Raw genomic sequence first — 105,823 nt, forward strand, 5'->3', positions numbered from 1 at the left:
GTCCTTGTGCTTTGCACCATATGTGCTTAACCGATGTATTATGGCCCAGACCCCTGATTTTTTTTTTATAATTGTAACTGGGTTAATAGGACACTATCGCCCTGGTCTCACGACCTGTGTATATTTTACATAATAAATGTTCAATAAAATTGAATGTAATTATCATCTTTACCAGCTGGGAATGAGATAAATAAATTATGGTGACCCCATTCAATAAGATATTATCTACTCATTACAAAAAAAACCATGCATTTGTATAACATTCTCTTTTTGGACCACACCCTATTCTAATTATCTCTGCTATCCAAGTAGAAAGAGATTGAGTTATAAGTACTGACCCAGAAAGATGTCCAAGATATACTGGTGTTTTTGTTTGTTTTTTCACCAAATTGACTTACTTTTTTTTTTTGCCACTAGCATTTTCACTGGGGCTCCATGCCTGCATAGTTCCACTGCTTCTGGTGGATTCTTCTTTTAGTTATCTGGGCTTTTTTTTTTTCTTTAGATAAAGTGTGAGAAACAGAGAGGAAGAGAAGGAAAGATAATGCCTACTACACAAAAGTGTTCCACCACCTGTGAAGCTTTTCTTTGTGTGCTCTCATGTGTGTGGCTGGGGACTTGAACCTGAGTCCTAGCACAAGGTCAATAGTGTGCACTCTACCAGGTGAGTTATCTCTCGGTCCTTGAAATGTTAAGTGAGAAAACTCATACACACACACTGCTGGAATTTCAGTTTTGCAAGGTAGAATATATATATATGCCTTCATACATTACTGGTGGTAATACAAAATGATTTTACAACTATAGGAAGTCATTTGGTGATTCTTCAAAGAATTAAACATAGAGTTGTATGTGCAAGTTATATAGTAAAAGGGGGCTATGTTTAAATATGTTGCACTATGATCTTCAGTCAGTGGAGGGGCTTTAGACCCTATGAGGAGGTCTTGGCTTGACTAAGTAAAGGGAGTTTCAATACTAAATTAATGAAGTGCTGGTCCCAGTGTATCACCTTTCTAGATCAGTCCTCCTCTATATTGACTGTGTACAGACCTCTTGTGGTAGAACTGGTTGTTTTCCCTGTCAGTCCTGCAATGCAAGGAGAGCAAATGACCTTGCTACACAGCTGCTTTTTGGAGGAGCACAACAAGTTAGCTTTTATTAACCTCTGTCAAGCCAGCTCCTTCCTTATCCTGCCTGTGCCCTGAGCCTTCTCCCTGGGAGCTGGACTTGGGAGGTGAAGAGCTTGGGTGCTGCTTTAGTCTTCCTGGAATCCATGTGCTCTCCTGTTGGCATTATCAGTCTGATTCTCTCACCCCCGTGGCCTATCCCCATCCATGGGAGGATTTGTCTGTATCCCTTACATTAACAAATCAGAGCCCCCCATTCCTGTGGCCACAGTGATTGGCTCAGAAGTGGGCACATGACTAAAAAGGCTAATGAGATACAACCTTAGTAAGAGATGTTCTAACAAAATACTGCAGACTAGGCACCTTATAAGATGGGTGTGTCTTTCTTAGACTCTAAGTCCAAGACCAAGCTGCTGACAGATTCAGTGTATGAAGTGGGCCCACTGCCTAAGCTCCTGACCCTTCTCCATGTTCTCACATGGTGAGAGGGTCTGGCAGGTCTCTAGGGTAGCTTCTGTTGATAAAAGGACACTAAGTCTACCATCTCCTGATCCATCTCCTCATCTAGTCACTTTCCCTCACTTCCTAATGCCATCATCTTGAGGATTAAGTTTTTAACATTAGGGCCTGGGAGATATCACAGTGATTTGTGAATCAGACTTTCAAGCCTAAGGCCCCAGGGGTATAGGCTACTTTTCCAACAACTAATAACCATAGAGACTGATATTTTATTTTCTTAACCAGACTGAAGGTTTGTCCTATGGTGTGTCTTTCTGGAACATGCTTTCTTTTAAGGACTACAAAATGACTCTGGTACAGGGAAGAAAGAAGCCAATTGACAGCCCACTTACTCTGCCACAGTCCATGTCCATCAACCTTTCGCATGCATTGCAAGTAGCTGTGAAAATAACAAGTTATTACCATGCTTTGAATCCTTGCAGCCACTTTGTGCTTCAATTAAAATGTAGATTTGTGGGGGCCAGGTGGTGGTGCACCCAGTTGAGCACACAAATTACCATGCACATGAACGTGGGTTCAAGCCCCCAGACCCTACCTACAGAGGGGAAGCATCACAAGTGGTGAAGCAGGTGTCTTTCTCTCTTCCTTTCTGTCTCCCTTCACCCTCTTAATTTCTCTCTACCCTATGAAATAAAAACTATTAACCCCCCCTCTGTCTTCCCCTCCTCTCTTCATTTCTCTCTGTCCTATCCAACAACGACATCAATAACAAAAACAATAATAACTACAACAATAAAACAATAAGGGCAACAAAAGGAAATAAATAAAATAAATATTAAAAATAAATAAATAAATAAAACAAAATGTAGATTTGTTTATGAGATTGTACTCCTCAAGGGTATAGCATCCACTGTGTGCAGGAGGTGGGTGGGAGGGAGTAGGCTGAGAAACAGCACTGGAATAGGTCTTAGTAAACTCCTCTAAGGGCTGCCTTAGTCACAACTCAAGTTTGAGGTTGACATTCCAATTCCAACTGGCTTATGTGAAAATAGGAATTTGTTGTCTTCTGTAATGAAAAAGGTCCAGGGTTAGAACTGGCCTCAGGTGTGCCTGGGATCAGGTGTCAGCCATTCCCCAGGTCTCAACTGCTCTTCACGTCTCAAGCCATATGGGGGCAGAATGGCCCACAGTAGGGGTCGGGCAGTAGTGCAGTGGGTTGGCATTATCACATTTGCACATGGTGCAAAGCACAAAGACCAGCGTAAGGATCCCGGTTCGTGCCCCTGGCTCCCCACCTGCAGGGTGGGGGGGGGTCAATTCACACGTGGTGAAGCAGGTCTGCAGGTGTCTATCTTTCTCTTCCCCTCTCTCTCTCCACTTCTCTCTGTCCTATCTAACAACAATAATAATAACCACAACAATGATAAAACAACAAGGGCAACAAAAGGGGGGGAGAAGCCTCCAGGAGCAGTGGATTCATGGTGCAGGCACTGAGCTCCAGCAATAACCCTGGAGGAATTTAAAAAAAAAAATGGCCCACAGCAACTTTATGTCTATCTGACTTAAGAGTCCAGGGGGCAGGAAATAACTTTTTCTAGAAGCTTCCTCAAAAGTATGTTGAGTCATCTACTCATGGATCAATTAACCACTGTTAGCTGCAGGACACCTGTGCTGACTCCTGCAACTTGGGTCACATGCTCCACTTTGAGGGGCAGAGGGGTTGTGAAGAGGAGCCCTTCCCTCTCAAACCTGAAATGGACTTTTTTGGGGAAGTGGCTGCTAGAAAGACAATCAAGAAATACCCACAGAGGACTAATCCAGTCCCAAGAGCAGAAAAATAAAACCCGTGATTTTTTTTTTTCAGTTGGTTTGTTTTTCATATTTGGGGTCTTGTGCGTACAGTTTCATTGCTCCTGGCCACTTTTTCATCCAAAACGAGAAACTAAAGAGATAATAAGAAGACAGAAAGAGGGAGAGACACCTAATACCAGAGCCTCCTCTTTTGCCTTAGCATCTCCCACAAGCTGGGGCTCAGCTTGGGCCACTTGCAACGCAATGCAGACACCCTCTGCGATCAGCTCTCTCTCACCACCCCTCCAAATTCATGGTTTCTTAAGATCTAGATGTGATGACAAGATGATTTTTTCTTTTTGCCTCCAGGGTTGTCACTGGGACTCAGTGCCTGCACTATGAATCCACTGCTCCTGGAGGCCTTTTTTTTTTTTTTCCAGCTTTGTTGCCCTTGTTGTAATTGTTGTTGGATAGGACAGAGAGAAATCGAGAGAGGAGGAGAAGATAGACACCTGCAGACCTGCTTCACCACTTGTGAAGTGACCCTCCTGCAGGTGGGGAGCTGGGGCCTCAAACTCTGATCCTTATGTCTGTCCTTGTGCTTTGTGCCATGTACACTTAACCCACTGCGCTATTGCCCGGCCTCCAAGATGCATCTAATTCAAGAATGCCAGAACAAAGTCTTTCATTTTCTCTGTTAGATAAATGCCTTCTCAGAAAGTATCAGCCATGCTGCTTTCTCTATGCTTCCCCTGAATGCCTGGCCTTGCAGCATTACTTCCCCCTTGTCCCTCAGCCAGGCCTCAGCTTCATGTCCTGCCGGCATGCTCTCAAGGGCTTCCCTCTCATACTAATGGAAATAACCAGCTTCTGAAAGTCTCATTTAGGAGTGCAACCTGCACTAGAATAATAAGCTGACGGCATAGGCTGGAACAGATGGGGGTGGGGCTGGTTGGTTGAGCAAGCACATTGCCATGCAGAAGAACCTGGGTTCAAACCCCCACTCCCCACCCGAAGTAAAATGCTTCACAAACAACAAAGCAGGTCTGCAGTTCTCTCTCTCCCTGTCTCCCCCTTCCTTCCTGATTTCTCTCTCTCTCTCTCTTTACTATATTCACTTATTTCCCCTTTTGTTGCTCTTGTTCTCTTTTATTGTTGTTGTAGTGATTACTATTGTTGTTATTGAGGTCGTCGCCATTAGATAGGACAGAGAGAAATGGAGAGAGGAGGGGAAGACAGAGAGGGGGAGAGAAAGATAGACACCGGCAGACTGGCTTCACCGTTTGTGAAGTGACTCCCCTGCAGGTAGGGAGCCAGGGGCTCAAACCCGAATTCTTATACCGGTCCTTGTGCTTTGCACCACGTGCACTTGCTGTGCTACCGCCTGAATCCCTCTCTCTCTTTTTAAAATGTTGTTTTCTTTCTTTTTAAATTTTTTCTTCATTATCTTTATTTATTGGATAGAGTAAGCCAGAAATCAAGAGGGGAAGTGGTGAGAGAGAGGGAGAGAAACAGACACCTGCAGACCTGCCTCACCATTGGCAAAACTTTCTCCCTGCAGGTGGGGACAAGGGCCTCAAACTCAGGTCCTTGTGTATTGTAACATGTATGTTCAACTGCATGTGCCACCAGCTGGTCCCCCTCCTTCCTGATTTCTCTGTTTCTATTTGATAAATAAAAATGAAAAAGATTAAAAGTATACAAGATGGGGGATCCCTGTCTTTCCCAGAAGAAAAAGCCAGAAAGGTGGGAGAACTGAGGTGGTGACTCAGTAGTGCTATTAAGTATTAAGAACAGACTGCGAAGGAGTTGGGCTGTAGCGCAGCGGGTTAAGTGCACGTGGTGCAAAGCACAAGGACTGGTGTAAAGATCCTGGTTTGAGCCCCGGGCTCCCCACCTGCAGAAGAGTCGCTTCACAGGTGGTGAAGCAGGTCTGCAGGTGTCTATCTTTCTCTCCCTCTTTCTGTCTTCCCCTCCTCTCTCCATTTATCTCTGTCCTATCCAACAACGATGACATCAATAACAAAAACAGTAATAACTACAACAATAAAACAGCCAGGGCAACAAAAGGGAATAAATAAATAATAAAAAAGAACAGAGTATGTTTCTGGTCATAGAGCCTCAATTTTCCTTTGGCTGTACCCTGTTCCCACTTTCCAAATCAGCAGGAAAAGTGAATACTTGACTCAGGGCTTGTCTAGTTATGGCACTTAATGTAGAGATCAACATAATTGAGCCAGGCCAATCCAATTTAACTCTTGGTCCAAAACTGAAATCATAATACTTATATCTGAAATATTTCCTGATGAGGCTTGTGCACAAGCAGATTCCTGTCTCCTCTGCAATAATTCCACAGCCTCTTGAAGTCTGTGACTTCCTGTTGAGAAACCATTTCTGTATTTTGTATGCAATAATTATTCTTCCTTTAAGCCTCTGAGATATGACAGGCTGTGGAGTGTAGTAGAAAGTGAAGTTCTGAGTTTGAATGTTAACAGTGTCTAGCAGAGTTCATCCAATAAATAACTTCATTTAAACAGTTAAAACAGAGGAGAATTTCAGTCTGCTGGTTACAGCAGACTAGTTAAACGAGGAATGGAACTGTTGAAAAAACTAAACAGAAGTGATGAGGCAACTCAGAGATTAGCAGGAGCAAGACGTTCTGGATACCTTTAGGCTGGAGACTAGATGGGGTGTTTGGGATAGGGGTAATGTTATAGGAGTCCAGTGCTGGGTATCCCTAACACTGCAGAAAGAGTCAAGACTTTAGCTGGGAAGCCACCTGCTCACACTGCTGCCTCCTAGTGGTCGAACCTAGATGGAACTTAAGAACAAGAAAACCTGATAATTGAAAATACAATCACAAGCGCCCGCCTCCCCCCCCTCCCCATTTGCTGGGCAGTCACCAAGCTAAGAAGACCTTTTTAAGAGAGAAAGGAGAAACACACACACGCACGCACGCACGCACGCACGTGTATACACACACACACACACACACCTGAGCACCAAAACTTTCACCAGTGCTGTGGGGACTGGAAGCTCCTACCTGGATCGTGCGCATGACAAAAGTAGGTACCTTCCCAAGTGAACTCTCTTGGTTGCCCAGAAATACAATCTTTATCAGTCACTATCTTCTTTGCTACAAAACTACAGGAAGTGTTCAGGGAGGTGGTGCAGTGGATAAAGCATTAGACTCTCAAGGATGAGGTCCTGAGTTTGATCCCTGGCAGCACATGTACCAGAGTGATGTCTAGTTCTTTCTCTCTCTTTTTCTCTCTCTCTCCCCTCCTTTCTCATAAATAAATAAAATCCTAAAAAAAAAAAAAAAAAGCAAACAGAACAGGAAAAGGAACTTAAGACATTAGGTCCAACATGCACAGTTGGCCACTGATGCATATTTTCACACATCTAGAATACCATAAAGATGTACCACAATTATGCACCATAAAATTATGCCAGTGAATTATGCCAGTATGACACAATACTCAGACCAATACAAGACAATATTACAGTGCATCTTGGTATGAGACGTTAAAGTGTGCAAAACATGTGCCTCAAGAATACAATAAGCTGAAGTGATTGTAAGCCCATGTGAATTTAACCGATTCATTTCCACATCTAAGTTTCAAATTTATCATGTGAAAATTAAAGACAATTCTACTTATTTCTTGGTTTCCTTTTCTTTTCCTTCTTTCTTTTCTTTCCTTTTTTTAAGAGACTTAAAAGTTAATATCTTTATTACATTTAATGACACTAGGGCATTTGTCTTTTTGCCTGGCACATAGTAGGATCCCAAGAAAGTGCTGTAGAATGAATTCATCTGGACACTGTATCCACAAATGAGCAGATTGTTGGCACATCACTATGATGTGGGCGCCTAAGTCAAAGTCGTTGTTATTATTATTATTAGAACCAAACAAGCTTGGAAACAAGATCTCTCCATCTTTCGTTAGTGTCATAGAGTGTTGAATTTTTGTATGAGGCCAGGCCTTTTTTAAGATTTTTTTTTTTTTTTAATTTAAGAAAGATGTCAAGAGTGGAGGTCACAGAGCCTGGTGGAAAAGAGTGTGCAGAACTGCTTGGGGCACACACCACAAGATTAAGTTGTGAGCAGAACATCTAAGTGTGATGGTGGGTGATAAGATCAAACGTGGGGCCGGGCGGTAGCGCAGCGGATTAAGCGCACGTGGCGCATGGACCGGTGGTGTAAGGTATTAAGCGGATAAAGCGCACGGACCGGTGGTGTAAGGATCCCGGTTCGAGCCCCCGGCTCCCCACCTGCAGGGGAGTCACTTCACAGGTGGTGAAGCAGGTCTGCAGATGTCTTTCTCTCCCCCCTCTCCTCTCCATTTCTCTCTGTCCTATGCAACAACGACGACATCAACAAGTACAACAAGGGCAACAAAAAGGGAAAAATAAACACAAAAAATAATTTTTTTTTAAAAGATCAAAGGTAAATAATGTCAACGTTTCATCTTCAAGAGCATTTCCACCGCTGAAACCAAACGCCTTTCCCAGCTGCAACCGCCCCTCCCTGCGGAGGAGTGACTTCTTCAGCAGGTTGGAGGTGAGTCAGGACTCCAGGATTCAGCCCAGACCGCGAGGCTCACAAACTGGGAGTCATCGCCACCCTCGGTGCACCGCTCCACGTTCCCAGCCAACAACCCGGGAGCCCCTTTCCCACAGACAACGAGCGCCGCCTACTGGCTGTCAACCTCTTGGCACCTCGGCCCCGCCCCCACGGTGTGCAACACGCATGCTCCTCGATTCCTTTCCGCCCTCGCCTTCAGGTTTCTCGCGACAGCCGCCCAGCGGCGGCCTGGATCTCGCGATAAAGGCTTGTGGTCTCGCGGGACAGTTTCTGGCAGGCAAGCGAGCTCTCGGGCGGCCCTGGCCGGAGAAGAGGAGTTGCATGTGTCTCTTCAGCTGGCGGTAGTGGCGGGAGCGGAGGCGGCCGGGGCTGTGTGACCGCCTGGGTAAAGACCCCCTCGTGGCTCTCCCACCTTCGAAAAGCTCGTGGAGAACGTGGGGGAAGCAGAGGCGCTGCGGGGCGGAAAGGGGCCGGGCCGGCGTCTGCACGCCCCCGCCCACACAGGCCCCTCAGGTGTCCGGGCGCCCTCACACCTGCTCGCCCATGGCGCCTCGCTGCCCGCGAGCCCTCCGGCTCCCCGCTTCTCCCGCCTCCTCGCCCGGGCTCCCCGGCCGAACCCGGCCTCTCCCGCGCCCCCCTCCTCCCTGACTCCCCCCGGGGCCCCGCCGCCCTCACGCCCTGCACTCCGGGTGCCCCCGGCGACCCCCACTTTCCTCAGGAGGCCTTTCGAGACTCTCGTTACCCGGCTGCCTCGCAGCCCCGTGCCCGCCGGCGTCGCCCTCGCCGTCCTCTCCGCCGGGGCTCCCCGACTGTTTGTTACTTGCTTCCCTCCGGGGTGCGCGGAGTGCCTGAAGCCAGAACGCGGCCCGGGTCTCCACCTGAGAGAAAACGGAGACGGGCCGGGGGGTGGGCGGGGGCGTGGGGGCGAGGTTGCTCCCGGACGCCGCTCTTTGGGGCCGCGTCCGCCCGAGCGACGGGGTGAGCGCGCTCTCCCTCGCCCGCAGGTCTGTGCGATGGCTGCCGACATTTCTGAATCGGGTGGGCCTGACTGCAAGGGAGACCCCAGGAGCAACGCCAAGTTTAACGATGCCGACTACCCGCTGCGAGTCCTTTATTGCGGAGGCAAGTGTGGGGAAGCGTGAAGTGGCTTTTACTCACTGTGTTTTTCCTCCTTTTTTTTATTTCTTTGGTATTGGACAGAGACAGAAATGGAGAGAGAAAGGGAAGACAGAGGGAGAGAGACTGTAAGAAACCGGCAGCACTGCTTCAGCCCCTTGTGAGGCTTCCCCCCTGCAGGTGGGGGCCGGGCCGGGGCGGGGGGGGGGGGTCCTTTGCCCGGTGCGCCCCCGACGGGCCCCCCACTCATTTGTTTTTTATGCATTGTGATAGCAGCTTCACGTGTTCCTATTAATCTTAAAAAGCAAAAACCACCTTTGTCATTTGGCGAGTCCTTAACTGAGGCAGAAACTGGTGAGGAGGAGGCACACTTCTCAGACTTGCTCAAGCCAAGTGGGCTTTTTTTTTTTTTCTTTTTTAATTCCTACTGGGCGTGGAGAAACTTACAATCCAGTGGGAGTAGGCACATGCAGCTAGGTTATTTCAGCATAATGTTACTTGCTTATCTCGCTATTGTATAAGGAGACCTTCCTGGAAGAAAGATGTGAAGGCTTTTTTTTTTTTTTTAGTATTTATTATTATATTTTTAATTTTTATTTATTTATGAGAAAGATAGGAAGAAAAAGAAAGAAGCAGACATCGCTCTGGCACTTGTGCTGCCGGGGATCGAACTAGGGACCTCATGCTTGAGAGTCCAAAGCTTTACCACTGCGCCACCTCCCGGACCACAAAAGATGTGAAGGCTTAAGGGGTGACAGACTGAATGAGGAAGTGGGGGTGAACATCCCGGACTAAGTGAACAACAATGTAGCACAGAGGCTGATGCGTGGCGGTGGAGGAGTGTGTAGCTTTGTATTTGTTGTGTGCAGGCAGGAAGGTGTCACGGAGTTGGAGTCAATGAGGTTGGAGAGCTGGGCAGCAGTGTGGTCTTGGATGAATGCTGTGTATTAGACTAATTAGGATTTTCCCCCTGCGAGTGGTTTTCCTCATCAGTACAGAAATGTTTGTGGATTAAAAGAGTTCTGCTTTTCTTAGTATTTGGAAGTTTTCAGGAAAAATTGAAGATGCAAGCTGGTCAAGAGGCAAGTGAGTATTAATCTTCGTGAATATTTTTGAGCACTCACTGTGTGCTCAGCAGTGTTTTAAGTAATGAACAAGTCATGTCACTGTTCTTGTGGATCGTACATTTCATAGGTATAATAGAAACCTCATATAGAACTTAAGTACTACTGAAGGAGAGGTGATGTTACTAAGCTAAGAAGTTTATGAACGTTTTATTCATTGAATATCTTTGATAGTAAAATTACTGTATATTGTCTCAGTGAGAGGGTAGACAGGGAAACTATAGAGTTGATAGGTATTGTTTTGATATTGATCTTAATTGGTTATATCCTTTGCTGTTGGAGTCTTAGACTACAATGTGCACCCTGACCAGAGCTACTCACCAGCTCTGTGGCCTTGGATAAATTACCTGATTTCTCTGTGTGCTGTTTCTTTGGTCTGTAAAATGAAAATCACGTCTTTCATTTTATTTATTTATTTTAGATAGGGACGGGAAGACAGGCAGAGAGAGAGAACAAACACAGCACTCAAGTTTCTTTCAATGTAGAGGGGACCAGGCTTGAACCTGAGTCATGCACATGGCAAAGCAGCGCACTATCCAAGTGAGCTATTTTTCCAGCCTGATAATTACATCTTGAGGATCGGATGGTAAAGCACCCAGTTAAGTACATACATATCACCATGTGCAAGGATCCAGGTTCAAGTGCCCCCACAGGTGGCACCCCCACCTGCAGGAGGGTGGGGGAAAACGTTTCACAAGTGGTGAAGCAGGTCTGCAGGTGTCTTTCTTTCTCTTTCCCACTCTGTTTCTCCTCCCCTGTCAGTTTCTTTCTATTCAGTTAAATTTTTTTCTGTCAAAAAATTTTTTTAAAGGGGGGAAAAATAAAAAATGGCCCCTGGGAGTGGTGGAACTGAACCCCGGTGATAACCCTATTGGCAATTTAAAAAATAATTATATCTTAAGTATGATGATTTATATAAATATCTTCTAGTAGAGCAGTAAAAATCAGGAACATAGTTTAATAAATAATATTGTTATTATAGTAACATAGTTAAATACGGTTTTTGTCCTTGATTGTCAGATGTAGTTAAGAGTTACTGTTTTTGCATCCTACTTCATTGTAACTATTACACATTTTATAAAATGTGCGTTTATTTTCTCAAGCAGCAAACATTTACTTTCCTACTTTGTATTGAGGACATAATTACTTTTTCCTGAAATTTCTGATCTACTTGTAGGAGAAGCACTTAGGGAATGTTAAATGTAAGTTAAATAGTACTGACTGAAGTAGGAATTCAGGAAAGGGAAAGATCTTTTCCAGGGGGTAGGGCAGTGAGAAGCCATGTACAAGAGGTAGAATTTGGGCAGAATGGCAAAGGAATTCATAAGGACACTACAGTGGCAAGATTTGACACAGTATCTTCAGGAGAAAAAAATTGATGGGAGAAGAATGATAATGGTGGGAATATAATGAGAAACAAGGGTGGGTGGTATGTAGTCATTTCTGGAGAAACATTTTTGTCTTCAGAATTGAGACTTGCAATGAGTGTAAATGTTAATAAAGAGGATTGGTCAAAGAAATGATAAAATATTTAACAGTAAAGGGGGGGAAATTGAGCGATGAATTTCATATTTCTAAACAGAGAATTGAAAAACATGATTAACACGGAAAATAATGAAGTTGACAAAAATTGGATTTGGAGGTAGATTTATTGTTCTATTTTCAGTCAGTGAATTTGAGTTTCTTGATATGAAAGAATCCAAGAATGTTGAAATTGGTGCAGGGGAGATATATGTGAGATATAGATCTGGCATGGTTAGCCTCAGAGATGGTTGATGAATAGACTTTGTTAGCCAGCTTGGTGAAACAGTATGATGGTATTATTTTTTGTTCCCCACTCTTCTCTTGGAGCTTCACACGATTTCACTGCCCCTGGACTGATGTTTTCATAGAGACACAAGGAGGGATACCATAGTGTGGAAGCTTCCCCCAGGTGCTGTGGCACTCTCATGTAATGCCAGGACTCAAGCCTTGGTGACAGGCATATATGCCATACCCTACCTTGGGAGCTGTCTCCCTGACTCTGAGGGTATTAATAAGATCCACATATTCATGAGCCTGTTTGCAAATACAAAAAAAATATTCACTTGAGTATCTCTGATGTGTAAGGTCCTGAACTAAGCTCTGTGGAGAAATGTAAATAAATCAGCAGATCATTCTATTACTTATCATCGTGACAGAATGACCTGGTAAATGCTGAAAGATACAAATGGAGCTCAGTACTTCAGGAGAGAGATTTTTCCCCTCCAAGGAATAAACCGAAGGCCTTGTACATGTGTGGTACTGCTGAGTGACACCCCCAGCCACGTTTTCTTAATCTGTATTCATAGTGAGAGACACCATTGTACTGCTTCATCTGTAGAGTTTTCTTGGTGCTCTCCATGGTGCTCCCATGTGGTGTCCAGGAGAGATCTCAGGGCTTCATGTAGGATTAGGTGTTCATTCTACCCTCTGAACTATCCTCTTGCCCTCAAAATGTCTTCAGCATCTGCTCTGTACCAAGCATTTGTTTCACATACAGAAAGAGTAAGACATAACTGTCTTTTAGAAGTGCACAGCTTAACTCTGAAGACAAAATTTAACAAATGTATTGTTATATGCTAAGTGTACACGAGAAAGTTGACCGGATTGCTGTAGGAATAAAGAATGAACCAATCAGTTCTCCTTGGGAGAACTGGAGGGGAAAAAAAAAAAAAGCTAAAGCTTATTGAGAAGGTCTTTATGATTGCTTGTTTTATTTAGTCCTACCAGACACTTAATTATTACTTCCTGGAAGTATGTGGGTTATATAAAGGTCAGACTGAGATTAAAATTTAAGCAAAACTTTTTTAAAGATTTTATTTTTTTATGAGAAAGGTAGGAGGAGAAAGAACCAGACATCACTCTGGCACATGTGCTGCCGGAGATTGAACTTCATGGGACTTCATGCTTGAGAGTCCATAGCCCTATCACTGCGCCACCTCTCAGACCACTAAGCAAAACTTTTGTAACAACATCTTCAAGGAATCTTCACAAAGTCTTGAAGACTGAGTGAGTGGGTGTTCAGATAGCTTCAATAGAAGTTCAAGTTCAAATTGACTGGAACATGGGGCAGTAAGAGTTGAGTCCAGAGTATTATGATCAGGGAGGTGGCTCAGTGAGTAGAGGTTGGGCCTTGAAAACGAGGTCCTCCCTCATTTTGATCTCATGTATCGTGTGTGCCAGAGTGATACTCTGGTTGTCCTTTTCTCTCTTGTGTTGATAAGTAAATCTTTATAAAAACAATAATAAAAATAAAAAATTCAAAATCATGCATTTAACTTACATTCTTTCCATGTGTCTTTTTTGGTCAAAGCATGGTTTTTTGTTTGTTTGTTTGTTTTTCTTTTTTAAACTAGTACTTTGTTCTTGTATAATTCTGTTTGTGATGGACCTTTTCTTTTTTCTTCTTAGGAAAACATTTCATACCAAATAAATAAATGCATATTTGAAAGGCTATCAAATTTTCTCTAGACTAATGGTTTGCAAAGTGAATCAGTAACATCAACATAGCCAGGAAGATGCAAGTGATTAGGCTCCCTCCTTGAGCCTGAAATTCTGTTGGGGTCTAGCACCTGTGTTTTTACAAGATCTCTGGGAATTCTGATCCTGGTTAAGCTTTGAGAACCACTGTTGTGTCATGCTCAAGATTCAAAAAACTTAAAGCAGGACAGATTTGTAAGCAGATATTACTGTGTTACTTACTCCTCACACATTAGAATCCCTGCATACTTTTTTCCACTTCAGTTTCAGCTAGAGAGGGAGAGATACCACAGCACTAGAACATCCTCTGTAGTACTTCCATGTTGTGTGCCAGGGCTTTGAACCTAGGCCACCAAGAAATTGGCCATTTCTTCAAAGAGCCTCTTTTATTGGGGAATGAAACTTAGGAACCCAGATTGAGTTAAATATTTAGTATGTTTTATTTTTCTCTGTGAAAGTATATAAATTTTAGTTTTACTAATCTCTTGGAAAAGTTGCAGATACCTATATATGTCACCCTTAAATACTTTGGTGCCTATCTTCAAAGAATAAGGGCTCTTTTCTACATAATACCCTTAGAACATAAGCATAATATTCACTTAACATCATTTGTTACATAGTTCATATTGAAATTTTCTCTGGGATATGAGAGATAGCATAATGGTTAAGCAAAAAGACTTTCATGCCTCAGGCACCATTGGTTCCCTGTTCAATTCCCAGCACACTAAAGCTGAGCAGTGCTCTGGTTTAAAAGAAAAGAAATTTTTTGTTGATCAAAATTATCTTTAATAGGGGCCGGGTGGTGCCGCACCTGGTTGAACACATGTTAGCATGTCCAAGGACTAGGGTTTGAGCCCCTGGTCCGATCCCCACCTGCAGGCAGAAGCTTCACTAGCAGTAAAGTAGTGCCGCAGGTGTCTTCTGTTTCTTTCTCCCTTTCTACTTCCACATTCCCTTTCAATTTCTTTGTCTCTATCCACAATAATAAATAAAATATTTTTAAATTAAAAAATCCTCTCATAGTTTTCTCAATAATAAACGTCATTGAATTGATGTACAGCTAATCTTTACTTAGTGTCCTATTTGTTTACCAACCATTTAAAATTATGACCAGCTTTTTGACTAGTTGGTATTGGATGAGAGCTGTGGTTATGGAAAATGGCAGTACACCTGCTCAGCTTTGAGATTGTCATGTCACCTTTCTCAACTTTAGTTTTGTTCCCACTTTTAGTCACCTTATGGTATATTAGCGTCTGGTCTTTGTTTTGACACTAAGGTTATCTCTGCATGGTGACTCACCACTCCTGACAGCCTTCCCCCTCTCCCTTATCCTTTGTTAAATGGGAGAAGAGACAGACAAAAGAGAGACACCTAGAGAGGACTGACTTTTCCACCACTCATGAAACTCCCCCACTGAAGTACTAGCAGTTTTTGTCTAGGTATTTGTACTTTATTGAACATCCCATAGTGCAATTTATTTCCTCCTTTCATTAAATTTCAGTACAATATACAGCACACTACCAAATAAAACATTTAAAAATATATTTAAATTGTTAAAGGTGGTACAAACGTGACAGTAAACTATCTGAAGATGGTTGACAAACCCACTGCCAGTACAGTATATTGTCTACAATACTGATAAGGGGGTGGTTCCTTTTTTTATTGACAAATTTGTTTATTGATCAGATTTTTTGGCTTTATTTTTTATTTATTTATAAAATGGAAAGATTGACAAGACCATAGGATAAGGGGGTACAGTTCCATACAATCCCACCACCAGAACTCCTTATCTCATCATCTTTCTTGACAACTATCCTGTTTTTTATCCCTCTGGGAGCATGCACCCAGGATCATCACGGGGTGCAGAAGGTGGAAGGTCTGGCTACTGTAATTGCTTCCCCCACTGAATATGGGCTTTGGTAGGTTGATCCATATTCCCAGCCTGTCTCTTTCTTTCCCTAGTGGGTTAGAGCTTGGGGCAGGGTTCCAGGACACATTGGTGGGGTCGTCTGCCCAGGGAGTTCAGGCTAGCATCATGGTAGCATCTGGAACCTGGTGGCTGAAAGAGAGTTAAGATATAAAGCAGAATAAATTGTCAATGTACCGAAAGGCAAGAATATTGCAGATGAAGATTTGGGAGTCTCCATTTTGGGAATAGTAGGTCTATTTTAGGTATATTCCGAAGGGCCCATGACTTTACCAGTTTTTGCCTGAACCTGACAGCTAACATGCAGGTGGACCCAAGGTATTATCTGGGGAGATGGTGTCATAGTTGGAAAAAGGACTAGAAAGCTGGATTAGGGAAGAGAGAAGCTCCCAAATAATGGAGGATCTGTGGAGGGAAATGAACTTTAAAAGTAAACTCAGATGATGTCCAATTGTCTAAATTTTCTCTATTGCATTTTGCTAAACTAAATTTTATTTAAAATGGCATATAATTATTAGGGCCTTGATATTTACTGAAAGTGTAGTTGTAAAACCCTGCCTACTAGCTTTTGACTTGAGTTACAAGGATTGTCCGGTTGAGCTTAGCTAGGGAGTGCTTTAATGGAAAGAGCACTAAGCTTGAGATTAAAACACCCAATTTTCTTTTGCTGTGTACCATCTTTGTCATTGCAGCAGATATTTAACTATGATGGGTGAGAAATCAGTTTAATAGAAGTAAAAATTAAAAAAAAAACCACGCACACACTTTGTATAAGCTATGGAATCTAATCTAGTTGCAGATCAGGGTCAAAATCCTGTTGCTCTGACCAGATGCAAATGGCCTACTTATTGAAAGTCTTGTTTTCATTATTGTAAAACAGATACGGTAATTCCAATTTTATTGGATTGTGGTTATTAATTATGATAATATAATACACAGCAAAGTTCAACTTCAGAAACTCACTGAGTTCTAGTTCCTTAGCACATGCTGGGTATATAATGTTCCTACTAGTGTTCCTACTACCTTCTTGGTTTTCTGTAATACAATAGAATGAAAAGGGGAAAAAAACATCAGAGTGAAGAGGTAACAAAAGTACTAGAAGTCTGGGACTATGGAGCCTCAGGCACGAGAGTCTCTGTACATAACCATTATGCTATCTATCCCCACCTGACACTTTTTTTTAGACAAAAAAAAGTCAAGATTATATTAATAGTCATGTGTTTTTTACCTCAAAAAAGTAAAGTATGATAGCATTTGGAAAGTTACAGAAAAATTATAATAAGTATAATAAGAAGTGGTGGGTGGGTGGTGGCTCACTTGGTTGAGCATACACATTAAAGTACACAGTGACCTAGATTCAAGCCCCTAGTCCCCACCTGCCACTGAAAAGCTTCATGATGGCACTTCAGGTGTGTCTCCCTCTTCGACCCCCCCTTCCCTCAATTTCTCTGTGTATCCAAAATAGATAACTTTAAATTTTTTCGTTAAGTAGAAATGAGGCACTTTGTCAAATTTAAAAGCTATCATGAGCCCTTTGTTTATTTAAATAATCAAATCTTTTCTCTATTTTCCCAGTGTGTTCATTGCCAACAGAGGTAAGTCTTTTTCTTTTTCTTTTTTTTTTTACTCTTACATTTGAGGTGATTTCAGAGATAGCCAAAGAACTTCTTCTTTAAAGATTTATTTACTTAATATGAGAGACAGATCAGAGCACCACTAAGGCCATGTATGTTGCTGGGAATCAAACCTGGGGACCACGGGTTTGCAAAGAATGCTCTCTACTCACTGAGCCACTTCTGGCTATAAGAACTATTTCTCTTACTCATAGTCTTTAATTTTATAGTGAAGTTTCAAAGTTTTACAGAAAAACTTAGTTTTTCTATAGAAATGTACAGTCAGGAGTTGGGCAGTAGCACAGCGGGTTAAGCGCAGCGGCTCAAAGCATAAGGACCGGCGTAAGAATCCCGTGTGCAGGGGAGTCGCTTCGCAAGCGGTGAAGCAGGTCTGTAGGTGTCTGTCTTTCTCTCCCCCTCTCTGTCTTCCCCTCCTCTCTCCATTTCTCTCTGTCCTATCCAACAATGACAACATCAGTAACAACAACAACAATGAAAAACAACAAGGGCAACAAAAGGGAAAATAAATAAATATAAAAAAAATATTTTAAATAACACTGAAAAAAACTCTACAGAGTAATTTTATGATCTTGAATTGTTTTCTTTGAGATATATACATACATACTTTTTACACTTGACTATACTATTTGAATTTTGCACAGACTCAAAATGAGTTACTCAGAACCCAATTTACATACCTGGGCAGATGATAATATAAATACAATTATATGTAAGCCTCTGTTAATAAACTTCTGGTCTGACTATATGGGCATGTCATACACACAAAAGAAGGAAATCATTGTGTGCCCAAAGCAAGTTAGAAATGGTGCTTTTTGTTTATTGCTATTTCTAATGGCCCGTCTGTCTGATGAGAAGAAATAAATTACTGCAGCAATTCTTTTTACTTTCTTATGGAATATTTCTTGGTTGAATACAGATTTGCTCTGGGTAAGGTACCAGGTGAAATAGCTAGCTTATCTTTCTTTAACAAGTAGTAGGAATGAGTTTTTAATTAAAAAATGTATCAGTTGCTTAAAAATGTTCTATTGTGGCTCATTTTGTTCCTTTCTCCCCTCAGTACTGTGAATATATGCCTGATGTTGCTAAATGTAGACAGTGGTTAGAGAAGAATTTTCCAAATGAATTTGCAAAACTTACCGTAGGTATGATTTTTTTTTTTTTCCTTTCATCAAAGCTTGTATATCTGAAACAAATGCACTTAAGGCATAACTTTTTTTTTTAAATTTCTTTATTGGGGGAATTAATGTTTTACATTCGACAGTAAATACAATAGTTTATACATGCATAACATTTCTCAGTTTTCCACATAACAATACAAACCCCACTAGGTCCTCTGTCATCCTTTTTGGACCTGTACTCTTCCCCCCCACGCACCCCAGAGTCTTTTACTTTGGTACAATACACCAACTCTAGTTCAGGTTCTACTTGTGTTTTCTCTTTTGATCTTGTTTTTTCAACTTCTGCCTGAGAGTGAGATTATCCCATATTCACCTTTCTGTTTCTGACTTATGTCACTTAACATGATTTCTTCAAGCTCCGTCCAAGATGGGCTGAAAACGGTGAAGTCACCATTTTTTATAGCTGAGTGGTATTCCATTGTGTATATATACCACAACTTGCTCAGCCACTCATCTGTTGTTGGACACCTGGGTTGATTCCAGGTTTTGGCAACTACAAATTGTGCTGCTAAGATTTTGGATGGGTATATTGGGTTCCTTAGGATATATCCCCAGGAGAGGAATTGCAGGATCATAAGGTAGGTCCATTTGTAGCCTTCTGAGAGTTCTCCAGAGTGCTCTGCATAGGAGTTGGACATTTACATCCCCACCAGCAGTGTAGGAGGGTTCCTTTGACCCCCCCCAACTTCTCCAGCATTTGTTGCTGCAAGGTATAACTTTTAAAGACATAGAGCTCCTTCCTACTTTAATGGTGTATTATAGTTATGTCTATATTATTGACTTGAAAAATGGCCTTAATTTATTGAATTAAAACTATTTGAAGTCACACACCTGCTTCGTCTTACCTCTCTGAGATAGAATAGCTCAAAGTATCAATTTATATTAAAAATTATAAATTATGGCATGAAAGATGACACAGTGGTAGGGTTTTGGACTTGCAAACATGAGGTCCCAAGTTCAATCTCCAGCACTGTATGTACTGGAAAATTTCTCTGGCCTCTTTTTCTTTCTCACATAAAATAAATCTTTAAAAAAAAAAAGAATGGTTTAGGGGCAAATATATTTTTATCCCTTTGACAAATTATTACAAGCAAACTGTGCAACTGAATCTTAGATGCTGCGAATAAAGCAATAAACAAAACTACTCTTTGGAATTCTAGAGGGAAGAAAAGCAAAATAACTAAAGCATGAGGATATCTAGTAATTAGCAAGGAATTCTTGGTGTTAGAAATTAGTTTGCAGGGAGTCGGGCTGTAGCGCAGCAGGTTAAGAGCAGGTGGCACAAAGCACAAGGACCGGCCTAAGGATCCCGATTCAAGCCCTGGCTCCCCACTTGGAGGGGAGTCTCTTCGCAAGTGGTGAAGCAGGTCTGCAGGTGTCTATCTTTCTCTCCCCTGTCTCTCTTCCCCCTCCTCTCTCCATTTCTCTATGTCCTATCCAACAATGATGACAACAATAATAACTACAACAATAAAACCACAAGGGCAACAAAAGGGAATAAATAAAAAAAATTTTTTAAAAAGAAATTAGTTTGCTTTAAAAAAAAATGAGTAAAGACCCAAAGAAAGTAAGGAATAGTCATTTTGGATATTTAGGAAAATTTTCTATGCTAATGATGTAGCCAGTGCAAAGGTCCTAAGGTAAAACCTGTCTTGTCTGCAGCTGGTCAAAATCAGTCATAGTGGAGGGCTCTGTGTGATTAAGCCTTGACTTGTACTGTGAGGTGATTTTAGGGAGGTTTGAAAAGAAGTGAAATGGCCTGATTTGTTTCAGCAGCATCTCTGGCTACTCTGTAATGAATAGAGTGGAGGGGCCAGGTGGTGGTGCACCTGGTTGAGCATACATGTTACAATGCACAAGTCCCCGGTCCTCACCTGCAGGGGGAAAGCTTCATAAGTGGTGAAGCAGGGCTGCAGGTTTCTCTGTCTCTATCTCCCCCCTTCCTTTCAGTTTCTGGCTGTTTCTATACAATAAATAAATAAAGATAATAAAATTTCTTTTAAAAAAGAATAGAGTGAAGAGAGGCATAGGCAGCAAAGCAGGGGAAATAGGCACCTGTCTGAAAGGTAATCTGGTATGCAGTTAATGATTTAACTTGGACTAGAACAGTTGTGGAGGTGGTAGAAAGTGGTCTGATTCTGTATATAATTTGAAGGAAGAGCTGATAGTTTTTCGATGGGGGGGGGTTTAATGTGTTGGATGTGAGATGTGAGTAAAGGGGGCTTTAAGGGCTTTGGCCCAAATAACTAGAAAGAAGAATGGTGTAGCTATTGCCAGAGGTAAGGAAGAACCAATAAACAGATTTCCTCAATTTGCTAAAAAATGGTTGGATTCATAAAAATGAAGACAGTAGCAGCAAGAAAGGCAAGCCTAGGGGCCAGGTGGTGGTGCACCTGGTTAAGCACACATGTTGCAATGTGCACGAACTCAAGTTCGAGTCCCAGGTCCCCACCTGCAGAGGGAAAGCTTTGTGAGTGGTGAAGCAGGGCTGTAGGTATCTGTCTCCCTCTCTACCTCCCCCTACCCTCTCGATTTCTGGCTGTCTCTATCCAATAAATAAAGATAATTAAAATAAATAAAAAGGCAAATCTAAACTGGGGACAGACCTACAAATTATACCCAGTGTGGCCCCACAATTTGCTGTTTTGATTTTCAGATCGTTCCTATGAGACACAAATCATGAAGTTCCAATAAGACTGTCTGCATCATAGCTAAATGTCCTTTGCTGTCAGTGGTTGGATAAGAACCCATAAACCTAGTGTTGTAATTAGAACATGGTTGATCCTGAGCATGACATACCTGGGATTTGACTGGGAAGAGGGGAGTAGGGGGGGAGTCTTTTATTTGGAATCAGACTTCCTGTTAACAGGATTAGTGTGTTTAGATGCAAAAAATTCCCAGTGTGTCTGATTTTCATCTGACTAGATTCCTATCCTTACATATTATGACTTTGCTTTGTCTTCTGTCGCCATATTGTAACTAGAATTAGACTTGATTGGAAGCTAGAAACGTAATCACTAGCTTTATAAATGCCCTGGTTAGTTGTTTGTAAGGTTGTTTAGTGGTGATTGAACATAAGGTGATGTTGATACTTTTGGATTTCATTTTTACATCTAGAAAATTCACCCAAACAAGAAACTGGAATTAGTGAAGGTCAAGGAACAGCAGGGGAAGAAGAAGAGAAGAAAAAACAAAAGAGAGGTGAGATCTACATCCTCATGCCTTCCTTTTGGTAGAAGGAATAAATAATACAATATTCCCAAAGTGAATACCTGTTATGGTAATACATATATGTATCATAGAGGGATACAGAATCATATTCTGGGAATGGGTCAATGTGGTGTGATTTGGTCTCTATCAGTACACTGTAAACATGTTTTATTTGTTTTATATTATAAGCACATGAAAAAAGCAGCCCAGGAGTTAGGCGGTGGCGTAGCAGGTTAAGTGCAGGTGACACATAGCGCAAGGACTGGCTTAAGGATCCCTCTGTCTTCCCCTCCTCTCTTGATTTCTCTGTCCTATCCAACAACAATGATAACAATAATAACAATAAAACAACAAGGACAACAAAAGGGAATAAAGAAAAAGAAAAAAGCAGCCCATCAGCCTGTTTATGACTTTGTTGCCTTATTAACATACTTCTCTTTTATTTAGAGTAAGGATTGTTTATAAGATTTTAGGTAGCTCAATCAAAAAACATACTTTTCATATAGAGCACATACCTTTTTTTAATTTTTTAATTTTTATTTTATTCTCTTGTTGCCTTTTTTTTTTTTATTATTGTTATTGATGTCATCGTTGCACATACCTTTTCTTAACACTTCCATTCTTTCTTCCACATTCCCCACTTAAATTCCCCACAATCTCCCTGGTCAACTAGGAATATCAAAGGAGACCACCTGGGACCGCACCAAGACAGGACTAGAATAACTTTGGGCAAAGGATTTTATTACAACAGAATAAAAAATGTTTAATGGTACAAAAAAAGGAAATTCCACATAAATCTGTGTGTGTGTACCTGAGTTGTGTCTGTAGACCCAGCATCCTATAAGCCTTCCAATACAGTTCTCCCAAAATAAATCTACATCTTTTGTCTTCATTTGAATTAATGATAGCATAGTTTATCTGTTCACTCAAACTGAAAACCTAATACCTGTCTCGGGGCCTCTCTGTTTGGCCTCTCTGAGTTAAGTTCTGTTGCATCTCCTTAGTCTTTTTTATCTTGTACACAGTGAGCACTGCTGCCACTGCTTTGTTTGAAATTTTTTTATAAGTTTTTTTATATTTTTTTATTTTCCCTTTTGTTGCCCTTGTTGTTTTAACATTGTTGTGGTTATTGATGTCATTGTTGATGGATAGGACAGAGAAATGGAGAGAGGAGGGGAATTCCAACAGGGGGAGAGAAAGAGAGGCACCTGCAGACCTGCCTCACCGCCTGTGAAGCGACTCCCCTGCAGGTGGGGAGCTGGGGGCTGGAACCGGGATCCTTACGCCTGTCCTTGTGCTTTGCGCCACCTGTGCTTAACCCGCTACACCACCGCCCGACTCCCTGTTTTAAATTTTTAATTAAGTTCTATCTGAACCATTGTAGGTTTCTCAATGATCTCGACCTTCCTCTTCACAGATCCATCTTCTGTATTTTATACACCAGGGAGAGGAAATGTCCTGCCCTGCCAAGGCAACTGGAGCTTTTTTCATAGCAACTTAAGTGCTGATCTTGAAGTTGATAATTTTGTATGATTTACGTAGGATATGAGTGTCCCAAGTGGCCCTTTCAGAAAAAAAGGCTCCCCACCTCTAGTATAGACATCTCTGTGTTTGTTACCTTTCCCTGGGATGTTTTTCCTATGGCCCTTCAGGCTTTCTCCTTTCACCTGGATATACTTTTTTTGTTTTGTTTTTGTATCCATTCACTCACTAGACTGAATTTCTGGAGTGCAGAGACGTTTTCTTTATCTTTGTGAGTTCATATCTAACTTAGAGTTATGCTCTACACAGAGGTTCTTAATGTTTATTGAGTAATATTGATGACTGTGTTTATTAAAGACTTTTAAAGTACTCTTTGTTTTAAAAGGAAGCAATTAATGCTGGGCTCTTTCTTCCTTAAGGTGGAAGAGGTCAAATAAAGCAAAAAAAGAAGACTGTACCACAAAAGGTTACAATAGCCAAAATTCCCAGAGCAAAGAAGAAATATGTAACAAGAGTATGTGGCCTTGCAACTTTTGGTGAGTTCAAGCTTAAGTATGTATAAAGTGTATGAGCTATACTTTTCTCTTGTGGCATTATGAATTATCAAAGGTATGTGTCTAATTGTAGCATCAAAATCAAATTTTGGAGAAATTCTTAAATCTTTTAAGTTTATTTATTTTTGATATCTCCTTTTGTTGTCCTTGTTTTTGCTGTTGTAGTTATTATTGTTGTTGATGTCATTGTTGGATAGAACAGAGAAATGGAGAGAGGAAGGGAAGACAGAGGAGAGAAAGATAGACACCTGCAGACCTGCTTCACCGCCTGTGAAGCGACGCCCCTGCAGGTGGGGAGCCGGGGCTTGAACCAGGAACCTTAAGCCGGTCCTTGCGCTTTGCACCACATGCGTTTAACCTGCTGTGCTACAGGCCGACTCCAAAATCTTTTTTTTTATTCCCTTTTGTTGCCCTTGTATTACTGTTGTTAGTTGATGTCATAGTTGTTGTAGTTGATGTCCTCATTGTTGGATAGGACAGAAATGGAGAGAGAGGAGGGGAAGACGGGGAGAGAAAGATAGACACCTGCCTTATCGCCTGTGAAGTGACTCCCCTGTAGGTGGGGAGCTGGGGGCTCAAACCGGATCCTTAAGCCAGTCCTTGAGCTTTGTACCACCTGTGCTTAACCTGCCGTGCTACCACCCGACTCCTGAAATTCTTAAATCTTTTGCAGAAAAGGTTAACTTTTTCCTTTCTAGAATTCTTGTTGGGGTCCATTTTATGTAGTATGAGGAGGAGTCTATGAGGGAAAGTTCCATTTAAAGCCTACCAGTGCTGTTTTTCTGCCCTTTTCTGGCTTTTCCAGCTTAACCAGCAAGCTTGGCAAAAGATTATACAAAAGCTTGCCCCCTCTGGGAATAAAAGTAGAGGCTGAAGACAGGTGGTTAGCAGCAGAATGTCTTCCTTCAGTGTCCCTTCAGTCCCTGCTATCCTTGAACAAATGGTGAAACAACTGAGGTGAATATGTAAACAGTTCTCTTCATATAACAGAAGAGTTAGGAAAATGTCACTGGGTCACATAAATGTTAAGTTCTCTAAGAGAGAGAGAGAGAGAGAGTGTGTGTGTGTGTGTGTTTCTGTGTAAAGGCAAAAGAACTTGTGTTTCTTACTCTGAGTTATGCATAGTATGGATGATGCTTTTTTTTTTAAAAGATTTATTTATGGAGCCGGGTGGTGGCGCACCTTGTTGAGCAACATGTTACAGTGTGAAAGGACCCGGGTTCAAGCCCCTGGCCTCCACCTGCAGGGGAAAGCTTTGCGAGTGGTGAAGCAGAGCTGCAGGTGTGTCTCTGTCTGTCTCCTCTTTCCCTCTCAGTTTCTGGCTGTTTCTAGCCAATAAATAAAGATAAAGAAAATTTTTTTAAAGATTTATTTTTTTATTTTTCAACTAGAGCTCTGCTCAGCCCTGGCTTATGGTGGTACAAGGCATTGAACCTGGGTCCTTAGAGCCTCAGGCTCAGTGAGAGTCTTTTGTATTATCATTATGCTATCTCCTTGTCCAGATGATGGTGTTTTTATATACTTATACTGTACATTGAAAATGCAAGTTGAATAGTAAAGACTACTGCCTATGATAGTTTTGTAATTACTGTTCTAGAAAAGAGGTGAAGCCTATTAACACATTCTGATTTTTTGTTTTTTACTTTAAGCAGAGCACTGTTCAGCTCTGGCTTATAGTGGTACGGGGGACCAACACATTCTGTATTAAAATTTTAAATACAGATTAAGTTTCAAAATGGTACAAGATATAAAGATAAAAGATTTATCTTGGGAGTTGGGTAGCACAGTGGGTTAAGCACACATGGCGTGAAGTGCAAGGTCTGGTGTAAGAATCCTGGTTCTAGCCCCTGGCTCCCACCTGCAGGGGAGTCCCTTCACAGGTGGTGAAGCAGGTCTGCAGATGTCTTCTTTTTCTCCCCCTCTCTGTCTTCCCCTCCTCTCTCCATTTCTCTCTGTCCTATCTAACAATGACGACATCAATAATAACTACAACAACAATAAAAAACAAGGGCAACAAAAGGGAAAATAAATATTTTTTTAAATATATATCTTTGGCATATGATTCTAATTATAACCTTGGTGGCTTTTGTCTTTTTAATAACAGAAATTGATCTTAAAGAAGCACAACGATTTTTTGCTCAGAAATTCTCCTGTGGTGCCTCAGTAACAGGGGAGGATGAAATCATCATTCAGGGAGACTTCACTGATGACATAATTGATGTCATTCAGGAAAAATGGCCAGAGGTGAGTATACACAACATGCATGTCTATAGAAATATTTTAAAATATTTATTTGATAGAACAGCAAAATTGAGAGGGGAAAGGGAGACAGAAGAGAGATACCTGCAGCATTGCTTTACCACTTGTGAAGCTTCTCTCCTGTAAATGGGGAGCCAGGGACTTGAACCTGGGTATTTGTTCATGGTAACATATACACTCAAACAGGCCACTGCCTGCCTCCAGAAATAATTTTTTAAAGCAGACTGTCTTGCTATTATTTGATATCACAACTCATGAAATGTTAATTATTTGTTTTTATAGGTGGATGATGATAGCATTGAAGATCTTGGAGAAGTGAAGAAGTGATTTTGAAATGTGTCTGTATTTAATGATTTGAACTGAGAATTGATATGGCCAAAGGGAGAGGCCTTTACAAATATATATATTTATCCTACAGTGAAACTGTAGACTACCCTCACTCTTGGCATTTTCACTGTTCTGTAAAGGCTGCTTTGTTTTTTTTATTGCCAAAGTCTAATAAACAAGGGAGACTGTCATGCTTATGCATGAAATAGATCTTAGTCAAATAAAATTTTTTTGTCATTTGGTACTGATGTTTTCTCTCTTTATAACGTTACTTTTGAAGACTCTGGTAAAGTTTTTTTAATTTTAAAATATGATTTATTCAAATTATGATTTAAGCCAGGTAGTTTTTTTTTTTTTAATAATTTGAAATTTGGCTTTATAACCATTAATAACTGTCTCCTTGCTTCTTTGGTATGATAGTTTGAGATGTTTGAGCACCTATAGATTTGTGGTTGAATTTGCTTCGTTGTACCAGCCAAGTCCACTCTGAGGACTCGTGAACATTACTGTTGGTAGGAGTTGTTCAGCTGTTCTGGATTATTTGGTAAAGTATATTAAAAAGCCTTAAAACCACCTGCACTGTTTGACCCAGTAAACCACTTCTTTCACATTATCCTAAAGAAGCAATCAGAATTGCTTTTGGATGAAAGTGTTACCTATAATATTAAAAAGCTGCAAGTGATGTAAATGAATAGTTTAGAATGATGATGCACAGCCCAGGAGCTGGCTCAGTGGATGAAGTATTGGACCCTCAAGCATGAGGTCCTGAGTTGGATCACTGGCAGTGCATGTGCCAGAGTGATGCTCTCTCTGGTTGTCTATCCCCTTCTCTGTCTCAATAAATAAATATTTAAACAAATGATGATGCATTATTTGGTAATAGACTATCCTGTGTATATTTAAAAGTGTTTTCTAAGAATTCTTGGAAACATGTTTGGCAATATTGAGTGGGGGACAGTGCCCAAGTTCGTTTTATATATTATTATCAGTTGTGAGAGGATCAGAGAGACTGAGTTACTGTTCTGGCTATAAATTATATGAGTGAAATTCTGCTAACTAGTTGCAGAGAATACACACTTAAGCTCAGTAGTTTGGGAAGTAGCAGTTGGAACATCTTTTGCTTGCAAATATGTTAAATTTAAACTTTGTCTTAAGTCAGGCCCTACAAATTAAAGATTCATTGTGCTGTAATTGCTATAGACACCTTTAAGAAATTTAGAACTTTACTGTTGCCACACAAATTATAGTCTTGAATTAGTTATTTTTAAAATAAAAACTTAGGAAAATAGTGTCATAAAGATAAAAATTAAAGGGGTCTGGATGGTGGCACACTCGGTTGATTGCACATGTTACCATGTGCAAGGACCTGGGTTCAAACCCTCACTCGCCACCTGCAGTGGGGAAGCTTCATGAGCAGTGAAGCAGGTCTACAGGTGTCTCTCTCTCACTCCCTCTCTCATCCCTCTTGATTTCTCTGCCTCTATCCAATAAAATATTTCAAAAAATAAAAATTAAGAAAATGGAAATCTGCATTAACTGAATTATCTGGTGAAGCAAATTTAGCCAACACCATTTGATATATGCATTATTATGTATTCTGTTGGTGCTGAAAGATGTCTGTGTGCCTGTACAACACATGTGACTTCATGTAAAGATTCTTAATGTTCACAATTCTTGGCAAATGCAGTTTCAATCCATATATAGCCAGCAATGGATGTCACTGCAGGAAAACACAGAATTAAAATTGTCCTTGTATATAAAATGTGTGAATCTTTTTCTTTAACCTGAAATTTAAAGTGCAGTTTAGTGTAATCTCTGATGAAAATGTACTTAGTAGTTCAAGGATTGAGTGTAACCTGTACATTTATATGTGTATTATGTAAATGAGTCCACACTGGTATTTTTACAAAAAGAATACTAACCTTTAAATAACCTTATATTTGAGAGATTTACTATGACTAATCTAGCAACTTTAAGGACAAATAAAATTGACCCTTGAACAACATTGAGATTAGGAATAGAAATATGTCATGCCACCCCTCATTCACCTCATCAGAGAATTGCTTATAATTGCTTAAAAAGTGTTTGATCTAAAGTCTTGCTGATAACAAAAACAGTAAATTAACATATTTTGTACTTATTGTGTTTTTTATTCTTACAATGAACTAGAAAGGAAATCACAAAGTACAGTGTTGTATTTTTTTTTTTTCCCCTCCTCCAGGGTTATTGCTGGGCTTGGTGCCTGCACCATGAATCCACCGCTCCTGGAGGCCTTTTTTTTTTTTTCTTCCCCCTTTTGTTGCCCTTGTCGTAGCTTCGTTGTGGTTATTATTATTGCCCTTGTTGACGCAATTCGTTGTTGGATAGGACAGAGAGAAATGGAGAGAGGAGGGGAAGACAGAGAAGGGGAGAGAAAGACATCTGCAGACCTGCTTCACCGCCTGTGAAGCGACTCCCCTGCAGGTGGGGAGCCGGGGGCTCGAACCGGGATCCTTACGCCGGTCCCTGCGCTTTGCGCCATATGCGCTTAACTCACTGCGCCACCGCCCGACCCCCACAGTGTTGTATTTTTATCAAAAAGTAAGTATATATTGTCTATTTATAGTAGAAACAGTCATGAGCACTCATACTTCAAATCCTTAAGGATAAACTGAACAGTTTTATGTGTAGTTTTATGATTTAAAGATGAATTCTACCCTTTAGGCTTTTGTTTGTTTTAGATAAGCTAAAAGAGTGAAAGAGACCACACAGCACCAAAGGTTCCTTCCATGCAGTGGGGGCCAGGCTTAAACCTGGGTCCCTACAGATATGACAAAGTAACGCACTATCCAGATGAGGTCTTTTGCTGCCATAAGCCCCCACTTCCTTTTTTTTTTTTTTTTTTTTTTTTTATATATATATACCAGAGCACTGCTGAGCATTGGCTATTGGTGCTATTGGGGAGGTCAAAGCTGGGACATCTCACATGCAAGTCCTATACACTACCACTATATTATATCTTTGGTCCTCTTTGTTGACTTGGGAAATAATGTAAGAAGCAAAATTGAAAATTTCATTTTAGGATTAGACCAAGTATAAAACCAGATGCAGTTAATTCTTGGAGCTTTCATAAAATGTTTTTTATTGCCATCAGAGATATTGCTGGATCTTGGTGTCAGCACTATAAATCCACAGCAGCCATTTTTCCTTTTTTTTTTTTTCTTTCTAGTTTGTTTTGATAGACAAATTGAGAGGAGAGGGGGAGATAGGGAAAGAGAAAGACACCTGGAGATCTGCTTCACTCATGACGTCACTCCTGCAGGTAGAGCAGGGGCTTGAACCCATGTCTGCACATGGTAGTGTGTGTGCTTAACTGGATGTGCCACCACCTGGCCCTCAATAACATTTGTTTTTAATACTGCACATTTAAACATGGTTTTTTGTTTGTTTGTTTGTTTTAGAGAAAACCTGTGGAGTGGACATAAAATACTGAAAGTTTTGATTTGTAACTAATCATGATCTCACCAGTCAATACCAGCAGCCATGTATTCCTTAATACTTTCTGTGCTTAAACTTTTACAGTGAGAGGTATGTTGCATCTTGAACAGGGCATTTTTAGGCCTTCCTAGAAAAATCTTGATGAAACTTGAGAAGCATGTGAATTAAAATGTTAATTTAAAAAATTATATTCAGTCACATTCTGTCTCATTTACTACCAAGGCTTACTACATAGTCATTTACTTACAAACTATTAACTAATCAGAATTTTTTTTTTTTGTGTGTGTGTGTGTGTGTGTGTGTGTGTGTGTGTGTGTGTGTGTGTGTGTGTGTTTTTAATGTGGGTGCCCTTATGCATGTACAACTTTACTTTTTTTCCTTACTTAAGCAAGAAAGATATCAGTGCCAGAGTTCCTCCCATGCAGTTCTGGGACCTGAGCAGGTTAGTTATCCTTTGACTCCTACTGGATATTAAATTCGAAGATATCTTTTGGGAGGTAAATAGGATTCAAATGAGTAAAGCTTAAGAGCAAGAAAGTTTTGCTTTTCCATTTTCAAATTGTTTTATGAACACAAGGGTATGTTTTATTCATATTCAGCCAAAAAGTTCAGGACCTGGGAGACAGTTAATGAGTTTCAACTTCCATGCTAGGAACCCAGGTTCAGCCTCCAGCACTTTATTCTGCTCTAGTTCTCTCTTCCTCATAATACATATATGAGACAAAACAAAACGTGTCAAAAGACAATAAGAATCTGTTTTTCGGGAGTCGGGCGGTAGCGCAGCGGATTAAGCACAAGGACCAGCGTAAGGATCCCAGTTCAAGACCCCGCACCCCACCTGCAGGGGAGTCGCATCGCAGGCGGTGAAGCAGGTCTGCAGGCGTCTTTCCCTCTCTCTGTCTTCCCCTCTCCATTTCACTGTCCTATCCAACAACAACATCAATAGTAACTATAACAATAAAACAAGGGAAATAAGGGGGAAAAAAAGAATTTGTTTTTCCTGAAATACCATTTTTATGGGTTTAGTCAGTAGAGGGTGGGCCTCCAGGGATTAAATGTGACAAGCATTTCTTCGTAGACCACAATAGTAGGGGAAGAATGGACGACAGAAATAACAAGAAAAAGCTTCGATTCACCCCAAATGTGGTCAGCTTTGTGTTAAGGCACTTTGAGTCAATATATTTTTCTATTTTCATCTGATATACCTCCAGCTTGCCTGCCTCCAGCTGACAGGTGCATGGCGCCCTCAGTTTAGTAGGAGGAGGGAAAAGTAATTAGATGTTACAGAACAGGGGCACGGAAGCAGCCGTTCGCTGCCTTCATCACTGGGTCTCGGCGAAGCCCAGCGCTGAGGCAGAGGGGTCGCACGCGGTCACCAAAGGTCGCGAGAACCACCACCGACCTGGGGCCGCTGCGCTGGCCGGCGGTTTGGGCGGGCTCGCTACTAGGGCGCCAAAGGCGCGGGCTCGGGGCTGCAGGGCTCGGGGCGCGCCCCCGCCCTCCGGGCAGGTGCGCCATCGCACCTATGGCGTTTCTGAGGTGACGCTGCGGACAGTGACTTTCCCCGGGGGCAGAGAAAACACCTATGAACCCTTCAGCGACCTTCCTTGCTGGGCGCCAGGTGAGCGGTTGCCCAGAGTGCGGACCCAGTGCACCCCTGTCCCGCTCGGGGACTTTGAAGGGATGGGTTCTGCTGATTGTAAAGCCACACCTGGCTCGCAGAGGAAGCACCAAGCCCGCTCCCTTATCTTTCGCCCATCCTCCCTTCTTTCTCTTCTCCCCCTTTTTTTTCATAAAGGGTGAGAGGGAGAGAAAGGCACCTGCAGCACTGCTTCACTGCTTATGAAGCTTATCCCTTGCAGGTGGGGATGGGGACTTTTAACTCCAGGAGTGAAGTCTCTCCTGTTCCACCCCTCACCCCCACTCACAGATTCGGACACTTTTTTAAATCTTTATTTGTTGGATAGAGACAGCCAGAAATCAAGAAGGAAGGAGGTGATAGGAAGAGAGACAAACACCTGCAACCCTGCTTCACCACTTGCAAAGCTTCCCCCCCCTGCAGGTGGGGACCAGGGGTTCAAACCCAGGTCCTTGCGTAGCGTGTGTTCATCCAGGTATGCTACCACCCAGCCCCAAGACTGAGAAATTTAACAAAAACCAATTACTCAGTCCAGTCTTAGGTGCTCACTTTGTTACAATAGACTCTTGTGAGGCTACATATCTTGATGCCACCTCCTGGCAAATGGAGGCTTATTTTTCCAACTCCCTTTTACCAGAAATCTTGAAAATGAACTTGCCTTCGGTTTGCATTTATCACTATGGTAAGATGGGGTGTTTGGGGTAGTATTACACACAATAGACAAAGTTTGGTGCTCTTGTTGCTGCTCCTACTCAATATTTGTTGAGTGAAAGAATAGTTTGCCAAAACTGTATTTCAAGTCTCATGACATGGGTCCCATTGCTCTTTCTCCATTTTCTGTGTTTAAGTTACTAATACGTGACTATAGTCCATTCATCATTAAATAATTTTGGAAAGCAGTAATGTATCTCTTGTGAACTTTTTTTTTTTAACTTTATTTTTTATAGGATAGAGACAGCCAGAAATTGAGAGAGTAGGGGGAGATAGAGACAGGGAGACACTTGCAGCCCTGCTTCACTTGTGAAACTTACCCTGCAGGTGAGGAGTGGGGGCTCAAGCCTGGGTCCTTGCACATTATGATGTGTGCTCAACCAGGTGCACCACCACCTGTCCCCTCTTGTGAGCTTTTAACTATTGTCCTGAAATTACTTTTTTTTTTTCTAAAGATTCATTCATTTATTCTTATGAGAGCAAAGAAAGAAAATCAGACCATCACTTAGGCACAATTGATACTGGAGACTGAATTCAAAGGCCTCATGCTTGAGCTTTCAGTGTTTTATCCACTGAGCCACCTCCCAGGCCACAAAGTTTAATATAATTCTTAAAGTAACACTTTCAGTTTTTTTTTTTTAAGATTTATTTATTTAATGAAGGAAAAATGGACCATCACTCTGGCATATGTAGTGCGGGGAGTGGAACTTGGGACTTCATGTTTATAAATCCATCACCAGCCTCCTCCTGGGCTGCTAGGTTTTTGTTTGTTTGTTTCTTGTCTCTTTTTAAATTTCTTAGATGGACTTAGAATCTTAATAATAGCTGTGTTTGTTGAAGAAAGCTTACTATGTTCAGAGTACTATAAAGTGTCTTACAGAGCTTATTTTGCTTAATCCACACCACTCTTTTTTTTTTTTTTCTTTTTAACCTCCAGGGTTATTGCTGGGGCTCGGTGCCTGCACTATGAATCCACTGCTCCTGGAGGCCACCTTTTCCCGCTTTGTTGCCCTTGTTGTCATCATTATTGTTATCATTGCTGTTGTTGTTGGATAGGACAGAAATTGAGAGAGGAGGGGAGACTGAGAGGGGGGAGAGAAAGACACCTGAAGACTCGCTTCAACACCTGTGAAGCGACCCTCCTGCAGGTGGGGAGCCCGGGGCTTGAACCGGGATCCTCCCGCCAGTCCTTGCGCTTTGCGCCACGTGTGCTTAACCTGCTACAATACCGCCCAACCCCCTACACCACTCTTAAGAAATTAAAGTGCTGCTGCTGCTGCTACTACTACTACTACTATTTTCCTTAGTTTCCCTTCCCCCTGCAATTTCACCACTCCAGACTGTTTTTATTCAGATAAAGAGACAGAGAAAAGGAGAGACACCACAGTACCAAAGCTTGTTCTGGATAGCACCTCCCATATGCTGTAGGGTTTGAACCTGAGTGACACTCATGATAAGGTGTTTGTTCTACCAGGCAAGTTGTCTTCAGCCCACCATTTTTCAGATGAAGAGACGAAGACTTTAAGTTAAGTAATTTGCCCAAGGTTATAGTGCCACTTAGTAATAATTTCAGATTCACAGGTCAGATTTAACTTTGTTTTTTATATTTATTTATTTATTACCAGAGCACTGCTCAGCTCTGGCTTAAGGTGATGCTGGGGATTGAACTTGGGGCCTTTGTTACCTTAGGCATGAAAGGCTTTTTTTTTTTTTCCATAATCATTATGCCATCTCCCCAGCCTGGTGAAATTTAGCTTTGCAGTAGACTTGAAATAAAGCACACTTTAAAAGTTGTGGTATATATACACACAATGGAATACTACTCAGGTATTTAGGATGATGAGTTCACCTTCTTCACTTCATCTTGGATGAAGAATCAGGTTAGGAGGTTAGGTTAAGTGAGATAAGCCAGAAAGTGGAGGATGAATATGGGATGATCCCATTCATAGAAGCTGAAAAATAAAATGACATCAGAAGGGAAAACGCAAAGCAGAACTTGGACAGGATTTGGTGTATTGCACCAAAGCAAAAAACTTTGGGGCAGAGTTGGGGAGTATTCAGGTCCTGGAACATGATGGCAGAGGACAACCTAGGTGGAGGGTTAGAGTGCTATGCGAAAAACTGAGAAATGTTACACATATACCCACTATTGTATTTACTGTCAACTGTAAACCATTAATTCCCCCAATAAATGAAAATAAATAAATAAATAAAAATTCCATTTCAGAGATCATGGGAGAAAGGAAAGAAGAAAGGGAGGAAAGCAGGAAGACCTACCTGCAGGTGGGGGTAGATAGCATAATGGTTATGCAAAAAGACCCGAAGTCCCAGGTTCAATTCCATGCACCACTGTACCACCATAAGCCAGAGTTAATCAGTGCTCTGGTTAAAATAGAAAGGGGAGTCAGACTGTAGCGCAGTGGGTTAAACACAGGTGGCGTAAAGTGCAAGGACCAGCGTAAGGATCCCAGTTCTAGACCCTGATTCTAGCCCCCGGCTGCCTACCTGCAGGGAGGATCGCTTCACAAGCTGTGAAGCAGGTCTACAGGTGTGTCTGTCTTTCTCTCCCCCTCTCTGTCTTCCCCTCTTCTATTTCTCTCTGTCCTATCCAACGATGACATCAATAACAACAATAATAACTACAACAATAAAACAACAAGGGCAACAAAAGGGAAAATAAGTAAAATAAATATTTTTAAAAATTATAAAAGAAGAAAGTGCTCTGGTTAAAAAAAAAAGAAAGAAAAGAAACATCTGCCGCAATGTTTCACGTCTCCTGAAATTTCCTCCCTGCAGGTGGGGGGGAAAACACACTTAAAAGCAATTGTGGGGGACTGGTGGTGCACCTGGTTGAGCACACACATTACCCCGCCCCCACTTCCAAGGGGCAGACTTCACAACCTGTGAAGCAGTATTGCAGGTGTCTCTCTCCCCCTTCCTATCTCCTCCTTCCCTCTCAATTTGTCATAAATAAATAAATAAATAAATAAATAAATAAATAAATAGTGCTATTTGTCCTTTTTTAGCTTATCTGAAAAGCTATACTGTAATACATTAACCCCCCAGTAGAAGGAAACAGTTTTTTAGGTAATTTTGTTAGGTGTGCAAATGGCTGCATGCTTATCTAAAACATGCATTTTTAGAGATGTATTTCAAAGTATATAAAAATAAAATATAATTTTGTCAACAATGAAAAGGAAAATTAAAACACATGTAGCAGTGTCTTGATAGTCTCAATACCTAGGTATTGAGTAAATGTGAATTTACTGCTCCCTCACCTGTTGTGAAGCTGATTTTTATTTTTTTAAGCAGAGTACTGCTCTGTTCTGGCTTATTGAACCTGAGACTTTGGAGCCTCAAGCATGAGAGTCTCTTTGCATAATCATTATGCTATCTCCCCTGTCATCACCTGTTGTGTATGTTTGCAAATGTTTCTTATAAAGTTTGTTCTGGGGGCCTGGGTGGTAGCACAAGGATCAGCATAAGAATCCCAGTTCGAGCCCCTGGCTCCCCACCTGCAGGGGAGTCGCTTCACAAGTGGTGAAGCAGGTCTGCAGGTGTCTGTCTTTCTCTCCCCCTCTCTGTCTTCCCCATCTCTCTCGATTTCTCTCTGTCCTATCCAACAATAACAACAGCAATAATAACTAATAATAATAATAACGATAAACAAGGGCAACGAAAGGGGAAAAATAGCCTCCAGGAGCAGTGAATTCATAGTGCAGGCACCTAGCCCCAGCAGCTGACTTGAATAGTGTGCTGCTTTACCATATGCATTACCCCGGGTTGAGCCTAGTCCACCTCATTGAAGGAATCACTGGTGCTGTGTTCTCTTTCACTCTCTGCTCTCTACCTGTGTGTGTGTTTGTGTGTGTGTGTGTGTGTGTGTGTGTAGTTTTAATTTAATATGTTGAAGTAGGGCCAGTCACACAATATTAAATTGTCCATAGTAGATAGAGTGTATATACCTGAGTCAGATGTTATGAGAACTATTTTTACATTTATATAGTAATTACCTCATGTTTCTATAAATTGGTTAATTTGCTATCAGTCAATGATGGTTTTAAAAGCAGTGTGTGTGTGTGTGTGTGTGTGTGTGTGTGTGTGTGTGTGTGTGTGTTGAGTGCCTGCTCTGTTTCACCACTCTTGGTAGATTTTTTTTTCTTTTTTTACCAGAACACTGCTCAACTCTGGTTTATGAACTTGGAACTTTAGAGTCTCAGGCATGAAAGTCTCTTTGCATAAGCAGTATGCTATCTACCCCCATGATTTTTTTTCTATTTTAATTTCAGAGCTAGAAGGAGAAAGAGTCAGAGGAGAGAGACACAGACAAGAGAGACTCTGTGAAACATCTTCTGTTGTCATTCATGGTGTTTCTGTGTGGTTCTGGGGCTCAATCCTGGGTCCTCACACATGGTCAAATGTACACTCTGTTGGGTAAGCCATTTCCTGGTCCTCCAAATTTGTACCACTTTTAAAAAGTGGAGTTTGTGGTATGAGATGAAATGGTAGAGGTAGAATACAGGGTAGGTTTGAATTTGTCTTAAATGTACACAGTTTTGATGCCACATTGTTGACAATGGATATAGTTTAATTGCTTAGGATTGGCAGCAAAAGAAGATACTATTTGGATGCTGATTTTGGATGATTTATATTTTGATTTTAGTGTAAAACCATTCTTTTATGTCTAGATCTTTGGGTTAGAAGTTGAGACTTCCACTATTGAGAGACAGCGGAAAGAGCTGCAGCTGCTCATCTGTGAGTTAAAAGATCGAGACAAAGAGCTCAATGATATGGTTGCAGTACATCAAAGACAACTTCTTTCATGGGAAGAGGATCGGCAGAAAGTGCTGACTTTGGAAGAACGTTGCAGCAAATTAGAAGGTGGTTTTAGAATTATGCACTTCTATCTGTTGATACGCTCAAAAGAGCTCATGGGAACAGTAGAGGGGAACTATTTCAACATAATTCCTGACGTCTCGAAGTTTAGATTTAATTAAATACAAGACTTTCTGAACACTCACAATCAAGCAGTAATGTTTTTAGAGTAGGGAAAACTTAAAAGCTTGAATGGGTACTGGGTAGAGCTTAAATTAACATGGAGTGTCAGGGCCGGGTGGTGGTGGTGTACCTCGGTTGAGCGCACACATTACAGTGTGCAAGGACCCAGGTTCAAACTCCCAGTCCCCACCTGCAGGGGGAAAGCTTCACAAGGATTTTCTGGCTGTCTATATCCAATAAATAAATAGACAAAAATAAATAATTTAAAAATATATTAAAAACAGAAAAATGTTTTTAAAAAACATGGAATGTCAAGGGTGAATATGAAGATCTTGCTCAGGAGACAAGATCTGAATAAAATCACTTGGAACTAACCTTTTCTCTTGAGCTAACTCAAGCTTTTTGACTTTTGGTACTGGAACTTGATCTTAGTACCTGAAATCATCATCTTTTTAAATGATAGCAGTCTCAGAAGTAGCTTGCAAAAATTTTCTTTTTTCTTTCATGGGCTGAGGAGATAGCATAGTGGTTATGAAAAAGACTCTGAGACCTGAAGTTCAATCCTCAGCACCACCACAAGCCATAGCTGAGTAATGCTCTGGTTTAAAATAAATGTCTTTGTACCATATTTTAATTTTATTATATTTTTAATGCTGCCCTGAAAGCTGAATGCTAACTAGAGTGTGTTAGATGGAAACACTAAAACTGCTTATTACCTAGCAATAGAACACCTCAGATTTTATTTATGTCACACAGAAGATGTTATGAACATAGTAGTCTAAGTATAATTTTCTTTGTTTTTGATGACTATTTGATTTTAACCTGAGCATATCCATATATGTACCTAAACACAGTGTTTAACAAGCTTTGTATAATATCTTATGAAATACCTTTTATGTAGCAATGTTAAAGAACAAATACAATATTATATTTAGCCATCACATCTGGTTTTAAATTATTAAACTTGAATGGACATGTCATAGAAAGCACAATGGACAATAAATATGTAAAAATCATCAAGATCCATTAGTAATTAGGGAAATTCAAATTAATTCTCTAATTAGATACTATTTTACATTTACCAAAATGACCTTATGTTGGTAAAAGCATGGAACCAAATGAAGGATCATGTATTACTAGTTTGATATTTCAGTAGGTACAACAACTTTGGGAAATCACTTGACAGAGTTTATTAAAGGTGAAGATTACTTTTTCTGTGATTAGTAATTCCACTTCTAGGAATGTATATATACTTCAATGTGTACCTGAATTACTTACAATTCAATTCTGCCTTTCTTTATTTTTTTATATATTTATTTTTTTATTGGATAGAGACAGCCAGAAATTGAGAGGAATGGAGAGACAGGGAAAGAGACAGAGAGACACCTGCAGCCCTGCTTCACCACTTGTTTTTTTTATTTTTTATAATTTATTTCTTTATTGGGGAATTAATGCTTTACATTCAACAGTAAATACAATAGTTTGTACATGCATAACATTCCGCAGATTCCCATTTAACAATACAACCCCCACAATTCTGCCTTTCTAATAAGTTTCCAGGTGATGCTAATACTGCTGGTCCAAGGACCATATTTTGAGTAGCAAGACTCCAAGGGAAGCTCTTATGATAAATATTCACCAAGATTCATGTATAAGAATATTAGAGCATAATGACCAACAAGTGGAAGCAATGCAAATGACAATCAAGCAATAGAATGGATAAATACATTTTGGCATAATCATATAAATACATTTTGGCATAATCATAAATACATTTTGGCATAATCATTTCGGCATAATCATAATGGATAAATACATTTTGGCATAATCATATATTGTGTAACAGCAACAATGCAAAACTATGAGTTACAACAATATGAATAAAGCTCAGGATCATAACCTTAAGAAAAAAAAAAGCCATGGGGAGTCGGGCTAAGCGCATGTGGCGCAAAGCTCAAGGACCAGAGTAAGGATCCCGGTTGGAGCCCCCGGCTCCCCACCTGCAGGGGAGTTGCTTCACAGGTGGTGAAGCAGGTCTGCAGGTATCTTTCTCTCCCTCGCTCTGTCTTCCCCTCCTCTCTCCATTTCTCTCTATCCTATTCAACAACAATATTGTTATTGATATCGTCATCAATAACAACAACAATAATAACAACAACAATAAACAAGGGCAACAAAAAGGAATAAATAAATAATTATTTAAAAAACAACAAACATGGAATGTAGTTTCATTTATATATGATTTAAAGACACTATATTTTAGGAACATGGTGATAAGGGGTAGAATTATAACAACATGGTGGTTGGTGAATTTCTACTTTTTATGAAATTGTGTTTAGAAAGTGACATCCAGGGGGCTTCTTGGTTGCTGCTAGTGTTCTGTTTCTTGACTAAAATAGAGTATTGTGCATTTAACAATAAAAACTTTACAGATGTATTTACTTATTTTAAACATTTATTTATGTATTGCAGAGAAAGAACCACAACATCAGTCTGGCACATATGATGTTGGAATTAAAACTCAGGGCTTTGTCCTCTTTAAGTCCAGTGCTCTCAGCATTGTGCCAGCTCCTGAGCCACCAATAAAACTTGTATAGAAGTATAATCCTTTTTTTTAATTGAGTACACTTTTACTTATTAATTATGAGTTTGAAAATAGTGTATTTGAAGCTTCAGATCTGGCCAAAATAAGTTGTTGATGAAATTTCCCTCAGGTGAACTGCACAAAAGAACTGAAATAATCAGGTCACTCACAAAGAAGGTAAAAGTCCTTGAATCTAACCAAATTGAATGCCAAACAACTCTTCAGAAGACTCAACTACAGCTTCAGGAAATGGTTCAGAAAGCAACCCATGCTTCTCTTCTCTCTGAAGACCTTGAGGTTGGCACCTGGGTGGGGTGGCACTATGGTATCTCTTTCTCTATGCTTGTTTCTTCCTCTTTTCTCTCTCCCTTGTTCTCCCCTTCCTTCCAATTCTAACAAAAAATAATAACAATAAAACATTGGATCAGGAGGCATCTTCAGTAGTATCATATGAGGCCCAGATTTCACTCCCAAGCATTGCATTAAAAATAAGTTAGGGCTGGGGGCCGGGCGGAGGTGCACCAAAGTGTAAAAAAAGTGTAGTACAAAGTGTAAAGACCTGCTCAAGGATCCCAGTTCAAGCATCTGCAAGGGTGTGTGTGTGGGGGGTCACTTCACAAGCAGAGAAGCAGGTCTGTGGGTGTCTTTCTCCTTCTGTCTTCCTGTCCCCTCTCAATTTCTCTCTGCTCTATCCAAAAAATTGAAAAATGAGCTACAGGAGTAGATTCGTAGCGCAGGCACTGAGCCCGAGTGGTAACCTTGGAGGCAAAAATAAATACATAAATGGCTAGCAAGATAGCTCACCTGTATAGTCATGCATTCTACCCATTTCAAACCATTAAATGCATCATGCATGCAAAAATGTATCATATGCCATTCTGTGGTTTAAAAAACAATTTCAACTTAGTTTTGATATGCATAGTTTCACTTATATGTGGAATATAAAGAATAACTCTAACAAACAAAATCTTAAACAGAATGTTACATACCAGAGAGGGAGAGGGGAGGGGAAAGGTGTGGAACAGGTAGAGGGTGTCCATTGGTTGATAGTGGATGGTAGGCTTGGTGTGAATATAAACTGTAGTTGTTGAGGACAGAAACTATACACCTGAGACCAATAGTTTTGTAAATTATTGTTACCTCAATTTAAAAATATATACGAATCACTGATGCTACTTTATTTCAATAAGGAAAAATACTTATTATTTTGCCTCCAGGGTTATTTCTGGGGCTTGGTGCCGGCAATATGAATCCACTGTTTCGGGCAGCCTTCTTTTTTCCATTTATTGGATAGGACAGAGAGAAATTGAAAGAGGAGGAGGTAAAGAGGGAGAGAGACAGATATCTGCAGACTTGCTTCACCACTTGTGAAGCAACCCCCCTGCAGGTGAGGAGCTGGGGGTTCAAACCTGAATACTTGCATAGGTCCTTCCACCACCCAGCCCCCAATTTATTTTCTATACCAAAGCAAGAGCACTGCTCTGCTCTGCAGATGGCATTGGGAATTGATTCCAGGACCTCTGGTGCTTTAGGCATAAACGTGCTGCGTAAACCACTATGCTGTTTCTCAAATCCAGGAAAATCTTTTACTAGTCCAATTTCATTCATTCATGTTTTTTCTATTTCCTTTCTATTTCCTTTCATAGTTCTGAGTATACAAATCTTTCACTTCTTAGGTTTATCCCTAGACATTTTATTGTTTTACTGCAAAAGTAAATGGGACTGATACCATTCATTCATTTTCTTCTCTTGACAACCTAGGTTTGTACATAAAATATATTAGGAGATGGACATTCTTAAAAATACAACCAATATAATTTAGTAGAGTAAACACAAGTACTGAGGGTATCCTAGAGTTAATGGGGAAACATAATTTTGCATTCCTTTCTGATGACTGCTTCCTTAGTCCACTTTCATACAAAAAAAAAAAAGGTCTGCTTTGATACTAAAAAAAGAATTAATAAACAAAACAAGCAAACAAAAACTAGAATAAGCACAGTTTATGGTTGTTACGGTAATGAAAGCTTTTTTTTTTCTTTTTTTTTTTTTTAATATTTATTCCCTTTTGTTGCCCTTGTTTGGTAATGAAAGCTTTTAAATGACTCAGTATTCTATATGTTCTACTGTAGGCTAGAAATGAAAATCTCAGTAACACATTAGTGGAACTTTCTGCTCAAGTTGGACAATTACAAGCTCGAGAACAAGCTCTCACAACAATGATAAAACTAAAGGTAATTTTGGGGGGGTGGCACACCTGGTTGATCGCACCATTACATTGCACAAGGACCTGGATTCAATCCTCCATCCCCACTTGCAGGGGGAGGCTTGATGATGGGTGAAACAGTGCTGCAGGTATTTCTCTCTCTACATCCTGCTCTCCTGCTTACTTCTCGATTTCTCCACATCTCTATAAAAAAATAAATAAAATATATTAGCAAAAAAACTAAAGGTAGTTCAAAATAATAATAGTTATACCTTCATTTGCTGAGTTACTTTATAATGTAGTCAAGTATATTATATTGCTCAAGTTCCTTAGCACTTCAGATAGGCAGAGCTAACAATGCTACTCTCATTTTTTAAATTCTTTTTAGAAATGATTAAAGCCAGAAAGAGAAGGAAGAATATGGGATGAGCTCACTCATAGACAGAAGTTGAAAAGATCAGAAGGGAAAAATACAAAGCAGAACTTGGACTGGAGTTGATGTATTGCACCAAAGTAAAAGACTCTACGGTTCAGGTCCTGACATGAGGGTAGAAGAGGACCTAGTGGGGGTTGAATGGAAATGTGCAAAACAGAAATATTACACATGCACACACGACTTAATTTTACTGTTGACTGTAAGCCATTAACCCCCAATAAAGAAATTAAAAAGAAGGAGCTGAATGGTGGCACACCTGGTTAAGTGCACATATTACAATGAACAAAGACCCAGGTTTGAGCCCCCGGTCCCCATCTGAAGGGGAGAAACTTTGCAGCTGGTAAAGTAGGGCTGCAGGTGTCTCTCTCCCTCTCTACTACCCCTCCCCTCTCAAGTTCTGTCTCTAGCCAACAAATAAATAAAAGTAGTTATAAAAAATTTTTAAAGAAATTAAAAAGAAAAAAAAGAAATGGGGAAAGAAAGTTTAAAATGATGTTCCTACGCAAGGACCAGCGTAAGGATCCCAGTTGGGGCCTCTGGTTCCTCACCTGCAGGGGAGTCGCTTCACAATCGGTGAAGCAGGTCTGCAGGTGTCTATCTTTCTCTCCCCCTCTCTGTCTTCCCCTCCTCTCTCCACTTCTCTCTGTCCTATCCAACAACGATGACATCAATAACTACAACAGTAACTACAACAATAAAAAAACAAGGGCAATAAAAAGGGAACAAATATTTAAAAAAATAATAATAATAATAAATAAATAAAATGATGTCCCTAAGACATTGAGAAAGAAGGACTTCACTTTTAAAATTTTTATTTATTTTCCCTTTTGTTGACCTTGTCTTTTTGTTGTTGTGATAGTTATTATTGTTGTTGTTATTGATGTCATCGTTGTTAGATAGGACAGAGAGAAATGGAGAGAGGAGAGGAAGACAGAGAGGGGGAGAGAAAGAGAGACACCTGCAGACCTGCTTCACCGCCTGTGAATTGACTCCCCTGCAGGTGAGCCAGGGGCTCGAACTGGGATCCTTACGCTGGTCCTTGTGCTTTGCGCCACATGTGCTTAGCCCACTGCGCTACCAACAACTCCCATGACTTCACTTTTTGTCTTTGCCTCTAAGACTCAGTTTAATGTGTCTGAATTAACTTGTTTTCTTTGGAGATATCATCTCCAGTTGGCAATCTTTATTAATTTTTTTTTTATGGAGAGAAAAACTGTTAGCAATCTAGCAGTCACTAACATACTACTAGTAGTAATTGATTAACAGACTCTTCTGATGTATTTGACAGCTGGTAAATAGAGGAAGGTGTAGTATAAAGGGCACTTATGATAATTCATATATGATTTTCCCAGCAGATGAGTGTTTTGAAGGATCAGAGCCAAGCTAGTTTCCTTCCTTCCTTCCTTCCTTCCTTCCTTCCTTCCTTCCTTCCTTCCTTCCTTCCTTATTTCCTTCCTTCCTTCCTTCCTTCCTTCCTTCCTTTCTTTTTTTCTTTTTCTTTTGCTGTGAAATTTATTTCTGGGGGGTCGGGCGGTGGCGCAGTGGGTTAAGCGCATGTGGCACAAAGCGCAAGGACTGGCATAAGGATCCCGGTTTGAGCCCCTGGCTCCCCACCTGCAGGGGAGTTGCTTCACAGGCGGTGAAGCAGGTCTGCAGGTGTCTTTCTCTCCCCCTCTCTGTCTTCCCCTCCTCTCTCCATTTCTCTCTGTCCTATCCAACAACGAACAACATCAACAATGGCAATAATAATAACCACAATGAGGCTACAACAGCAAGGGCAACAAAAGGGGGAAAAAGTGGCCTCCAGGAGTGGTGGATGCATGGTTCAGGCACCGAGCCCAGCAATAACCCTAGAGGGTAAAAAAAAAAAAAAAAGAAATTTATTTCTGGACTCAGTGCCTGCATTACTCCACTAATCCCAGTGACTATTTTACCCTTTTTAGACAGAGAGTGAAAAACAGAGATGGAGAAAGGGATAAAGAGACACACAGAGAGAAGGAGAAACACTGCAGCACTGCTCCACTGCTCATGAAGTTTCCTCGCTGCAGGTGGGAACCAGACCCTTGAACCTGGATCCTTGTGCACTGTAATGTATGCATTTGACCAGATTCATTGCTGCTTGACTCCGAGGGCTAAACTTTCTTAAAAGTTAAACTATTATAATCTATAATCTTGTCTTTTGTCAGGTAGTAACCAAGTTAGTGGCATCATGAATCACTATGGTTCCTGATTGCAAACTCCCATCTAATGAAGATGCCACAAGGGTAGTATCTTTGTTGCACTTAAACACTGTATTAATTAAGAAGCCTATACTCCCAGAATTAGACTTTTTATTTTTATGAAAATTGTCTATCTTTTAAAAGAATATTCTCTCCAGGACATACTTACCAAAGGAAGAAATAAGGGGGCCCAGGTTTAGACCTGAAAAGAATTAACTTACTGATGATCACTTCTGCCATGGCATTTGCTAATTGACTGCAGAACACCACAGGTGTTTGGTCTCCCTAGTCCTACTTTTTCCATAAGCCCTGCAAGTGTGGAAGTCTGCAGCAGAAATAATTGTCCTTAAGCAGAAGTAAACTTCCTAATAATATTTATATTACAAGAGTAGGAGAAGGAGAGAGCCTTTACATAATTTTACATGGTTAGATATTGTTTAAGTTTATTTTCTTTTTTTTTTTAAATATTTCTATTTTTTATTGGATAGACACAGGGAGAAATTGAGAGAGGAGGAAAGACAGAGAGGGAGATAGACACCTACAGCCCTGTTGCACCACTCATGAAGCTTTCCCCCTGCAGGTGCAGACCAGGGGCTTGAACCTGGGTCCTTTTGCTCTATAGTGTGTGCGCTTAACCAGGTGTGCCACCACCTGGCCCCTCTTTCTTTTTTTATTTTTACTTATTTTTTTAAAGGCTTTATTTATTTATGAGAAGGATAGAAGGAGAGAGAAAGAACCAGACATCACTCTGGCACACGTGCTGCTGGGGATCTAACTCATGACCTCATGCTTGAGAGTCCAAAGCTTATGGTGGCTGGGGAACTGGCTCAACTGGGAGAGCATTGGACTTGTGTTCGATTCCCAGCACTGCCACATGTATTGGAGTGTTACTCTGGCTTCTCCCACTCAGTCACTCTTTCATGTGAAACTCTCTCCTATGTATAAATAGAATAAATCTTTAAAAATTTTATGTAACAGCTTCCCAATTTCTTTTTAGGACAAAGATATTATTGAGGCAGTCAATCACATTTCAGACTGTTCAGGTAAATTTAAATTGTTAGAGCATGCCTTGCGCGATGCTAAGATGGTGGAGACTTGTATTGTGAAAGAAAAGCAGGATTACAAGCAGAAATTGAAGGCACTTAAAGTTGAAGTCAATAAACTAAAAGGTAAGGCAGAGACATAAGTGTAAGTGCTTTTCAGGAAAGATATATTTCTTCATGTGGGTTCACTTAATCTGATGACTAAGAGTAGATCTGCTTCTAACATGAAAAACTTTTATTTCTATAGGCTTATGCTGCAATTTTTATGTTATCAGATAAATCATAGCACTGGGGAAACTGCATAATACCTCATACTTTAGGGGCCAGGTGGTGGTGCACCTGGTTAAGCACTTACACTACAGTGCACAAGGACCTGGGTTCAAGCCCCTGGTCCCCACCTATAGGGGGAAAGCTTCACAAGTGGTGAAGCAGGGCTGCAGGTGTCTCTCTGTCTCCATCTCTATCTCCCCCGCCCCTCAATTTCTCTCTGTCTCTATCCAGTAATACATAAATAAAGTAAAAAAAGAAAAAAAGAGTGGGTGCAGGCACTATAAAAAAAAACCTTCAGGGAGTTGGGCAGTAGTGCAGCGGGTTAAGCGCATGTGGTGCAAAGCGCAAGGACTGGCATAAGGATCCCGGTTCGAGTCCCCTACTCCCCACCTGCAGGGGAGTGCTTCACAAGTGGTGAAGCAGGTCTGCAGGTGTCTTTCTCTCGTCTCTCTGTCTTCCCCTCCTCTCTCCATTTCTCTCTGTCCTATCCAACAATGACATCAATAACAACAATAATAACTACAACAATAAAACAACAGGGGCAACAAAAGGGAATAAATAAATATAAAAAAAAAAACCTTCATACTTTAACACTAGCCTGTCTCAGTTTAGGTGGCTGCACCACTTAGCTTTTATTAACACCTGCTTTGGAAGTACCAGCAGTAATGCCTCAATGATGTGCCTCTATAAGCATTTTTAAATCCATGTGTCTGGTGGTAGAATGGCTGCCCTCAAATGGGTGCCGTGGAACTAATCTGGGGCTGATTCAGCTCAGAACGATGAGTCTCATCTCCACCTCACTGATAGTTGACTCAGCACATTTCTTCCCACGAGGAAGGGAAAAACTTGAGAAACATTCAAGGACAAGGCTTGGGCCTGACACATCATCGATAGTCCGTCCTCATCCTGTTGACCAAAGCAAGCCACGTGGCTGAGAAAGCAGTAGAGAACACGCAGTGGTGAACTATCTTCCTGTTCCTTTGTGAGAGGAATTGTAAAGAATCTTGGAAGGAAGAGGAATAGCTACTTCCAAGTTACCAGAGTGGGTTTTGGGTGCTTATTTTGTTTTATTTTGCCTGCAGGGTTATCACTGGGGCTCTGTGCCTGCGCTACAAATCCACTGCTCCTGAGGTCACTGTTTTGTGTTCTTGTTGTTGTTTTGATAGGACAGAGAGAAATTGAGAGGGGAAGAGAAAATAGAGAGGGAGAGAGAAAGATAGACACCTGCTTCACCACTTGTAAAGCGACCCCCTTGCAGGTGGGAAGCCAGGGGCTCGGAACTGGGATCCTTGCACAGGTCCTTGTGCTTCATACTATGTGCGTTTAACCTGGTGCGCCACCACCCAGCCCCCCTTATTTCATTTTACTTTATTTCATCTTACTTTTTTTTTTTTGGAACTGTGGTCTCACATATGCATGATTACACTGCTCTGGGATGCTAGTTCATTCATTCATTCATTCATTCATTCATTCATTCATTCATTCAGAAAGAGATATAGAAACAGGGAGGTAAATGTACCACAGCACAAGTGCCTCCCCCAGAGCCAGCACCATATCACCTCCTAAATGATGCCAGGGTTTGAGCCTAGGTCACACACATGGCAAGGCATATGTTCTACCCAGTGAATTATCTCTTCAGCCCTTGTTTAATTTTGAAGATTCCTTTTGGATCCTCCCTAGTCGTATCTCCTTTTCTACTTCCATTCTCATAGTTAATTCAGTGGTTCACTTATTCTTTAATAATATTACTCCAACTAAGTATACTGAATAGGCTTGTAATGTTTATTTAATCGTGGATTTAGGTGATGGGTGAAAATGAAAACATATCTATTAAACTTTCCTCCACTGTAGGGAGAGTAAACTGTTGGACTGAAGGGCTGTCATTTATTTAGCATTATATCAGCACCTATAGTACCGCAAGCTGTAAATGGTCATGGCCTTAGAGAACACTGACTACCCGAGTAGAATGTGAAACTTTAGAAGCAGTGACCACACCAAAGAATAGCCAGTCACTCTTAGCTATGGAGTGCTTTGTGAGGCCATGAGTTACTGTTACTGGGTGTAGTCAAGCCAGGAAGTATTTTGGAGAGGATTTCTGCATGTTCCTGAAGTAAGTGACCTGAACTTGAATCTCTTTCAACTAAAAGATTCTGAACTTGGTGGTCTGGGAGGTGGCACAGTGGATTAAGCATTGGACTCTCTCAAGCATGAGGTCCTGAGTTTGATCCCCAGCAGCACATGTACCAGAGTGATGCCTGGTTTTCTCTCTCTCCTCCTACCTTTCAAATAAATAAATAAATAAATAAATAAATAAGATTTTGAAGTTGAGGAAGTTTATCTTGGCTGATTCAAGTGAAAAGACAGATTCACCACCCCAGAATCCTGTTTTTATGATGCGCTGATGATGATGAATCAATCATAGGCTTAGTCTCCATTTATAGCTCCAGCTAAAAGCATACATATTCTTAGATTCCTGCTATCCCTTTGACGGCAGGGATGGATTCTGTCTTCTATTTTTTAAATCTACAGTTAAAAGTGAGACACGAGGGATGTTGTAGGCATTTGATAAATATTTATTGAATGCTTATGCAAGTAAAAAATCTGCCTTATCAATACTTTTGTCTCATTTTATAAATTCAATAGATACTTAAAACATTAAAAAAAAAAAAACAGGATAGTGGAGAGAAGGCTAGAATGTGAAGGAAACAAACTGGTCAGCATGGGCTGGAAAGATGCCTTTGGAGAATTAACATTTGAGTTGAAGCTGGGATGATGAGAAGAACTAGCAGTGTAAAGATGTAGGCCAAGAACCTTCCATACAGAAGAAGGAAGGGGTGGGAGGAAGCACAAGGGTTGGTGTAAGGATCCTGTTTTGAGCCCTCAGCTCCCCACCTACAGGGGGGTTGTTTCACAAGTAGTGAAGCAGGTCTGCAGATGTCTATCTTCCTCTCCCCCTGTCTTCCCCTCCTCTCTCAATTTCTCTCTGTCCTATCCAACAACTACAACAACAATAACAACAACAATAGTAACAACAATGATAAAACAAGGACAACAAAAGGGAAAAATAGCCTCCAGGAACAGTGGATTTGTAATGCAGGCACCAAACCCCAGCAATAACCCTGGAGGCAAAAAAAAAAAAAAGTCCCAGGATGGATTTTGAGATTGGGACATGCTCAAGGAATGATAGGAAATAAGGGAGAGTGGCTGGGCCAGGGCCAAACACGCAAGGTGTATTTATTTGCTTTTTCTTTTTTTCAAGATTTATTTGTTTAGGAGCAGAGAGAGAGCGAGAACCAGAGCATCATTCTAGCACATACCCAGGGATCAAACTAAGGACCTCATGATTGGAAGTGCAACAATTTATCCATTGTGTCACCTCCTAGGCCGCAAGGTGCACTTCATATTATGTATATTTAGGAGGAAGAGGATTTGTTTGTTTGTTTTTGTCTTGTCACCAGAGTTATAGCTGGGGCTTAGTTCCTGCATGATTACTTCACTGCTCCCAGTGGTGATTTTTACTATTATTGTTTTTTTATCTAGGATAAGAAATAGGGCGGGGAGTGGGTGATGGTGGTGGAGAAACAAAGAGACACCTACAGCACTGTTCCACCACACCATGAACCTTCCCCCCGTAAGTGGGGAACAGAACTTGAACCTGGTTTTTCAGACATGGTAACGTGCATTCTGCAGGCTGCACCACCACCTGGTCCCCAAAGTTGTTTTTTTTTTCCTCCAGGGTTATTGCTGGTGCTTGGTTCCTGCACTATGAATCTACTTCTCCTGGAGGCTATTTTTTCCCTTTTGTTGCCCTTTTGTTTACCATTGTTGCTATTATTGCTGTCATTGTTTTTGGATAGGACAGAGAGAAATGGAGAGAGGAGGGGAAGACAGAGAGGGGGAGAGAAAGATAGACACCTGCAGGCTTGCTTCACCGCCTGTGAAGTGACTCCTATGCAGGTGGGGAGTCGGGGGCTCGAACTGGGATCCTTATGCAGGTTCTTGTGCTTTGCGCCATGTGCACTTTAACCCACTGGGCTACTGCCCGACTCCCTACTCTGACACATGTGATGCTAGGGATCAAACTCCAGTCTTTATGCTTGAGAGTCCAGTGCTTTATCCACTGTACCACCTCCAGGGCCAAGGAGAATGACTTAAAATTTTTTTTTTTAATTTCTTTATTGGAGGAGTAATGTTTTACAGTCGACAGTAAATACAGTAGTTTGCACATGTATAACATTTCTCAGTTTTTCCACATAACAATACAATCCCCACTAGGTCCTCTGTCATCCTTTTCAGACCTGTACTTTACCCCCCACCCCCACCCCAGAGTCTTACTTTGGTGCAATACACCAACTCCAGTCCAGGTTCTGCTTAGTGTTTTCTCTTCTGATCTTGTTTTGCAACTTCTGCCTGAGAGTGAGATCATTCATATAGAAGGATGACTTTTAACAGAGAAGAAACAAGAGGGCCCAAGTGATGGCGCACCCACACAGGGTTAAGTGCACATAGTACGAGGCGCAAGGACCCACACAACGATCCCAGTTTGAGCGGCTGGCTCCCCACCTGCAGGGGAAGCAGGTCTGCAGGTGTCTTTCTCTGTCTCCCTTTTTCTCTCAATTTCTCTCTGTCCTATCCACTAGAAAAAAAAAAAGTGGCCACCAGGACCAGCAGATTCATAGTGCAGGCAGAGCCCCAGCATAGTGGTTAAAAAAAAAAAAGTATATGGTCTGGGAGGTGGTCCAGTGGATAAAGCATTGACTCTCAATTATGAGGTCCTGGGTTCCATCCCCAGCAGCACATGTGCCAGAGTGATGTCTGGTTCTTTCTCTTCTCCTATCTTTCTCATTAATAAATAAATAAAATCTTTAAAAAAAAAAAGAAGTATCAGGGGTAGGTTTTATTTATTATTTTTTTAAAGATATACAGCCTCATTATTCATAGAACAATCAAAAGAGGGACCCCAACTGGGAGGCCAGTCAGAATGGGAAAGCTATGTCTGAAGTCATTGCCAGGACACAGTGAGAATCTGGATATGGAGCATATTTGGACTGTAGATCCAAAAGGAGTTGAGGAGGGCATGAAGTTGTGTTCATAGTCTTTATTCTCCCAGGAACTAGTATTTACGTAGAACCTGTATTTACCTGACAACATTTTCCTTCTATTTGTAAAGAGGATCTAAATGAAAAAACAACAGAAAATAATGAACAACGAGAAGAGATTATTCGCCTCAAGCAAGAGAAAAGTTGCCTGCAGGATGAACTGATTTTTACTGGTAAGAAAAAGGGGGGGGGGCGCATGATGGTGCACCTGGTTAAGCGCACATATTACAGTGCACAAGGACCAAGGTTCAAGCCCCCATCCCCCACCTGCAGGGGGAATGCTTTGTGAGTGGGGAAGCAGGTGTCTCTTTTTCTGTCTCTCCCTCTTTGTCTCCCCTCTTGGTTTCTGGCTGTCTCTATCCAACAAATAAAGATAATAAAAAAGTTAGAAAAATAAAATAAAATAAAATAGAGGTGGGATGGGGGAGCAGGCAGTGGTGCACTGGGTTAAGTGTACTTAGTACTAAGTGCAAGGACCCGCTCAAGGATTCTGGTTTCAGGCCCCACCTGCAAGAAGGTCACCTCACAAGCAGTGAAGCAGGTCTGCCGATGTCTCTCTGTTTCTCTCCTTCTCTATCTTCCCCTCTTCTCTCAATTTCTCCCTGTCCTATCCAGTTAAAAAAAAAAAAAAGGGAAAAATGGCCACCAGAAGCAGTGGATTTGTAGTGGAGGCACCCAGCCCCAGCAATAACCCTGGAGGCAAAAAAAAAACAAAAGAACAACTTGGTCTAAATGAAGGAATGGCTATATGTATATATGAATTTGTAACCTAAGCTTTCTGGGATACTGCTATGACAGACTAAAGGATTATACGTCTCTAAAAGTAACTAGCTACAGCTTTTGAGGGGAGAAGAGGGCCTACCTGGGAATTTTAAGTTGTTCCCTTGTCTCCTTGTTAATTCTAGTTCTTCTGTAGAATGAGGAGCTAACTGTGCTCCCTTCCAGCTAAAAATACTGAAAATACTGACACTTAAAAACTCATGAAGAGGGTTGGGGAGACAGCATAATGGTTATTCAAAAGACTTGCAGGGGGCTGGGAGATAGTCTACCAGGTTAAGTGCACATATAGGAAGTACAAGGACCTGCATAAGGATTCTAGTTGAAGCCCTGACTCCCCTTCTGCAGGGGGGCTGCTTCATAAGCAGTGAAGCAGGGCTGCAGGTGTCTCTATGTCTCTCTCCTCCCCTCTCAATTTCTATCTGTCCTATCCAATAAAAATGAAAAATGGCCACCAGCAGCAGTGGATTCCTACTGCTGGCACCGAGCCCCAGACATAACCCTGGAGGCAGAGAGAGAGAGAGAGAGAGAGAAAGACTTTCATGTCTGAGCCTCTGAAGTCTGAGGTTCAATCTCCAGCACCATCAATCTCCAGCACCATCGTAGGCCAGGGCTGAGCAGTACTTATGTTTAAAAAAAAAATTAATTGTATAGTGTTATAAATTGAACAAAGGGGAGTATGTATAATTTTGAAAATACTAGATTTTTTAAAACATGGGATTTAACATTTCTTTTTCAGTTTTTCAGATAGATTGTGGCTACTACAGTTGAAAAGCAAAAGTCATGTTTTGTTATATCAGTATGATCCTAAAATTATGTTGAGGGTGAATTTTTCATTAAAATCAAGTTTACTGATAATGTTTAATTTAAGCTTCTTTTTATAAATGTAAAAATTACATTCCAGGGCCAGAAAAATAGCTCACTTTGATAGCCTTCTGCTTTGCTCTGTGTGCAGCTTTGGCTCAAGCCTGGTACCCTACTGCATAGGAGGAAGCTTTAGTGCTATGTCTGTCTGTCTGTCTGTCTGTCTCTGTCTCTTTGTCTCTATCTCTGTATCTCTATCTGAAAAAAAGAAAGAAAAAGTCATCCTAGATTAATGAAGCCCTGGTGATAAAAAAAAAAAAAAGTTAGGTTCTACTCCCATGTTCCCTTAATGCTATTCTTGACTACTCCTGTATCTCATAATCCCACTAGTGAAGGCTTCTCTGTTTCCACTCCCAACTGAGTATGATTTATAGGTCTTATCTCTATTCCTACTGTTATGTAGTTCTATTAGGAAAAGCATAGGTTTGAGAGTAAGGTTTCAAGTAGAAAATTAAACTAATTTTTTTTTTTTCCAGAGCACTGCTCAGCTCTGGCTTATGGTGGTGTGGGGGATGGAACCTGGGACCTGGGAGCCTTGGGCATGAGAGTTGGTTTGCATAACCATCATGCTATCTTCTCCACCCCTAAAATAATATTTTTGACTACTAGTTCTTTTTCCTCTTTATGAGATGAAAATACAACTTTGTTTTTTATTTATTTTTATTATCTTTATTTATTGGATAGAGACAGCCAGGAATCAAGAAGGAAGGGGAAGATAGAGAGGGAGAAAGAGGGACTGAATGGTGGCACACCTGGTTGAGCGCACATGTTACAATGTGCAAGGACCTGGGTTCAAGCCCCCAGTCCCCACCTGCAGGAGAAAAGCTTTGCAAGTGGTGAAGTAGTGTGCAGTTGCCTCTCTGTCTCTCTCTTCCTCACTATCACTCCCCTCTCGACTTATAGATATCTCTATAAAATAAACAAAGATAATATGAAAAATTAGAATAAAGGGAGAGAGACAGAGAGACACCTGCAGCACTTCTTCACCACTCATGAAGCTTTCCCCTGCAGGTGGGGACTGTGGACTTGAACCCGAGTCCTTGCGCATTGTAACACGTGCGCTCAACCAGGTGTGCCACCATCCGGCCCCTGAAAATACAACTCTGTAAGTGAGAAATTGCAATATATGTTTTTTCAAATAAAATGGAATTTTTCTTTTTAATCTCATTAAAGGTTGGAGTAATATGCTTTTCTACCACCAGAGGTCACCATTCCTACATTGTTTCTGAGTTCGCGATGTCTCAGTAGTATCTCACAAAGAGAAATTATTTGTAACGATATTATTGAATTTAATCTCTGGATCAACATTTGTATGCCAGACACTCTGCTAGTTGCTAAGATTTATAGGATCAGATCTATAGTATTAATACTACACAAATACTATGAATAAAATACTAGAGGGAGGAATTGCATTTACAAAATATTTTAAACCTTTTTTTATCACCAGTTTTACTCATATATTATGTGATATGATTAGCAGGTAATATTTGTAAGGTTTTGTTAGATAATATAATGAATTTATTTTTAAAATTAAATTTAATTGGTTTATTTGTTGCCACCTGGGTTATTGCTAGGGCTTGGTGCTGGCACTACAAATCCACAGCTCCAGGAGGCCATTTTTCCCTTTTATTTGACAGGACAGAGAGAAATTGAGATAGGAGGGCGGGGAGCAGGGGCTTGAACTCGGATCCTTTCTCATACCACTGTCTATATGTATGTTGTTAGCGCTTCATCTATGCTCCGTTTCTCCACTTTGGACCTTTTTTTTTTTCCTTCCCATTCAGATAGACAGTCAGACAATAGAGGAGGAGATACCAAAGCCCCAGTTTCCCCCAGTCCCATTATAGCACTCCTCATATGGTGCCAGGACACAAACCTGTGCCACACACAGCAAGACAGGTGCCCTGCCTAGTGAGGTATCTCTCAGTTTCTAAAAAAATATTTTGTGGGAGGACCGGCTTAAGGATCACGGGTCTAGCCCCCGGCTCCCCACCAGGGGGGGTTGCTTCAAGGGCAATGAAGCAGGTCTGAAGGTGTCTTTCTCTCCCCCTCTCTGCCTTCCCCCTTTTCTCTCCATTTCTCTCTGTTCTATCCAACAACAACAACATCAATAACAACAACAATAATAACCACAACAATGATTTAAAAAACAAGGGCAACTTAATCTCCAGGAGCAGTGGATTTGTGGTGTAGGTACCGAGCCCCAGCAATAACCCTAGAGACAAAATACATACATACATACATACATACATACATACATACATACATACATACATACATGCATATATAGTAGGGGTTCGGGTAGTGGCTCACTGCGGTAAGCACACATATTACAAAGCGTAAGGACCCATGCGAGGATCCAGGTTCCAGCCCCACCCTACTCCACTCCCCACCTACGGGGGAACTCCAGGAACAGTGGCCTACAAATGTCTGTCCCTCTCTCGCTCTCTATCTTCCCCTCCCCTCTCAATTTCTCTCTGTCCTATCCAATAAAAAAATTTTTAATTGGGGGCCAGATGGTGACGCACCTGGTTGAACATATATGTTACAATGAGCAAGAACCTGGGTTCGAGCCCCCAGTCCCCACCTGCAGGGAGAAAGCTTTGCAAGTGGTAAAGCAGTTTTACAGGTCTCTCTTTCTGTCTCCCTCTCTACCATCCCCTTCCCTCTTGATTTCTGGTTGTTTCTATTCAATAAATAATAAAGATAATTTTTAAAAAAACGGGCAAAATGGCTGCCAGAAGCAGTGATTCGCAGTGCAGGCACTGAGCCCCAACGTAACCCTGGAGGCAAACAGTAAAATAAAAAAAAATTTTGTTGGAGGCTGGGCAAGTAGCGCAGTGGGTTAAGCACACATGGCTCAAAGCACAAGGACTGGAGTAAGTATCCGGGTTCGAGCCTCCAGCTCCCCAACTGCAGGAGGGTGGCTTCGCAAGTGGTAAAGCAGATCTGCAGGTGTCTTTCTTTCTCTCCTCCTCTCTAGATTTCTCTCTATCCTATCCAACAACAACAATAGCTATAACAACAATAACAATAACAACCACAACCACAACAAAGGCAACAAAATGGGAAAAATAGCCTCCAGGAGCAGTGGATTCCTAGTGCTGGCAAACAAAACAAAATAAAACAAAACAAAAACAACATATATATGGCATATGTGTCATGCCAAAGATCAAACCCAAGGCCTGGGTAGGAGAGGCATACAGAACTGAAACCAGCTGAGAGTCCCAGATGCACATGAGCATTATTCCCCCTAATCAAACAGTTGACTTGCTTTTCTCTTCTCTTCTCTTCTCTTCTCTTCTCTTCTCTTCTCTTCTCTTCTCTTCTCTTCTCTTCTTTCTTTCTTTCTTTCTCTTTTTTTTTTGCTGCTTCCTTTCTTCATGTAATTCACTACTTAAACAGTGCAAGAGCACTATATGTTTTTATACTTTTGTCATTGTACTGACTTGTCTAATGCAAAGAAATCAATTTGATAGCTGAATACAAAAGATACAGCAGTTTAAACCTGGCAGCCAGACTTCACCGTGCTTCCCCGTTCTCATTTTGCACATCTCAGACCCACATGGGAGACTGAGCAGTAATTTATGGTAGTGCTGGGGATTGAACCTGGAAACTTGGAGTCTCGGGCATGTAAGTCTTTTACATAAATGTTATGCTATTCCCCAGCCTTAGTTTGAATGGGCGGTGGCCCACCTAGTTAAGCACACAAATCACTATGTATAAGGACATAGGTTCAAAACCCCTAGTCCCCATTTGCAGGAGAGAAGCTTCACTGGAAGTGAAGCAGGTCTGCAGGTATCTTTCTTTCTCTATCCTTCTCTATCTCCCTTTCCCTCTCAGTTTCTGTCCTAACAAATAAATAAAAATTTAAATAAAGAAATAAATAAAATTGTACCGATTTTCCAGTGGCTTACAGTTAGTTTGAACTTCTTATAAAATATTAATTTTAAATGAAGCAGTCATTGTTGGTCTATCATTTCTAAGTGAATCAAATTATTTTTCCATAAGCATAATTTTAATATTTTTTTCTGGGGGTTGGAGAGATTACTCAGTAGCGGAGCACATACCTTGCGTATATAAGAGATAAAAAACAAAAAAGACAGAACAGGGGGCCAGGGGCTTGAACCAGGAGAAGGAGGAGGAGAAGAAGAAGAAGAAGGAGGAGGAGGAGGAGGAGGAAGAGTAGGTGGAGGAGGAGGAGGAGGAGGAGGAAGGAGGAGGAGGAGGAGGAGGAGGAGGAGGAGGAGGAGGAGGAGGAGGAGAAGAAGAAGAAGAAGAAGAAGAAGAAGAAGAAGAAGAAGAAGAAGAAGAAGAAGAAGAAGAAGAAGAAGAAGAAGAAGAAAGACTTGTACTGTTGGTGGCCAGACAGTTCAAAGACTTGTACCAGAAAACAAATTTAAAATTAATTGTATTTTTATGAAACAGATACTTTAGTGCAATGGTGTCTTTTCCTCTCTCTCTCTCTCTCTCTCTCTCCTTCTCTCTCTCTTTTGCTGTCTCTCTATCTTTGTTTCTGTCATCTGAAAAAGTTAGTTTTGGGGGGGGTCGAGCGGTGGCACAGTAGGTTAAGCGCATGTGGCGCAAAGCACAGGGACCGGCATAAGAATCCCGGTTCGAGCCCCCGGCTCCCCACCTGCAGGGGAATCGCTTCACAGGCGGTGAAGCAGGTCTGCAGGTGTCTGTCTTTCTCTCCCCTTCTCTGTCTTCCCCTCCTCTCTCCATTTCTCTTTGTCCTATCCAACAACGAATTGCGTCAACAAGGGCAATACTAATAACCACAACGAAGCTACAACAAGGGCAACAAAAGGGGGGAAAAATGGCCTCCAGGAGCGGTGGATTCATGGTGCAGGCACCGAGCCCAGCAATAACCCTGGAGGAGGAAAAGAAAAAAAAAACAGTTAGTTTTGGGTGGTGAAGCCCTGGTGATGACAAGAAGGAGATAGAGAGGAGAGTGGGAAAGATAGAGGAAGGGAAAGACAGAAAGAGAGAGAATTAAAGCACTGTTCTACTATATATGTTTCTTCCACTTGTTCTTTTTTTTTTTTTTTTTTTTGCCTCCAGGGTTATCTCTGGGGCTCTGTGCCTGCACTTGAATTCACTGTTCCTGGAGGCTATTTTTTTCCTTTTTGTTGCCCTTCTTGTTTATCATTGTTGTTATTATTGTTGTTGGATAGGACAGAGAGAAATCAAGAAAGGACAGGAAGACAGGGAGGGGGAAAGAAAGATAGACATCTGCAGACCTGCTTCACCACTTGTGAAGTGACACCTCCTGCAAGTGGGGAGCCTGGGGCTCAAACTGAGATCCTTAGGCCAGTCCCTGCTCTTAGAGCCATGTGTGCTTAACCTGCTGAGCTACCACCTGGCCCCCTGTTCTGTCTTTTTTGTTTTTTGTTTTTGTTTTTTATCTCTTATACGCAAGGTATGTGCTCCGCTACTGAGTAATCTCTCCAACCCCCAGAAAAAAATATTAAAATTATGCTTATGGAAAAATAATTTGATTCACTTAGAAATGATAGACCAACAATGACTGCTTCATTTAAAATTAATATTTTATAAGAAGTTCAAACTAACTGTAAGCCACTGGAAAATCGGTACAATTTTATTTATTTCTTTATTTAAATTTTTATTTATTTGTTAGGACAGAAACTGAGAGGGAAAGGGAGATAGAGAAGGATAGAGAAAGAAAGATACCTGCAGACCTGCTTCACTTCCAGTGAAGCTTCTCTCCTGCAAATGGGGACTAGGGGTTTTGAACCTATGTCCTTATACATAGTGATTTGTGTGCTTAACTAGGTGGGCCACCGCCCATTCAAACTAAGGCTGGGGAATAGCATAACATTTATGCAAAAGACTTACATGCCCGAGACTCCAAGTTTCCAGGTTCAATCCCCAGCACTACCATAGGATTAGAGGGGTACAACTCCATACACTTCCCACCAGAACTCTGTATCCCATCCCTTCCCCTGATAGCTTTCCTATTCTTTAACCCTCTGGGAGTATGGACCCAAGGTCATTGTGGGATGCAGAAGGTGGAAGGTCCGGCTTCTGTAATTGCTTCCCTGCTGAACATGGGCATTGACAGGTTGATCCATACTCCCAGCTTGTCTCTCTCTTTCCCTAGTGGGGAAGGGCTCTGGGGAAGCAGAGCTCCAGAACACATTGGTGGGATTGTCTGTCCAGGGGAGTCTGGTCAGCATCATGTTAGCATCTGGAACCTGGTGGCTGAAAAGAGAGTTAACATACAAAGCCAAACAAATTGTTGAGCAATCATGGACCTAAGGGATGGAGTAGTGCAGATGAAGTTTTGAGGGGGTCCTCAATTTTGTAGATGGCTAGAAGGCATATTTCAGTTAGATTCCAAAGGGCCTGTGGGTATACTAGTTTTTTTGGGTTTTTTTTTGTTGTTGTTCTTTTTTTTTTTTTTGCCCCTGAGCCTGAAATCTGATGTGCCAGTGGATCCAAGTTATTGTCTGGGAAGATGATATCATGGCTGGAAAAAGGACCAGAAAGCTGGATCAGGGAAGAGAGTAGCTAGCTCCCTAATATGGGAAAGGGGTATAAATATTGTTGATTGTAAACTCCATCAATTTGATGTGATCTGGGGCCCATATTCAGCTTAGGAGCCCATGTGACCTCTGCATAACTGTAGATCTGAGCTCACATTCTGTGGTCCTGAGTAGGAACATTCCATGCTGCCCCAATATCGACCCATCTTCCTCAGGGGTAGCATAGAGTATGTTGTCCAGCCTCCCTTCGGAGGATGGAACATTCTCTACCATTGTTGATCCAAGTTGAGGGTAAGGTCCTATGAGGGCCCACAAAAGGGTCTATTTTGTTGTTCCTGATAGAAATGACTGGTAACAATGGAGAGAGGAATTTATTCGAGGTCTAGGCCCATCAACTCTGTTTGGGAGTCTCAGGATTCTCCGATTAAGGCCCCAGCTAGTACAGATCTTTATAGAGCATTTTAGTTAGTTCTCCCCCCCACTAAAGCACTACTCAGCTTTGATTTATGGTAGTGTTGGGAATTGAGCCTGGGACCTTGGAGCCTCAAGCGTGAATACCTACTGTATAAGCTACTATGCTACCATCCTGGCCCAGACTGTCTACTTTCTGTGGATTCTTATTTACCAATTCCTAATATTGATTTCCATGCACTAACTCTAGGAATACTGAAGTACTCACCTTTCAGAAAATGTTTGTGGTCCTTGTAAAAGAAAAATCTCTGTGGCTGAGAGCTAGCTCACTTGGTCGAGCACACAGCTTTCCATGCCACAGGTTTCTTCTTCTTTTTTTAAAATAATTTTTTCTAATTTTTTATTAGTGATTTAATAATGACTAATAATATTGTGGGACTTCGAGTGATTGAGGGAAGTGAAATAGGAAGTAGGTGATGAGGATATCTGTAAATTTTTTCCATCTGATGAGGATATAGTCAGAATCAGAGTAAAGCTTTTTCCAGCTTTTTAAAAATAATTTATTTATTTTTAATCTTATTTATTTACTATTGGCTAGAGACTGGAGAGACACACCTGCAGTCCTGCTTCACCACTGCTCCTTGAGGCCATTTTTCCCGTTTTGTTGCCCTTGTTGTCATGATTATTACTGTTGTCATTGCTGTTATTGTTGGATAAGACAGAGAAAAATTGAGAGGAAGGGAGATAGAGAGGAGGAGAGAAAGACTGACACCTGCAGACTTGCTTCACCGCCCATGAATCGACCCCCCTGCAGGTGGGGAGCTGGGGGGGGGACTTGAACCAGGATCCTTAAGCTGGTCCTTGTGCTTTGCGCCATGTGCGCTTTAAGCTGCTGCACTATAGCCCGACCCCCTATTCTGCAATTTTTAAAGTGAGGAATGAGGGGAAATTTTTTTACCTGAGTATTAAACTGTTGGAAATGAAGAGGTTTGTGTTGGCATAGATGATAAAAATATTTTAATTACATTTGTTCTTAAATAGCAGAGAGAGAAAAAAGGAAAGATGAGTTACTTGATATCGCAAAGTCAAAACAAGAACGCACCAACGCAGAACTGCATAATCTGAGACAGGTATGTCCTAGTTAGATCTATGTAAACGTCAAGTGGAAAACGTTTGTGGATAAACATCACATTAGGAGAATTGCTCTTTGATCTTGTTTATAATACTTGCGTATTCCTAAGGACATTATAGGGATGTGACATTTAGTGTAGTGCATAGGGTCTTGTTCATGTTAATGAAGTGTATGTGACTAATTAAACCAACAAATTTCAGCACTAACATGGGAAGAATAAAAGCAAGCATATTTCTCTAATTGATATCTGATCTATTCTAGCATATAAAATGCCAAGCTGTTGACTCAGTTTAGTTTTGTTGTCACAGTCTACACTGATTTCTCAATACCTATGACAGATTTACGTGAAGCAACAGAGTGATCTGCAGTTTCTTAATTTCAATGTAGAAAATTCTCAAGAATTAATACATATATATGACTCAAAGATGGAGAGAACAAAGGCTTTGGATTCCAGGTAATCTTGATAAGATGCTATTAAAGTGATCTCATATGCCTGTCCTTGTGCTTTGCGCCACGTGCGCTTAATCCACTGCACTACTCCCCGACTCCCCCCTTTTTTATATTTATTTATTTTCCCATTTGTTGCCCTTGTTGTTTTTATTATTGTTGTAGTTATTGTTGTAATTGATGTCGTTCATTGTTGGATAAGACAAAGAGAAATGGAGAGAGGAGGGGAAGAAAGAGAGGGGGAGAGTGTTGGTATGCAAAGATAGACACCTGCACACCTGCTTCACCACCCATGAAGCGACCCCCCTGCAGGTAGGGAGCCGGAGACTTGAACCGGAATCCTTATGCTGGTCCTAGAGTTGCTCGACATGTGCACTTAACCTGCTGCACAACAGCCCGACTCCCCTTTTAAAAATATTTTTAATTATCTATATTTATTTGATCAGCCAGAAATCGAGAGGAAGGGGGATATAGAGAGGGAAAGAGACAGAGAGATGAAAGAGACAGAGAGCACTGCTTCGCCACTTGTGAAGCTTTTCTCCTACAGGTGGAAACTGGGGGCTTGAACCTGGGTCCCTGTGGATTGTAACATGTGCACTCAACCAGGTACACCACCACCTAGCCCTTAGGGTTGAGTTTTCCAAGGAAGTGGAACTATATGGGTCAGAATGCCTGAATACAGGTACACAAAAACCTTAAAAGAACATTTATTTATTAGAAGGGTTACTATATATAATATTCTTAATTTTTATTCTATACACGTGTCATTTTTACTACAGATCAGCTTTCTTTTCCTCTTTTTTATTGTTGTAGTTGTTGTTGTTGTTGTTGTCATTGTTGGGTAGGACAGAGAGAAATGTAGAGAGCAGGGGAAAACAGGGGGAGAGAAAGACAGACACCTGTAGACCTGCTTCACCACTTGTGAAGTGACTCCCCTGCAAATGGGGAGCCGGGGGCTTGAACCAGGACCCTTATGCCTGTCCTTGTGCTTGGTGCCACGTGCACTTAACCCTCAACTCCCCAGATCAGCTTTCAATATATAGCTACTCAAGTGTCCAGCATATGCATGGGACAGTGGTCAATGCAATGTAAACACGTTCAGCAACTGCTCCTTAAGCTCTCTGCCCTGAGTCTTCATCAGCTTTAACTCTGACTTTACTTCTCTTTACTTTGAAACAGAAATATAAAAGGAAGTAGGTTAAGTAATTATACAGCACTAAATATATATTAGAGTGGTAGAGATTAAACACATGGCCTCTATTACAAACATAAGTTTATAAGAAGACAGGATCCATCCATGAAACAGTGAACAATATATTCATAAGGATATTTACTGTGTGGTTAATTAGATGATCTATATGGTAAGATCATGACTTACAATATGGACAGTAAGTCCAGTGAGAGGTAAGAAAGGGAAAGTGAATGTGGGAAACTGGTCAGGAGGACTTCCTGGAGGAAGAAGGGCTCAAGTTGGGCTTGGAAGAAAGAAAAATAACCTATTTTATATTACATTTCAGATAAATAGGATTTAGCTTGTGTAATAAGGCTTGGGTGGAATATTTAGGATGCCAGTATAAAATGTGTATATAACTTCCATTTCTTTTGTAATGCCACCATAGCAGAGACATGTGTTTATCAGACCTTGAATCTATACACCCAAAAACTGATGTTAAGAGAGAGAAAAATCAGAAGTCACCAGTAAAGGAACAAAAATTTGAGACTTTGTTGGTTCAGCAAAATCAGTCAGACAAGAGCTCTTGTGATATATGCAAAGAGAAGAAACTGCAGGTTAATACTTCACTTGAGGAAAACAGTGTAATTGCTTTGTCATCTCTGTTTACAAAAGACTCATCGGAGAAGTGCAGGTCTTGGTCTCTGGGAGGAAAACTCCAGATTGAACCGGAAAACAAAGGGACATTACGTAAGATCCATGAAAAATCCTTAAAAGGTCATGGAATTGAGACTCAGAATAGGGAGAAACAAATCTCAGAAACATCTTCATCTGATGAAAAGCAGTGGCACGATATCAGTGTTTACCTGGGCCTGGCCAACTGCTCAGGTTCAAAACAACCAGAAAAGCTGGATGTCGAATGTCAAGATCACGTGGCCAAGTCTGGTGTCTTGGGTTGCCATAAAAATGAAGGCTGTGTGGGTGAAAGTAACACGTGTGAAGCCAAGTGTTGTCACCCAAGCAACTTTGTAATTGAAGCCCCAGGTCACATGTCTGACATGGAGTGGATGAGTATTTTCAAGCCTTCTAAAGTGCAAAGAATTGTTCGCCACAAATCTGTGTGCACTTGTTCAGGAAGTGCCAGTGGAACAAAATATAACTCCTCGACAAGGTTAGTTATGTTATACTATTGTCAACACCTCCTGGGAGGTTACTAACCTACAGTGTTTACAATTATAAAGGGCTTCAGTAGCCACCTTACTTTGACATTACACCTGATTTAAATGGAAAGCAGTGTTTGCAAACAGAAATCACGTTTGAGACCAACTGTTTATTCTTTTTATCACAGCATAGATTGTGGAGTTTTTGATTGTGCAAAGAGGCTACATCACATACCAATGAAAAGTCTGTACCTGGCACAACTTCTGAGATAAATGTTTTGCTAAAAAACAAAGCTTTTCTTGTCATGAGTTGGGCAAATATGTTTTACTTAAAAACAAAATGGGGTGGGGTGGAAGACTCCTCACTAGGTAGGGTGCGTCCCTTGCATTTCATGCAGTCCCCACCCTGCCATCACATGAGAGTGCCATAACACCTGGGGGAAAGCTTTCCCTCTCCTCAACATCTATATAGTAAGTGTTGGTCCAAGAATGGTGAAATCAAGCATGTTCAAGGCCCTAGCACAGCCTCCCAAAATGAAACTGGTAGGTCACTTTGAAGGGTAGAATGTGTTCAGGGACACTCCTCATCCAGAATTACCTGGCATATTTAATGTACAACTGCTTCTGTGCCAGTAGTCACTTTACATTTGTCATACTATTTTTGAGAATATTTGTATATAACCAAATGGAGAAACTTATTGTTATTTTGTCTTGATGAGGTGTCAGGCAATGAACCCAGGGTCTCACATTTGTGCAACATGGCTGAGCCACCTCCCCAGCTATTTTTTATTCTATGTTATTGTTTTTTATCATATTTTAAAATATGTATTTATTTATTTTGATAGGGCAGAGGAAAACTGAGAGAGGAGGGGAAAGAGAGAGAGATACCTTCTGCCCTGCTTCACCACTCATGAAGCTGCTTCACCCTCCACCCTGTACATGGGGACTGGGGGCTTGAACTCAGGCCCTTGTATATAGTAACTTGTGTGCTCAACCAGATGCACCACCAACTTGCCCCTTATTATTTTATTTTTTAAAAGATTTATTTTTATATTCATTGAGAGAGAAGAGAAAAGGAGAGAGGAGACCAGAGAACTGTTCCCTTCTGACATAAAGTGGTGCCAGGAATTGAACCTGTGATCTCTAAGGCCTCAGGCTGAACTATCTCCCCAGCCCTATTCTGTTTCTAGAGAGAAGGAAGAGAGAAAGAGGGACATAAAGGCACCACCACCCATGAGTCCCTTGATGCTGTCCTTGGTGCTCCCATGTAGTGCTGAGGACCAAAACCAGGGCCTCAAGCATAGAAGGCATACACTTTGCTGCTGAGCCACTGCCCAAACACCAAAGACAATAGTTTTTTCAAGAGTAGAAAATGGATTAGTTATTACCATATTCTGCATAAACTGGGCATGTATTATTGTGAGAACTGCTGAATCTTGTGGTTCAGTGTTGCTATAATAATGTCTGCTATTTTTAAATAAAACCTAGCTCTTCAGTCTTAAAGTACAGAAAGGATAAGGTTTCTATATTGAGAGACTTATTTTAATCAGCACATTGACTTTCAAAGGACTTTATGATTAAAATTACTTTCTGGTATTTACATTATTTGGATTATTCTTTGGCCCTTCCAGACACCTGAGTCATTTAAAAATTAGAAGTTATTATGTCAATTGTGAAATTTTTAAAATGGTTGTCACACTAAATGTCATCTCTTCATTATTTGATTTTTAAAGTTCATCTTTAGATAATTGCTCATAGCAGAAGGGCACAATTGCATACTTTTTGGTATTGAACAAGAACATGCATATATTAAGGGGGAAGCTTGTATGAACTATCTTTAAGAGCATAGTGGGCATATATTAAATTTAATGTATGAAAAGCACTCAAGTTAAAATTCAGAATTTACTTCCAAGGCCCTTTAAAAAATCTAATAACTTAAAAACACTTCATGAAAGAGACCAGAGCCCTGTTTCAACATTTGCAGTGCCTAGAATTAAATGCACACATGCCCTGTGCTCTTCCAACTGAACTATCTCCCTAGTCACCCAAGACCCTTTTGACCTCTCTGGCTTGAAATGACTGAAGTGACTTTTCGTCAGCTAGCACATGCCACAGGCATTGCCTAGAAAATATGTCATTAAGTACATATATATATATATATTTTTTTTTCCTCCAGGGTTATTGCTGGGCTCGGTGCCTGCACCATGAATCCACCGCTCCTGGAGGCCATTTTTTCCCCCTTTTGTTGCCCTTGTTGTTTTAGCCTCATTGTGGTTATTATTATTACCATTGTTGATGTTGTTCGTTTTTGGATAGGACAGAGAGAAATAGAGAGAGGAGGGGAAGACAGAGAGGGGGAGAGAAAGACAGACACCTGCAGACCTGCTTCACCACCTGTGAAGCGACTCCCCTGCAGGTGGGGAACCGGGGGCTCGAACCGAGATCCTTACTGGGGTCCTTGCGCTTTGCGCCACGTGGGCTTAACCCACTGCGCCACCGCCCGACCCCCAAGTATATATATTTTTTAAAGATAGGTCTTTCTACTTCTGTGTAGGTTATAATGACTTGTGCACCTGCTTTATGGTCTAAGATGTTCACATTTATACCATCATTCCATTTGTTGAAGAAGCTTTGCAGCAGAGATAGAAACTAGGGCAACCTGCTCTCATGTAGTTATAGGTTATGTGGGAGGAAGTGGTTCCAGTGCCTCTGGGTTATTCAGTTCAGCTTTTGTTATTAAACCCTGCTTTGAACCCAAACTGTAATACCATAACCAGAAGCTTGGCTCCATGTATCTATTTTTCTTTCCCCACTGAGTACCTGTAGAAGAATTAATGAACCGGGAGTCGGGCGGTGGTGCAGTGGGTTGAGCGCAGGTGGCGCAAAGCGCAGGGACTGGCGTAAGGATCCCGGTTCGAGCCCCCGGCTCCCCACCTGCAGGGGAGTCGCTTCACGGGCGGTGAAGCAGGTCTGCAGGTGTCTATCTTTCTCTCCCCTCTCTCTCTGTCTTCCCCTCCTCTCTCCATTTCTCTCTGTCCTATCCAACAACAAAGCAACGTCAACAATGGCAATAATAACCGCAACGAGGCTGCAACAACTAGGGCAACAAAAGGGGGGAAAAAAGGCCTCCAGGAGCGGTGGATTCATGGTGCAGGCACCGAGCCCAGCAATAACCCTGGAGGAAAAAAAAAAGAAGAATTAATGAACCACAAAAAATGCCATTCCACTTTCACAAAAGGAGAGAAAAATGTTAACAAAAATCATTCATTCAGACTAAAAACCCAGTATATTTCTCCCCTTGTTATCTCTCAGCAGGACTCCAAGGATGCTAGGTCTGTATATGATCAAATACCTAATATAAACCAGCATAGTATTTACATATAACCTATGCACACCTTTAAATAGTCTCTGTATTGCTTCTGATACCTAGTACTATGTAAATAGCTGTTTTGCTGTTTAGGGAATATCATATTACTTAGGCAAATAACAAGGGAAAAATCTATTCATTACAGAGGCAACCACCAATCATGGTAGGCTTGACTACATAGTAGGCCATTTTGATACACAGATGGTTGATTCCAAAGACTCAAGAGCTATGGATAGGGAAGGTTGATGCTATTTTCACACATCTAACCATCTACCATGTTAAAATTTCCCTTCCTTTCAGATGATCTTGTTTCTTGAACCTTATTTTGTGAGTGGGGGGTTGGGGATTGAGAGAAATCCTCTATTTTATAGTTAACCCTTTAAGAATTTTGTTTTTTTAATATTAAAAAACTTATTTATTATTGGATAGAGACAGAGAAATTGAGAGGGGAGGTGAAGATAGAGAGAGAGGGAGACAGACACCTGCAGCCCTGCTTCACCACTCATGAAGCTTTCTCCCTACAAGTGGGGACCAGGGGCTTGACCATGTCCTCATGCATTGTAATGTGTGCACTTAACCAGGTTTGCCATCGCCTGGCTCTAATTTTTTTTTTTAATATTTACTTTATTTATTTATTCCCTTTTGTTGCCCTTGTTGTTTTATTGTTGTAGTTATTATTGTTGTTGTCGTTGTTGGATAGGACAGAGAGAAATGGAGAGAGGGAGGGGAAGACAGAGAGGAGGAGAGAAAGATAGATACCTGCACACCTGCTTCACCGCCTGTGAAGCGACTCCCCTGCAGGTGGGGAGCCGGGGTTCGAACCGGGATCCTTATGCCGGTCCTTATGCCGGTCCTTGTGCTTTGCACCACCTGCGCTTAGCCCGCTGCACTACAGCCCGACTCCCCCAAATTTTGTTTTAATTCTTACTGCAAAGGATTTGCATTGATTTATTAGTGATTTACAAAATTACAAAATAGCAGGGATACAATTCCACATTGTTCCTACCACCAGAGTACAATATCCCCATTCCCTCCATTAGAAACTGCAGTGGTTCTAACAAGGTCATATATATGGGTTGGCTATTATTTTTATAAATAAGTAAATAAATAGATCCGGTCATTTTTTTCTATGGCTCTGTCTTCTCTTCCTTTTTAAATCATACCTATACCTATTACTACTTCTGAATGTTTTTCTCTTTTTCCTCTTCTCTCTCTTTCTGAAATTGTGTTTCTGAGCCCTCTAGTCATCTTCCCCTAACATTTCTCCCCCTCTGGGAGTATGTACCAAAATCCTTTTGGGGCTTCAGAATGTGGAAGGTCTGCTTCTCTGATGGACATGGTATTGGTTGGTCAGTCCATACCCCCAGCCTGTTTCTATCTTTCCCTAGTGGGGTAGGGCTATGGAGAGGTGAGGTTCTGGGGCACATCGGTGAGGTTCTCTACTCATGAAGTTCAATATGGAATCATAGTAGCATCTACAACTTGGTGGCTAAAAGGCAGTACGTTATAAGGCAGAACAAAATGTTTAATAAATAGGAACCCAAAAAGTAGGAATAGAGCAGGTAAGAATAGGGATTTTATGGTGGTAAGAAGCTAGGAAGTTCCAACAAAGACAACAATAATAACTACAACAATAAAACAACAAGGGCATCAAAAGGGAATAAATAAATAAATAAATAAATAAATACTAGGAAGTACCCATATCTGCAACTTTGGGGGAACTGCAGCAGCTTACAATGGAGGAATTAGGGATCCAGAACCCTGGTGGTGGAAACAGTGTGGAGTTGTACCCCTGTTATCTTGTAATTTTGTAAATCAATATTAAATTACTAATAATAATTCAAAAAAGAAGCTAGGAAGTCCATTTTAGATATGTTCCTAGGGACCTATGACTTTAGTGATTTTTGCCTGAGTAACATGGAGGTAGGCTAAAAATATTTTCTGGGAAGATGGTATCAGAGTTGAGAAGAGAACTAGAAAGCTAGATTAGGGCAGAGAGTAGCTCCCAAGCTCAAAGAAAATGTCTGAGTATAATTAACTGTTTACCCCATTAATCTGACCCAGGACTCATGTATATTCATATTTATCACAGGACCTTATGTAACCTCCAAGTCCCTGTCAGTCTGAGCTTGCAGTCCATGGTCACAGAGGGAAACATTCTAGGCTGTATGCACTTCAGGACCCGTCTTCCTCAAGTGGCAGAGTAGGCTTACCCAGCTTTCCTTTGGATAGTAGAGCAGTCCCTGCCATTGCTACTTGATAGTGAGGGCAAAGTCCTGGAGAGACCCTTAAAAAGGCTTATGATGGCCCCTGATAAAAATGACCAGTGATGGTGGAGAGGGGTCTGTTTGAGGTCTAGGCCCATCATATCTATGGGGAAATCCTAAAATTCCCTAATTTAGGCTCCAAGTGATGGGGTGGTCTGGTAGCGACTAAAGAAGCCATCATTAAGTGAGCCAGTCTTTTGCCCTTTTCCAGCTTTTGTAGTCCCTTCTTTATCTGATGAGCTTGGATTTTTCTCCCAGCTGTTAAAGCATTGAGTGTCATTTTTTGTATCCAAATTGGGTGATAGCATCTGGCCGCAAGTTGGGGAGGAAATACACCTGGGATTTTAGTAGGGTCCAAGTTAGCCTCAAGTCTTACTGCATTTACTTGTTTGATTATTCTAATAGAGGTGTCACAGGGACAATAATTGCCCTTTATTTGATATAATTTTTTTTTTTTTGCCAGGGAGCCAGGTGGTGGCACACCTGGTTAAGTGCACACATTACAATGTGCAAGGACCAGGGGCTTGAACCTGCAGGGGAAAAGCTTCATGAGTGGTGAAGCAGGGCTACAGGTGTCTCTCTGACTCTCTCCCTCTCTCTATCTACCCCCTCAATTTCTTTGTCTCTATCCAATAATAAGGAAGTAAAAATAATGTTAAAAAAAATTAAAGGGAGTCAGGCAGTAGCGTAGTGGGTTAAGCGCAGGTGGCACAAAGTGCAAAGACCAGCGTAAGGATCCCGGTCCAAGCCTCTGGCTCTCTACCTGCATGCTTCACATTCGGTGAAGGGCATTGCTTCACAATAGGTGAAGCAGGTCTGCAGGTGTCTGTCTTTTTCTCGCCTCTCTGTCTTCCCCTCCTCTCTCCATTTCTCTCTGTCCTATCCAACAATGATGACAACAATAATAACTACAACAATAAAACAAGGGCAACAAAAGGGAATAAATAAATATTAAAAAAAGATTTAAAATGTTTTAAAGATTATAAAGGAGAAATGTTACTAATGTACCAACTACTGTATTTTACTGTTGACTATAAACTATTAATCCCCCCCAATAAGGAAAAAAAGAAAAGATTATCAAGGGGTGACAACAATGCTGATGCTCTCAGAAGAGATTAGGAGATATACTTTCTTTTGTGTAGTTAGTTGAGTAGATAGAGTGATTGAAGGATGTGAGGTAGAAGGTAGGAGAGGAGGGTGTCTAGGCCTAAATAATAAATGTTTGACTAGAGAATTTACGGTGCCTTCTTTAAGCCATTCTACTAGACTTCCAAGCTTATTATGTCTAAGTTAATCATGGAGGACTATTAAGCATGTTTACTTTGAGGTATATAGTTGCCCCTATCTTATGGATATGTGTATACATGTACCCAGTCCCCTAGGCCCTAGCCTGTATCTAGAATCTGTAACTTTGTTGCAGAGTGTGCCATCTGAAATGGAACTGGGTATTCTCATGTGTTAGGAAAGATTCACCAGATTATTGGAGTTGGAAGGCTGACAGCAGAGGCTTGCCGTCTCTGGATATAATCCAAAGCAAAAAGGCAGTGACAGCATACTGTGGCATGGTAACACTGGTTGTGTTGATTTAATTGAGGTCAGTAGAGGCAGTAGAAAAGGGTAAAGGATTGAGAGGAGAGGCATTAAGAAATACAAGCAAAGGGAATCAGGCAGTAGCTCAGCAGGTTAAGCACAGGTGGCACAAAGCAAAAGGACCAGCATAAGGATCCCGGTTCGAGAACCTGGCTCCCCACCTGCCGAGTGTCGCTTCACAAGTAGCGAAGCAGGTCTGCAGGTGTCTATCTTTCTCTCCCCCTTTCTGTCTTCCCCTCCTCTCTCCATTTCTCTCTGTCCTATCTAACAACAATGACATCAATAACTACAACAATAAAATAACAAGGGCAACAAAAGAGAGTAAATAAATAAATAAATATTTTTTAAAAATACAAGCAAAGTCCCAGAAATTACTGGATTGAGGAAAATGGTGTTTTTTTTTTTTTTTTTTTTTTTTTTTTAACAAGAATGGGGAAGGTTCCTTAGGGTCTTAGAGTTTAAAAAGGCTACAGGTAAGTTATAATTATAACTAAGTTAGTTGGGAGCTTGTTTTTCTTTGAAAAGCCTATGGTTAGGATTTGTCATACTGTATCTGGCCTCACCATGCTTTATGTCATTTAATGATGTCAACTAATAATAATACCTTAGATGTTGACAGGAACAAATGATTCTAACATACCTGATCTAAAGTTGTAGGTAACTTAGTACTTTTTTTAAAAAAAAAGTTATTTTTAGAAATGCTTTAACAATTTAATCCCAGTGTCAGAGGTCAGTTTACAAATTTGAAATAATAAATGGTTAGACTAAAGGAATGTATACTCAGAACTAAAATCTGGGCAGTTAAAGAACTTGAAGTATTTGATCTATCTCCCCCTGACATATTGAATTAATGGTAGATTATAAGATCATGAGTTAATAGGAGTATAGTTTCACACTGCTCCCACCACCGAGGGTCTGTGTTCCCACCCCATCCTCCTATGGAAGACATGAAAACTCCCCTGCCCCCAATACTTCCATGCCATACACAAACCCAGTCCAAGTTCTGCTTTGTCTTTCCCCCTTCTGTTCTTATTTTTTCAACCTGTCTGTGAGTGGAATCATCCCATATTCATCCTTTTATTTCTGGCTTAACTAACTTAACATGATTACTTCAAGCTCTGTGGCTTAGTGAGTTTCTGAACAAATCCTGGTTGTATTCATTGAGCTTTCAGGTGATTTTTTTCCTTTTTGTTACTGTTTTTTCTAGTTGCACAGGACAGCAGTCTGAAACAACTTTAGCCTATAGCCACCCCTCTGGGAATTCTCAATTTATAATATTCTATTCAAATATATAATATTCTACTCAAGTTGGAGCATCTTCACTATAAAAGGACAGGAGAGGACTGGGAAGACAGCATAATGGTCATGCAAAAAGACTTTTGTGCCTAAGGCACCACAGAGCCCAGATTCGATCCCCAAAACCACCATAAGCCATACCTGAGTAGTGCGCCAGTGAAAAGAAAAGGAATTTGGGAGGTAGCTTACTCAGTAGAGTGCACACTTTGCTATGTGTGGGGACCTGCGGTTTTTGCTTTGTTTGTTTTTGCCCTCCAAGGTTATTGCTGGAGCTCAGTGCTGGCACGCGAATCCATTGCTCCTGGCGGTCATCTTTTCAATTTTATTAGGTAGGACAGAGAGAAACTGAGAGGGGAAGGGGAGGTACAGAGGGAGAGAGAAAGATAAGACATCTACAGACCTGCTTTGCCACTCGTGAAGCATTCTCCCCTGCACTTGCAGGTGGGGAGCCGGGGGCTTGAAGCTGGATCCTTGAGCGGGCCCTTGTGCTCATTACTATGTGTACTTAGCTAGGTGTGCCACCGCATGGCCCCTGGGGACCTGGGTTTGAGCCCCAGTACCACATAGGAGCATTATGCATTGGGGAAGCTTCACAAGCAATAGAGCTTTTCTGTTGTGTCTCTTCTCTCTTGTCTCTTTCAGGGAAGAGAGAGAGAAAGAGGAGGGGAGCTCCCCTGGGGCAGTGGAAAGGAAGCCCTGACAGCAAAATTAATTACATAAATGAATAAAAATTAAAAAGAAAGACATCCGAATCTTTTTGTCTACTATACACTACATATCCACTGCTCCTGCAGGCCATCCCCCCCCCGTTTTTGTTGCCATTGCTGTTGTTATTGTTGAATAGGAGAGAGAGAAATTGAGAGAGGAGGGGGAAAGAAAGATACACACCTGCAGACCTGTTTCACTGAAGCGACCCCCTGCAGAAGGGGAGTCGGGGACTTGAACGGGGATACCTGCGCCAGTCCTTGAGCTTTGCACCATGTGCACTTAATCAGCTCCATTACCACCTGGCCCCCACTGCTATGAGTTTTTAAGTGTGAATATAAGGGGTGCAGGGGTCGATAGCATAATGGTTATGCAAAGAGACTCACATACCTGAGGCACCTAAGTCCCAGGTTCAATCCCCCATAAGCACCACCATAAGCCAGAACTGATAGGTAAAAAACAAGCAATAAGTGTGAATATTAGGGAACTGTGTCTGATACTGTGTTAAGATATTTGTTTGTTGATTCACAGTGAGGTCATAGCCATCCAGCATACCCACTGTCTGGGCTCTTCAAAATCAGCCTCAAGAGAGGATGAGAAGTTCACAGAGACCGAGTCCTCTTCTGATAAAAACAACTCAACTAAGATTTTGTTAGTCAACCAAGATTCATCACTGCCCACTGAAAAGGTTTGTACTGTGTTACCCAGAAATCCCCAGCTTATTCAAGTAAGATTTCTCCCAACATCCATGCTTCCATGGAACTAATGCTAATGTGCTTAATATTCACCCTTTTCTTATTTATTTATTTATTTCCTTTTGTTGCCCTTGTTGTTTTCTTGTTGTAGTTATTGTTGTCGTCGTTGTTGAATAGGACAGAGAGAAATGGAGAGAAGATGGGAAGACAGAGAGGGAGAGAGAAAGATAGACACTTGCAGACCTGCTTCACCACCTGTGAAGCGACTCCCCTCCAGGTGGGAAGCCGAGGGCTGGAACTGGGATCCTTAGGCCGGTCCTTGCACTTCGTGCCATGTGCGCTTAACCCGCTGCGCTACCGGCCCAATTCCACATATTTACCCTTTTCTAAATTACAAGACTTCAAGATTCTTTTAAAGCAATCTATTTTTTTTCCTTTCAAGAATAATTGTACTTCTTTTGGCACCTAATACTTTCTCATGGTGAAAAAAAATTCACACATAAATATGACTGGGGCTGTGTCTTAATGATAGAATGCCAGCTTTGTATTAATCTCTAGCACCAAAATGAAATGAGACAATGCAGAAGCATGCACCCCAAAAATATTGCCCAACTTCTGTGAGCTCAGTCACTCCTTCCTCCAAATACCTGCCCTTCCCCCTGCAGTCTCCATGGAGACACTGGTGAGCTTACTTGTCTCTGTAGCAAACGCATATTGATGAATATATAACATAAATGGAAGTGTGGTTATATAAGAAAAGCTCGTTTTTTTAAAAAAAAATCATTTTATTGGGGGGCTAAGGGTTTACAGTACAGCTGTTGGTCATGGGTATAATTTTTCGTCTCCGCATGACAGGTGTCTGCAGAACATTCTCATCCCAATTTAGGTCCTTTCCCACCACCACACAATGGGAAAGTTTCACAAACAGTGAAACAGTGTTATGGTGTCTTTCCTTTTCTCTGCCTCTTTCTCTGTCTCTTTCTCTCTCTTTTTTAATAAATATTTTAAATATTTATTTATTTCCTTTTGTTGCCCTTGTTTTATTGTTGTTGTCGTTGTTGGATAGGACAGAGAGAAATGAAGAAAGGAGGGAAAGACAGAGAGGGGGAGAGAAAGATAGACACCTGCAGACCTGCTTCACCGCTTAATGAAGCAACTCCCCTGTAGGTGGGGAGCCAGGGGATCAAACTGGGATCCTTATACTAGTCCTTGTACTTTGCGCCACGTACACTTAACCCACTGCGCTACCGCCCAACTCCCTCTCTCTCTTTTTAAAACTTATTTATTATTTGATAAAACAGTAGGGAAACTGAGAGGAAAGGATGTTAGAGAGGGAAAGAGAGGCTGAGAGACACCTGAAGTCCTCGTCACCACTCATGAAGCTCTCCCCTGAAGGTGGGGGCAGGGGGCTTGAATCCAGGTCCTTGTGCACTGTAACATGTTTCCTTAACCAGGTGCACCATTACCTGGAGCCAGCCCTCTGTCTTTCACCCTGTATCTGGAAGAGAAAAATAAAAGTCTGCCAGGAATGGGAGTCAGGTGGTAGCCCAGCAGGTTGAGCGCATGTGGCATAAAGAGCAAGGACCAGTATTGTTGGTATGCTTTTAAAAACCCCTTCTGTTTCATTTGGTTTAAATCCCCCCTGCTTAACACTATTCTATTTACATAACTACTTCATTCTATTTACATAACCTCTCTTAACAAGCACCACCTTCCCTCCAGGGCATTGGTGGTTTAGTGGTAAAATTCTCACCTGCTCCACCCCCTCTCCTTGTCACACCCTGATCCTCTTCTTGTCACACCCTGATTTTCACCAGTCACTTTTCTCTCCACCCTCTCTGCATCACATCCTGTTCCCACCCTACTTGGGAAGTATATATAAAGACAACATTGTTCGTTTTAGTTAGTTGTTAGTTTAGTCTAGCTTGGTATAGATTGCGCTGCTTCCTGCATGAATAAAGAGATACTGCGTACAGCTCAACCATGAGTCCCTGGTCGTCTGTCTCCCGTCAGTGAAGCTCAGCCCGACACAGCGTAAGGACCCCAGTTCGAGCCCCTGGCTCCTCACCTGCAGGGGAGTCACTTCACAGGCGGTGAAGCAGGTCTGCAGGTGTCTCTCTTTCTCTCCCACTCTGTCTTCCCCTCCTCTCTCCATTTCTCTCTGTCCTGTCTAACAACAGTGACATCAATAACAACAATAATAACTACAACAACAATGAAAAACATCAAGGGCAACAAAAGGGAAAATAAATAAATAAAATTTTTTTAAAAAGTCTGCCAGGAAGTGGTGGGATCCACATAGGCACAGAAACAAATTACAGTTGCTTGCCCTAATTAAGATATCCTATGTTTTGGCCCCTCATGGATATTTCATGAGTGTTACAACTTTTTTGTGTGTGTGTTTGTTGGCATAATGCTGACAGGTAAAACTGACAGAGTAATTAAAAATAGTTGTATTCTATTCACATCAAGAGACTATTTTCTTGCTGAATTGAATAGTCAGTCAGAACTGCTCCATCAATTGAAACAAAGTTATAAATACATGGCAGATTACCCCATGAAAAGTTATACAACGTTATTAGTCATTAAGGAAATGCAAATTAGAACCAGAGTAAAATTCTTCATTCTTACTAGACGTTTAAAATTTTGAAATTGACTATACCAAGTATTGACCAGAATCTGGATCAACAGGAACTTTCTGTTACTGATGGTTGATGGTGTGAATGTAAATAGTACAGCCACTTAGGTTGTTTGTTATAAAGTTAAATGCTCACTGGGGCTGGGCAGTGACACACCTGGTTGAGTGCACACGTTATCTTGCACAAGGAGCCAGGTTCAAGCCCTCAGTCTCTACCAATGGGGGAAAGCTTTACTAGCAGTGAAGCAATGCTATAGGTATCTCTTTCTCTTTCTCTTCTCAATTCCTCTCTGTTCTATTAAATGAAATAAAAAAATAAATGTTAAAAAATTTAAAGTTAAATACTCACTTATCTCAGCCTGGAAGGTGGTGCAGTGATAAGCCTTGAACTCTCAAACATAGGGTCCCAAGTTCAATCAAACATATCCCTCATTAATTACTAATAAAATAAATTTTTAAGTAATAATTAAATAAATAAGTAAATATTTACCATATCACACATACCATCCATTACTAAGGACTTGGAAACATGTCCACAGGAAGAATTGTACACAAATGTCCAGCAGAATATTTGGTTTTATTTGTTTGTGTTTGCTTTCTTTTTTGCCACACGGGCTTTCACAGCTGCTCGGTACCTGCACAATGACTCACTCCACTGCTCCTGATGGTTTTTTGGCCTTTTTTTTTTTTTTTTTAAGATAGAAACATAGAGGTTGGGGACTGGGCGGTGCACCAGGTTAAGCTCATATAGTACTAAGTGCAAGGACAGTGCAAGGATCCAGGTTTGAGCCTTAGGCTCCCCAACTGCAGGGGGTCGCTTCACAAGCAGTGAAACAGGTCTGTAGATGTTCTCTGTCTCTCTTCCTCTCTATCTCCCCCTCCCCTCTCAATTTTTCTCTGTCCAATCCAATGAAAATGAAAATTGGCTGCCAAAAGCAGTATATTCTAGTGCCAACACCGACCCCCCCCCCCCAGCGATAACCCTGGAAGGCAAAAAAAAAAAAAAAAAAAGAGAGAGAGAGATGTGAGAGAGAAAGAAAGAGACCACAGCATTGAAACTTCCTTCGATATAGTGGGGGCTGGGCTTAAACCTGGGTTGTGCACATGACAGAGCAGTGCACTATCCAAGTGAGCTATTTCACCAGCACCAGGCTGTGTATCTGTGCTAGTTGGAATCTAGAAATAACCCAAATAGACACCAGTGGGTGAATAAACAAACTGGAGTATATCCACACAATAGAGAATTTCTTAACAAAAAAATATATGTAACAGGGCTGAGTGGTAGTGTACCAAATTAAGCACACATAGTACAAAGTGCAAGGACAGTGTCCAAGGATCCCAGTTCAAGCCCCTGGCTCCTTACCTGCAAGTGGGGTGGGGGGAATCGCTTCACAAGTGGTGAAGCAGGTCTGCAGGTGTCTATCTTTCTCTCCCCCTTTCTGCCTTCCCCTCCTCTCTCAATTTTTCTCTGACCTATCCTATATATATATAATGACCTCCAAGAACAGTAGATTTGGACCGAGCTCCAGAGATAACTCTGGAGAAAAAAACAAAAACAAAAAGGTAAAGCTGGTGGGAAAATGTGTGGAATTTTACCCCCTCTTATCTTATGGTTTTGTCAGTATTTTATTTTTTTTTAATTTTTTATTTAAGAAAGGATTAATGAACAAAAACATAAGGTAGGAGGGGTACAACTCCACACAATTCCCACCACCCAATCTCCATAACCCACCCCCTCCCATGATAGCTTTCCCATTCTCTATCCCTCTGGGAGCATGGACCCAGGGTCGTTGAGGGTTGCAGAAGGTAGAAGGTCTGGCTTCTGTAATTGCTTCCCCGCTGAACATGGGCGTTGACTGGTCGGTCCATACTCCCAGTCTGCCTCTCTCTTTCCCTAGTAGGATGGGTCTCTGGGGAAGCGGAGCTCCAGGACATATTGGTGGGGTCTTCAATCCAGGGAAGCCTGGCCAGCATCCTGGGAGTATTTTCTATTTTATAAATAAATCAAATTAAAGGTAAAGCTTAAGATAATTATACTGATGAAGAAACCAACTAGACAGGAAGCAGGGAAATAGCTTAGCAGAAAGCACAAGCTTCCATATATGAGGTCTGTCAGACACCAGAGCTGAACAGTGCTCTGGTTTCTCTCTCATATAACAAACAGTTAAAAAAAAAAAAAAAAAACTCAGCAAAGGGGAGTCAGGCGGTAGTGCAGCGGGTTAAGTGCACGTGGCGCAAAGTGCAAGAAAAGGCATAAAGATCCCGAGCCCCCGGCTCCCCACCTGCAGGGGGAGTCACTTCACAGGTAGTGAAGCAGGTCTGCAGGTGTCTATCTTTCTCCCTCTCTGTCTTCCCCTCCTCTCTCCATTTCTCTCTTTCCTATCCAACAACGAATGACATCATCAACAACAATAATAACCAAAACAAGGTTACAACAAGGGCAACAAAAGGGGGAAAAATGGCCTCCAGGAGCAGTGGATTCATGGTGCAGGCACTGAGCCCCAGCAATAACCCTGGAGGCAAAAAAAAAAAAAAAAAAAAAAGCTAAGCAAGGCAGACAAACCCATAAACATTTTATTCATATAAAACCCAAGGAAATACAAAGACTGGGAACCGAAGATGTCTGGGACTGAGGGGTAGGGTGCACAGGAGCAGGAATTGCCACAGGGCCTCGGTGTGACTGGTTGTGATGACTAAAATCCTTGTCACGGTAAGGATGTTTCATAGGTGTGCACATTAGTCAAAACTCATTACAGTATATATGTTAATTGTATAGTTAAGTGTGGGTCAATTATACCTCAAGGTCATTATTTTTTAAGTTATGAGGAAGAATATTAGCTATTATCTTTTTTTTAACTCTTAGGATGCTCTTTTTCAATATTTATACCTATGTCCTGAGGCAGACTGTGACATTGCTTATCTATATCGTCCACACATATAGATGTGTGGGTTTTTTAAAGTTTTATTATTATTTATTTTCCCTTTTGTTTCCCTTGTTGTTTTATTGTTGTTGTAGTTATTATTGTTGTTGATGTTGTCATTGTTAGATAGGACAGAGAGAAATGGAGAGAGGGGGAGAGAAAGATAGACACCTGCTGACCTACTTCACTACTTGTGAAGCGACCTACAGGTGAGGATCCTTATGCCGGGTCCTTGTGCTTCGAGCCACGTGTACTTAGCCCACTGCGCTACTGCCCAACCCCCTAGATGTATGTTTATATTTATATGTGTTGTTTATTTTAATTAATTAATTAATTAAACACCATCCATATCCAGGTTAGTAATAATCATTGTCCCTGGAAAATTAGAAATTAAATTTTCTTCATGAGAAAAAAGTTCTGGGAACTTCTGAGAGCAGTTGGCATGCTAAAAATTCAGATCCCAAAGTAAAAAATTAACCCAGACTCCCCACCTGCAGGGGGGTTGCTTCACAAGCGGTGAAGCAGGTCTGCAGGTGTCTTATCTTTTTCTCCCTGTCTTCCCCTCCTCTCTCCATTTCTCTCTGTCCTATCCTACAGCGATGACAACAACAATAACTACAAGGGCAACAAAAGGGAGTAAATAAATAAATATTTAAAAACATTAACCCAGAACAAACCAAGACACATTTCCACACATTTTTCAGCACCAGGACTTGGTATTCCACCACTGCCTTTCCCCTCATTCCTTTTAAAAGTGTTTGTGTGTGTGTGTGTGTGTGTGTGTGTGTGTGTGTGTGTGTGTGTGTGTGTGTGTGTGTGTAGACAGACAGAGACTGAGAGGGACAACAGTACTGTATCACTTAGGTAGCTTCCTCTGGTTTTGTGGTGCTCTCACATGCTGTCAGGGTTCAAATCCATAGATTTGTACATGGTAAGGTATGTGCCCTGCCAGTGAACTCTCTCTCATCTTCCTCCATTTATATTTTAAAATGTATTCATTAATAATAGGGAGAGAGAACCAGAGCGTCACTCTAGTACATGCAATGCCAAGGATCAAACTCAAGCCACATTTCTTAGAGACAGAGAGGTAGAAAGGCAGAGAGAATGAAAGAGACTACAGTACCAAAGCTTCCTTCCGATGTTTTTGGTAGATTTTAAAAATATTTATTTATTTATTTAATAGAGACAGAAATTGAGAAGGAAGGGAAGGGGGAGACAGATACCGATAGTACTACTTCACCCCTCATTAAGCTACCCCTCTACAAGTGGGGACCTGGGGCTTGAACCTGGGTCCTTGCACATGGCAACATGTGTGCTCCACTGGGTGTTCCACCACCTGACCCCAGAAGATTCCTTCAATATAATGGGAGCCAGGCTCGAATCGAACCTGGACTGTCAGCAAATCAATGCACTAAGTGAGCAATTTTGTTGACCTTTGCTATTTTTTTAAGTTTTTTTTTCTTTATTGGGAGTTTAATGTTTTACAGTTGACAGTAAATACAATAGTTTGTACATGCATAACATTTCTCAGTTTTCCACCCAACAATATAACCTCCACTAGGTCCTCTGCCATCCTGTTGCAGGACCTGAACTCTCCCTTTCACCCACCCCAGTCTTTTACTGTGGTGCAATACAGCAACTAAGTTTAAGTTTTGTTTGCTTGTTTTGCCTCCAGGGTTATCACTGGGGCTCAGTGCCTGCACTGTGAATCCACTGCTTCCTGGAAGCCATTTTCCCCCATTTTTCTTGCTTTTGTTGTTGTTATTGTTATTGCTGTTGTTGGATAGGACAGAGAGAAATTGAGAGAGGAGAGGAAGACAGAGAGGGAGAGAGAAAGATAGAAAGCTGCAGACCTGCTTCACCATTTGTGAAGCAACCTCCCTGCAGATGGGAATCCAGGGGCTCCAACTGGGATCCTTACAACGGTCCTGGCGCTTGGCACCATGTGTACTTAACCCACTGCACTACTGCCTGGCCCCCAAGCTTAGGTTTTAAAGTTGCAGTTTGAAAGCATTTGACATGATAATTATGGCCTTAGATAGTTGATTTAGGAGAGCTACACAATGCCCTGGATTCTTTTATCATGTATCTGTTAACTATTGATAGCTGTAAATTCCACATAAGGCAGACTTGGTAATCTTCATAGTTAATGTCCTTTTGCATTAAGGACATTGTACCTAAAGCCAAAGTAATATTAATGTAAATATTAATCATTTGTGTTAGTAACATTGTCTATGTAAACATGAATGTGTGAGAAATGCTTGATTTAATGAAGACTTAGCTTGTGTTATCTTTCCAGGATGATTTTTCTCCCACAAGTAAACTTCAGCGTTTGCTGGCAGAATCTCGTCAGATGGTGACGGATCTGGCGCTGAGTACTCTGCTCCCCATCAGCTCTGAGAGCCTCAACAGCAGTGGCCTAAATGTACGTGGTTAATTTTATGTTAAAACAAAAGTTTCTTGTGTGAGGGACATAGCATAGTGGTTTTGCAAAAAACTTTCATGTTTGAGGCTCCCAAATCCCAGGTTCAATCCCACCCTTACCACCATAAACCAGAGCTTAGTAGTGCTCTGGTTAAAAAAAAAAAAAAAAAGTTTCTTTATGTCTCTGAGGGGAAGAGGTAGCATACTCACTTTAAAGAGAAAGAAAAGTCAGAGCCAAATGTCAATGCACTGAAACTTCCACTTTCTTTTTCTTTTTTCTCTTTCTATCTTTCTTTCTCCATTTTTTTCTCCAGGGTTATCACTGGGGCTCAGTTGGAGGCCATTTATTGGATAGGACAGAGAGAAATTAAGAAAGGAAAGGGAGACAGAGAGGGATAGAGAAAGATAGACACTTGCAGACCTACATTGCCACTTGTGAAGCGTCCCCCCGAAGGTGGGGGGGCTGGCAGCTCAAACCCAGATTCTTGAGTGGGACCTTGGGCTTAGTGCTTAACCAGGTACACCACCGCCTGGCCCCCAAACTTCCACTTTCTAACTGCCTGAGTCTATGAAGAGAAATTCTTGGGCATTTAAAAAGTAAGTTATTGGGAGTCAGGTGGTAGCGCAGCGGGTTAAGTGCACATGGCGCAAAGTGCAAGGACCGGCATAAAGATTCAGGTTCCAGCCCCAGACTCTCCACCTGCAGGGAGTAGATTCACAAGTGGTGAAGCAGGTCTGCAGATGTCTTTCTCTCCCCCTCTCTGTTTTCCCCTCCTCTCTTCATTACTCTCTGTCCTAACAATGATAACATCAATAACAACAACAATAATAACTACAACAATAAAAAACAAGGGCAACAAAAAGAAAATTAAATAAATATAAAATAATTTTAAATAAGTTATTATAAAAATTTTCAAATATGCACAAAAGTAGAAAGAGTACTATCATTACTCCCTTCTAACCATCAACTTTCTGCCATTTCCCCTCATCTATGTATAATACATATCCATGTTTTCTTCTAAGGCATTTTAGAGTGAACCATAGACACCATATCATTTTAAGTATAAATAACTTCATTCTGTACCTTAGTGGGCTGGGAAGCTAGGATAATGATTATGCAAAGAAAGAAAGGAAAAAAAAAAAAAAGGGCTCAAACTCAATTCCTAGCACTACCATAAGCCAGAGCTGAACAGTACACTTCTGGTTGAAAAAAAAAAATGATAGTGGTATCATATCCAACAAAAATTAACAGTAACCCCACTTATCTCAAAACTGTCTTTTTATTCTTTATTAAAATCAGTATCCAAACAATACCCCAACTTTGCGTTTGGTAATGTCCCTTAAACTCGGTCTCAATCTCTCTCTCTCTCTCTCTCTATCTGTCTCTTTTTCTCTCTAAATCAGAGCACTGCTCAGCCCTGGTTTATGGTGGTTCCATAACTGAATCTGGAATTTTGGAACTTAGGCATGAAAATCTTTTTGCATAACCATTATCATATCTCCCCAGCCCTAAAGTCTTTTTTCACCCTTTTTTTTCTTTTTTAATTATGTTGAGGAATGAACTGAAGGCCTCATTGAGCAGTCTCCTTGGCCCAATTTTCCATATTTAGAGGGAGAGAGAAGTGGGATTAGTCCGAGACAGACAGACACCAAATCACCATTCCATCACCCCTGGAATTCCCGTGGTTCTCCCATCTGGTGCTGGAACTGAACTCAGGAACTCACCGATACACTCTACCCACTAAACTATCTTCCAACCTGCCTCAAAGTCTTCTTGATCACTAAATATCCTCTTCCTTCCCTTTCTTCTTTCCTCACTTCCACTTTCTTGCACTTTTTTTGTTTGTTTGTTTGTTTTGTTTTATAATTCCATTTATTTTTGGCAGAAACATCAACTCATTTGTCCTATAGAATTTTCCACATTCTAAATCTTGCTGATTCTACCCTCACTATATATCCCTCCCCCCCCATTACTATAAAATGGTGTTTAGATCTAACAACCTGAATTAGACTCAGAATCAGTTTTGTTTGGTTTTGTTTTGTTTCATTGGTGATACTGTCTGCTTCCTATTCCATCATATCAGAAAAATCCCAATATCTGCTAGTCCGATTTGCTAAGGCTACTACTAAACTTGCTAAGTTTGTTCAAGTTCAGGAATTTGTCAGCTTGAGAATTTATATTGCAGAGTCATTAAGGTGACTTTAATATTCCTTAGCTTTTCTTGTTTAAATCTATTACTTCATTAGGAATTGCAAACTAGCTACCTTTTTATTATTATCCCACAAGGGCATTAATAGGGTTTGGTATCTGTGTGGTTCCACTGTCCCTGGCCGACATTTTTTTCTTTTTCCTGGGTAGGAGAAAGAAAGAACAACCCCCCAGCCACCACATGGGAGTGGCAGGCACAAGAGAAAACTTCATGAGTGGTGTGTGGTGCTCTGGTATCTCTCTCTTTTTGAATGGTGGTCTGGAGCAGTGAAATCACATATGTATGAGGCTCTGATTAAAAGAGAGAGAACATTTCCATCATTCCAAAAATTTTCTCATGCTCTTTGGAGTGAATCCCTCCCTAGCCCCCACCCCAGGAAATGATTGGTCTAATCAACTGATTTTAGCATAGCACTGGTCAATGCTGGCTTATGGTGGTGTAGGGGAATCAGACTTTGGAGCCTCAGTCCTGGGTGTCTCTGCATCACCATTAAGCCAACTCCTCTACCCAAATGATCTGATTTTTATCACTAGGGAACACTTGTCTTCATAGAAATGTTGTCTTATAGTGTACATTCTGTCTACCTTCTCTCTCTCTCTCTCTTTTTTTTTTTTAACCAGAACACTGCTTGGCTCTGGTTTATGGTGGCACAGGAGATTGTACTTGGGACTTTGGAGCCTCAGACAAGAGAGTCTCTTTGAATAACCAAACCATTATGCTATCTATCCCTCTCTAGCTTCTCTCAAAATATTTGTTTTTGAGATTCATCCAATGTGTTCCTTCCCTTCTCTTCCTCCTTTTCCTTCTCTCTCTCTCTCTCTCTTTCTGTCTCTCCCCCCCCCCCCATGATAATTGCTAGGACTCAGTGCTTGCACAATGATTCTACTATTCCTCTTGGTCCTTTTATTCCTCTTCCTTTTTCTTCTTCTTTTTCTGATACAGAGAGAGAGATGAAGAGAAGAAGGGTGGGGAGGGAGAGAGAGACCTGAGCATTGCTTCACTGCTCTTGAAGTTTCTCCACTGCAGGTGGGGACCAGAGGCTGAACCAAGGTCGTCATGCATGGTCATGTGTGTACTCTACTGTGTGAGCTGGGCCAGCCTCTACTCTTTTATTGTTGCTTACTCTTCACTGTGTAAATAGAGCACAGGTTGTTATCCTGTTGATGGCACATTTAAGTTGTCTCCAGTTTGGGGCTACTATGAATAAAGTTACTATGAACTTTTTTTTTAATTGCCACCAGAAATATTGCTGGAGCTTGGTGCCTATACAACAAACCCACCATTTCAGAAGCCTCCCCTACCTCCTTACCCCCTTTCTTTTTGTTGATAGAGACAGAGAGCAATTGAAAAGGAAGGGAGAGGGATAGGGAGGCCTGCAGTACTGCTTCAGGGTTCTGGAAGCTTTCCCTCTGCAGATAGGGACTGGCAGCTTGATCCTGGGTCCTTTTATGAGAAAGGCTAGCATACTGCTCAGCTAAGTTAACTTCAGAAAGAAACAGAACATCATTCTGACATATGCAGTGCTGAGGATCAAACTTGGGACCTCAGGCTTGCCAGTCTGACAGTCACCTATTAGGAGGACCACCTCCTGAGTTCTTAATACACTCTCTTTGAGGCATTGGTAAAGGAATTTATTTATACTGTTGCAGAAGAAACTTTTTTTTTTTTTTTGCCTCCAGAGTTACCACTGGGGCTCGGTGCCAGCAAAACGAATCCACTGCTCCTGGAGGCTATTTCTCCCTTTTTGTTGCTCTTGTTGTTGCCCTTGTTGTGGTTGTTATTGTTGTTATTGCTATTGTTGTTGTTGAATAGAACAGAGAGAAATTAAGAGAGGAGAGGAAGACAGAGAGGGGGAGAGAAAGACAGACACCTGCAGACCTGCTTCACTGCCAGAGAAGTGACCCCCCCTGCAGTTGGGGAGCTGGGGGCTGGAATCGGGATCCTTGTGCTTTGCACCATGTGCACTTAACCCTATTCGCTACTGCCCAGTCCCCACAGAAGAAACTTAAATGTTCAAAAACCAGTTTGTTGCTCACCTGTCCCTCTAAATGTAACTGGTGAGGCTGCTTCTATCCCTGCCCCTGAGGACAAAGCTCAAGGTGACATTCGTGATTTCTCTGGTCATTCTTGAGTTGCAGTTTTTTTTAAATTGAGATATACTTCATATACCACAAAACTTACTATTTTCTAAAATGCATAATTAGGTGATTTTTTTTTTTTGCCTCCATGATTATCACTGGGGCTTAGTTACAGCACTATGAATCCACTGCTCCTGGAGGCTATTTTTTTCCCTTTTGTTGCCCTTATTGTTTATCATTGTTGTTATTATTGTTGTCATTGTTGTTGGATAGGAGAGAGAGAAATAAAGAGGGGAGGGGAAGACAGAGAGAAAGACAGACACCTGCAGACCTGCTTCACCACTTGTGAAGTGACCCCCCTGCAGGTGGGGAGCCCGGGGCTTGAACCAGGACCCTTTCGCTGGTCCTAGAGCTTTGCACCATGTACACTTAACCTACTGTGCCACCTCCCAGCTCCCCAATTAGGTGATTTTTAACAAACTTACAAAATTGTGTGATCACCCTTATGTAATTCCAGAACATTAACCACACATTTCCCTGTCCTGGCCCTATTGCAGTCACCCCCCAACTCCACCCTCTCTCCTTTGAGCTCCTTGCCACCACTAAGCTGCTTTCTGTTTTTTTGGATTTGTTGGGACATTTCTTGGGTTTTTTTAGACTTACTTCATAAGAAGAACTGAGGCCAGAGCACTGCCAGTACTCAACCCTGGGGGAAACTCCAGTGCTGCACTGTTTCTCTGTCTCTGAGTGAAAAAGTGACCCAGGAGTGGTGTAGTCCCATATGCACAAGGCCCCAGATCTACAAAAAAATATATAATTATGTTAAAAACAAATAAAAAGTAATTTTTTTTATGAGACAGACAGAGATTAAACTTCTACTCTGGCATATGCAGGGATAGAAGTCCTGTGTTTTACCTGTTGGACTGCTCCCCAGCTGCAAGGGCAGAGTTGTTTTTTTTTCCTAGATAGAGACAGAGAGAAATTGAGAGGGAAGGGGGGAGATAAGGAAAGAGATATTTGCAGCACTATTTCACCGATTGTGAAGCTGTCCCCCTGCCGGTGAGGACTGAGGGCTTAAACCCTGGTTCTTGGATACTGTAAAGTATGTGCTTTACCAGGTGTGCCACTACCCAGCCCTCTAATTATTTTTATTAGTTATTTAATAATAGTTTGCATCATTATAACATTACGGAGATATAGTTACACACTAAGCCCACCACCAAAGTTTTGTAACCCCACACCCACCAGGTGATTTCTGTAGTTCTTCCAAAGTATTTCACTACTTTCTCCTACTCCTCCTATCTCTCTCTCTCTCTTCCTCTCTCTTTCTCTCTCTCTCTCTCTCTTTCTTCTCTGGTCCAGCTTGTGAATTTCAGTTGTCTTTATTTCTCCAGTTGGCAAGTCCATCTAACAGTGCCTTTCACCTCCTTATTTACCTACTTACTTCATTAAGCACAATCACATACAGTCCCATCCAGTGTGTTCCAAACAATCGTCTTAATTTAAGTACAAAGTAATATTCCATTGAATATTTATTTATTTATTTATTATTGCCTCCAGGTTTATCTTTAGGGCTTGGTACTGGCACTACGAATCCACTGCTCCTGAAGCCATTTTTTCCATTTTTATTGGGTAGGATAGAGAGAAATTGAGATGGGAGGGAGGGAGAGAGAAAAATAGATACCTACTGACCTGCTTTGCCGCTTGTGAAGCATCCTTCTTGCAGGTGGGGAGCCAGGGTCTTGAACCCAGATCCTTACGAGGATCCTTGCATACTTAGTACTAAGTGTGCTTAACCAGGTGGTCCACCACTGGGCCTCCTATTTAATTTATTTATTTGTTTGTTTGTTTGTTTGTTTATTTTGCCTCCAGTTGTTGGGGCTCGGTGCTAGCACTATGAATCCATCACTCCAGGCAGTCACTTTTTCTTTCTTTCTTTTTTTTTTTTCCATATTATTCAATATAACAGAGAGAAATTGAGAGGGAGAAAGATAGACATCTACAGACCTGCTTCCCCGCTTGTAAAGAGTCCCCACTGCAGGTGGGGAGCAAGGGCTTGAACCCAGATCTTTGTACCAGTCCTTGTGCTTCATACTGTGTGCGCTTAACTGGGTGAGCTACCACCCGGTACCCCGATAAGTTGAATTTATATATATGTTAACAATGGGCCATCCACTATGAACTTGAGAAGATAACATCCTGGTAACACTGCTGACTACTTTGGAAAACAACATGTACAGCTCTCAGAATACTAAATGTAGAGTTACTTTTTTGTTGTCGTTTTTTTTTGTTTTTGTTTTTGTTTTTGGTTCCATAGGTCATAGTTTGTGATCCCTGGCTTTAAGTATCTGCTAAAATTAGGAAAATAAAGTTATAATGGCAGTAGATGATTTGTAATAAAATACTAAAAACTATTCTGTCAACCTAACATAAAATAGAAGTGTAGCAGTAGATAAACAGTAACATAAAACTAGAAGAAGAAATGGACAGTGTATATTAAATGGTGACTTAAACACATCCATATGAGAACAGAGATTTTTTTAGGGTCTGTTGAATAGAATTCAGGGCTTTGGAGCTAGGTGATGGTGCAACTGGTTAAGTGCACACATTACAGTGCGCAAGGCCCCAGGTTCAAGCCCCCAGTCCCCACCTGCAGTGGGAAACTTTGCTAGTGGTGAAGCAAGGCTGCAGGTGTCTCTCTGTCTCTCTCCCTATCTTCCCCTTCCTCTCAATTTTTTGCTGTCTCTATCCAATAACTAAATAAAGATAATAATTTTTAAAAAATAATTCAGGGGTTTCGTAAACTTGGATGGGAGTTTAAATCACACACCATTTATTTTTTTCTTCCAGTTTTTTATTTGTGATTAATAATGGGCTACAAGATTATAAAATACAATTTATTTTTATTAATCTCTAGTTGAAATTTAGCACTTATTCAATGAATAAGGGGAAAAAGTCATGATAGTATCTAATATCCATAACTTTATCACTAATTGAGACCACAGATCATCCCACATCACATTAGTTATTGCAAGTGTCTTAAAGATGTCATTTATACTCAGCACTGACTTATGACTGCAGGATATTGGATCCATAGTTCTATTTTATTTAGTACATTAATAAAGAAGTATACAGGGATCGGGCTGTAGTGCAGCGGGTTAAGTGCACATGGCACGAAACTCGAGCACTGGCTTAAGGATCCTGGTTCGAGCCCCCGGCTCCCCATCTGCAGGGGAGTTGCTTCACAAGCGATGAAGCAGGTCTGCAGGTGTCTATCTCTTTCCCATCTCTGTCTTCTCCTCCTTTCTCCATTTCTCTCTGTCCTATCTGGCAACAATAACATCAATAACAACAACAGTAATAACTACAACAATGATTAAAACAACAAGGGCAACAAAAAGGGAAAATAAATAAATAAATAATTTTTAAAAGATTTTATTTATTTATTAATGAGGAAGATAGGAGGAGAGAGAAAGAACCAGACATCACTGTGGTACATGTGCTGCCAGGGATCAAACTCAGGACCTCATGCTTGAGAGTCCAAAGCTTTATCACTGTGCCACCTCCCGGACCACATAAATAAATAATGTTTAAATATTTTTAAAAATGAAGAAGTATACATAGGTTCAATTCCCAACAGCACCATAAACTGGAGCTGCTCTAGCCTCCCCCTCCTCCCCTCCCTCCCTCCATCTCTATGTGTGTGTGTGTGTCTATCTTTCTATCTCATTCAATAAAATAAAATACGAATAGTACATAGGGTAGAGTGCACATATCACTTTATGTAAGGACATTTATATTTCTGTCTCTTACTTTCTATCTCAAAAAACAAGATTTTTTTTTCTTTTTTTGCCTCCAGGGTTATTGCCAGAGCTTGGTGTCTGCACCACGAATCCACCCACTGCTCCTGGAAGCCATTTTTTTCCCTTTTGTTACCCTGATTGTTTTACCATTGTTGTGGTTATTGTTATCATTGTTATTGATGTCGTTGTTGTTGTTGGATAGGACAGAGAGAAATAGAGAGAGGAGGGGAAGACAGAGAGGGAGAGAAAGACAGACACCTGCACACCTGCTTCACCACCTGTGAAGTGACTCCCTGCAAGTGGGGAGCTGGGGGCTCGAATTGGGATCCTTCTGCTGGTCCTTGCATTTTACACCATGTGCGCTTAACCCACTGCGCTACTGCCTGACCCCCAAGAAAAATTTTAAATAGCCACCAGGAGCAGTGGAGTTGTACAGGCACTGCCAACCCTGCAATAACTCTGGTGGAAAAAAGAAAAAAAGAAGAGTACATCCCATGTACTGCAGCCTTGATTAACATTTTGATCATTGCAGATATTTCTGCTATAGTGCAATATACAGGTTCCTGAAATCCACAACACACTGCAGAATTGCACAAGGAAACCATAAGGCTTACAGGAAATGTGGGGTTAGTTACACAACATCCCAATACCTCATCAATGACATATTCGTGTTGACAGGATAGAAAAGTAGGCAAAATGGCAGGAGAGCATCATGCATGTCAAAGTGGCAAAGAAACACACAAAAACTGAAGTGAATAGGGCACCCTACTAGGAAAAAGAAAAAGAAAAAACACCATCCCTGTAGTTTGCACATAAGAGTTTGGTGTCAGAGAGGTTGCAACTTGTGATTTCTTGGGAAGTAGTAGAGGAGGTTTACCAGATGGGAAGCTGGAGCAGCAGCTGTTGATGGATGGGTTCGTTAATACAGTTGTGTGTGTGTTGGGGGATGCTTGAGGGTGTGTGCATATGTACATATGGCTATTCATTGTTAGATGACATGGCTCAGTCCACCTAGTCTTCCTTTGTTGTTTGCGCTGGGCTGGCTTCACGGGCGGGTAACAGATGACCCGGGACTCATGGCTGGGTCGTACGCAGTATCTCTTTATTCATGCAGGACGCAGCGCAATCTATACCAAGCTAAGCTAAACTAAAAACTACAAACAATCTTGTCCTTATAAATATACTAGCCCAGTAGGGTGGGAACAGGATGCGACGCAGAGAGGGTGGAGAGAAAAGTGACTGGTGAAAATCAGGGTATGACAAGGAGAGGGGGCAGAGCAGGCAAGAATTCTACCACTAAACCACCAATGCCCTGGAGGGAGTGTGGTGCTTTATGTAAATGTAAAAGTGATTTATGTAAATAGACCGCTTTGAATGGGATCAAACCAATCCCTATATAGGCATACTGGTGCTTGGTTAAGCAGAAACCAGGGGGAGCTGGCAGACTACCCAACATTCCTTCCTTCTTTTTTGTTTTTGGTTTTGTTTTGGTTTTAGATAAAGACAGGGAATCAGAGAGAGAGGGAGAGAGAGAGAGAGAGACACCACCAAAGCTTCCTCCAGTGCTGTGTGATCAGTCTTGAACCTGGCTCATGCACATGGCAAAGCAGTGTACTATCCAAGTGAGCTATTTTGCCAGCCCACTTAGTATTTCTCGTGGACAACATCACACCTAAACAAATGCCTCTCTAGGATTTTGTGAAATTCCCATCCCAGGTGTCATCACACTGTCTTCATAGCAGAGCAGTGTGCGTGTGCGTGTGTGTGTCAGAGTACAAGTCACAGCTTGTGGTAGCTGGGCACACCTCTCACTGCTCTTCCTCTAGCATCTGAAGGAGCCCTTCTATTCATTCAGGCATTCCTGGTAGCACACACAGTACCTGTCACAGCTGATGCTCAGAGAACACTGGATGAAGTGATAGGAAAATACAGTGGCCTCAATTACAGACAAAAAAAAAAAAATGAACTGTTGATGAAAACCTGGCCTAAGAGTCTATTTGAGCTAGATAGACCCAGAAGAGCTAGCTAATGCTAACCTTTCATTGGACAGTGAAGAAAATTAATTAAATCTCATGCTTAACCTCCCACAACTGAAGTACAGTTAGTTGGAAATACTGTTGCTCCAGATGTAATATATATTCCAGCAGATTATTTGAGTGATCCAGAGATGCTGAGAGAACAGAATTTAATTGGCAGAAACCTGCTTGGCAAAGTGCTTCCCACTCCCCGTGGTGCTCTGAACTTTGCATAGCCAGTTACAGAAAAAGCAAACCATTTTGTGAAAATAAAATTCCTGGTATTGCTAGTAAGAAAGTTGGGTAAAACTGAGCAGCCTGTCTGCCTCACCATGGTTGTGCCTTCTGCTGCTGAAGTTCAGCGTTTTACTTCAGAGCCCACCCATGAAACAGGTGCTCTTTCACATTCCTGGGAGGTACAGAATGCTTCAGTCCTTCTGGTCAGGAAACTGACAGTGTTTTCTGGAAACTAGAACTGCTCTCTTGTCATGGCAGTGTTGCCTTGGGAATCTCTCCTGTAGGCACATCTACATGTGTGCCAAGTGGCACATGGACAGGTTTTCGGCCTTCTTTTCTAACAGAGGAATTAAGGGACAAACCAAGTGTCCAGTGGGAAGGGACACTCGTGGTACAGCCAGCTGCACGATGGACTGTTAGCCGTAGACAGTCAGGAAGGCTTTGAATGTGGAGCTATTTCTGGGGACGGGAGTAAGGATATTTTTTTTAAAGATTTTTAAAAAATATTTGTTTTCCCTTTTGTTGCCCTTGTTGTTTAACATTGTTGTGGTTATTGATGTCGTTGTTGTTGGATAGACAGATAGAAATGGAGAGAGGAGGGGAAGACAGAGGGGGGAGAGAAAGAGAGACACCTGCAGACCTGTTTCACTGCTTGTGAAGCGACTCCCCTGCCAGTGGGGAGCCAGGGGCTCGAACCGGGATCCTTATGCTGGTCCTCGAATACTTCCCCCCCAAAACTATACATGAGCTATTAAAACAAATAATTTGGAAGCCGGGGGGGGGGGGAAGAGTAAAACAAAGCACAACTGAGTGCTTCAACTTCGCTGTCAGCAGGTGTCCTACTTGGGGTGTAGGAGCAGAGCAGAGTTCAGCCTGGGACTCAGCTTGGAGCTCTGACTGGTGCACATACTGCACACCCTCATCACCTGTTTGAGACGATGGGTATACCTTCTGGAATAATCTTTGCGTCGATTTGATAAAAGTCTATGAATAGTGTTTTAAGTTAATAAGATACATGGTTATGAATGTACAAACTATTGTATTTACTGTTGAATGTAAAACATTAATTCCCCAATTAAGAAATTAAAAAAAGAGAGAAAAAAATAATAAGATACATGGATTATGCAATACCTAGGAAGGTTATTTAAGGAGAGAGGGAGCAGCACAGGTGAAAACACAGAGGTCTCAAAGCACCTAGAGTAAACCTTGCATGACTAAAGCAGACCCCGCGGGGCAGGGGGAAGGAGGAGGAGGAGACTTCCCCTGTTTCTTCTCTTTCACCCTTTTATTTTTTTCTTCTTCTCTCAAGGCCCCATGGCCACATCCATGTGTAATTCCAAATACATGAAAGCTGCTTGGCAATGTGCTTTACAAGCCCCTTCCTCCCCCCATCCCTTTAAATTTTAGATAGAGAGACACGGAGAGGTAGAGGCAAAGAAGGACAGACACCAGAGTATCACTCCACCATTCACAGGACTTCTTCTGGGGTATGGCACTGCTGTGTGGTGCTGGGGGCTTGAACTCAGGTCCTTGAACATGGTAAAGAGTGATCCGTAGGGAGTTGGGCGGTAGTGCAGCGGATTAAGAGCACGTAGCGCAAAGTGCAAGGACTGGCGTAAAGATCCGGGTTCAAGCCCCCCGCTCCCCACCTGCAGGGGAGTCGCTTCACAGGCAGTGAAGCAGGTCTGCAGGTGTCTATCTTTCTCCCCCCCCCCACCATCTCCCCTCCTCTCTCCGTTTCTCTCTGTCCTATTCAACAATGACAACATCAATAGTAACAACAATAACTACAACAATAAAAAACAAGGGAAAATAAATATATATTTTTTAAAAAGTGATCTTTAGCAGGTAAGCTATCTCCTGACCCTCTTTCTTTCTTCCTTCTTTTTCTTCCTCCTCCTCCTTCCTTCTCCCCTTTCTTCTTCTCTTTCTCTCTCATTGCCACCAGGATTAGTGCTGGGACTCAGTGCCTGCACTATAGATCCACTGCTCCCAGTGGCCATTCCCCCTTTTTTTTTCATTCTACTTTATTATTTATTTATTTATTTATTTATTTATTTATTTCTGCCTCCAGGGTTATCGCTGGGACTCAGTGCCTGCACTACAAACCCACTGCTCCTAGAGGCCATTTTCCCCATTTTTGTTGCCCTTGTTGTTGTTGTTGTTGTTATTGTTGCCATTGCTGTTGTTGTTGTTGGATAGGATGGAAAGAAATCAAGAGAGGAGGGGAAGACAGAGAGGGGGAGAGAAAGAGAGACACCTGCAGGTACGGAGCAGGGGCTCAAGTCCAGATCCTTGCACATGCTGATGTGTATGCTTAAACAAGTGTGCCACTGCCTGCCACCACCCCACCCCCAGCTTTTTCTTTTTCTCTCCAGACCAACTTTTTCAGATAGAGAGGGAAAGAGAGAGAGAGGGAGAGAGAGAGAGAGAAAGAGAGAGAGAGAGATTACACACTATAGCACCTAAACATCCCCCTGGTGCAGGTACAGTGGGGACCTGGCTTGAAGCTGGGTCACATGCATGACAAAGCTGGCATGCTTCCACGTGAGCTATCTCTCCAGTTCCCTTTTTTTCCATTTTAAAAAGCTTCTCAAAGACCTAACAGTGCTTCCTTCTGTAAGCCTTCAGCAGGCCCTTAATGAAGATAACATTTAGAGTTGCTGATATTCATTCATTCATTCATTCATTCATTCATTCATTCATTCATTCATTCACTGTCTTCATTAATGACTCAGCAAATATTTCATATTAAGACTGATAGAGGATGTGAGGGTGATCTGGCTGCGACATCTGTCACCCCATTGATCGCCAGGGTTGATTCGGCTAGGCAGGTGTCCCCTTCCTCCCTCATCGCTCCAAGTGCGTCCCTCCTGAAGCTGCCCACTTGGTCGAAGAGGACGGCTTTCCTCAAATAGAGATGGACCGGTCTTCAGTCATACCAGTAGCTTCACTCCCCTGCTAGAACCTCCAAACAAGCTTTCAAGACTGATAGAGTGCAAGGACCTATGAAGGATCTGGGTTTGAGGCCCCATTCCCCACCTGCAGGGAGACACTTCAAAAGCAGTGAAGCAGGTCTGTAGGTGTCTTTCTCCCTCTCTTGTCTCCCCCTCCCCTCTCAATTTCTCTCTTTCCCATCCAATAAAATGGAGGGGGAAAAATAAAGGCTGACAGAGAGCCATATTTGGACTTTAGCTGATTGCCATAACACTATGCAGTGAAGCAAACACAGTACTCCTACTACCATTAGAGAGACACATCATTACCCCAACATCTTGGTTGGGTGGATATATGGTACTTATATGGAAATAATTCCTTATATTTCATTAATTCCCAAAAGTCCTTTAAAGGCATTTCTGCCTGCAGCCTAGGAGATGGCACAGTGGATAAAGCATTAGGCTCTCAGGCATAAAGTCCTGAGTTTGATTATTGGTACTGCATATGCCAGAGTGATGCTCTGATCTTCTCCTCTCTTACTATCATAAATCATTAAATCATTTAAATATAAAGGAATTTCTGCTACATTTGTAGACTATCTTAATTAATTTTCTAATTTTACTATCTTGGTTACTATTTTTTTCCTTAGATCTCTGAAGTATCAGAAGACTCAGCTCAAAAAAATACCTTTCTCAGTAATTGAAGAAAACAAATGTCAGCTTCAATACTCACTGTGATCATGGGTAAGTCACCTTTGCTTATCTCACCTTACATCTTACTTGATATTTAATAAGTAACTTGGGAACATTGATAATGTTGAGTCAAGGTTAGACATTTGTTTGATTTGTAATCCTTTCTCTATTACTTGACCTGCTCACACATACCTTCTCAACTTAATCAGGGTGAAATGTCAGTTACCGACAAGAAAAATGCAGGTTAAAGCATCCTTAATGCCTAAAATGTTAAATTCAAGGAAGAGATACCTAAAGCTTACAAAATCAAATCTACTTTAACATATCAACATTTTATCTATGTATGTCTTTCTTCTGGAAAGAAGTGTTCAGGGGGAGGGTTTCAAGCTCTATAAGCCAGTTTACTGACTCAGTAAGCACTTTCTCCAGTTGTGTTTCCTCCTATTGAACCTGCATCTCTTCAGAATCCAGTTTGATAAAATAAAAGGTTTACCGATTTCAGGTATTTTTACTGTAAGCACATTTAAAGAACTCTGTAAAAAGCTGTGAGCTTATTCTCCTTCCCTGTCTGCTACTTTTTCTCTCTCTCTTTGCTGACAAGTTTTCACATTTATAAATATTTTACATGATCTAACATTGGTGAAAGTCAGAATAAACTTCACATTTTAGAGACCGGGAACTTTTAGCACATGATCCAACACTCATTGATTCTGATTTTATTAACTCTGTGTTTCCTTCCTGCAGAAGCCGATTTTTTTTAAATCTATGTGGAAAGCAGGGAGTAAACATCAATATCTGATACTTAACCTTGAAAACAAAGAGGACTGTAATCTTTTGTATGGAATATTTAACACCAAAGGGAGCAGAAACTGAAAGTTAATTCTCAAACATCTCTATTTCGTGTGTTTTCAAGTTAACTATTTTCATGTGCAAGAATTATTTTTGTGTGTGAAATCAGACCTCATTTTGTATATCACAGAAATACAAACTTGCAATTATGCTAAGCAAAAAGACTTTATTTTTGCTGAATATGGTTAAATTCTAAAGAAGATATTTTTTGAAAGTAGAAACATCAAATAGAGAATCCCTGCATATAACATATACAGCTATCTGATTTTTTTTGTAAACCTGTGCATACATCTAAATTATAACCAATAGTTTATGAGAATCCGCTCCAAGTATATGAGAAACAGCAATATCTTCTCTGTGGTTTTAGCTCTGAACTTTGTTGTGTAAAACAGACATAAGATGATATGATCAAAACTTATTTTTGACTGGAAACATCTCTAACTTACTGGCAACTGAGGTCCTTCTGTCCCAAAGCTGAACAGAGCCCTGTCTTTGTTGGATCTATAATCATCCCATCTATGTATACAAGCTTGATGGAAAATCAGGTTTTAGATGTATTTTTTTATCATTAAAGACTAAAACATTTTTGTTTGGACTTGTAAAGTGATTTGATTTTCTTGAGCATATACTGTGTATACTGTATACCTCTCCGTCCTTCCTAAGTGACTTGATCAGCTTTATTCAATAAAAATATTTTAGTAATAAAGAAAACTTATTTTATTTGGTTTCTCTCTATTATACAGGAAGAAAATAAGAAAGGTTAGTTGCTCGAAACTAAACCTGGCAAATTCATTTCCTCAGGAATGGAAATTTATTTATTTTTTCAGCATGCAGTTATCAAAGTTCTATTGTGCTGTACAAATGCTTCTTTGTTAAAAGGTTTCAGAGCTACTTCAGAGATGATTTTCATGAGAGTGAAGGAGCCACCCCTAATTCGCCTTTTAATTTGGGTACTGAAAAGAGAAATTGGGTGAATTTTTGGCTATGTTCTTTATAAATGCCTGCTTTTTCCCTCAGGCCAGTTTGTACAGAGCAAGATTGAGAAGTGTAGAGCTGATTCACAACCATCGCCACCAAGTAAGTAGGAAACCTTAAATGTCCCCCAGAGAGGCTGACTTCCAACCTAAGAGTCAAAATATTACATTTTTCTCCTTCTCTTTATGATAGCTTAATGGCTGTATGTCAGTTTGCCTAGTGAAAAGAGAATAGTGATTAGGTGCTGAGTAGGAACATTTCAGAAACGAAAAGATTTGAAAAAAGGTCCAAAATCATGTTAAGGATAAATGTATTTTAGCTCATAGGATTGTAGTGTCTCTAACACCAAGTTATAACCACCACATTACTGTAAATTATACCACATGTACTGAAAAATGGGAGATCCTGGCCAAGGAGGTGACTCAGCTGTAGAACACAGGACTTGCAGGCATGAGGTCCCCAGCTGGATCCACAAATCCACATACCTTAGAGATGCTGTTTTTTGTTCTCTCTGACTACATAAATAAGTACTTTAAAAGTGGGCAATCTGCAGAAGTGCACATGGTGTGAGGCACAGGGATCGGCACAAGGATCCCAGTTCAAGTCCCCAGCTACCCACCTGCTGGGGGTTTGCTTCGCAAGTGGTAAAGCAGTTCTGGAGGTATCTATCTTTCTCTCCATCTCTCTGTCTTCTCCTCCTCTCTCAATTTCTCTCTGTCCTATCCAACAACAGCAGCAGCAACAACAATGGAAAAAATGGCCACCAGGAGCAGAGGATTCGTAGTGCAGTCACCAAGCCTCAGCTTGGAGGCAAAAAAAAAAGATATTTAAAAAAAAAAAGATTAATTTTTTAAATATTTTATTTACTCATTTTTTAATGAAGGAGCAATACAGGGGGAAAGAAGCAATACAGGGGGAAAGATGTATATATATATGGGGTGGGGGGGAGGCACCAGAACACAGTTCAGCTCTGGCTTATAGTGGTGCTGGCAATTGAACCTGGGACCTCAGAGCCTCATTCATGAAAGTCTTTTTTTGCAGAACCATTATTCTGTCTACCCAGACCAAAAGATTAATTAATAATAAAATAAAAAGAGAGAAAGAGAACCAGAGTATCACTTTGGGACAGGAGATACCAAGGATCTAACTCAGTACCTCATGCTTGAAAGTCCAAGCTTTTCTTTTCTTTTTTGATCCCATTTCTTAATTTTTATTAGTAATTTAATAGTGATTTATGAGATTATAAGATAATAGGGGTAGGATTCAAACTACTCCCACCACAACAGTTCTTTTTTTTTTTTTGCCTCCAGGGTTATTACTGGGGCTCGGTGCCTGCACTACGAATCCACTGCTCCTAGAGGCCTTTTTTTTTCCTTTTGTTGCCCTTGTTGTTTGTTGTTGTTGTTATTGTTATTGCTATCATTGTTATCATTGTTGTTGGATAGGACAGAGAGAAATGGAGAGAAGAGGGGGAGAAAAAGACACCTGCAGACCTGCTTCACCGTTCGTGAAGTGACTCCCCTGCAGGTGGGGAGCCAGGAGCTCTAACTGAGATCCTGGAGCTTTGTACCATATGCACTTAACTGGCCGCGCTACCACCTGACCATCACAAAAGTTCTAAGCCTCCTCCCTCCCTGCAATGATAACCATCATAGTTTTCCAGAGATCACAGTTATGGGTTGACTATATATATGTTTTTCAAGTTCATGTGTTTCAATTCTCTACATTCCATTTATGAGTGAAATCATCCCATAGTTGTCCTTCCTTTTTCCTCTTCCTTCTCAGATAAGTGAAACAGCACCTGACTCCCTCAGGTGTTCGCCAGAATCTCTTCCCTCTCAGTGACAAAAACAAAGGTTCCATGTCACAAAAGTTCTGTGTCCCAGTAGAACTGGAGTTCGGAGCCCTCTGGTCATCTTCCCCTAACATTTCCCCCTCAGGACATATGTATCAAAATTCTTTTTCTGGAGCAGAACAAACAAGTTCTGGCTTCTGTAATTGCTTCTACTGGACATTGACATTGCCGGTTGATCCGTATCCCAGCCTGTCTCTATCTTTCCCTAGTAGGGTAGGGCTCTGGAGAGGTGAGATTCTAGAACATGTTGTCAAGGTCTTAGGCCTTGGTATGTCAGGATGGGATCAATGTTGCATCCAGAACTTGGTGGCTGAAAGGCACTAAGATATAGAGCAGAATAAAATGTTTAATAAGGAGAGACTAAGGGATAGGAATAGAGCCAATGAGAGTAAAGACCCGAGGGTGAAAAGAGGCTAGGTTATGTATTTTAGGTACGTTCCTAGGCCATATCTTTAGTTATCTTTGCTTGAGCTTGATTATCAAACATGAAGGTAGACTAGAAATATTCTATGGGAAGATGGTATCAGAGTGTAAAATAGAACTTTCAAACCAGGTTAGGGCAGAAAATGGTTCCCAAACTTGAAAAGATATATAAATATAATTTAATTGTTTACTACAGTGATCTGTCCCAGGGCCTGAATATGTATATTCATATTTAGCCCAGGAGCCTGTTTGACTTCCGGGTCGTCCTTGTCAGTCTGATCTCACATTCATGGTCACAGCAGGAAACATTCCAGGCTGCACTCATTACAGGACCAGTGTTACTTGAGTGGCAGAGTAGACTGACCCAGCAGATCAAGGCAGAGATCAAGGCAGTCCTTACCACTGTATGTAGTGAGAGTAAGGTCCTGAAGAGGCCCACAATAAGGCTTATGATGACCTTCCTGATGAGGTGCCCAGTGATGATAAAGAGAGAGATTACTTAGAAGTCTAGGCCCACTGGGGCTCAGTGCCAACACTATGAATCCACTGCTCCTGAAAGCATTTTTTCCCCTTTTATTAGATAGGACAGAGAGAAATTGAGAGAGGAGTGGGGAGATAGAGAGGGAGAAAGTCAAACACCTGCAGACCTGCTTCACCACTTGTGAAGCATTCCCCCTGCAGGTGGGGATCTGGGGGCACAAACCCGATCCTTGCTCAGGTCCTTGCACTTAGTACTATATGCACTTAACTGGGTGCACCATCACCTGCCCCCGCCCCCCCACCCCGAAAAAAACCAGTTTTAACAAGAAAGTGCTAATAGAATTCATGGACTTGAGAGGTTCTATGGGAAGATTGGTTCATTTCAGGAATATGGCTGGATATTGAAACCTTGTGTATACTTTAGCAAATTGACCCTAGAGTTTTTCTTGAGAAAAGTAACTGCCCTCTCTGGTGAAATACCTCCAGCTATGTTGCCCCCACCCCCTCACTGCCACCAGGGTTATCCCTGGGGCTTTGTGCCTGCACGATGAATACACTGCTCCCAGCAGTCATTTTTTTTCATCTCCCCTTCTATTTTATTAGATAGGAAAGAGAGAAATTGAAAGGTGAGGGGGAGATAGACAGACAGATAGATAGACAGACAGACAGATAGACAGATAGGTAGATAGATAGATAGAAAGAGAGATGTCCACCGACCTGCTTCATAGTTCATGAAGCATCTCCCCTGCAGGTTGGAAGCAGGGACTCAAACCCAGGTCCTTGTGCAATGGTTATATGTGCACTCAACCAGATGCATCACCAACTGGCTCTCTATGGTAATTTCTTTTTCTTTTTTCTTTTTTTTTTGCCTCCAAGGTTATTGCTGGGGCTCGGTACCTGCACTATGAATCCACTGCTCATGGAGACTACCTTTTCCATTTCTGTTGCCCTTGTTGCACTTGTTGTAGTTATTTTTGTTTTGTCTGTCTTTCTTTCTATCCCCTTCTCTGTCTTCCCCTCCTCTGTCCATTTCTCTCTGTCCTATCCAACAACAACAACAGCTATGACAACAATAACAAAAACAAAAATAACTGTCATAGCTGTTGTTGTTGTTGGATAGGACAGAGGGAAATGGACAGAGGAGGGGAAGACAGAGAAGGGGATAGAAAGTAAGATAGACACCTGCAGACTTGCTTCACCGCCTGTGAAGCGACTCCCCTGCAGGTGGGGAGCTGGGGGCTTGAACCGGGATCCTTACACTGGTCTTGCACTTTGTACTACCTGTGCTTAACCCACTGCGCTACCACCCAACTCCCTCTATGGTCATTTCTAAGTAGTACATCTTGGTTTCTCTTGAGCTATTTGATGGCAATTTTGAAAGGGTCCATTTCAGGAAGGTTCATCATTCAAAACTTAAAAAAATAATTATCTTGGTGTTGGGAGACAGTTCCCCCCTTAGAGCATGTGACTTACTGTTTATGAGGCCCTGGGTTCAAGATTTGGCATCATATGAGAGTGCCGTAGATGGCATCAGAGGAGCATGGATGGTGGAGAGGTATGAGATATTTCTCCTCTCTCTCTGTCTCTCTAAAGAACAAACTTAAAAACCAGTTCATCAGTTCATACATGATAGAGAATAGAATGAATGGGGGCTGGGTAGTGACACATCTGGTTGTGCGCTCATGTTACAGTGTGTTAAGGACCTGGGTTCAAGCCCCTGGTCCCCACCTGCAGGGGGAATGCTTTGCGAGTGGTGAAGCAGGACTGCAGGTGTGTCTCTCTGTCTCTCTCTCTCTCTATTTCCCCATTCCCTCTCGATTTCTGGCTGTCTCTATCCAATAAATAAAGATAATAAAAAATAAAGTAAGTAAAATAATAAAATGCTTTTTCAAAACTATGGTCCCATATAATGAAACTTTACAAAAAGGGAGATGGGTGGTGGTGCACCAGGTTGAGCATACATGTTCCAGTGCGCAAGGACCCAGGTTCAAGACCCTGGTCCCCACCACTTGCAGGGGGGAAGCTTCACAAGTGGTGAAGGAGGGCTACTGGTGTCTCTCTGTCTCTCTCCCTCTCCATTTTGGGCTGTCTCTATCCAACAAATAAATAAAGATAATTAAAAAATTTGAAAGGAGAGAGAATAGAATGAATGGAGAAACCAGACATAGCAACCAGGGATGTGGTTCAGCAGGTAGAGCTCAGTCCCTGGCACTGCTTATGCCAGAGTGTTGTTTTGGTTTAGCTTTCTCATAAAATGAGCAAATACTTAAGAAACCTGACCCCAGGAGTCAGGTGGTAGCACAGCAGATAAAGCGCAAGTGGCACAAAGTGCAAGGACTGGCTTAAGTATCCCGGTTTGAGCCCCTGGCTCCCTACCTGCAGGGGAGTCTCTTCACAGGCGGTGAAGCAAGCCTGCAGGTGTCTGTCTTTCTCTCCCCCTCTCTGTCTTGCCCTCCTCTCTCCATTTCTCTCTGTCCTATCCAACAACGACACCAATAACAACAACAATAATAACTACTACAATAATAAAAAAAAACAAGGGCAACAAAAGGGAAAATAAATAAATTAAAAAAAAAAAAAGAAACCTGACCCCAGCTAACAAAGTAGGTCGAGTCTTTGAGGGGAGTTAATCATGTAAAAAGGACATTAATTAATGAGTCCTATAAAGGATGAGGCCTGAGTTCCTAGACAAATGTGTGCTTAGGAAATGTAAAGGGAAAAAATAATAACTTGAGCACAGAGTAAATGCTGCTTTGCTGGCCACTGGAGACATCACGGTGAGCAAAGCTGACTAAATTCTTGTTTATAGTCTAGTGGGGAAATAGATCTTAATAAAGGTAATCACAAACAGATCTTGAAAAACTGGTAAGTGTTACCAAATAAACCTTTGGGTTTCTAGGACAGAATTGTAATAGGAGCACAGGTCATGCTGGGAAGGGTTCACAGAGGTGATGTGAAGTAAGAGCTGGAAGATGAGTAAATCTTACCTGGCAAATAGGAAGAGGCAGGACATTCTGAGCAATGGCGATAGTGTGTGCAAAGGCCCTGGGGTGCTTTCAGACCTGAAAGACTGGGATGGTGCATGATGAAACTGGACAGTCTGGGACCAGATCATCCACATGTGTCAGTGAGGCAGTGTGGGATTGCAGCACATTTTAGTTTTAGTAAGCCAAGTGATATCCACTCTACTGTTTGCCTTCTGTTTTTCTTGAAACTAACTAGGTCTAACTCATCCCAAATGCTTTACCTTTTATTTTTTTTTTAGTATTTATTTTAGTTGATAAGACAGAAATTGAGAAGGGAAGGAGAGGTAGAGAGAAAGAGACATCTGCAGCATTGTTTCACCACTTTGAAGTTTTCCCCTTGCAGGAGAGGGCTGGGGGCTTGAACCCAGTTCTTTGTGCATGGTGATGTATACACTCAACCAGGTGCCCAGAGAATTATTAAACAGCCCTCAAAACACACTTCTGATTCTGAAGGAGTATCACAGACAACCAGTGACAGAACCAGCACTGGAACCTGGTTGCCTATCTGCAGAAATTAAAAGTGGGGAACTCGGGAGTCGGGCTGTAGTGCAGCGGGTTAAGTGCGGGTGGCGCACAGCACAAGGACCGGCATAAGGATCCCGGTTCGAACCCCGGCTCCCCACCTGCAGGGGAGTCGCTTCACAGGCGGTGAAGCAGGTCTGCAGGTGTCTATCTTTCTCTCCTCCTCTCTGTCTTCCCCTCCTCTCTCCATTTCTCTCTGTCCTATCCAACAACGACAACAACAATAATAGCTACAACAATAAAACAACAAGGGCAACAAAAGGGAATAAATAAATAAAATAAATATAAAAAAAAAAGTGGGGAACTGGTGAGGAGATAACTCACCCAGTAGAGCAAGTGACTGCTTTGTTGGAGATACTGAATTCAAAGCTCAGAACTACATAGTTCACCCAGTAGAGCAAGTGACTGCTTTGTTGGAGATACTGAATTCAAAGCTCAGAACTACATAGTAACACTGTGGAGCACTAGGGAGTACCATGAATGGTTGGATGGCACTGTGGTATCTCTCTCTTAAAAAAAAAAAAAAAGTAGAGGGGGCAGTAGAGCACCGGGGTAAGGGCACATAGTAAGAATCACAAGGACACATGTAATGCACGTAAGGATCTGGGTTCAAGCCTCCAGCTCCCCATCTGTAAGGGGAGGTCACTTCATAAGTGGTGAAGCAGATATGCAGGTGTCTATTTTCCCCTCCTCTCTCTCTATTTCTCTCTGTCCTAACCTTAAAAAACAAAACAAAACAAAAAAAACAGGAAAAGTGGTCTGTAGGAGCAGTGGATTTGTAGTACGGGTGCTGAGCCCAAACAATAACCCTGGAGGCAAAAAATAAAAAATAAAAAATTAGAAAAAGAAAGTGAAGGAGAGGGGGGTTTGGGGAAGAGGAGGATGGAAGAGAGAAAAGGAAAGTGGACCAGGGAAATCACTCAACAGTATCACATGAGGGCCTGGATTCACTCCCCAGGGTCACATAAAAAAATGGGGAAGGGGGGCCAGGTAGTAGTGCAGTGGGTTAGGCACCCATGGAGCGAAGCGCAAGGACCGGCATAAGGATCTCAGTTGAGCCCCTGGCTCCTCACATGCAGGAGGGTCGATTCACAAGTGGTGAAGCAGGTCTGCAGGTGTCTGTCTTTCTCTTCCCCTCTCTATCTTCCCCTCCTCTCTTGATTTCTCTTCATCTTATCCAACAACAGCAATGGCAACAATAACAATAATGACAACAAGGGCAACAGCAAAGGCAAAAAAATGGGGGAAATGCCTTCCAGGAGCAGTGGATTTGTAGTGCAGATACAGAGCCCCAGCAATAACCCTGGAGGCAAAAACAAAACAAAACAAAAATGGGGAAGGTTATAGCCCATGTTCCCAGGAATTTTTTTTTCCAGGACACTGTTTAGCTCTGGCTTATTGTGGTGCAGGGGATTGAACCTGGGACTTTGGATCCTCAGGCATAAACGCCTCTTTGCTTAATCATTATGCTACTACCCCTAGCCCAGGAATAGTTTTTAATTAAACTAAGCCATATGTCAAAAATGTGCCAAACTATAAGAGGTTTTTTTTTTTTACTCTTTGTTTAGAGGCAGAGAGTAGTAAAAGATAGCACAGCCAGCTGCCCCACCTGCAGGGGAGTTGCTTCACAAGCGGTGAAGCAGGTCTGCAGGTGTCTATCTTTCTCTCCCCCTCTGTATTCCCCTCCTCTCTCCATTTCTCTCTGTCCTATCTAACAATGACATCAATAACAACAACAAAAATAACTACAACAACAATAAAAACAACAAGGGCAACAAAAGGGAAAATACATAAATATTAAAAAATTAAAAAGATAGCATAGCACTGAAACATCCTTCAAGGCTGTAGGTGCTGGGCTTGAACCCTAGTGGCATACATGACAAAGCAATGTACTACCCAATTTCTCACGCATCTGTTGAACACTGCTATGTGCCAACCACCCCGCCAGGCACTTGGGGTATGAAGCTGAGTGAGGCAGAGTGGTCTTTGTGCAGCTCAAATCTCACCTGCAAGTTGTTCAGTTATATCCATTAGAGACACCTGCTCTGGGATCCCAGCAAATGTAGGCATAGCACCTGGCATGGGAATGAACTGTTGTTAAAGACTGGTAAGTTGGGGTGATAGGTGAGTGGCACAGCATAGGACTTGCCTGCATGATACCTGAGGTTTAATCCCTGGCACTTGCATATTGTCAGAACTGAGTATGCTATGCATTCAAGTCTAGCACCAAATGGGAGCACCGTGGAAACTCCATAGATGGTGAGGCAGAACTGTGGTGTTTCTTCCTCTTTCTCCTCTCTCCACCATCAAGGAAGGGAGGAACTGTTATATGTGAGGCTCACAGGATAACTGCTCTTGATCCATATGGAAAAGGAGCCTGAGAGCTGGGAG

At 41.5% G+C, this 105,823-nt stretch overlaps 2 protein-coding genes across 8 annotated transcripts; both read left to right on the top strand.

Moving 5' to 3' along the window:
• The first annotated feature begins 8,228 nt into the window (after positions 1-8,228).
• On the top strand, positions 8,229-27,136 carry DENR (density regulated re-initiation and release factor). Of its 2 annotated transcripts, XM_007539797.3 has the most exons (8): positions 8,229-8,350; positions 8,970-9,087; positions 17,209-17,228; positions 18,325-18,409; positions 21,563-21,646; positions 23,557-23,673; positions 25,796-25,935; positions 26,233-27,136. In XM_007539797.3, the coding sequence occupies exons 2-8, from the start codon at positions 8,979-8,981 to the stop codon at positions 26,275-26,277; spliced, it is 600 nt and encodes a 199-aa protein (XP_007539859.1). In that variant the 5' UTR covers positions 8,229-8,350; positions 8,970-8,978; the 3' UTR covers positions 26,278-27,136. The 2 variants fall into 2 exon arrangements, with proteins under 2 accessions (XP_007539859.1, XP_060049171.1); XM_060193188.1 differs by lacking the exons at positions 17,209-17,228; positions 18,325-18,409.
• Positions 27,137-31,218: 4,082 nt separating this feature from the next.
• On the top strand, positions 31,219-96,746 carry CCDC62 (coiled-coil domain containing 62). Of its 6 annotated transcripts, none has more exons than XM_060193182.1 (13): positions 31,219-31,375; positions 36,793-36,985; positions 39,817-39,983; positions 41,816-41,917; positions 45,542-45,713; positions 51,028-51,129; positions 60,559-60,647; positions 60,988-61,103; positions 62,716-63,438; positions 73,184-73,340; positions 81,206-81,331; positions 95,260-95,357; positions 96,050-96,746. In XM_060193182.1, exons 1-12 carry the CDS (start codon positions 31,340-31,342, stop codon positions 95,311-95,313), a joined length of 2,037 nt encoding a protein of 678 aa, XP_060049165.1. In that variant the 5' UTR covers positions 31,219-31,339; the 3' UTR covers positions 95,314-95,357; positions 96,050-96,746. The 6 variants fall into 6 exon arrangements, with proteins under 6 accessions (XP_060049165.1, XP_060049167.1, XP_060049168.1 ...); XM_060193184.1 differs by having other exon boundaries at positions 62,719-63,438; positions 95,260-95,353; positions 96,047-96,746; XM_060193185.1 differs by having other exon boundaries at positions 60,562-60,647; positions 95,260-95,353; positions 96,047-96,746.
• Positions 96,747-105,823: the final 9,077 nt, after the last annotated feature.

The sequence above is a fragment of the Erinaceus europaeus genome, chromosome 6, assembly GCF_950295315.1.
Source record: "Erinaceus europaeus chromosome 6, mEriEur2.1, whole genome shotgun sequence".
Lineage (NCBI taxonomy): Eukaryota > Metazoa > Chordata > Mammalia > Eulipotyphla > Erinaceidae > Erinaceus > Erinaceus europaeus.

Bases quoted from the DNA above. Each gene is read 5' to 3' on its own strand.
- CCDC62 (XM_060193182.1), top strand. From the start codon at position 31,340: ATGAACCCTTCAGCGACCTTCCTTGCTGGGCGCCAG. The intron at 60,648-60,987 runs GTATGTCCTAGT...TACCTATGACAG, and splicing joins AACTGCATAATCTGAGACAG to ATTTACGTGAAGCAACAGAG. The intron at 81,332-95,259 runs GTACGTGGTTAA...TTTTTTCCTTAG, and splicing joins TCAACAGCAGTGGCCTAAAT to ATCTCTGAAGTATCAGAAGA.
- DENR (XM_007539797.3), top strand. From the start codon at position 8,979: ATGGCTGCCGACATTTCTGAATCGGGTGGGCCTGACTGCAAGGGAGAC. The intron at 23,674-25,795 runs GTGAGTTCAAGC...TTTTAATAACAG, and splicing joins ATGTGGCCTTGCAACTTTTG to AAATTGATCTTAAAGAAGCA. The intron at 25,936-26,232 runs GTGAGTATACAC...TTGTTTTTATAG, and splicing joins TTCAGGAAAAATGGCCAGAG to GTGGATGATGATAGCATTGA.